Source organism: Panthera leo, chromosome A2, assembly GCF_018350215.1.
Source record: "Panthera leo isolate Ple1 chromosome A2, P.leo_Ple1_pat1.1, whole genome shotgun sequence".
Lineage (NCBI taxonomy): Eukaryota > Metazoa > Chordata > Mammalia > Carnivora > Felidae > Panthera > Panthera leo.
The window spans coordinates 46033592-46155880 of record NC_056680.1 but is presented as its reverse complement, the minus strand read 5'-3'; the positions used below and the strand labels follow the sequence as shown (position 1 = coordinate 46155880).

The 122289-nt window shown below is 39.7% G+C and overlaps 2 protein-coding genes across 2 annotated transcripts in view; one reads left to right on the top strand and one right to left on the bottom strand.

The window, feature by feature from the left end:
- The first annotated feature begins 2002 nt into the window (after positions 1-2002).
- SUMF1 (sulfatase modifying factor 1) lies at positions 2003-99754 on the top strand. Its single transcript, XM_042930019.1, has 9 exons — positions 2003-2290; positions 22377-22550; positions 26453-26527; positions 50544-50626; positions 52513-52635; positions 53387-53501; positions 58792-58905; positions 87518-87577; positions 98524-99754. The coding sequence occupies exons 1-9, from the start codon at positions 2015-2017 to the stop codon at positions 98632-98634; spliced, it is 1131 nt and encodes a 376-aa protein (XP_042785953.1). The 5' UTR covers positions 2003-2014; the 3' UTR covers positions 98635-99754.
- A 20777-nt stretch (positions 99755-120531) lies between these two features.
- The window catches only part of LOC122214594 (histone-lysine N-methyltransferase SETMAR), an 11204-nt gene continuing 9446 nt past the window's right edge, over positions 120532-122289 (bottom strand). Inside the window, exon 2 of the mRNA XM_042930018.1 lies at positions 120532-122195. Within this exon, the coding sequence (XP_042785952.1) occupies positions 121410-122195 (786 nt within the window). The 3' untranslated portion in view covers positions 120532-121409. The remainder of the gene's footprint in view (positions 122196-122289) is intronic.

The following is a 122289-nucleotide window of genomic DNA, read 5'->3' as shown; positions in this document are numbered from 1 at the left end:
CAAAGCAGGGCTCTATCTCACAACCATGAGATCATGACCGGAGCTGAAATCCAGAGTTGGTTGCCCAACTGACTGAGCCACCCAGAAGCCCCTATATTCTTTAATAAAAAACAAACAAACAAAATCCAAATGTAAACTAGATAGTGATATAACAAACACCTAGATACCCATAAACAAAAAGCTTCAACAAATATCAACTCAAGGCCAATTCTGTTTCAATTCTAGTCACCACCTTCCTCCCATCACCCATTTTTTGGGAAGCAAATCCTTGACAGCATATCTCCTTATCTATATATAGATTCCACCACATAAATTTCAAAGGAAGGGATTCTTTTAAAAAACATAACCACAAATACTATTCCCAATCTTAAAAATCTACAAGCAAAATTGATATTCCTTAATTTTATTGAATATGGTAGTTTGATTCAGGGTCATATTTCCCTGATTATCTCAAAAATGTTTAGATCTCAAAAGAATGTTTGAATCAATATTTAAATAAGATGCAGGGGCGCCTGGGTGGCTCAGTTGGTTGGGCGGCCAACTTCGGCTCAGATCATGCTCTCATGGTTCATGGGTTCGAGCCCCGTGTCAGGCTCTGTGCTGACAGCTCGGAGCCTGGAGCCTGCTTCAGAATCTGTGACTCCCCCCACCTCTCTGTCCCCTTCCCAGCTCATGCTCTGTCTCTGTCTCTCAAAAAATAAATAAACGTTAAAAATTTTTTTTAAAAATAAGATGCATATATTACAGTTGGTTGAGGTATCATTTTATTCTTTCTACCTCTTTTTCTTTTGATTTTTTTTTTCCTGAGGAAACTGGGTCCTGTAAAACAGTAGCTCTTGAACTTTAGTGTGTATTAGTGTGCATCAGTATGCATCAGAATCATCTAGAAAACATGTTAAAACACAGGTTGCTGGGGGGGCCTGGGTGGCTCATTCATTTAAGCATCTGACTCTCGATTTCACCTCAGGTCATGATCTCACAAGCCCCACATTGGGCTCTGTGCTGACAGTGAAGAGCCTGCTTGGGAGTCTCCTCCCCTCCCCCCAAATGCTTGCAGGCTCTCTCTCTCAAAAATAAATAAATATTAAAAACAACAACAAACCACAGGTTGCTGCATCCTGTCTCCACAGATTCTGACTGAATACTACATTTCTAACGTGTCCCCAGATGATGCTGACGCTGGCTGGTCTGAGACTCTTCAAGAGCCACTGTTGTACCTATCCCAGTGTACCTAGGATTTCTCTAATTATACCCTCAGTGAAGTGTTTCAATACGCTCATCTTCCCCTTATTTCTTATTAAGGGAAGCTTCTTTAATTGCCTACAGTACAGCATAATGACTAAACTCAGGTTTTAAGTTAGATTGGGCTTAAAACTTGTTTTTTGACACTTAATTTTCTATGTGACCTTGGGCAAGTCATTTAATTGCTCTGTGAACCCAGTATTACAGGATCCTCGGGGCACCTGGGGCTCAGTTGGTTGAGCCTCTGACTTTGGCTCTGGTCATGAACTCACGGCTTGTGAGTTCGAGCCCTGCGTCGGGCTCTGTGCTGGCAGCTCAGAGCCTAGAACCTGCTTCAGATTCTGTCTCCCTCCCTCTCTCTCTCTCTCTCTGCCCCTCTCCCGCTTGTGGTCTCTCTCTCTCTTTCTCTCTCTCAAAAATAAACGTTAAAAAATTTAAAAAATATTACAGGGTCCCTGTGAGGTTTAATGAGATTTCAAAAAGTTAAGTACTTACTTAGCATACTGCCTGGCATTTAGCAAATGCTCAACAAATTTGATTATCATTTTTCAACCAAGAAATAATGATGAGGCTCAGAGTCGCTGTAAGGCCTTGAGTTTCGTAGGGTTTTGCGTTGCAGGGTCAGCGGAGCCTACCAGAGGCGCTCCATAGGAATGGTACCCAGAGAGTGTCGGAGAGAGAGCAAGGCTACCTCAAAAATCAACTCAGGGTTGGCTCCTTTAAGGAGGGCGCAGTCACGTGACCCACCTGGTCACATGGCTTGCGGGACAACATGGCTGCGCCCTCACTAGGGCTGGCTGGTGGATCCTGCGCCCGGCTCGGTCTCGTCCTCTTGCTGCCACTGTTCTTGCTGCCGGGCGAGGCGGCTGGGGGCGAAGAGGCCAGGACTGGCGCGGGCGCGGGCGCGGCTTCCCTAGCGGGCTCATGCGGCTGTGGCACTCCCCAGCGGCGCGGGGACCATGGCAGCTCGGCGGCCGCGCACCGATACTCGCGGGAAGCGAACGCCCCCGGGCAGGTCCCGGGAGAGCGGCCGCTCGCGCCCACCAAGGTGCTCTCTCGATTCCCTGCAGGCGGGTGGGGACCTCGGGGTTCTTGGACAGGGTCGGGATGAGCAAGGCAAGGGGTTTGCAGGAAGGCAGGTAAAGATTATAACCACACCCCAAGTCGCTCACGTGCTGATTCGATTCGATGAAAAGCACCTCCCCCTTTCCCCCCTCAAGACGGTGGGATCTTGGGGCCCGGCTGAATCCTGCTTGTTAGGGAGTTTGGTTTGAGGACAGTTGACACTCCCCTTTCTCACTTCTTACTTATTTCCTCCTTACTCCACCCTATCTTCCTCTTGAGTTTCTCAGGCGTTTATGGGCGACAGGTTTTATTAACTGTGAAGGAATCTGGACAGTGGTCTTTAAATGTCTTTAACATTGTTGTGTGTTTATCGATAGATTCTTCCAGTAGACACTGGTTCTTTTGTTTTTTCAGTAGACTTTCTTGAGGGCAAGGACTTGTCCTGTTTATCTTATTATCCTTATTACTTCAGCACATAGGTAGGACCAAACCGATTGTAGTTCCTTTATTAGTGTTATTTATCTGTGCCTCTCTTAGTGTCTGGATGTGTTAAGTGTTAGTATATATGAATAATAACATTAGTAACAACAGTTACTTCATTCTTTCCAGGTACTTTGCATATTGGTATGGGTGTGTAATTATGGGGACTAGAACCCAGATGTTTGACTCCTAAACTCCTTCTTGTATATCTAGTACATCCTTTCCTTATTTTTTCTATCCCCCTTTTCTTTCCTGTGGTTTAATTCTGAACAGTACTCAGGACTTAGGTGAGAGGTAGTGTCCTCCATCAGGCCATGCCTGACTTCTTCCTTTTTCTTCCTCTTCAGTATTTCCGTATGCTGCCACCATAGTAGTTCTTTACTTTCACATTACAGTTACCAAAGATACTGTCTGGGGGTGCCTTTCCCCAGCTAGGGAGTGAGGATGTTGGGGGTGACGACTCTAACTTTGTGGCTCAGGTATAGAGGGTTAGGAGGTTGGTAGCTGGGCTTCTGGTTGTTTCTCTATCCTGTGTAATTTTTGGCCTTATATATTTTCTGGTTGTTAGAGGATGCCCTGATTTATTAGTGTTTATCTTTTGTGTGGTAGGAGCCCTGGTTATTGTTGTAGTGTGTATTGACCATAGATGATTTTAATTTCTTTCTACCTTTGTGGTAAATGATAATCAGTTCCTCCCTCCTTCAAAAGAGAATGCCTTGTATCTTTTTATCTGCTTTGTTACTAACAGGGTGACATTTACAGATAGATCTATATTAAATTTTTCCCTAGAACCTTTTGGCCAGTACAGAACATTCCTCATTTTAAGTGCTCTAACTTCTTTTTTAATTTCAGAATGAGATGTGGGTGCCAATGTCTGTTTAATTATGTTCATAAGATAAACATTTTTTTCCATTTTTTCGGAGTGGTTTTGGGTCTGGCCTAGGTATTGTTTGGGTCATTTTTGGCAAGTTCCTGTTTGCTTGTTTGTTTGTTTCTTCATACATGTTTTTATTTTATGCTAGTCTTCCCTTGCATTCACTTTCTCTAATGTTTGGAGGCATCTTATGCTATTAGTGAACTAGCTGTTGCTGAGAACACAGCTCACAAGCATTCAAGGACTCTACTTAATGAATGAACCCAAAGTAGCCTTGTTATCAAGACAAAAGACTTCATAAGAAGCAGTTCTTTATCTCTCTGTTTTCCTTAGTTTCAAGTGTTTCAGTTCATGTGGAGATGACTTTGGTCTAATTCTGACACTTAGCCATTATTCTGAATTCAAGAAGTCCAATATTATGAGAGAGATACTTGGTTGTAGTGATTGACATTGTTTCCCTTAATTTTCTTTTTTTTTTAAACTTACTGTTTCTTTTAGAGGATTTTTACATTTAAAACAAAGCTGAGAAGAAGGTACAGAAATTTCCCATATATCCCCACCCCCTACACAATGTGTAGCCTCCCCAGTTATCAACATCCTCCACCAGAATGGTACATTTGTTACGAATGATGAGCCTACATTTATGTATCATAGTCATCCAAAGTCCATAGTTTTCCTTAGGGTTCACACTTGGTGTTGTGCGTTGTATGGGTTTGGACAAATGTATGGTGTATATTCATCATTATAATATCATATAGTGTGGTATATATAGTATTTTCATTCCCCTAAAAATCTTTGTGCTCCCTCTATTCATTCCTTCCCCTCCTCCCCACTGGCAACGTCTGATCTTTTTATTGTGCCCATAGTTTTGCCTTTTCTGGAATGCCACAATTGGAATTATATACTATGTAGCCTTTCAGATTGGCTTCTTTCTTTGGTAATATGCATTTACGATTCTTCGATGTCTTTTCATAGTTTAATAGCTAGTTTCTTTGTAGCACTGAATAATATCCATAAACTACAGTTTATCTATCCATTCACTTACCAAAGGGCATCTTGCTTGCATTTAAGTTTTGGCAATTAGGAATAAAGCTGCTATAAACATCTGTGTGCAGGTTTTTGTATGGACATAAATTTTCATAAATACCAAGAAGCACAATTGCTGGAACATATGGCAAGAATATGCTTAGGTTTTTAAGAAACTGCAAAATTGTCTTCCAAAGTGGTTGTATCATTTTGCATTCCCACTAGCAATATATGAGCGTTCCTCTTGCTCCACACTGTCACCAGCATTTGGTGTTGTCATTGTTCCAGATTTTGGGCATTCTGAGGTATGTAGGGTATCTCACTGTTGTTTTAGTTTGCATTTTTTTGCTTAACATATGATATCTTTGCCATCTGTGTGTCTTCTGTGTTGAGGTGTCTGTTAAGTCTTTGGCCCGTTTTTATTTTCCTTTTAATTTTTTTCCTTTTCTTTTTTGATGTTTATTTATTTATTTTGAGAGAGAAAGAGAGCAAGAGTGAGAGTGAGCAGGGGAGGGGCAGAGAAAGGGGGAGACAGAATCCCAAGCAGGCTTCACACTGTTAGTGTGGAGCCTGATGAGGGCTCGAACCCACAAACCATGAAATCATGACCTGAGCTGAAATCAAGAGTCAGACACGTAACTGACTGAGGCACCCAGGTGCCCCTTGGCCCGTTTTTAAATCAGATTGTTTTGTTTTCTTATTGTTGAGTTTGAAGAGTTCTTTGTTTTGGATAACAGTCCTTTATCAGATGTGTCATCTGCGAATTTTTCTTAGTCTGTGGCTTGTCTTCTCATTCTCTTGAATTATTTTTTGAAGAGCAGAAATTTTTAATTTTATTGAAGCCTGGCTTGGCACCTTCTTTTGTGGATGATGCCTTTGATGTTGTGTCTAAAAAGTCATCACCCGGGCCCCTGGGTGGCTCAGTCAGTTAATTAAGCATCTGACTTCAGCTCAGGTCATGATCTCATGGTTCATGAGTTCAAGCCCCGTGTCGGGCTGTGTGCTGACAGCTCAGAGCCTGGAGCCTGCTTCAATTTCTGTGCCTCCCTCTCTCTCTGCCCCTCCCCTGTTCAAGTCTGTCTGTGTGTCTGTCTCTCTCTCAAAAATAAATAAACATTAAAAAAAGTAAAAAAGTCATCACCATACCCATTGTCATCTAGGTTTTCTCCTATGTTATCTTCTAAGAGTTTTACAGTTTTGCATTTTAGATTTAGGTCTGTGGTCTATTTTGAGTTAATTTTTGTGAAGGGTATAATGTCTGTGTCTGGATTATTATTTTTATGTGAATATCCAGTTGTTCTAGCACTGTTTATTGAAGAGACTATCTTTGCTCCACTGTTTTGCCTTAGCTCCTTCCTCAAAGACCAGTTGACTTTCCTTATGGAGGTTTTCTCCTGGGCTCTCTTTGCTGTTTTATTGATCTATTTGTTCTTTCACCAGTATACACCATCTTGATTACTGTAACTTTACAGTAACTCTTCAAGTTGGGTAGCATCCACCCTCTAGCTTTGTTTTTTTCCTTCAGTGTTGTGTTGGCTATTCTGGGTCTTTTGTCTGTTCATATAAACTTAGAATCACTTTGTTGATATCATAAAATAACTTTCTGAGATTTGGATTGGGGTTGTATTAAATCTAATTTTTTTCTTTTGTGTTTATTTAGTTTAATTCAGCAGATGTTTATTTGGTACACATATTTTATAACACTACCTTATGTCCTGGGCATAAAGAAAAGAAAAAGACCTATGCCCTCCCCTTAAGGCATTTACCATTTACTCTCTGGTGGGTGTGTGCTTGCTAGCGTCTGCACATGTGCACTCTCTGTTCCCCCATCGTTTTCTCCCCCTACCTTCCTCTCTCTCTCACTCTCTATCTCTCTCCCTTCCCCCTCCACACACAATTACATGTAAGCATCATTTTACCATAGTGATAACACTACAGGAGAAATATGTTACAAAGCCCTTGGAGAGGAAGCAACGATTCATTCTTCCTGGACAAATTAGGAAATGTCTTAAAGAAAAGGTCACATTAGAGCTAGGGCTTGAAGGAGACATTTTCAGGAGCTGGGATGGAAGGACAGATTGAAGGACATTCCAAGAAGGGGAGGAGCGTGAGCGCAAACAAAGCGTTGTGCAAGTGCATGGTATGTTCTGGGAAATGTTAGTAATGTAAGGTTTCTGGGAATGACATTTTCACACTTTTTAACGTAACGCTTTTCAACTGTGAGTCTTTTTTTGTATTTCAATTCATTTAATGAGCACTTGGCAAGATGAGGGACACAAAATAATAAATAGCACTGGCTTTACCCTCAAGGAATTTATAGTTTCATTGGAAAGTTCCTGCAGTAAAAATTGTATGGGAAACAACTTAGATATTTTAAAATTTTTCTCAAGTCCCTTCTGGTTAAAAATATATATAATTCTCAATGAGAAAATTGTCCTAACGATTTCTACTGGGGTTATTTTGTACAAGGTAGCAAGATGTTTTGATCTCCATGTATCTTTTAAAACTGTTGCTTGAAAGGCATTTGGAATCATGGGATGATTAAATTGTATGTCATGGCTCTGTATGTATGGGTAACTCCAGTCCTGATTTCCTGAGAATGTTTCTGATTGGGTAATGCTTTCCCATGTGTCGAAGCATGATTGAATGCCATCTCTTCCATGAAACCTTTCCTCCAGAAAGTAGTATTAAAGGCAACTTGTATATTTTCTTTGGTATTTTCTGTGTAGTTGTCTGATATTCTACATGGGAAGTATTTTTAGACCTTTTTAAATCTCTGTATCTCTATTGCCAGAGTGCTTTACACATTTTAGACGTTCTCTAATAATTGCTTGAATGATCTGTTACCCTTTTTTGGTGGATATTATACTGAAAAAACTGCTGTGGGAATAAAGGGTGTCCCATACTTTGAAGAAAACTTTGTAAAATGATCTTTTGCTGTGTCTCATCCTCCCAAGAATCCAGTAAGAGATATTATTGCCCACTTTACAGATGAGGCCACTGAGGCTTAATAAACTCATAAATCCCAGGGCTTGAAGGAACTTTAATGTTATTCCGTCTATAATTATTGTCTGTCTGTGTAGGCGGTAGACTAAGAGAATGGTATAGATAGATAAGCCTTGTATAGACAGCTAAGGCAGATCCAGAGATCATGCTTCTCTTTATCACCTCACTTTCTTCTGAGCCTTTAGCTTATTAGATTTGAGGAGAGGAAAGAAGGAAAAGGGAGGCCTACCCAAAAGTGTTCATATAAGCTTATTTCATTTTTGTATGTAAGATAAAAATCTCACAGCAAGGGAAAGAAAAGGCAAAGCTGACCTCAGCTGGAAAAAAAGTGGGAGGAGGGCCATTATGGGCTCTCATAGTTGGAAAGTTCAAGAGCAGATAAGGCCCCAGACACAACTGGTTCCAGGGCCTGAGGCAGTATCTTCAGATCTTCCTTTTTGACTGTCTCCTGGCTCTTCTTTCTTATGTGTTTGCTCCATTTTCAGGCAGTCTCTCTCTTTCTGTCTATCTCTTTTTACTGATGGAAGAGAGAGTACCCCTTTTCTCAAAGTCACAGTTGGCCAACCTGAGCCACAGTAGGTGGGGTAGAGCTCATGACTCTCTATACTTAGAGAGTTGAATACATGGTTTTCAAAGGGATGTCAGTTGCTCTGACAAGAACAGGAAGCAATGAATGCCAGGTGGGCAAAAGTAATAGATGCCCACTGCACCTGGCTGGAGTGTGTAGCCCAAATATGGTTCTACTGGTAAAAGAATCACCTTGACTTCTGTGCTTTTGGCTTGAGTGGCATTGACACAAACTGTGGTGTGGCAAAAGGGCTTTAACATACTTTCAAGGAGGAATGGATTGTTTGAATCTGGAACTTCAAAAGGAAGACTTTATTAGAATGGTTCTTTCATCTGGCTTACGGTCCTACAGATTGAAACACCTGGTGCTCTGGATTTTACCAGCACCACATTTCACATTTGTAGGACAGGAAACTTTATCTCATTCATGGAAATTGGAAATTCTGATCTACTCAGAGCAATGCAGGCTACTGTTATCTATTACTTCCAGAACGCCTCCAGAACGGAAACTTGGCTTATTCAGGGTTGGCTATCTCTGATGGTTAATGAAAGAAGAAGAAAAAGAAAAACTAGGCCAGGAGTCCACAGTGGAAGTTGTGATTGTATTAGCATTGTTGGTACTCACCTTGAGGGAGAAGAGGATGAGAAAATGAGGTGATTGTAAAACTTCATTAGGAACAAGGCGCACAGCTTCCTGTGGGTCTGAACACCTGTTCTCAGGATAGGACCTACCTGTCTGCTGCTGGAGAGCTTTTTCATTTTTACCTTTTGTCCTTTATTAAACCTCTTTTTAGACCATTTTAATAATCATTTTAAAACTACACTTGAAGCTTTTGTCTGAAGTCTTCTATTTTTCTGCTTCTCTGCAGAACTGCTTAACATTCTGCCGTCTCTTCCAAGGCCTGAGGAATCTTGTGTCTCAGACATTTGGAGGATTATGAGAATAATGCATGAACCCAGTTCAGTCTTGAGCACAGTCTTTCTTTTGGGGGGAGGGGAGGCAAAGCTTTTATGTCACACAATTCAGCCTGTGCCTATTACTCCTCTATACTACAACAGCTTTACATTATACCCAGTCACTGAAATACTGCAAGAATACTTCCTAGGAACCCCAAAATAATATTGACCCTGTTCATTTGGTCTGTCTCCAAATGTTCTATTTTCTTCACACTGGAAAACTCCTCCCTGTGTAGGTTGGAGCATTTTCTGGTGGAGAGCTGTGTTGCTTTGTGTACTACCCGAGGGTGTGGACTGGCTTCTTCCTTAAAAGGGAAGACCGAGCTGGTGATCTGGCTTTGGGCCGTGGTTTCTTCTTCCCATAAAATTACCTTGTGGTTGCTTTTGAGAATTTCCTTTGGCCTGAGATTCCAGAAGACAATGCATTTGGATCTGAGGTTCAAAGGTAAAGATGAGGCCCAAACCTCTACTAAGAAAATATAGAATGTTTGTGAAGCAGTGTCTTTTATACAGGTTTCATATCATGCAACCATGCTATCCAAGTCTGGGACTGTGTTATGAAAGAAAAAGAATTTTTACAATTAGGAATAATTCAAATAGCAAATTCCTCATCATATTTATGATTTCACTCATTCAGTCCATAAAGATTTTTTTTTTTTAAGTGTCTACCCTGAACTATGTGCCATGCTAGGCCCTGGGGATATAGAAGTGAAAACTTTGTGATTCCTAAAGAGCCTAGGATCTAGGGGAGGTGAAAACCCATCATTCAGTTACTGTGTATGCCACTTTTTAGGATACATAGAGGTATTTATTTGAAGAACCCAAATGAGGGACATACGACTCAGACAGAGAAGGGAATTGTAGGCAATAGGCCTAGAGGAAGTGATCTTGAATATTGACTGTTTACAGACAGTGTAGGTAGAATACAGGGTGAGGGAGATGGTGAGAGATTAGGCTTCAAGGCTTAGATACTTTATTTTACCCTGAAAAGGTGAGGGGCACACCTAAACAAATTAAGTAGGAAAGTGGTATATGATTAAATTGACATGAACCTTGAGATCATCACCTGAGCCAAAACCAAAAGTTGCTTAACTGACTGAACCACCCATGCACCCCTACACTATGTGCTTCTTAATGAAGAAGACATCACCACCTCTAGGGAAGTTTTAACTACCCCCAAATCAAACCTGAATCTGATAAAGCCTCCAGATTCAGCTATCAATTTTCAGGAGGTGCAGAGGACAGGGGATAATGGTAAACTACACTATAAGTTTATAGTCAACAAAATCTTTTTTTTTTTTTTTTTGAGAATTTTTATTTTTTTATTTTTTTTCCAATATATGAAATTTATTGTCAAATTGGTTTCCATACAACACCCAGTGCTCATCCCAAAAGGTGCCCTCCTCAATACCCATCCCCCATCCTCCTCTCCCTCCCACCCCCCATCAACCCTTAGTTTGTTCTCAGTTTTTAACAGTCTCTTATGCTTTGGCTCTCTCCCACTCTAACCTCTTTTTTTTTTTTTCCTTCCCCTCCCCCATGGGTTTCTGTTAAGTTTCTCAGGATCCACATAAGAGTGAAACCATATGGTATCTGTCTTTCTCTGTATGGCTTATTTCACTTAGCATCACACTCTCCAGTTCCATCCACATTGCTACAAAAGGCCATATTTCATTCTTTCTCATTGCCACGTAGTATTCCATTGTGTATATAAACCACAATTTCTTTATCCATTCATCAGTTGATGGACATTTAGGCTCTTTCCATAATTTGGCTATTGTTGAGAGTGCTGCTATAAACATTAGGGTGCAAGTGCCCCGATGCATCAGTACTCCTGTATCCCTTGGATAAATTCCTAGCAGTGCTATTGCTGGGTCATAGGGTAGGTCTATTTTTAATTTTCTGAGGAACCTCCACACTGCTTTCCAGAGGGCTGCACCAATTTGCATTCCCACCAACAGTGCAAGAGGGTTCCCGTTTCTCCACATCCTCTCCAGCATCTATAGTCTCCTGATTTGTTCATTTTGGCCACTCTGACTGGCGTGAGGTGATACCTGAGTGTGGTTTTGATTTGTATTTCCCTGATAAGGAGCGACGTTGAACATCTTTTCATGTGCCTGTTGGCCATCCGGATGTCTTCTTTAGAGAAGTGTCTATTCATGTTTTCTGCCCATTTCTTCACTGGATTATTTGTTTTTTGGGTGTGGAGTTTGGTGAGCTCTTTATAGATTTTGGATACTAACCCTTTGTCTGATATGTCATTTGCAAATATCTTCTCCCATTCCGTTGGTTGTCTTTTAGTTTTGTTGGTTGTTTCCTTTGCTGTGCAGAAGCTTTTTATCTTCATAAGGTCCCAGTAATTCACTTTTGCTTTTAATTCCCTTGCCTTTGGGGATGTGTCGAGTAAGAGATTGCTACGGGTGAGGTCAGAGAGGTCTTTTCCTGCTTTCTCCTCTAGGGTTTTGATGGTTTCCTGTCTCACATTCAGGTCCTTTATCCATTTTGAGTTTATTTTTGTTAATGTTGTGAGAAAGTGGTCTAGTTTCAACCTTCTGCATGTTGCTGTCCAGTTCTGCCAGCACCATTTGTTAAAGAGACTGTCTTTTTTCCATTGGATGTTCTTTCCTGCTTTGTCAAAGATGAGTTGGCCATACGTTTGTGGGTATAGTTCTGGGGTTTCTATTCTTTTTTTTTTTAATTTTTTTTTTAATGTTTTATTTATTTTTGAGACAGAGACAGAGCATGAATGGGGGAGGGGCAGAGAGAGAGGGAGACACAGAATTGGAAGCAGGCTCCAGGCTCTGAGCCATCCGCCCAGAGCCTGACGCGGGGCTCGAACTCACGGACCGCGAGATCGTGACCTGAGCTGAAGTCGGCCGCTTAACCGACTGAGCCACCCAGGCACCCCCTGGGGTTTCTATTCTATTCCATTGGTCTATGTGTCTGTTTTTGTGCCAATACCATGCTGTCTTGATGATGACAGCTTTGTAGTAGAGGCTAAAGTCTGGGATTGTGATGCCTCCTGCTTTGGTCTTCTTCAAAATTACTTTGGCTATTTGGGGCCTTTTGTTGTTCCATATGAATTTTAGGATTGCTTGTTCTAGTTTCGAGAAGAATGCTGGTGCAATTTTGATTGGGATTGCATTGAATGTGTAGATAACTTTGGGTAGTATTGACATTTTGACAATATTTATTCTTCCAATCCATGAGCAGGGAATGTCTTTCCATTTCTTTATATCTTCTTCAATTACCTTCATAGTCTTTCTATAGTTTTCAGCATACAGATCTTTTACATCTTTGGTTAGATTTATTCCTAGGTATTTTATGCTTGGTGCAGTTGTGAATGGGATCAGTTTCTTTATTTGTCTTTCTGTTGCTTCATTGTTAGTGTATAAGAATGCAACTGATTTCTGTACATTGATTTTGTATCCTGCAACTTTGCTGAAATCATGTATCAGTTCTAGCAGACTTTTGGTGGAGTCTATCGGATTTTCCATGTATAATATCATGTCATCTGCAAAAAGCGAAAGCTTGACTTCATCTTTGCCAATTTTGATGCCTTTGATTTCCTTTTGTTGTCTGATTGCTGATGCTAGAACTTCCAACGCTATATTAAACAACAGCGGTGAGAGTGGGCATCCCTGTCGTGTTCCTGATCTCAGGGAAAAAGCTCTCAGTTTTTCCCCATTGAGGATGATGTTAGCTGTGGGCTTTTCATAAATGGCTTTTATGATCTTTAAGTATGTTCCTTCTATCCCGACTTTCTCAAGGGTTGTTATTAAGAAAGGGTGTATAGTCAACAAAATCTTGACTCTGGGAATCTCTATTGGACAAATGACCCAGTTTCTTCAGCAAATAAATTGCAAGAGGAAAAACGTAAGGGAGAACTTACAGATTTAGATACCTAAATACCATATTAAAAAAAAAAAAACAATGTAAAGCTATAATGTATAGGATGCATAGTTAAATAATTAAACTGCAGATAAAATAAGGTAACAGTGCATATAAAAGGATAGTGCAGTATGGTGACTATAGTTAATGCAGTATTATATATTTGAAAGTTGGTAAGAGATCTTAAAAGTTTTTACCATAAAAAACCAAATTATTTAACTGTTGTGATGGATGTTAACTAGACTTATTATGTGATCATTTCATACTATATAGGATTATTGAATCATGTTGTACACCTGGAGCTAATATAATGTCCTGTATCAATTGTATCTTAAATAAAAGTGAAAAGTCTGAGCAGTGGTTTTCCTCTCTGATGAGACAGAGGATTTATGTTCACCATGGGCATACTAATGGCTTCTGCAGTAATTGGCAAAATACTTTCTTTCATGGAGGGTGGGTTATAAAGATGTTTGCCTTACAATTTATTAAGCAATATATGTAATGCTTTTTAAAATATTTGTTACAACTAAAAAAGATTTTAGGTTTTAGGTGGTGCAGTAAAGGTGTCCATTCTCCTAAAACAAAAACAATAACAAAAACAGCCATTTGCCCTGAATTTTCTTTTTTTTTGTTTTTCTTTTATTTTTTTTCAATATATGAAGTTTATTGTCAAACTGGTTTGCATACAACACCCAGTGCTCATCCCAAAAGGTGCCCTCCTCAATACCCATCACCCACCCTCTCCTCCCTCCCACCCCCCATCAACCCTCAGTTTGTTCTCAGTTTTTAAGAGTCTCTTATGCTTTGGCTCTCTTCCACTCTAACCTCTTTTTTTTTTTTTTTTCCTTCCCCTCCCCCATGGGTTTCTGTTAAGTTTCTCAGGATCCACATAAGAGTGAAACCATATGGTATCTGTCTTTCTCTGTATGGCTTATTTCACTTAGCATCACACTCTCCAGTTCCATCCACGTTGCTACAATGCCCTGAATTTTCTAAGCAATGATGTGTATGGGGCACTAAAGAAGCCCCAGAATAAATTTGAAATCTTGTATCAGTTACAAGTTGGGTTTCCACCTGATTCCTTATAGAACTGACAAAAAGTACATAGTATTTTTTTAGAGAAGTAAAAAGCTATGCCTTTCTGGAACTGACCAATCTTTTTAATTAAAAAAAAATTAAAAATGTTTATTTATTTATTTTGAGAGAGGGGAACAGGAGAGGGGCAGAGAGAGAGGGAGACAGAATCCCAAGCAGGCTCTGCACCATCAGCGTGGAGCCTGATGCAGGGCTCGAACCTATGAACCATGAGATTATGACCTGAGCTGAAATCAAGAGTTGGGTGTTCAACCAACTGAGCCATCCAGTCCCTCCTGACCAATCTTTTTTAAAAATTTATTTTTATTGAGGTGTAACTGACCAATTTTCTTTTACCTCCTTTCCTGCCTCCCACCCCCTGCCTGTGGCAACCACCAATCTGTTCTCTGTATCTGTAAGCTTGTTTTTTATTTGTTTGTTTCTTTAGATTCCACATAGAAGAGAGGTCATATGTTATTTGTCTTTCTCTGTCTGACTTACTTTACTTAGCGTAATGCCCTCAAGGTCCATCCATGTTGCAAATGACAAGATTTTATTCTTTTTTATGACTGAACGATTGAGAAATATATGTATATATACATTATACATACCATGTATATGATATACACAAGGCGGTATATTTTTATATATATATGCGTGTATTTATATACTTACATACATTCCACAGTTCCTTTATCCATTCATCCACTGATGGACACTTAAGTTGTTTCTGTATCTTGACTATTATAAATAGTGCTACCGGGGCGCCTGGGTGGCTCAGTCGGTTGGGCGTCCAACTTCGGCTCAGGTCACTATCTCGCAGTCCGTGAGTTCGAGCCCCGCATTGGGCTCTGGGCTGATGGCTCAGAGCCTGGAGCCTGCTTCCGATTCTGTGTCTCCCTCTCTCTCTGCCCCTCCCCCGTTCATGCTCTGTCTCTCTCTGTCTCAAAAATAAATAAAACGTTAAAAAAAAATTAAAAAAAAATAAATAGTGCTACCTTGAACATTGGGGTGCATACATCTTTTTGAATTTCTGTTTTAGTTATCTTTGGGTAAATACCCAGAAGTGAAATTACTGATTATGTGGTCCTTTATTTTTTTATTTTTTAAATATATTTTAATGTTTGTTTATTTCTGAGAGACAGAGAGACCGCATGAGTGGGGGAGGGCAGAGAGAGCAGGAGACCGAATCTGAAGCAGGCTGTAGGCTCCAAACTGTCAGCACAGAGCCCAATGTGGGGCTCGAACTTGTGAAACGCAATATCATGACCTGGACCGAAGTTGTACGCTCAACTGACTGGGCTACAGGGACGCCTCTATGTGGTCATTGTTTAAATAATACTTTTTAGCTTTTTGAGGAGCCTCTATACTGTATTCCATAGTGGTTGTACCAATTTACATCCCCGCCAACAGTACACATGAGTTTCTTTTAACCACATTTTTTGCCAGCACTTATTTCTTATACTGTTGATAAGAGCCATTGTAACAAATGTGAGGTGTATTGATAATAGCCATTCTAACAGGTATGAGGTGCAATCTCATTGTAGTTTTGATTTACATTTCTGTGATAATGATGGTGAGCATCTTTTCATGTACTTGTTGACCATCTATATGTTTTCTTTGGAAAAATGCCTATTTAGGCCATTTATTAATCAGATTTTTTTTTTTTTGCTATTGAATTGTATGAGATCTTTATATATTATGAATATTAGCTTCTTGTTAGATACATGATTTGCAAAAAATTTCTATCATTCATTAGGTTGCCTTTTTATTTTATTGATGGCCTCCTTTGCTGTACAGATGCTTTTTAATTTGATATAGACCCACTTATTCATTTTTGCTTTTGTTATACTTTTAGTGTCAGATTCAAAAAATCATCACGAACACCTGTAACAAGGAGCTTACTGCTTAGGTTTTCTTCCAGAATTTTATGGTTTCAGGTCTTATGTTCAAGTCTTTCATCCATTTTGAGTTAATTTTGTGTATGGTGTAAGATAGTGGTTTAGTTTCATTCTTCTGAATGTGGCTATCCAGTTTTCCTAACACTATTTATTGAAGAGACTCTTCTCTCCATTTGATATTCTTGGCCTCTTTGTTGTAAACTTATTGACCATGTTTACATGGGTTTATTTCTGGGCTCTCTGTTATGTTTCATTGTTTGTTTTTATGCCAATACCATTCTGTTTTAATTACTGTAGCTTTGTAATACTGTTTTAAATCAGGGAGTGCAATGCCTCCACCTTTGTTCTTTCTCAAGGTTGCTTTGGCTATTCAGAGTCTTTTGTGGTTTCATGCAAATTTTAGGTTTGTTTTTTCTATTTCTGTGAAAAATGCTATTGGAATTTGATAGGAATTGCATTGAATTGTAAGAATGCAATTAATTCTTTATTAATCCTTTATTAATTTATTAATTAATTCAATATTCATTCTTTAAATGCATGAGCATGGAATATCTTTTCTATGGTTGTTTTCAATTTCTTAATGTGTTGTTTTCAGTATACAAGTCTTTCAGCCCCTTGGTTAAATTTATTCCTGAATATTTTATTATTTTCGATGCAGTTGTAAATGGGATTGTTTTATCTTTCTGATATTTGGTTATTACTGTATGGATATGTAACAGGATTTTTTGCTATTGATTTTGTATCCTGCAACATTACTGGAATTTGATTATTAGTTTACAGTTTTTTGGTGGAGTCTTCGGGGTTTTCTATATAATGTTATCTGTACATGGTGATAGTTTTACTTCTTCCTTTCTCATTTGAATGTCTTTTGTTTCTTTTTCTTCTCTAATTACTCTGGCTAGAACTACCAATATTAAATTGAATGAAAGTGGCAAGAGTGGGCATCCTTGTCTTGTTCCTGATCTTAAAGGAAAAGCTTTTAGCTTTTTACCATTGAGTATAATGTTAGCTGTGGTCTTGTCACATACCCTTTATTATGTTTAGGTACTTTCTGTCTGTACCCACTTTGTTGAGAATTTTTATCATAAGTAGATGTTGAATTTTGGGGGTGCCTGGGTGGCTCAGACCGTTAAGTGTCTGACTCTTGATTTTAGCTTAGGTCATGATCTCATGTTTCATGAGATAGAGCCCTGTGTCAGGCTTTGCACTGACAGCATGTGGCTTGCTAGGATTCCATCTCTCTGCCCTTGCCCCCGCCTTCTCAAAATAAATAAACCTTAAGAAAAATTAAGTGGATGTTGAAATTTGTCAAATGCTTTTTTGCATCTGTTGATATGATCATATGATTTTTTCTCAGATGTTATGTTAATGTGGTGTATCATATTGGCTGATTTGTGGATGTTGAATCAGACTTGCTTCCCAGGAATAAATCCCCCATGATCATGGCGTGTGATCTTTTTAATGTATTGTTGAATTCAGTTTGCTAATACTTTGTTGAGAATTTTTGCATCTATGTTCATCACAGATATGCGCCTATAATTTCTCATTCTTGCAGCATCCTGTCTGGTTTTGGTGTTGGGATAATACTGACCTCATAAAATGAGTTCGGAAGTTCTCTCTCTTCAGTTTTTTGGAAATGTTTGAGGAGGATTGGTAATAATTCTTCTTGGAATGTTTGGTAGAATTCCCCAGTGAAGCTGTCTGGTTCTAGACTTTTGTTTTTTGGGGGAGGTTTTTGATTACTGATTCAATTTCCTTAGTAGTAATCGGTCTGTTCAGATTTTCTGTTTCTCCATGATTCATTCTGGTAGGTTGTATGTTTCTGGAAATTTTTTCCAGTTTTTTAGGTTGTTCAATTTTTTGGCATATAATTGTTCATGGTGGTTTCTTATCCTTTGTGTTTCTGTGGTATCATTTATAATATCTTCTCTTTCATTTTTGATTTTATTTATTTGAGTCCACTCTCTTTTTTTCTTGGTGAGTCTAGCTAAGGATTTATCATTTTTATCTTTTTAAAGAACTGGTTTCTTCATTTATTGCTTTGAATTTCTCAGAATTTCTTTTGCTGCATCCCATAAATTTTAGTATATTTCCATTTTTATTTGTCTCATATTTTTTAAATTTATGTTTTGATTTCTTTTTTGACCCCTTGATTGATAAGTAGCCTGTTGTTTAATCTTAACGTAACTGTGAATTTTGTGGTTTTCTTTATGGAATTGATTTCTAGTTTCATATCATTGTGCTTGGAAAGTTGCTTGACATGATTTCAGACCTCTTAAATTTATTAAGACTTGTTTTGTGGCCTATCATGGGATCTGTCCTGGAGAGTGTTCCATGTGCACTTGAGAAGAATGTGTATTTTTTGCTTTTGGATGGGATGTTCTGTATATGTCTGTTAAGTCTATTTGACCTAATGTGTTGTTTAAGGTTGTGGTTTCTTCATTGATTTTCTATCTGGGTGTCCTATCCATTGATATAAGTGGGATATATTATTGTGGTGCTGTCTATTTCTCCCTTTAGGTCTATTAATATTTGGTTTATCTATTTACATGTTTATATATTTACATATGTTGGTTGCATACATTTTTACAAGTGTTATATCCCCATGTTGGAGTGGCCTCTTTATCATTATGTAATGCTCCTTGTGTTTTATTGTAGTCTCTGTTTTAAAGTTGATTTTGTCTGATGTAAGTATAGCTACTCCAGCTTCCTGTTGGTTTCCATTTTCATGGAATATCTTTTTCTTTCCATTCACTTTCAGTCTGTGTGTGGTTACCTCTAAAGTAAGTGTCTTGTAGACTGCATATAGATGGTCCTTGTTTTTTAATTTATTCAGTCACTCTTTGTCCTTTGATTGGATAGTTTAGTCCATCTACATTTACAGTAATTATTGATAGGTATGTACTTATTGCCATTTTGTTCATTGCTTTCTGGCTTTTGTTCTTATTCCTCTCTGTTCCTCTTTTCTTCTCTTGCTCTCCTTCTTTGTGGTTTGATTGGTTACTTTAGGGGTATGCTTATATTCCTTTTCCTTTATCTTTTGTGTATTTACTATAGGTTTTCACTTTGTGATTACCATGAGGTTTTCATATAACAACCATGAGATTTTTATGTAGCCTATTTTTAAGTTGATAACTTGTTTTGTTGCATTCTAAAGTGTCACATTTTTACTCCCTGCTGCCATATTTCATGTTTTTGATATCTCATTTTGTATCTTTTCATTTTACGTATCCCTTAACTAGTTATTGTGATGAGTTGTTTTCATTTTCTGTGTCTTTTAATCTTCATGCTAGCTTTATAAGTGATTAGTCCACTATGTTTACTATATATTGGTAAATATATTTATTATGTATTTCCTTTACTTGTGGATGTTTAACTTTCTGTTTTGTGGATGGTCCACAATTTACTTAACCTGTCTACTTCTGATGGACATTTAGGTTATTTCCAATCTTCTGTTAAAAACAGAGCTGTAATAAATTGTATTGGATACCAAAGATTGGCATTTCAGAAAGTTCAGTAGGTCCTTAAATATTTGCTGAATGAATGACTGAACAGAATATAAACAGCTTAGCGTGGAGCAAGGAGGGATGTGAAAGGATGAGACTGGAGACAGGGTGACTGGTTGTGAGGCTCCTGCAGTTGTCTGGGAATAGAAAAGAGGGGACAAATCAGAGGGAAATACATTTAGGAGATCCAGTAAGACAGGGTGACCTCTGTAATGCTGGGATTAGGGGACAGGAATAATCAGGCATGATTTTTTTTAAAGTTTACTTATTTATTTTGAGAGAGAGGGAGTGTACATGTGTGTGCACGCATGTGGTCTCACCAACCATGAGATCGTGACCTGAGCTGAAATCAAGAGTCAGACACTTGACCAACTGAGCCATCCATGTGCCCCAAGCATGATTCCTTAGAGGAATAATAATACATTGGACAACTAATAAGCATTTATTACCCATATATCATAGATGAAAAGAGCTTCATTTTCATTGGGAAATATATGCACAGAATTAAAGACAACCACTAGCAAAGATAATCAATGGAAATAGTAGGAATCAATGATTGTTGATTACTACTTTCCATTTCTTCTGATCTTGTTTTTCCAGATCTTCTGCTGTTACTGCTAACCCACATTCTTTCTTTTTATTCCTAGTTATCTTTCTTTGACTTCCTCTTTTTCCTTCCTCAATTTGAACCTTATTTTATTTTATTTTTATTTTATTTTAAAGTTTACTTATTTTTGAGAGAGACAGAGATAGTGTGAGTGGGGGAAGGGCAGAGATAGAGGGAGAGAGAGAGAATCCCAAGCAGGCTCCATTCATACTGTCATTGCAGAGCCCATTGTGGGGCTCGAATCCATGAAACTGTGAGATCATGACCTGAGCTGAAATCACGAGTCAGACACTTAACTGACTGGGCCATCCAGGTACCCTGAGAACCCTTATTTTATAGATTAGATACCTCACAATTCTTAAGCTGCCGGGAGGTCAATGAATTGATTTGTCATTCAGCTGATTGGAAAGTAAGATACTGTGGCTGCAGAGTATATTTCTGACAGATGGTGTGGTTGTGTGTGTGTGTGTGTTTTTTTTTTTAAACATTGAGATAGGAATGCGTGGGTGGCTCACTTGGTTACCTGTCTGGCTCTTGATTTTAGCTCAGGTTACAATCTCACAGTTCATGAGATTGAGCCCCAAATCAAGGCTCTGTACTGTGTGGATCCTGCTTGGGATTCTCTCCCTCCCCTTCTCTCTGCCCTTCTCCTGCTTGCATGTGTGTGCATGCTGTCTTTCTCTCTCTCCAAATAAATACATAAACTTAAAAAAAATGAGATAGAATGACATACCATGAAATTCACCTTTATGAGTTGAACAGTTCAGTGTTTCATAGCTCATTCACAAGGTTTCACAACCAGCATCAGTAATTCCAGAACATTGCGTCACCCCCAAAAAGAAACGCTGTATCCATTCGCAGTCATTCCCCATTTTTATTTTCCTCCTACCTCTGGCAACTGCTGGTCTACACTATGTCTCTTTGGATTTGTCTGTTCCGGGCATTTCATAGGAATGGAATCATACAAGATGTGGCCTTTTGTGAGTAGATTCTTTCACTTAGAATAATGTTTTCAAGGTTCATCCATATTGTAATATGTATTGGCACTTCATTTCTTTTTATGGCTGAGTAATATTTTATTTTATAGATGTACCACATTTTGTGTATCTGTCATTTGATGGACATTTGAGTTTCTGTTTTTTTGGCTGTTGTGAATAATGCTACTCTGAACATTTGTGTAGGAGGTTTCTTCGTGGACATTTGTTTTCATTTATCTTGGATATCTTTGTAGGAGTGAAATTGCAGGGTCATATGGTAACTCTGTTTTTAGATTTTTAAAGAACCAAGAGACTGCTTTCTAAGGCAGCTGCATCACTTCACATTCCTTCCAGCAATATGTGAAGGTTCCAACTTCCACATCCTTGTCAATACTTGTTATTGTCAATCTCTTTGGTTGTAGTCATGCTAGCGGGCATGAAGTAGAGTCTCTTTTTAGTTTTTACTTATATTTTTCTAATGATTCATGATGTTGAGCATAGGCTTGCATTTCTTAGGTGAATATATTCAGTGCAGTCCTTAGGTGCTCTTTAGGGCTAGACATACAGTTGTGAACAAGGCAGTCCACTGCTCTCTTGGAGATTAGATTTTATTTGAGACCGTAGATAGGAGCAAAGTAATTGCAATTAGAGTTTTAATAAGGAATCAATTAAGGACAAGGACATAATAAGGGCAAGACATGGTCCCTTATTAAACTTTTTAGTTATTCCATTTCAGTGATTTAAGTCTTTTCTATTTCATTGGAGACCCACATTCACTCAGTGGTTTTTAAGAATATGATATATGGCATTTTTGCATTTGATTTTATTTTTAAAAATAAAATTTGAAAAAATTCAAAGGAAATGAGAGCATATTAAAGGAAAATCATACTGAAATGTATAAAAAAGTGGAATATTTTCCCTGCCTTTCCACTCCAACCATTAGCAGCTTGGTGACTATTTATTGCTCCAGACCTATTTCCACGGTATATATCATGTAGAGTTTTGATTAAGGAAACTACCTTGCGAAAGAATTTTCACGTGTTTTTGAGACTTGCACAGGAGCATGAGTGATATCACTGTGCAGTGATTTATGTGGTGGGCATGTAATACCTTGGGTGCTTATTGTGTGCTAGGTGCTCTGTGCTTGACACAGGTCCACTTTGGCTCTGATGGCACAACTCCTCGTCTCCCCTTTCACTGCAGATGGTCCTCATCCCCGCCGGAGTGTTTACAATGGGCACAGATGATCCTCAGATAAAGCAAGATGGGGAAGCACCTGCGAGGAGAGTTGCTATTGATGCCTTTTACATGGATGCCTATGAAGTCAGTAATGCTGAATTTGAGAAGTTTGTGAACTCAACTGGCTATTTGACAGAGGTAATAGGGTTGGGATGGGGAGGAAGAACTTGGTGTTTTCTAAAAAAAATTTTTTAAATGTTTATTTATTTTTGAGAGATAGAGAGACAGAGCATGAGTGGGGGAAGGGCAGAGAGAGGGGGAGACACAGAATCTGAAGGAGGTTCCAGGCTCGGAGCTGTCAACACAAAGCCCAATGCAGGGCTTGAGCCCATGAACCACGAGATCATGACCTGAGCTGAAGTTGGACGCTTAACTGACTGAGCCACCCAGGTGCCCCGAACTTGTTCTTTTCTAATATCGATTATCCAATTTTTATTATGTGCCCAATACCATGTTCAACACCTTATGTATATTTCATCTAATCTAGTTCTCATAGCAACCCCATGAGGCCAGTTATGTTTCAGGAAACTGAGGATTAGAAAGTGGTTTGCCCTGAGTTACACAGCTAGTGTTGGGACTGGGATTCAGGCCTGGCTAGTGAGATGGCAGGGCCTGTGTTCTTAACCAGTAGCCTATATTGTGTCTGGGTTTTAATATGCAGACTACCACTGCTCGGGGTTTTTGAGATAGCACATAGCATCTAGAGTAAGGCCACTTTTTCCCTTTCAAAAAATTGCAGTTTGGTTACATATTTCATTAAGCTATAGATGCAGAAGTGCGGCTTTTCATTTTTGTGGTTTTATTTCAATGCCTGACAACCCATAAGCTCTCCTGTAGCAGTTCCAGATTATTCTCTGGTTCTGAATCCCAAAGCAAGGTTCTGAAAGTGGATATTTATTCTAAAAGGGAATAAGTAGATGGAGGCTTTCTAGTTTATGAAACTTTCTCTAAGTGTCTAGAGTATACTTTTGTAGACTTCCCATTGTCTCTCACCAGAGGACTTTACCCTCGCCTTCAGTTTGTGGGATCCTTGTTTTGTTTTATTTCCCCCTGCCCAGGCCCAAGACATCATTTTTTTTTTTTTTTTAAAGTAGGCTTTATGCCCAGCATGGAGCCCAACGCAGAGCTTGAACTCATACCCCTGAGATCAAGATCTGAGCTGAGATCAAGACTCAGACGTTCCACCAACTGAGTCATCATGGTGCCCCTCAGTTTTCTCTTTTAAGTAAAAAAGTAATTTGAGGGGAGCCTCGCTGGCTCAGTTGGTGGAGCATACAACTCTTGATCTCACGGTTGTGAATTTGAGCCCCTCATTGTGTGTAGAGATTGCTTAAAAATAAAATCTTAAAAAAAAATAGTAATTTGAGAGTAAATGTTGAAAGCAAAACAGTGTTCAAACAGTGGTTATGCAGCATCACATTTCTTTGAATTTCCTAAAATATATAAAGTGTTTTTCTCTTTTATATGTGTTTAGAGTACAAGAAGTCCCTCTTTTTTTTGTTGTTTCATAAGGTTCCTCTCAGATCAGTTTCCTCAATAGTCTACGTAAGTTCGAAGAAGACTTGGAAGGAGAGGAGCTCCCTTCAGATTAGCATTTAACATAAAGAAGATAGAATCAACAGAATTTATGGCACCCAGGAACATGGATAGGGAAAAATGACATCTAGCTTTTTACTACTCTTTAACTGAAATTTAGCTTTTCCTTCAATTCTGAGGCAGATGACAAATCATACCAATGGTAGTAGCACCTCTAACTTTGTCACCAATAGAAATCACAAATGTTTTTGTCACATTATTGTTGTTGTATACAGCTTAAAATATTTGCATTTATCCCCACTTTAGAAATGATAATTATGAGACCTTCCACTAGATCTCACTTAATATTATTAATAAAGAGGACATGTATATTACTATAGCATAAGTTAACCTTATTAATATTTATACATAACTAGTTTTCTTTGTAATCATATTGATTTTGTTTTATGCCTTTAAACATTTCATTCTGAGAAGGAGGCCCCTAAGCTTCACCATACTGCCTGAAGGGTCCAGGGCACAAAAAGTGTTAAGAACCCCTACTTTGCATAAATACTTCATCTTTTTATGACACTACATTTTTTTTTCTTCCCCTACATCTTCATTTCATATCACATTCTACTTACTCACCATGTTCTAGCCCAGCTGGTCTTGTTTCTATTCCTTGAAAACTCGGCATTCTTTTCCATCTTGAGATCTCAGCCGTATTTTTTTTCTTTTAAAGTTTATTTATTTATTTTGAGAGAGACAGAGAAAGCCTGAGTTGGGGAGGGGCAGAGAGAGAGAGAGAGAGGGAAACAGAATCCCAAGCAGGCTCCACACTGTCAGCATAGACCCTGACATGGGGCTTGAACCCACGAATTTGAGATCATGACCTGAGCTGAAACCAAGATTCAGACACTTAACCAACTGAGCCTCCTGGGTACCCCAGTGGCCCATATTTTTTTTCCCTGCTTGGAGTTTCCCTCTCTCCTTGCCTGTCCCCCTCTTACTGTGGCTGGCTTCTTCTCTTTCTTGATTCGTATCAGCTTAATGTTTCCTTCTCAAGAAGGCTTTCTCGGCTCACTCTATCAAACAGAGGCTTTTCTTGATACTCTTCATCTTACAGGGTCAAGTAAGTTGTAATTATTTTCTTCCTTTTTTTTTCTTTGATTTGATTTTTTTTGTCTGCATCCTCCCCTTGCACCAAGTAACTGCTCTTAAGACAGGGACTGTGCCTATTTTATATTGATCTTGTATCTCTGTCATTTAGTTCATAGTCAGGCACAGAACAGGGATGGGTGTTTGATACATGTTCATTGGATGAAGGGTTGGCTTAGATGCTTAGGCATGTCCCCACAAGGGAAGAAGGAAGAAGAGCAGGGGAGAAGAAAAGATGATGAGCTCTGATGAGGAAAAGGAGTTTGAGCTGTCTGTAAGGCCTGAACTACAGGGATCCAGTAGGCAGTTAATATCATCTAGTGGGGATAGGACTGGAAGTAGAGATGTGAGGGTCAATTGCAGTGTGTGCTGGTGGCCATTAAAGGGATGAGACTGAAGGATTTTGTGTAGTGGTTTGTCACTGTATCTCAAAGTGTGATCTCTTGGACCACCTGTGTTAGAATCACCAGCTGAGCTGTTCACATATGCAGGCTCCTTGACCTCACCCCAGACCTCCAGAATCAGAATCTCTGGAACTGAGAAGCAGTAATGTGTAGTTTTGATAGGCTGGCCAGGTGATCTCCACTGCGCAAAGCCCAAGAGCCACTGGTGTAGCGAAAGAAGAGTAGAGAGCCCAGACAGAGCACTAGGGAGGAACAGTGGTCTAGAGACTAGAAGAAGAGTCTGTGCATTTCAGGGGGTGAGTAGGAAGAGTCAGAAAGAGGAGGGAAACTAGCAGAATAGAACCATGGAGACCAAGGGGTTAATGTAGGCATTTGCAGAATGAGGTCACATGCAACAAATAAGACCAGGTAGATGAGGACTTGAGACGGTAATGTTAAACGAAAATAATCAAAATACAAATTTCCATCTGATGCTTGAATTGGCCACTTGAGATTTATAAACACAGTTGACACTTTCATGGAGCCAGAGTATCATATCAGAATATCAGCAAGCAATGCCATTTAGTTCTTTTAGCTAGATTGCAGCAGCAGAACAAAGGACAAAGGTTGATTATGTAATCTGACATGTAAGGAATACTATTATTTCCAAGTCATTTGTAATACTTGAGGAGATGCATTTCCATCAACAGGAGCAATCACATTCTCAAAAGCTAATCTCTTCCAGTCTGCGTTCTTATCAGCTAAATGAACCTGAAAAGACAGTGGCCTCTGTAAGTGATATTAACTTGTTTTAATAGGAAGCCAGATGCTTTTAAGTCATTTCTGAATCCTCTGGGAAGTCATAAGAAAAACTTAAATTCATCTGGACAAGAAGAATCACTTTAACAGTGTGCAAAGAAAATGGTACTTGTGAAACATGTTACTCCAACCTTCCTGGATTTTTATTGCCTTCTTTCCTTTCAGGCTGAGAAGTTTGGTGACTCCTTTGTCTTTGAAGGCATGTTGAGTGAGCAAGTGAAGACTGATATCCAGCAGGCAGTAAGTAATGTTTAAACAGACTCTCACATTTTTCTACTGCTTGTTGGAAAGGGCTTGAAAACTCCAAACTACAAGTGCCACCCTCCTCACCACCCCCAGCACCTAACCATTTCTGCTCTAGATTTTATTGTGGTAACAGGCCCATGGGCCAGACCACCTTGAATTGAAAATGCTACAAGTCCAGGATGGTGTTTGAAGAAGTGTTGGGTCTGACTTGGGTTTCTGTCTTGTGCACCTGAGTGACACATTGTGTTGCTGAGGAAAACTCAGCTGGCCACTAGATGTTTCTGGGTTTTTTTTACTTACAGTCATGTCTAGAATGGAGGCTTAAATGTGAATTTTTTTTTTTAAGTTCTCTTCTTAAAGTCTTGACCTCATCAGGTGCCAGTGTGGAGAGAGAGCTTCCTATTTAATTAAACATTCATGAATTCCTATGATCAGAGTAGTATTCATGAAAGGGGGACCTTTGCTCTGGATAGTCACAAGACACTGAGCCACGGAACTGGCCTTACCACCCAGGGTATACCTGCTTTCATAGAGAGGATCCAGGGAATGTGAATTAGGTGTGTTTTTCTCAGAAATCATGGGAATAATGCACTGGGCTTCCATAACCTGTGTGGTGAGCAGAACTTGGGATTTCTGTATGTTTGAATATTTGTTTACACACATGTCTCAGAAGGAGGCAGAAAGTATAAGAACAAGGGAAGGGGTGTGGGTAAGCTAGGAGGTTGAAGGTTCACAAAACAAAGAGAGTAGGGAATGCAGAAGAGGCAGGAGGTGGTGAGAGAGAGATGGGAATTGGGGGCCGCCTTGATTGCAAGGGAGACTGATTAAGATACAGAGATTGAAGACAGGAATTCAACCCTAATCTTCCTTTGTTACACAGATTCCCTTTCAGTTGGCTGAACTTGGTCTTTCTGTATTGGTGTCACTGTTCTCTCTTGTGAGCAGTAGTGCCAAAAAAATTAAACTGTCCTGGCTCCCGTTTTCTTTCTTTTCCAATGACTGTAGCAAAAGTGGTGGGGGAGACATGAGGTGAAACCAGACTTGCTCTCAATTCATTTATAGGAGAATGAGGCCACTTTTTTGTACGTGTTTTACATAAATGTTTTTAAAACGTGACCAAGCTGCATCTGAATTTCAGTTTTCTTTGCTCATTACAAGTTTTTATTACAAGTCTACTATGTAATCCGATAGACTTTTTTTTTTTTTTTTTTTTTTTTTTTTTTTTTTAAAGGCCTTTGAGGTCACATTGGCCTAGGGTTGATGAGCCAGCAACTCTGGATGCAGTACCTTGTTCTAAGATACGGAGCTCAGATGAGGGAGGGCCTCTGTACTTATTTTTGTGATTTGCTCTTTTAGATACAGAGCCTCCTGTCACTTGAGAACCTCCAAACACATTAGGCATAAAGGCACAGGCAGATTATTGCTAGGCTCTGAAGGTGCCCTGTAAGTGCCTAGCGAAGAGTGTGTGGCTGTAACTAGGACAATAACAAGCCGCTCTCACGGGATCGTAGTGTTGCTCACTTGCTTAAATGCTCATAATGGAAAAGCAAACCTTTTAAGCATGTTTAGAAACGGCTGGAATGAATACGATGAATCTATTCGTGATTTGAGAGAGCTAAGTTTTTGTTTTCAACCCCTTCTTAGGCCTGACATAGTCTCATGCACCAGACCTTTTTTTAACCCAGTGTTTCCACAAGCATAGCATATGGGATGGCCCAGGAGGGGACTGGAAGTGAAACAGGAGTTAAGTTAAGGTGGTATGCAGCTAAGCATAAGCTAATCCTGAATCATGGAGTGAGACAGATATTCCCTTTTCAGGTCTCTTCCTAAACCTGAATACGTCAAGGCCTAAGTCTCATTTGAGTGATAACGTCATTAGCACTAGGTGACACTTGTTAGTCTCCTTTTAAACATGCAAAATTGACCTTGGAACCTTCCCCAGGCTACAGTAGCTAACAGAATTTAGTAATATTGTTTACTTTCATGTAATTATTTTATAATATTATTTATTTTCATATAATTATTTAAAATAATTCATACAACTTTTAAATGAATGTACTTATTTTAAATGTCATAAATGTTCTTTTTGTGACAGCACTGGTGATACAGATTTTCCTTTAATAAAGCCTTTTTATTGTAAAATAAAACACAAATACAGAAAACCGCACAAAGCAAATGTTTAGCTTACTGAGTGTTCTAAGGTGAGCATGTTTGTAACTATCACTTAAGTCAGGAACAAGAATTTCGCTGCCTGTCCCAATAACCCCCTCCATGAACCACAGCTTTGTCCCCCTTCTCTGTCCCTAAAGTTGCCATTATCCTGCTTTTTATTTTTTTATTTTTTAAGTAAGCTTCATGCCCAGTGCAGAGCCCGGTGCGGGACTTGAACTCATGACTGTGAGATTAAGACCTGAGCTGAGATCAGATCAAGCTATCCTGCTTTTTAAAGTAAATGCTTCCTGGGCCACCTGGGTGGCTCACTCAGTTAACTGTCCACCTTTGACTCAGGTCATGATCTCACAGTTCATGGGTTTGAGCCCCAGTCAGACTCTGCTGACAGCTCAGAGCCTGCTTGGGATTCTCTCTCTGCCCCTCCTCCAGTCACGCTTTCTCTCTCTCTCAAACATAAATAAGTAAACTTAAAAAAAATAAAGTAAATGCTTCCCTGTATTTCTTTATAGTATTATCACCATTTGTACATCCCAAGACTACTTTACTATAGTTTAATCCTACCCATTTAAGCATAAATTTGTGGCTTTTTCAAGACATTTTAAATCACAAGTTTCCCTTCCATTGTCCTCTTTCCTCTGCTGCGCCCCCCCCCCCCCACTTTATCCCTAACAATTTATCTCTGGAAGAATCCTGTGGATGTTTCCCTGGTCTGAATCTTGTTGTTTTCCCTCTCATGGTGCACTTCACCTGTTTTCTCTGTCCTCTGCATTTCCTGTGGTCTGGGAGCTGGATCCACAGGCCTGATCAGACTCGTGTTTGAGCCCTATGACATGACCTCAGATAATTTGGTGTTTGTTGTATACATTGTTCTTAGGTTTTTGATGTTGCTGTTTAGTTGCTTTGTCTGTTTTATGCATAGATTTGGAGAGATCCAAAAAATTATACTGCTGCTTTCATCTTGGGTAGGTTTTTTTTTTTTTTTTTTTTTTTTTTTTTTGTTTAATGTAAAGTTTTGAGGCAAGACATTGAACTGGCTTTTAGGGTTTTCCCGCAAAAATATCTGAAACTGTGTGAATTTAATTGTTTAAAACAGAGTACATGTGCATGATGAAATCTACTTAGTTGTGATTACCATTTGAAGGGATTTAAAAAAAGTGTTTATTTATTGATTTTGAGAGAGACAGAGTGCCTTAGTGAGCAGGGGAGGGGCAGAGAGAGAGGAAGAGAGAGAATTCCAAGCAGGTTCCCTGCTAAGCATAGAGCCTGATTTGGGACTCAGTCCCAGGAACCTCTGAGGTCATGACCTGAACTGAAATCAACAGTTGAATGCTTAACCTGAGCTACCCAGACGCCCCTGTTGTGATTACCTTTTGAATGCTCAATTTGAAATAATCGTCTTAAAAGGTATAGCTTTTAAATCCTTTAAAAGATTAATGCTAGTTTTTGTTGCTGTGCTATTTTTGTTTTATGGTATTTTAATCTAGTTAACCCTTCTATTGTTGAAAAAGATAGTGTTTAAAATATTTAATGTTTAAAAAGTACCTTCTTTTTAATAATTGTATTATTAATTTGTCTTATAAATCTTTGACATGAAGAATGGCCATGGGGTGGGGTGAAAACAGTTGCTCTTGGTTTGTGGTTTGGCACTTTCTGAATTTGCTAACATCTTAAGGAAACAAATTTGAATAGGTGTCCTTGATAAAGGAGGAGGGCAGACTATTTTGAGAAGTTCTTTTTAACTGAAAGCCAGTTTCAAGTGAGGAATCAGAATTACCAAGTCTTTTTTTTTTTTTTTTTTGAAGTAAAAAACAATTTCGAGACAGCCATCTCCTGCCCAAGTAATGCTGGGTACTGTGTTATTTGGATGAGGCTGGACCAGCACAAACCGCAAGGAGTAATGCAGCCTGACTGTCTCTTACATAATCACAACTGGGTGATGACTCTGAGGTAGAAAGAGAGCTGTTAATAAGGATGTGATTCAGCTACCTAAATGTGCATGGGTTATAATGAGAAATGCCTTGGGGCCCAGCAAGATTCTGACGTCATACCGCAAAAATAATTTTTAGAAAAAGCCCTGGTAAGTCAACTAGTGTAAGCCAAGCCAGAAAGTGTTCAGAAAGGCAAGTTCCAGTATGTAAGAAAAGTAAATTCAAATGACTCAAAACATGAACCTGACGGATAAATGGCTCAGGCTCGTTTTTGATGTTAGAAGTTTTACTTTTCTGGTAGCTCAACCACGGTTTCTCTGAACAACTTCATTTTGGCTTTAAGAAGTTTCTGCTTTCACAGGACCAACGAGGCTTTTGTTTCACAAACTGATTTTGGGGCTTGTTTATTCAGAGAAGCCATAAGGAAACGATCACAGCCTTGGAGTGAGGGAGACCTGGTTTTAAACCTCAGCTATGCCTTTTACCAGTTGGTTTTGGTTTTGCTACTCTTTTTTTTTTTTTTTTTTTTGACTTTTCAAGTTTGAGAGTTTATTTTGAAAGTTTTGGGTCATCTTTTTTAAGCATTTTGATCTACAGATTTTTTTTTTTATGATCCCATTAGTTCCACATTCTATAGTATAGTTGTTTTTATACCTAAATATTTTCTAATGTCCAATATCATTTCTCTTAGTGATTCTGTTTGTTTTTGCTTTATATATTTCAGAGCTATGCTGTTAAGCTTGAAATTGTAAGTGCATAAGTGTAGAAATGTATTCTTTTTGTTGAATTAAATGTTTTGTGGTTTGTAAAAAGGGATTCTCTTTTTCTCTAGTAAATTTTATCTTCAAGTCTATTTTTTCTGATATCTCCATAGGTGCACAAGCTTTCTTTTGTCTAATTTTTATCTAATACATACTTTTCCATCTTTTCGTTTTCATTCTATCTGTATCTATGTTTTTAGGTAGATTTTTTGGGTTTTTTTCCCCCAAAGTTTTATTTATTTAAATAATCTCTATACCCTTTGTGAGGCTTGAACTCATGACCTTGAGATCAAGAGTCATATGCTCTTACAAATGAGCCAGTGGGGCACCCCTAAGTATATCTCCTGTAAATAGTATACAGATGTTTTTATTTATTTTTATTTTTGTAAGTTCATTTATTTATTTTGAGAGACAGAGAGTGAGTGGTGAAGGGGCAGAGAGAACGACAGAATGCCAGCCAGGCTCTCTGCTGTTAGCACAGAGCCCAACAAGAGGCTCGAACCCAGAAACCATGAGATCATGACCTGAGCTGAAATCAAGAGTCAGATGCTTAACCGACTGAGCCACCCAGAACCCCAGTATATAACTGTTTTTAAGAAATCCATTCTAATAGTGTTTGTCTTTCAGTCAAGAGTTTATTTATGTTTATATATAGTTTATTATGATTACCTATGTATTGGCTTTATTTCTACCATTTTATTCTTTTCTTTCTCTTTATCACATTTTTTCTCTTCTTTTTTCTTCAATTTATTGCATATTTTTATTTTTTCTCCTCATTCTAACTTCACTTGTCTCCTTAGAAGTTCTATATGTATGTATCTTCATTTACTAAACTATTGTAACGTTCATTTAAAGTCTAACTTTTAGTCTGTTCATTTTTCTGCTCTATAATACTAGGACCGTGCTCTCATCATCCCCATCCAACTTATGTATTACTGATATCCACTATTTTATTCCAATTTGTTCTCTTCCTCCAGTACTTAGATGTTATCAATACATTTCTATATAATCAATATTCAGTTGTGGCTATAATTACTGCTGTCTGCGCCCTCCTTTCTGCATGCCAGACAGAATGTATCTTCTGACTAAAGGACATCCTTTGGTAGTAAATGTTCTTGTTATTAATAGTTTGAAAATATCTTTAATTTTGTTTTGTTGAAAGATATTTTCATGAAGTAAAAACTTGAGATTGGCAATTATTTACTGTCTGTTCACCGAAGAGATGATTTCACTGTCTTCTGGCTTCTGTTGTTGCCATTCTTCAGTCTGGTGCTTTTCCTGTGCAGGTGATCTGGCTCTGGCTGCTTTTACGATTATCTCCTGTCTTTGTGATTATACATTTGGACTGTGATATTTATAGGTGTTGATTTCTATCATTTATCCAGCTTGAGTATCATTGGGCGTCCTGGATCTGAGGACTGTTTCTTAAACAACTGTGGACTCTTTTTTTTTTTTTTTTTTTTTAAGTCGGCTTCATGCCCCACGTGGAGCCCAACGCAAGGCTCCAACTCACGACCCTGAGATCAAGACCTGAGCTAGACATTTAACCAACACCCAGGCGCCCCAACTTCAGACTATTCTTAACCATTATTGTTTTCAATATTGCTTTTTCTTCATTCCCACTTACCCCTCTTAGGGACTCCAGTTAGGTGTGAGTCAGCCCTTGTCAATCTCTTAAACCCACTTTTGAATCTATGGGTATATATATTCCATTTATATATTTTATTTTAATTTTCGTTGCTTTTTGGCTATGTCTTTGGTAATATTAGTAGTTGCCATGAGGATTACAAGATGTGTACATAACTTCTCACAGTCTATCATAGAGTTAACGTTTTAATGCTTCAAGTAAATGTAAGTACCTCATAACCATATAGGTTCCTTTACCCCTGTGCTATACTTGGCATATATAGTACATCTCTATACATTGAAAAGACCCAAGATGGTGTTATAATTTTTGTTTGCAACATATATATATATATATATATATATATATTTAATGTTTATTTAATTTTGAGTGAGAGAGAGAGAGAGAGAGAGAGAGACAGAGCACGAGTGGGGGAGGGGCAGAGAGAGAGAGAGGGAGACACAGAATCTGAAGCTGGCTCCAGGCTCTGAGCTGTCAGCACAGAGCCTGACGCGGGGCTTAAACTCATGAACAGTGAGATCATGATCTGAGCCCAAGTCGGATGCTTAACCGACTGAGCCACCCAGGTGCCCCTGTATTTTTAATTTAAAGTAGAAAAGTAATCTATTATATTTACCCAAACCATTTCTGTTGCTCTTTATTTCAGAAGTTGCCTGTTTTCCTCTGGTATTATCTCCTTTCAACCTAAATAACTTCTGTTAGCATTTATGTGAGAACAAGTCTTATATCCATGAATTCTCTTAGTTTGTTCTCATCTGAGATGAGACATGTCTTTATGTCCCCTTCATTCCTGAAGGATATTTTCACTGGATACAACAGATCTCTGGGTTGGCACTTCTTTCATCACTTTGAAAATGTTTGACTGTTTTCTAGTCATGTGGTTTCTGATAGCACCAGTTCAATCACTGGTCTCTTATATCTATTAGTGCCATTATTTTCTGGCTCCTTTCAAGACTTAAAAAATCTTAGGGCGCCCGGATGGCTCAGTCGGTTAAGCATCAGACTTCGGATCAGGTCATGATCTCGCAGTTCGTGAGTTCGAGCCCCGCATCAGGCTCTGTGCTGGCAGCTCAGAGCCTGGAGCCTGCTTCAGATTGTGTGTCCCCCTCTCTCTCTGCCCCTCCCCTGCTCGTGCTCTCCCTTTCTCCCTCTCTCAAAAATAAATAAACATTAAAAAAATTAAAAAAAAATCTTGTCTTTGTAGTTTGATTATGATTTGGACATTTGGGGTTTTCTTAGGATTTAGGGATTATCCTATTTTTTGAGGTCCTTGGTCTGTAGATTTATGGCTTTAACCACATTAGGGGAGTTTTCAGCCATTTTGGCAAATATTTTTTCAACATTAATGTCTCCTTTCTTTTTAGGACTCCAATGCATGGGTGTTATCCCATGTAGATATTATCCTACAGGTCCCTAAGGCTTTCTTCATTGTTTTAAAATTGTTTTTTTCTCTCTGTTCTTTAGATTGTGTACTTTCTATTGATATATCTTCAAGTTCCCCCTTTTCTGTTATTGTCATTGTGCTCTTGAGCCTATCCAGTGAATTTTTAATTTTAGATATTATATTTTGCAATTCTAAAGTTTTTTTATTTTTTTAAATTTTTTTTAAATTTTTTTATTTTTTTAACATTTATTTATTTTTGAGACAGAGAGAGACAGAGCATGAACGGGGGAGGGTCAGAGAGAGAGGGAGACACAGAATCCCAAACAGGCTCCAGGCTCTGAGCAGTCAGCACAGAGCCGGATGCAGGGCTCAAACTCACGGACCGTGAGATCATGACCTGAGCCGAAGTCGGCCGCTTAACCGACTGAGCCACCCAGGCGCCCCTCTAAATTTAGTTTCTTTTTAAAAAATAGTTCCTGTTTCTCTGCTGATAACTCCTACCTATCTATTCATTTCAAGAATATTCACCTTTACCTCATAGCTGATGATTGTAATAGCTGCTTTAAAGTCTTTGGTAATTCCGGGGTGCCTGGGTGGCTTGGTCGGTTCAGTGTACAATTCTTGATCTCAGGGTTGTGAGTTCATACCCTGTGTTGGGCTCCATGCCCTTAAAAAAAGTCTGTGATAATTCCATCTGGGGTATCTTATGGTTGGCACTGGTTCATTTTCTTTTCCCTTCAGTGTTGAGTTTCTGGTCTTGATATAATTCTCAGGAAAATGTTGAGTTTTTTTTTTTTTTTTTTTAAAGGCAGTTAATCTGGTAACCTGGTTAGGTGTAGACCCCCAGTTTTGTCTTGTTTACTGCCAGTGGTGATTTTGTAGTTTTGTTTCTTCATTCCTTTTTTGCCAGTGCATCACTGTGGTTAATTATTTTTTTCTTTACTGTAACTAGCATTTTGCTTCTTTTAATCAATTTCTTGTATGGGTAATAATACCTAACTAGGAGAGTATTGTAAAGATCAAATTCATGTACAAAGAACCACCTACTACAGTACTTAGCACATAAAAAGTCTTTTAGTAAATGTCATTATGCTGGCTTCTTCCAGTGTGCTATCTCTAATTGAAAATTGAGTTAAATTTGCTTTGCTTTGCTTTACTGTTGCCCATTTGTAAGATTTGATAACATCATATATAGCACTCTGCCAAGTTGTAATGATATTTTGAAAGGATTTGGTATTGTGGAATAAATCCTCTTGGATTATCTCAGAGTCCTTGGCTGGAGAAATATCAGTGATACATCCTTTCTTTTTCTTTTTTTCTTTCTTTTTTTTTAGTGGGGGTGGTGAAAATATACAAAAACATAAAATTTAACATTTTAACCATTAAAAAAATTTTTTTTTAATGTTTGTTTATTTTTGAGAGACAGAGTGTGAGTGGGATGTGGGGCAGAGAGAGAGGGAGACACAGAATCTGAAGCAGGCTCCAGGCTCTGAGCTGTCAGCACAGAGCCCCATGTGGGGCTGGAACTCACGAATCGAGATCACGACCTGAGCTGAAGTTGGACGCTTAACCTACTGAGTCACTCAGGCACCCCTTTTTTAACCATTTTTGAGCATACAGTTCACTGGCAGTAAGTCATTCCCAATGTCATGCAGTCATCATCACTGTATTTTTCCTGAATTTGTTGACCATCCCTTACAGAAACTCTGTACCCATGAAGCAATAACTTCACATTCTCCCTTCCCTCCCATCACCTGGTAACCTTGATTGTACTTGGTCTCTCTATAAGTTTCTTTACTCTCCGTGTCTCATAGAAATGTCCTTTTGTGTCTGGCTTATAGACTTAGCAAAATGTCTTCAAGTTTCATTTATGTTACAGCATTATTAGATTTCATCTCTTTAAGGCTGAATGATATTCCATTGTTTCTATAGACTACATTTTGTTTATCTGTTCATCTGTTAATGGACATTTGTGCTGTTTCTGGCTATTTAACATCTAATAGCTGTTTTGGCTTTTGTGAATAATGCTGCTGTGAACATTGGTCTACAAGTGTCTGAGTGCCTGCTTTCAATTCTTTTGACTATGTACAGTGACGTATTTTTTGAGTAGTTGTTTGGATTCATGCCTCCTTAATTACCTGCCATTATCCCTGTGGTGTGTTCTTTGACTTCTTCTAGTGATAGAAATGAGTCTACCTCCCTCTGTTTGAAAGTTTGCTTTTTGGCTTAAAATGTGGCCTCTTTAGCAAACAATCAAAAATGTCCTATTGTCCTCCAGATACTTTGCTATTCCTGAGAATACAGAAATGGAAGATATTCCACCCTGTTGCCCTTTACAGGCTCACAATTTAAGGGATGGGGTCATATAGGCTCTAAACCAAAATTAGATGTTTTTTTCTGATTTATGAATTTTTTATATCAAATGTTTTAGAGAAATAAAAACGAAGACACATACATCATGTTTTTTAAAATTTTCAAAAAGAATGAGAATATGTGAGATCCATACCATCGTGGAATGTCCTGGAGGTAGCATGAAATAACATTGAGAAATGAATTGGGAAGGGCATGGACAGGTGCTGTGGTAAGGAGTGCTGTGGAGCAGTTAGGGGAGGTGCCAGGAGAGCTGCATTTGTTGTTGACCAGGAAAGGACTGTGTGAGGAAGAGGCATTTAAGGGAAGCCTTGCAGATATGGAATAACTAATTTTGGGATCAATTAGAGCAAAGCATCTGGTGAAGGACCTACTATGTTCCTATGCTCTGGCTACTCACCTTCAGCCTTCTATGGTCTGGTCTTAGCTACATTTACTCTGGGAAGTCCATTTGAAATGGCTTTCTCTTGTCCCATATTCCAGATTTAGATTGTTCCATTTATTCTTGTCGCTTCTTGTGCTTTCTTTTTATGTCAGTTGTCTCACTTATAATTGTTTCTGTAGGTATTTGTTGAATGCCTTCCCCTTTACCAGGTATATTCTATAATGGTGTGTGAGAATGCACTATACCACTATGTCCTCAGCATAGTAACTATCACTTAAGCACCTAATAAATATTTGCCAAAAAAATGAAAGAATGCCATTTGGGTATCATCTATTAGAGCATTTAGTTTTTGAAAGCTACGGGGCTCAGACCTCACATGACCTGTCTCATGTTGGAAAGTTGCTTTTTCTTGGCAAGAAAACACTGGCTTAGTCAATCGGGGTTGAGGTAGGTTCACAGTAACTGAGTTATTTGGGAAGGGTGGTCCAGGGGTGGCTGATGGGATAAGATAAGAAGAAAACATAGTCACACAACTGTATTTTGTGTCTGTTTTTGAAAAGAATAGTTGTCTGTCTGATTGAGGAGTCAATGTGTGGTGTAGGCTCAGGAAGCAAAGCCTGATAACCCTGGAAGGTGAGAACCCAATACAATAGGATAACAGGGCATAGTTTTTTTTTCCAACCTGCGCTGAAACAAGGCACCTGATCAGAATGAGTGTGAATGAGGCAAGGCATATTGGGGTTCTAGAGGCTCAGACGTGAAATATCTCTTTAAGTAGTCCTTAAGTTTCTCCTCCTCCTCTTCCTTCTCCTCCTCTTCCTCTTCTTCTCTTTCTTTTCCATCTTCTTCCTCTTCTTCCTCTTCTCCTACTTCTTCTTCTAGTAGGCTTCATACTTAGCACAGAACCCAACACGGGGCTTGAAGTCACCACTCTGACATCAAAACCTGAGCTGAGATCAAGAGTTGGACATTTAAGTAACTGAGCCACCCAGGTACCCCCTTAAGTTTCTTTCCAAGTCCTAGGTCTTTTGTGATTTGACTTCGATGAAGAAGTAATAATGATTCTCACATCCCCGTACCTCCCAAATATTGGTGTCTGCATTGTAAACCTCTAAAGTGAGACAAAGATTGACTATTGAGTAGGGAGTCATGCCTAGGAGAGATCCAGCTTTAAGAAGAAGTTATGCAAAAATGAGAATTTTGAGTCAATGGAACTTTCAAAACCATTTGGCAAAAAACACTTTCTTTATAGATGAGGCAGTTATGGCCCAGGAGGGGAAAATGGTTTGCCTCAATTCTGGATAATGTCGAGGGTGGTACCTACCTATTAGTCCTTGAGAACCAGTATAGGACCTTTCCCACTGTGTAAAACTCATAAGCCAGGAGCTGAGTCTCTCTCTTTACAAAAGGACATCCCATTGAAAGACTATATCTAAAATTGGTATTTATCCAGAACATGCTCACCCAAAGTGGGGAGGGGTTTGGAAAACATGGAAACCTCAGGAACAGGTGAATTTATTCATTAAACAAATGTTTATCTCGTATGTGCTATGGGCAAGGCAGTGTTCTGAGTGCTGTGGATACAACAGGGAAGCAGGTATGAGTCCTCAGTCTCTTGAAGGTTTAACTCTGTAAGACTCTAAACAAGTGAAGTTGTTATGGACTATGCTAATGGTCTATGAATAAAGTAAAGAGAGTAACAGGATAGAAAGTGGCTGTAATGTACTGTGGTCAGGTTCTTTTGGCTCTTTTATTTGTGGGGTCTGGGATGGCTTCTCTGACACTTGAGCGGAAACCTAAATGAGGAATAGGAGCCAGCATGACCAGTAATGAGGGAGTGATGAACGAGGGGGATTGTGATGTAAGTTGATGGTTAGGTTGGAAAAATAGGTGGCAAGTGGATTACATAGGGCTCTGCAGCCTCAGAGAAGTTTGGGTTTCTTCTTCAGTGCAGTGAGAAGCCATTGGACCTAGTTAACATTCAATAAAAAATTTTTTTGTTTATTTATTTCTGAGACAGAGAGAGACAGAGCATGAGTGGGGGAGGGGCAGAGAGAGAGGGAGACACAGAATCCGAAGCAGGCTCCAGGCTCTGAGCTGTCAGCACAGAGCCTGACGTGGGGTTCGAACTCACAAACCATGAGATCATGACCTGAGCCGAAGTCGGTCACTCAACCGACTGAGCCACCCAGGCGCCCCGGACCTAGTTAACATTTTAAAGAGGCTGCTCTGTACCATTATCAACAATAGCCAAACTATGGAGAGAGCCAAATGTTCGTTGACTGATGAATGGATAAAGAAGATGCAGTATATATACACAGTAGACTATTACTCAGCCATCAAAAAGAATGAAATCTTGCCATTTGCAATGACGTGGATGAAGCCAGAATGTATTACACTAAACAAAATCAATCAGAGAAAGACAAATACCATATGATTTCACTCATATGTGGAATTTAAGAAACAAAACAGATGAACATATTGGAAGGGGTGGGGAAGAGAGGAGAGGGAAACCACAAGAGACTCTTAATATTAGAGAACAAACTGAGGGTTGATGGAGGGAGGTGCATGGGTGATGGGCTAGATGGTTGATGGACATTAAGGAGGGTACTTGGGATGAGCACTGGATGTTGTATGTAACTGATGAATCACTGAATTCTACTCCTGAAACCAATACTGCACTATATGTTAACTAATAAAAATTTAAATTAAAAAAAAAGTAAAGAGGTTGCTCTGGCTTCTGCATGGGTTTTGTCACAGTTGGTGAGACTTGATTGCTGTAGAGCAGGGTGGTAGGAGTAGAGATGCTCAAAGTGGTCTGATATTTGGAAGTACATCTGAACCCATAAGGGGAGAAGGAGAGGAAGGACTCAAGTATGACTACTACGTTTTGGCCTGAGAAGCTGGGGAGATGGTGATTGCCTTTGAGATGGTAGAGAACCTGGAGAAGGTTGGAGAAATTACTGAACCTAGTGAAGACTAAGAGTTGACTGAATTATAATTATTCTACAAATGTCTGAAAGGTGATCTGAAAGGAATTTGATTTATTCCATGTGATCCTTGGGAGCCTAATGAGTGCCAGCAGTTGGAAGGCCTCTGGAAGGCATTTCATTTTAACCATTGATTAGGAATCTTCTGTTTACTAGAATGACCTAGACATGAGGGACTGCCTGTGAGGAAGTGGTGTCGGTCACCCGAATTGTTCAAGCTGAGACAGGGAGACCATCTATTGATAGAGTGACCATACAATTTATTGTCCAAATCAGGACACTTTTGAGAGTGAAATGGGATGCTCTTAATTATGCTGGATAACAGGTGTAAATCTGGACTGCTCCATCACATGAGGACCAGTGTTTATCCTACCTTACCTATCCTCCTAGGGACACTGTAGAAAGGATGCCTTTGGGTATAAAAGTTGAAATCACGTGACCTCTTGACATTCCATTCAGATCTAAGGTTCTGAAGATCTGTGGTATGTTTTATTGAACCAAAAATATTGATGCCCAACTTTTCTGATTAAGTGAAGTACACTTACAATGCAGGCAGCTTCCTGTGTGGAATGCCCTACCCACTCCTTCCCTGCTTCACTTGCTCCTCCTTCTCACCTCTTATGGGAAGCACTTGCAAAGTAGCATCCCCTGACTGTGGTTGGGTGCCCCTCCTTGGGCTCCCATAGCTCATCCAGTTCCTCTTGGTACAGTGTTTAATGCAGGCTTAAAGTCATCTACTCATTTGTTTGCCTTCAACCCCAGATTGTATGCTTCGTTTCTGCACCTCCTGGGCCCAGCACAGGGCTGGCGTAGGGCAGATGTTCATGGAATGTTTATTGAGTGAATGAATGAATGAGTGAATGAAACCATTGTGAATTAGTTTTTTTTTTTTAAATGTTTATTTTTATTTTTGAGAGAGAGAGAGAGAGAGACAGAGCATGGACGGGGGAGGGGCAGAGAGAGAGGTGGGCACCGAATCTGAAGCAGGCTCTAGGCTCTGTCAGTGCAGAGACTGACTTGGGGCTTGAACCCACAAACTGTGAGATCGTGACCTGAGCTGAAGTTGGACACTTAACTGGCTGAGCCACCAAGGCGCCCCCATTGCGAATTAATTTTATAGATTTCTAGTAATAAACTGACTAGATGTTACTAGTATATTACTAATATCTAGTATATTAGATAAGATTTCTTAGTGTACTAATTTTGCTGATTGAGGAAACCATGGCTCAGAGAGGTTCAGTAACTTGCCCAATGTCACATTGCTAGTAAATAGCAGGAGAGGCAGGGTTGGAACCTACTAACAACTTGGTGAACTACTTGGCTCAGATGCATACTATATCCCTTTATTCAAAACTTAATTACATGTTACAGTTTAAAGATTTTGAACAGTTCTGCAATAATAATAATATAATAATAGACTTGTTTAACTTGATTGACCCTGTGCCTTCCTAACTACTTAGACTGCTGTGACTGTGGAGCCTCCCCACCTCCACCACCATCTCCCCCTTCACCTACCAACATCTTGTAAACTATTAGGAAACAGCTGTTGGAAAATGCTTGGATAGTAGAAAAGAGTTATGAACTGAAAATCTGCAGTTGTAAGTTCTTTTCCTGGCTTTGCCTGCTGCTTTTCAGGGCTTATTTTTTCATCTGTAAAATGAGGAAGTTTAAATAGATGGCCTCCCAGATCCATCCCACCTTTAAAACCCTGCAGCATTGTAAGCATGCCTGTGTTAAGCATGCAGTCATACTGGGAAAACATGGCATCCCTGAGTGTAGAGCCAGGTTTCCACTCCCTGCCAAGCTCGTCTTTGCTTCCCCAACTCTAGCAGAGCTTTGCAAGATACACAATGTTGTTAAAAATTATGCATATGTTTCCTATATTGTGTGTTGTCACCACAAGGAGAATCAGCATTCACTATGCTGCCTCTGGCACAGTGTCCAGCTGCAGGGTGAAATGTACATGTCGGGCTGGTAACCTGAAGAAGTTAGCCCTGTGGAGTATTCAGAATTTGTTCTGTGGTCCTGCAGCCCTAGGCTGAGATGGGCTAGCTCAGTAGTAGCCTCTAGTTTCTTTTCTTTTTTTTTTTTTTCTAACATTTATTATTTATTTTTGAGACAGAGAGAGACAGAGTATGAACGGGGGAGGGTCAGAAAGAGAGGGAGACACGGAACCTGAAACAGGCTCCAGGCTCTGAGCTGTCAGCACAGAGCCCGATGCGGGGCTTGCACTCACAGACCGCGAGATCATGGCCTGAGCTGAAGTCGGACGCTTAACCGACTGAGCCACCCAGGCGCCCCTAGTAGCCTCTAGTTTCAAGGGACAGGAGTTGAACCACCACGCTGTGTGACCCTCTGCAGATGCCTGTCGCTAAACCACAGTTAGGAAGTAGATAGATCATCTCTGACTGTGGACCTTGACTGCCTTTGCAGCAAGAGTCCTGTCCCCTTTATCATGATGCATTTGGGGGTGATGATTCTCCTCTTTTTCTTCTCTTTTCCAAAAAAGCAGGATTATTCATTTTCTGATTTACCTCCAAAATCTCCCGTTCTTAGGATGCTTTTTCTACATTCTGTCTTCTGTTTGCCCTTTTTTTTCTCAGAAGCTTCAGAACTTGGAAGGCATGAAGAAAAAAATCAAATGGCATTCAGACTTTCTGCAATTTCCCTGTATTATACGTTGAAAAGGATCTAAGTAAGCCACTAACAATTTAAGGAGCCTAAATGGAGCCTCCTTGTAAAGAATTGTAATAAATACCTTGCTGTGGAGTGCCATGATTTTTTTTTACATATACTCAGCCCTCTTTGCAGACGGAAACTACTCACAAAATCTATTAATGTTGAAGATTTTTAAAAATGAGTTTTAGAAAGAACTATAGAGATATACTCTTAGGTACTATTTCTGGAAATTTAGCAGAAGCAAAAAAAATTCAAAATGTAAGTAAAGGTGTTTGAAGATATTTACTGTATTGTTATCTGTAATAGCTGCCCCCCCCCCCCCCAAGAGCAACAAAGTTTAATATAACTTGAGTGGTTCAGTGTTAGGAGATTATTTGGTAAATTATGATATATCAAGATGAAAAATATTGTGTGTGGCCACTAAAAATGTTTGTTGTGAAGTCCAGATTAAAAATAGGAAAATATTTAGTAAAATGAATGAAAACAATCAATATATAATTTGGGAAAAATATGTAAAAATGTGTATGCTGATTGATGAAACTGGAAGATGAATATAAAAATAAAATTTGCAGGGGCACCTGGGTGGCTCAGTCAGTTTAGCGTCCTACTTTGGCTTAGGTCATGATCTCACGGTTGGTGAGTTTGAGCCCTGCATTGGGCTATCTGCTGTGAGCACAGAGCCCGCTTCAGATGCTCTGCTCCTTCTCTCTCTGCCTCTTCCCTGCTCTCTCTTTCTCAAAATTAAATAAACATTAAAAAAAATAAAGTTTTCAGAAGAATGGTGGATATAAATAATTTTTAATTAAATTAATAAATATTTTTAATATTGATTATTTTTTGGTTTTTCATTGTAAACTTAAGTCTTTTACCTCTGTTAAAAGAAAACAGAAAAGCTGAGTAAAAATATGTTCAGTGTAATTTACAAATTAAAAATGGTGCCCACAAAAGAACATTAAATATTATCCATAATCTCACTACCCAGAAATAACCATCGCAAACACTTCAGTATATGTACTACTAATCTTTTCTTGGGGTGTGTTTATGGTGTCTGTCTGTAAACACATTTTTAAGTAGACTTGTCTACACATACTTACTTATAAGTGGCTTTTTTCATTTTCTGTGTAGGGTAAACATTTATCTAAGCAATTACATTTTTACATTTTTCCTGCATATAATTTTTAATGACTACATTCTGTTCCTTCCTCTGGATGTACAAATAAGCTAAGCAACTCAGCCGGTCTCCTCGCTGTGTGTGCATATGATGTAGTCTTCTGCTGAGTATTATCAAATTGCTGTTATGTTGATTTACGTGGACACCTCTTTGCCTAAAGAAGTAAAAAAAAAAATATATTAAAAAAAATCCTTTTCTTTCTCCTTTTTTTAAAAATCCCAAATCAACTTTCTTCATACAACTGAGAGGTAAACTAGAGCACTTATTTTATTTTTAAAAAAAATTTTAAAATGTATTTATTTTTTATTTAAATCCAAGTTAGTTAACATATAGTGTAGTAGTGGTTTCAGGGGTAGAATTTAGTGATTCATTACTTACATAGAACACTCAATGCTCATTCCAACAAGTGCCTTCCTTAATGCCCATCACCCAGGTAGCCCATCCCCCCACACAACTCCCCTCCTGCAACCCTCAGTTTGTTCTCTGTATTTAAGAGTCTCTTATGGGTAGTGTATTATGATAAGCAAAATAAGTCAGTCAGAGAAAGACAAATATCATATGATTTCACTCATATGTGGAATTTGAGAAACAAAACAGATGAACGTGGGGGAAGGGAAGGAAAAATAAGATCAAAAAAGAGAAGGAGGCAAACTAGATCATATTTAAGGATTCTTTGAGCCCAGTGATTCTTTGAGTGATTTTTTTCATGTTACATATAGTGAATGACTATATATAGGCTATCTACCCACTTCTCTCTTAAGGATGTGTAATGAATATTTAGAGTATACTGATTGATGCCGTGGGAATGTAGTGCATTCTAGCATGAGGAATTTCACTAAGAACTGAAGCAAAAAGTATTGAAAATTTTCATATATGTCTTAAATTTCATAAATATTTGTACTCTGTGTGAAAAAGTATGCCTTTTTCTGTCACACAAATTGTATTAATGAATACCTAATTTAGGATTTAATTTGAAATAAGCTCTCAGAATTGACTACCTACCTATTTCAATGATGAATTCATTTTTGTTCTTTATTAAAGCCTAGTTCTTTTATTTTTGTTTGTTTGTTTGTTTATTTTTGAGAGAGAGAGCGAGCACGCACACATGGGTAGGGAGGGGAAGAGAGAGAGGGAGACAGAGAATCCCAAGCAGGCTCTGCATTGTCAGCACAGAGCCCAATGTGGGGCTTGAACTCACAAATTCTGAGATCATGACTTGAGCCAAAATCAAGAGTCAGATGCTTAACTGACTGAGCCACCCAGGGGCCCCTGAAGGAAGAGATTTTTAACTCACTGTGTGCTTTCTATTTTGTTTGATTCCTTCAGTTGCTGGATTCTCCTCCGGTTTTAACTTACACTTCATGAATTTGAACAGGTCTATAATTTCTCATTGTTCACTAGTGTCAGTTGAAACTTCTCCCAGGCTGTTTTTATAGGGGTAACTGTCATATTTAAACTGTTTCAAGAAATGTCCATCTTTTTAATTTGCTTGTTTAAATGCATTTAGTTTTTAAGAGAACAGCTGTAAAGTTGTGAACCTGACATCTTTACACTTGAATATGCATAATTAGACAGTGCTCTTTTTCCTGTGCCGACTGTATTCTAGGCTGTGTGTTTATAAGAAGCATAATTTACCACCTCTGGCAAGAATAAAGATGCTTTTGATATCTTCTCCATTTCTTTTCTTTAAACTGTTACTACAATTCCCTAGGGAGAGGTGAGAAAAGATGTCTTTGCGCCAGGAAGTCCATTTCTCAAGGGGACATCAATACTCACATGGCTTCTATTTACATTGTAATTGGTCACTGGCTGTCTGGTACAGCTGTTTCAACTTAAAACCCAAGACAGTTGCTATGGAGATGGTTGAGTAGAAATAGGTCAAGTTAAAATCCTTTTCCCCCTGGTTATAAGGGAGTGCTGTAACTCTGGAATTGTCTCAGTTGAACAGAAAATGGGTAGGTGGGCAACCACATTTAAAAAAAAAAAAGTCCTCTTTGTAGGATGAGGCTTATCATACATGCCAGTCTGCTCGACTCTGTGAGCAACACACCTGCAGACCCTTGCTGTTGAAGCAAAGGAGCTTAGACATACCATAATTTGCAGTATGACCTTGATTAGCTGACTCATATATGGCTCCCAGAAGTTATTTGTTTCATAAGTTCCTCAACATGGTAGGATAGCATTTATTTTCAAGACACAACCAGGAGTTCAAGAACAAGTTTTTAAAAACATAGTGTTAACAGGAACAATTGGAAAAAGGAAGGCATCTAGTGACATTGGATGGGGTTTGCCTAAAATTGGGCTGGAAAACATCATGGCTTTCCTAGAGCGTGATTCCCAGGATAAGTGATGTCCTACCTCTGATTGCACTGGTCCTCTCATGTGGGGTGACTTTGATTACATATTTTTTCTTCATCATGTGTCAGATGGGGAGATCATTCCTGACTATGTATCTGATGATTACAGTGAAGACTTAAGGTCTTTATCACAGATAGGCATGTGGTATAGGTACTCTTATAGGTCCCAAAGCTTTGTCTGGCTTAGGACTTGGTGACTGTGGATTCCTCCTTCATCCTCTATACCCTACCCCCTTCCTCCCCACCCCCCAAATCTGTGGTGCTACTTGCTTCAGGGAATGGGTTAGTTTATGTGTAGATGGTTCTCACATCATGATTGTGATGAAAGATGGCAACTATACACTCTTCTTGAGAATTCTTTGGAAATGACACATGTTCTAATTTCTCAGCCTATCTTCTGAAAAGGTTGAACTGGGGGGTGGCTGGGGCTCATGCTGAAGAAGTATTAGGGGGCAAATTTTCACTGATAGAATATATATTCTTCAAAAGTTCTAAGAGAATATTGCAACATGCAGTAGCGTAAATGAATAACAGTAATAATGAGAGCTAACACTTATGTAATTCTTACTCTGTACCAGGCACTGTTCTAAGCTCTTTATGTACATTTCTTTATTTAATTCTCACAACAACCCAAGGAAGAGGATAGAAGTATTATTATCCCATTTTACAAATGAGGAAACTGAGACCTAGAAAGGTTAAACTAAGAAACCCAAGATCATGCAGCTTGTAAAATGTGGTGCTATTGTTCAGACTCAGGTAGCCAGGCTCCAGGATAGGATGCTCTTACCACTATGCCTCTATGAACTATCTATTAACATTTAAGAAAGAGAATCTTTTTTTTTTTTTTCCTGATTACCATAGTGCAGTGGGTTATTTTGCACCTCCCAGGGTGCATTTGGCAATGTCTGGAGACATTTTAGGCTCCCGCAATTAGGGGGAGGGTGCTATTGGCATCTAGTGGGAAGAGGTCAGGGATGCTATTAAACATCCTGCAGGGCACAAGACAGCCCCTTACAACAAGGAATTACTTGGTCTAATATGTCAGTCATTGCTGAGGTTGAGAACTCTTATTATCGTAATACACACTCATTCTTAAAAAAGCATATTACTCCTCTAGTCTTGACCCCCATAATTGCAAGTATATTCTTCCAGACTTTTTTTCTGAGTATACTACATACACATTCGTATGCATATATTTTACAGAATCAAATACATATCCTATTCTATAGGTTATCTTTATAACACATTATATACATATTTCCACCTCGGAGTATCTTTTGATAACTGTACAGTATTCCTTTGGATGGATGGCTGCCAAGGCTGGGTTACTTTGTAATTTTTAATTAGAAATAATACTATAATACTGTAGATCTATCTTTGCATACTTACCTCAGGTCTTAGTATCTTGGAGAAAAACTAGGTTGTGGCCTTTGGACGAGGGCAGTGTTACCGTGGTGTCCCCTCCCCATCTCAAGCCAGTCTGTTCTTTGTGTTTCACTGTGCACATCCCTGAGATTGTTGATCATTGTGAACCTCCATGAATTCAAGTCATGTAAGCTAGGGGTCTGTTTGGGATGCGTTGCTAGGATAATGTGAAAGGTTCCAGAGAAGAGAAATCCTGGGAGAAGTGAAAAGCAGATATTTAGAATGAGAGAAAGTGTGTGTGTGTGGTGGGGAGGAAACTGAGTCAGACCTATAGCACTAGTGTGTGTAAGGTGGTACCTAGATCCACCAGTTTGAGTTTTGTAGACATTTTTAAAGGAAAATGAAGTGACTAGGTCCACATTTTGTTCCCCACTTTGTGCAATGAACCATGTAAGATAAACAAAATAATTTAAAAACTATCGATATACTGTCTTGTCTTTAACTTTCATTTTGAGAGAGACAGAGAGTGAGCGGGGGAGGGACAGAGAGACAGGGAGACAGAATCCCAAGCAGGCTCTGCGCTGTTAGTGCAGAGCCCGACGTGGGGCGCGAACCCACAAACCGCGAGATCATGACCGGGGCCAAAACCAAGAATCTGACGCTTAACTGACTGAGCCACCCAGGTGCCCCTCAATATACTGTCTTAACTCATACTCTGAGGATTCCTGGAGTGGAAGATCTCTTTTAGGAATCAGGCTCAGTGCTGGCAGACAGTGGGTGTTCAGCAAATATTTGTAACCAGAGTGAATTGAGGGGAAGAGGAGAGGAAAGGGAACAGTCTAAGAGGCCCTTGGAGCAGCCGTACCAGGGTCTGCTCTACATCAGCCAGGTCCATGGAAGCTCCCCTCTGAAGAAGGGGCTGGAAACCTTGGAGCACATGTGCCATTCGGGCTTGGGTTTGGTTGTCTTCGCTAAAGCTGTACGTATTCAGCAGTGCCACTCTGTGGTGTGCAGTCCACAGAAATGCATATGTATACTTGCTGAAAGTCAGGAGCACCTAAAAATGTTGATAGAAGTAAACACTGTTCATAATAGATAGCCCTGAACTGGAACCCACCCAAATGCCCATCAGTAGTAGAATAGATCAGTAAGTCAGTTTTTTAAAAATAGTTGCTACTGATGAAATGTTTCAAAACACAAAAGGTACAAGAAAATTAGGCAATCTCATTTCTTCCACCCAGATTTAACAAAGGTTAACATTTTGTCACATTTGTCTTCTTTACTTCTTTTATTATTTTAAGAAATAGAACTTCTGGTGCCCTCTCTGATCAGTGTTGGGGGTGGGTTGGGGTTGGGTGAGTGATCTGAAGTTACTGAAACTCGAAAGTGGGAAAACCTCGGCTTTCTATGCACCTTTGCCCTTGACATGGAAGGGGTTAGCTGTCGCTGGACCCTAAGCATCCAGCAGTCAAGTCAGTGAGAACATCCCCAGATTTAAGTGTCTGCAGCGCCATACTTGAAACAGAAATAAGCCATGCCTTTCGCCTCTCCTGGTCTCAGAAAAATAAAACACCTTGCAATAGTGTCCTTTAAGGACATAATGCCTGTATCATTGAAAAATATAAGAGAATTTGTTTTTTCCCATCAGGTTGTGATTGGAATCCCATGAATGTTTTGATTGTGCTGATATGAAAAAAAGAACAAGAACAGAGTTTGGTCTTTTCAGTGATTGCTGTAATTGTTAGCAGAAACACTTCCCCTTCTCTTCCACTCAACCCAGCTCATCAGGGAGCAAATGACTGACAGTAGCATTGTCATGGGGACAACCTTGAGTCTACTTCGGTTTATATTACAAGAGTCATGTGCAAATTTCTGTTCTTTGGTTAGTATTAGGAACAATGGTGATGAAGATGTTTTATGACTCTCCTCCTGTCATGAGGCCGTGGTTGAGATGAGTTCTCTGTACTGAGTGCATGCTAGTGCCAGGCATACTCGTAAGCCCTTCATATATGTTATGTTTCCTCCTTGTCATAACCCATGAGGTAGGTATTGTTACTGTCTCCATCTAAGAGTATGAAAACAGGCCTTGGGAGGTTCAGTAGGTTGCCAGGGGTCACATCGTGGGTGATTTGACTCTTGTTTTGACTGGTTCCAAAGCCAAGCTCTTAACCAGTCACTAAATTTTACTTGGGTAACTGGAACTGTAAAGTAGGAATTAAGGTCCTGGGAACATCTGGCTGAGCACTTCCCTATCTAATTCAACCTCTGAGGTAGGTGAGGCCAGGGTCCTGCACCCATATTGCAGATGAAGCCAGATAAACAGTGAACTTGCTTGGGGCTGCACATCTGATGTTAGGCTAGAAATTGAACCAGGGTCTTTTGAAAGCACACTGCAGCTTTTCACCCTATGCTTCAGCTTGATATCTGACCACCTGGGTTGGACCTTCAGCCCAGCACATACTTGTAAGGTTAACTCTGTTTCCCCATGTTTTAAACAGGAGCAGTACTACCTGTCTCTCACTTGTTAGAGATTATAGAGGATTAGCTAGCACTTCCTCTTTTAAACAATTCTTGGAGATACACATCATTTAAATACATGTCTATTCAGTCATTGTGGTGCTTTTTGATATGAAATAATACTTTTTTGTTGAAGATTTATTTTTGATAGTCTGGTAAAAGTATTTGTTTGGTAACTGATATGGAAGTTGAAGATCATAAGTCAGATTTTTTTCTGCACATACTGAGTCATTGTTTTTCTAGAGTCATCCTAACTAACCTCAGCTTTTCTGGGTGTTGCTTTGAGGTTGCAGCTGCTCCCTGGTGGTTACCTGTTAAAGGCGCTAACTGGAGACACCCAGAAGGACCAGACTCTACTGTTCGACACAGGTGAGGCTGGTGGTTCTTTCCCTGGTGGACATTTTTAATTGCCAAAAAGATTCCTGTGCTGTTGAAAAGGAACTCGGTGGCCATCTTCATCTGTAAAAGAGTGCTAATGACCAACTCTTGTTGGTTGGTAGGAAAATAACATAGCAGGAAATAACATATGGGGAGATCCAAACACTGTTCTAACTCATAGAAGGCTCCTAACAAGTGACCTCTTTCTTCCTCATTTGGCCTCTCAAAGAGTTTGCTTTGCAAATTTTTCCCCCCTTTGACAGGCCTATTATAAATCTCTTGACATATTTAATGTTTGCAACCTGTCTGTTTGCTCTCTCCTATGAGTGGGTCACGATGAGGAAGACCATCTGTGCTGTGGATAAGTAGTTGTGTCTGGCCAGGTGGTCACTGTGGAAACTCAAGCCTTGGGTATAGGATTCATGTTATCTCCAGTCCTGGACTGACATACTTTGAGGCCACCATCTGACTGAAAAACCACAGAGCTGCAAGTCGGTCAGCCAGTCTCCAGGGTGGCAAGGAAATAATTATCTCAAGCAAAAATAGAGTAGCACTTTAAGCCCTGGAGATGGAGAAAGGTTGGGTCAGGACTCAGCATCTCAACAGCCTAAGAAAACTGTTCTCCTAACCCACTTTTTCTGATGGGAATTTTGAGCCTCTATTTTTAACAACATCCCTGGTTATTGCCCTCATTGTCAGGGAGCTAAGAGCTCATGAAGTTCAGCTTTAGGGATATAGCCCCTTGACGAAGGGCAGAAAGAAACCTTGCAAAGCCTGAGCTGGCAGCCTTTGTGGTAGAAATAGACTGTGAGGCAGAAAGTCATAGAATTCTTGGGCACCACAGGTTGACTGGGCCTCTTAGCTCCCAAATGGTATTTTCTTTCATGAACTTAATAGAAGAAAAAGCTAAGACAGAAGGAAAACCCAGAGGGGAATGTATTTTTTCCACTGAGTACATTTTCTTAGCAAAGTATGTCTCTGCTGAAAACAGTAACTGACACATAACAGGTACTCAGTAAACATTTGTTGAAGGAATAAATGAAAGTCATGGTGTAATTGCTGGAGGGAATTCAGAGGTGTTTAAGGAATGGACTAGGAGTGTGTAGTTCACTTGAAAAAGGGTGAACAGGGAATTAGAATTATCTAGTGCTGTATGAACGTGCGGATCCCCTTATTTGCAAACTTTCCCCTTAACCTTCCTTATCCTTCTATGCCCTTAGAAAAAATACTCATTTGGTATCTGCTAGCAGGAGGTGCATATAGCTGACTAATCTGTAGTAGAAAGGCACAAAGTTTAAAGCCAAGCAACCTGTGCAGAGGAGGGGAAAAGCAAGATTGTGCAGAGGGAAAAGTTGAGATTGTAATGTAGGCCCAAGAAGTCCCCACTGATCCCTTTGAGGGCTTTGGGGTAAATAGGGCCTGTAGGACGGAGCTGTGGGTGTTCTGAAATGGCTGGACCTTTATGCCCCTACTGTGGTTAGTCATTGGCTGTTCTTAGGTGACTCTCCACAGCTGTGGGAGACCCTGAAGGGGCACTCCCAGCAGCTGGAACAGCACTCCTTCCTTCGAGGGGGACATGGGGGGTGCATCTCCACACCCAGTGTACCAAGTGAGATTCTCTAGGGGTCTAGGCCTGCCTGCTGGGGAGGACATGTTTTAAGTCTAGTTCCAAGGAGAGGATTATAACCCATTTGGGAGCCTTGGATGTCAGACACCTGTGGTGGAAGGTGACAGATGTGGCACAGCTGGGGGTTTGATTGGACTGAGATTGGACACCCAGATTGGACTGAGGGTGATTATAGGCGCTTTGCTGAAGCTGGTTTCTGTTTCCTGTTCTAGTTCGTGCCCCTCTACACTCTGCTTTTGCTCTTCCCCAGGCCTCATCATCCAGTTCTGCACGTCTCCTGGAACGATGCCGTGGCCTACTGCACGTGGGCGGGAAAGCGGCTGCCCACGGAAGCTGAGTGGGAATACAGCTGTCGAGGAGGCCTGCAAAACAGGTACTCGGAGGGTCTCACCTTGCCTAACTATGTGTTGACCTTTTTCTAAATCTGTGGAACTTACTTCGGTTAGAAAATTGATTGAAAAAAGAGCTTTTTCTTCCTAGGCTTTCTTCACCTGCATGAACTTACTAGGAGACACTGATGCCTGGGTCACCAAAGTGTCAGGTGAAGTGGGCTCCCTGCAGCCCCAAAGGGTGCTTCACGCATTCATCTCCCTATGATCTTACAGAGTCCTCCTCAGAGCCTCTTGGCAGGCTGCCTTGCGTTTAGGATTTTCTTATTTTAGGCATGTCCTGAAGCAGTGGTATTTCTCTGCTTCTAGAACCATGAGAGAGAAAGCTCATGTTTGGGTCACATCTTCTAGGAAAGGCTCCTTAAAATAGCAGAGGCTTTTTAAAAAAGTATGGTGTGATACTGCCTGATTGTGCTACCATATAAGTCCACAATGATGCCTACTTTCCCAGCCTTCTATAAGCCCTTCTTTTAGCTATGTGACTTATTGCAGGCCTCTCTAGTACCCGGGAAACACGGAGATTGTGGTGAACTTGACATGAGCTGGTTGTGCGGAAGTTTCAAAAACAAAACAGTTCTGGTTAAAAGCTTTATTTATTTATATATTTGAAATGTAAAACGTAGTTCACTCAGAACAAGTGAGCAATGCCCTCTCTTTCATTGCATTCCTTCTCTTGACTTTAATCCAGAAGCCTGTGCCTGTTTGACAGGCTGATGCCTGTGTCTCTTCTGACAGACTTTTCCCCTGGGGCAACAAACTGCAGCCGAAAGGCCAACATTATGCCAACATTTGGCAGGGCGAGTTTCCTGTGACCAACACTGGGGAGGACGGCTTCCGAGGGACTGCGCCTGTGAGTAGCGAGGCTTCTGGAGGCGGGCGGCAGCCACAGAGAACGCGGACATGCGCGGAAGGCATTGCGCGCTCTCTGACTAGTCTGTTGCCGTCTTCCTGTGTTCATCCGCCTGTGCGCGTGGCAGTTCCTAATAATCAATCAAATATTCTTTTTCATAACACAGTTTCTTTCTGATTCCATCATACTTAGAGAAACTTCGGAAAACAAAAAGTATAAAAGAGAAAATTAAAAGGACCTGGAATTTTGCCACCCAGAGATAAACCTTGTTAGCATTTTGGTACATTTCTTTCTGCTCCTTTCCATGTTTATTGATGCTAATAATAGCTGGTAGTTAGTGAGTGTTTGCAGTGTGGCAGGCTTGGTGCTAGGCCATTTTTATGAGTTAATGCATTTAATGTTAATTCAACTTTGTAAAGTAGGTACCATGTATTTTATCCTCATTTTCCAGGTGGGCATTCTGAGGGACAGAAAGGTTAACTAACTTGCCCAAGGATACGCAACTGGAAAGTAGCACAGTTGGAGTTTGAACTGGGTCTGTTTGTTTCCAAAGCCCATGTTCTGAACTGCCATATATGCCAGCATATGTTTTTCTGGTGTATATATAGCTGTGTGTATGTGTATATATGTGTGTGTATACACACATACATACATACATACATATATATACATACATATATATATGTATATACTTTTTACATGTTGCTTTTGGGTCATGCTGAATGTAATACTTAAAATCCTGTTTTTCCCTGCTTAATATGAGGAACAAATACATTGTCTTTCAACAGATGGATAACCTGTCATTTGAATAAGCCCTAATTTATTTGCCTTTTATTAATCATTCACTAATTTAGGTTATATCTGTTGTTTTGTCATGTTTTGTTTTTGCTAAATAATTTAACAAGGAACATCTTGTACATAAATATTAAATTGTATATCTGATGATTTGTTTAAGATAGGTTTCCCAAAATGAAATTAATGAGCCAAAGACTAGTAAACACTCTTGGTAAAGGTTTTAGATATATGGCTAAACTGTTTTCCAGAGTGTGTATCGCATACTTTCCTCCACAAGTATATAAGAGTTCTTTTCTCATTGCTCTTTTGCTGGCAAAATCATACACTAATGAAGCAATGTTGAAAATATTTCATTTTCTCCTAACAGTGCGGAAAGAAATCTTGTGGTGGGGAAGTAACACCTTACTGGGTTTGTTGTTACAGAGAATGATTTTCTTTCAACACTCTTTCAAACAGTTGTCATTTTTTTCATATTTGTATTTTTGTTTCACACAAAAATAATTCTTCCAAAATTTACTTATAAATGTAACACAGATACATTGTTTGGAAGATGGCCAAATGACTCTAAAATGTGACTGAAATAATAAAGTAGTGAGAAACACCCAGACATTTTTGGAAAAGATGAAGAGTGGAGAGACACTTGACCTACCAGAAATCTAAAAATAGTTTGAGCTATAGTAGTTAAAGCATTATAGTTTCATTTTGGGGGGGCAATTGATGTAAATAATAGATTGCATGAGAAGATGTAGCCTTCCAAGAGGTATTGGGGTGCATATGTGTATATATAAAATTCCACATATATGTGTAAGCATGTGATAAAGGAACCAACACAAACCAATGGGAAATGATGTACTACCCGAAGGAAGCAGAAGACTAATCATTTGATCTAGAAATTGTCCTCCAAAGTTTCCTTCATGATAGCTGGTACTCTCACAAGCACATAGTTGTATTCAGCAAAATGAGGGATTAGACATGTCAGGGACTAAAGGAGTTCCACCCTTTCTCAGACTTTCCATGGGTGAGAAACCTAGCCAATGATGGGCCACCTTTGGTCAGTGAAACTGGCATTGTAGGTGCTCGGTGAGGATGCTCACGAGTCCCTAGGAAAGATGTTGGTAGATGGAGGCAGTGGTACAGTGGCCATCGAAGTGTTATACACTGCCACGGAGTGTGCAGCAACTCACCTGCGGTGCTCTAACCTTGAACATGGATGGCTCAGAACATTGGGCTCATACCTGGCCTTCTTTGGTAGCAGATACATTAGAGAGACTGGCACAAGGGCCTTAGCAGCCTGGGTCCCCTTCCTAGATGGTAGGCTGTGAGAAGTAGGGCTATTGCAGTAAGCCTTGAATCCTAAGGTGTGGGCTTCCGATGGACCAAATTATATAAGTGCCTGTCAGTTTTAGTAAAAGGCCATGAAAAGGCTGGACTGGGCAGTTATGAATATTTTACAGTGCTTACTGCTATGGAATTTCATATCCTATTTCAGTACTTGAGTCTCCAAGGAAAACAGTCATTTATCCTTAAGGGCACCTGTTCAGAAAACACAAAGTTCCCTGTGAAATAAGGACACTTTACAGATGTTTAGAGTGGGAACATTTAACTGGGAGTTCAGCAGATGTCTATCCTGGAATATATGCACCAGAAATTACCTGAAGAAGCACCATTCAAGTTCCTAAGAGAAAATTAGAACAGTTACCAGGGGCCCTCAAAGAACCAATTTGAGAGACATGACCTGGGGAGAAAGAAGCAGGAGGGCACAGGGAGGTGGCTTCCACCTGTGTTTGGAATGAGACTTAGCAAGATCTGAATCTTCAAAATAGGACTGTGGACCCAGACAGTTACCTTGAGTCCACTTGAGCTGTTGTGTCCACACAGTCTGTTCATTAGAGAGAAGGAATTTAACTTCAATGGTGGGGTGGACTACAGTGAAACAGCTCTCTCACCTGATATTTTATGTATGCTATTACTTCTGGTCTGGATGGAGCAAACTATTCTGACCACAGTGAATCTTACGAATTGGATTTTTATTTTGTTAGCCGCTTTCATACAACTATTAGTGTGTTTTGGTTTTAATGCATAGCAATCATTCAGCAGGTTTGAAATATTTCTCATGCACATTTGTTTTCTTGTGAGGTTCCTGGAAGGAAGCTTTGGTTAGTGCAATTAATTTAACAATGAGCAGTTGCACAGTTTCTTCTCCTTAATGGCATACTCATAGATGGTAATTTTAGGGATGGTGACTTCCAGATTTTATCTCACTTAAACATCAGATTTTTTAAAGGGGGAAGAAAACCCCAAAGTTTGAGTCAATTTTATTTCCCCATCTGAATGGTTTAAGAGCACCAGATAGGTTAAATTGCTTGCTCAGTAGCTGCTAAGTGTGGGCACATAAAAAGGACCTCAGGCACATGAACTTGAGCCCCCTCCACTTGTGTGTGCTATGAGCCTGAGAAATGATTCTTTCCTCCAGAATGTTTGTTGCATCTTTTAATTGCTCTTGTGCCCCTGGCTCTTTCTCTTCTCTTCTTGAAACAAATTAATTTCTTCTTTTTCTTTCTATTCCTTGCAGCTATTATCCCACCTTACTCTTTCTGATCATCTCTAAATTCTTGAAGAACGGTTTATGCCTGTGGCCTCTCCACCTTTACTGTCTCTCTCAGTTTAGAACTGTGAACTAGATTCCAATGAGACTCTTCTACCTTTGTAGAGGAGGATACAGCCAGAAATCTGCAACCGGAAATCTCTGCAGCCAGAAATCCTCTCCCTCTTGGGAATTTCTGAGACATTTTTTCCCCACTCATTTCCCTACTCATCCCACTCTGTCTCACAAAATTAGATTTTTTGTTTTGGGTATATATTTTTTCTCCCTCAGTAAGCTCTTTGATGTCTTACGCCATTGATCCCTTCCTGCCTTCACTTGACATGCATGGAATTACTGAATGATGCAGTAAATAAAGATTGCTGTTTCCATAATGAATGCTGAATATGGAAGCAGAGTGGCAAAATTTTTTAGCTTTCCAAATTATCCAGATGAAGTTCTTTTAGGAAGTAGCTTCATAACTTTGAAGTGCTCTGAACTGCCCAAGTATCAGGTGCTTCCATATTCATGTGTCAAATGGAGGTGAATTTTTAGTTTATTCATTTCTTTAGTCCTACGTCATTAGTATGGGGAAAAAAAACCCATGGATTTACAAAAACATACATATTTTCGTATTTTATATTATTATTTTTATTTTTTACAAAAATATTTTTTAAAACCCAAAGATAGGGGCGCCTGGGGCGTTTAGTTGATTGAGCATCTGACTCTTGATTTCAGCTCAGGTCACAGTCCCAGGGTTGTGGGACGGAGCCCTGTGTCAGGCTCTGCACTGAGTGTGGAGCCTGCTTAGGATTCTCTCTCTCTCTCTCTCTCTCTCTCTCTCTCTCTCTCTCTCTCTCTTTCTTTCTGTCTCTCTCCTCCTCTCTCTCTCCCTCTCCTTCTCTCTCTCTCTCTCTCTCTTCTTCTTCCTCTCCCTCTCCTTTTCTCTTTCTCCCTCTCTCTCCCTCTACTCTCCCTGATTGTACTTTCTCTCTCTCTCTGTCTCAAAAAAAAAAATAATAATAAATAAAAAATAAAAACCCAAAGATAACTTGATATATTTTCATTTAAAAAATGAAAATTTTCTTTATGTTTGAGAATTTCCATTAAAAAATGTTGGGAAAATATTTTAAGTCGCTAAAATAGTGTAATTGTCTACACTAACTTTTTCAGTTAAAGTTTTTTCTTACCCCTCTCCCTTCCCTCCTTCTTAAAAAAGCTTTATACTTTGGCTCTTTGTCTGTGACAATATTATGTGGCAGACTGTCTGACCTGCCTTTGAAATGTGATATGATTGCTTGCTGATGAATCTCAGTTGGCCTCATACTTCCAGGTTCCAGAGACTGACTGCAAACCTTTTCTTACAAATATGCTTGATAATGAATTCACATTTTCTTTAGAAAAACAAGTCGTCTCAGTGTTTTGATGATAATGACTGAGGCTTAAAGATAAGATAGTGAGTTGGAGGGGGCTGGTGGGTAGAGAGGACAGAAGTGACTTGGCGTTTTTCAATGTAAAAGACATTATGTGGCCACATATCTTAGCTCTGATGGTAAAACTTATAGTGGGTCTGATATGATGTTTCTGTTATGCTTTTGAGAGTTGAAATCATCATCTCCCCCCTACCCCCATCAGGTACAGATTTGGTCATTATTTGTCTGTTAGGAAGAGTTTTGTTGGCTTCCTTACCATGTAGTATAAACTCTCCTTAGGTTTCTAAACTCCCCTTGAGAATCAAAGCAAAACATGTCTCTTTCTTTGTTTTTACATTGGCCAAATTGGAGTTTGACGGTCAGAATGAAAATTAATATTCATACCTTGAAGTTCTACTTCTTTTAGTGCATTTTTGCAGCAAAGAGATTTTCCAAAGAAGGTGAGTACTTTGACAGCATATTCCCTTTTTTTAATTTTTAGGTCGACGCCTTTCCTCCCAATGGTTATGGCTTATACAATATAGTGGGGAACGCATGGGAATGGACTTCAGACTGGTGGACCGTTCACCATTCTGTTGAAAAAACACTTAACCCAGTGAGTATCATTCTCAGACTGTATCATGAGAAGATTATATCCATCCCCTAGGCGGTCTGTGGCAAGAATTTCATGTGTTTCTGAAGAGTATTTGTCTGCTCTTGAAATTAATCTTGGAATTTCCCCAAAGGGATATTAAGTACGTGTCTCTCATTTCAAGTTTAAAGCGCTGTGTAGAAATATCTACAAGCATTTTATGTACTTCTGGATGGTGATGGTAATAATTATTTGAGGGAATCTGCCTATAACTTTAGAAATTATTATTCAGCCTCATAAATTTGATCAGAGTAAGATATCTAAATAACTATGCAAAATTCATTAATGTTTTTAGTAATAACCAGTGAGATATGCTAGATGGTATTTATCATGCAGCTAAGTGCCTGAGTTTTGATTGGCTGAAATTTTGATTCAGGAGTGTTATTTAGAGAAAAACGAGAAAGTATTTTCTGGTCAATGTTGAGTCAGGAAGTTGAGTCATTTAGTGATTATTTCCTGCACTCTGCAGTATGTCAGTTCGGTACATCATATGCCTTGGGAATTAAGACAACCACGTTTATCTAAGTTTTACCTACTCTGGTATGGGAAGAATGTTAAATGCAACTAACATTCAACTGTGTCCCTAAAACCAGGCTCTGCCAGAAGAACATACAAAAATTGAGGGACTACATGGGCATGTAGGTGAGAAGTACTTCCTTAAAAAAAAAAAACAAAACTGTGTCTGAATATTTTTTGTTGTGTGTGGGGAAAGAACCATTTAAAAATCCTATCTCTAGCAAGCTAGACATTCATAAGTCAGAACCAAGAATATATATTTATACCAAAACTAGCTAGACTGGGAACTTAATATGCTCAATTTTAAACCTTAACCTTTTGAAAAGGCAACTAAGAGTAACTATAAAGAAAATTAAGGGGCGCCTGGGTGGCTCAGTCGGTTAAGCGGCCGACTTCAGCTCAGGTCACGATCTCGCGGTCCGTGAGTTCGAGCCCTGCGTCAGGCTCTGGGCTGATGGCTCAGAGCCTGGAGCCTGCTTCCAATTCTGTGTCTCCCTCTCTCTCTGCCCCTCCCCCGTTCATGCTCTGTCTCTCTCTGTCTCAAAAATAAATAAAACGTTAAAAAAAAATTAAAAAAAAAAAAAAGAAAATTAATTCTTCAGTCTCTTGTCAGTGGAGGGTTAAGCAGCTTGAGTAATTGAAGAAATTGTCAGGCTCTGTGCCTCAGGCCATTTTTCGGAATATAAGGATAAATTTGTTTGATGTGCTTGATTTTTCTTCACAGAATAACACGTGGGCTGCTCATGAATAATCTGGAGACACAAACCTACTTTCTTGGGTGCAGATGAAAAAGCTGAGTTCTTCGGAAACTGTCATTCCCCCACTCATTTCCCTTGTACTTTCTGGCAGGGCTGGTGCAAGTAGCGGTCAAAGACAACTCTTCTCTCCAAAATGAGAATAAGGTTGTGAAATTCTCGGTAGGTTTGTGGTTGGGAGACGCCATTCTCTACTGGCAAGATGTGACTTGGCATTTGCTGTCAGAGTCAGAAATAGAATTTTTCCCCCTTGGATAAAAGCATCTGCATGTTTGCAAGGGGGTGCACAAGGCTTCAGGATTCTGGCAAGTTGTGAATGTATCTATCTGACCATCTGTTGTCGAGCTGAGCGCTTATTAGCTTCCAGTCTTATAACTGCTTGTGTGTCTTCTAAGGATTTACAGAAAAATTCACATTTCTCTTGTTTTCCCCAGTCCCAGGAGCTATCTCAGATGTCGTCCTTGCTTTATAAATTGTTCTGATTTTAGATTTCTCTTGGTCACAGTGGCCTCATTTGCTTCCTGATTTGAATGGGCTAAAATTCATCTGTTTTGAGAACTAAACCCCAACTTCCTAGAGAACTCAGATCCCATCATTCAAATCTTTACAACTTCCTTCATTTCCAGTGCCACTGGCATGTCCCATCTGGGGTACTGCAACAGCCTCCCAGCTGGGCCTCTGCCTTCCATCTCTCTGCACTATGCAGCTACAATGACGTCTACAGAGAACAGATTTAACGCAGTCACTCCTCTGTTTAAAACCCTTCAGTGGCTTCTTGTCTAAAGAAGAAAGTACAGTTTCTTGAACACAAGTTCTCAAGGCTAAGATCATTTAATCCTTGCTGATCTTTCTAGCCGTACCTTTTACTTCTTCTTCAAACATTTAGTTATAAAATTTAATAAAAATTCAGGATGGTACAGAAAATAGTATAATACATACCTGCCATTTAGACGTAACATATATTAACAGTTTACTGTATTTACTGTATTTCTTTTAACCAGAGGAAAAGGACAAAAACTGGTCTCCAGGTTAACACTGGATATTGTTAATATTTTTAATTTAAACAATTTTAGTCAATATATAGTGCAATCTCACTGTGGTTTTTAGTCATCATATGTTAAAGTCTGCATCTCATAACTCTAGTCTCTAGCTACCCTGTTGACCTGCTTCTGTTGTCATTGTTGGGTTTGGTCACATCTTGTTTTCTCACATGCCTGGCTATTTTTGGCTGAGTACCAGACAATGCATACGAAAGATTATAGATATTATTGGAGATCTGGATAGCGTGATCTTTCTCTAGAGAGGATGTACCTTTGCCTGTGGAAACTTCCATTTCAGATGAGCTAATTCCAATCAGGAGTTGGGATGTTTTGAAGGAGCGCTTCAGTCCCTGTGAGGGCTTGTCTGGATGTAGTTTTTGGGATGCCAACCAAAAGTCAGGGGTTTTACTATGGCTCTTCTTCCTTGAAGGGTCTTGTAATCCCATTTTTTGTTTCCTTAGGCCACGAGTCTATTGAGAGTTCTGTTCAGCTTCTCAGCCTTGTAGCTGCTGCCTTTGTGAATCAGCAGACCTCTAGGTGAAACTAAGAATGGGAAAGGTCATCTCTGAGCTTCCCTCTTCTCTGGAATTTGAGCCCTGCAGTTCCTCACAACTATAGTAGTTTTCATCTGGTTTGGTTAAAACTCCTATTTCTCACTGAGGTCTCAATTTATTTGCCTTCTTTCCCTAATGGCCTGTGTATCTCCAGTGCCTAGCAAAGAATGTGGTGCAGAATAGCTGGTCCTGTAACAAAGCCAGTTCCAGAGACCTAGAATTGAGTGTGACCACTATTCATATTTCAGGTGTTTCAAAAGCAAAGGCTGCTTGGAAACAGACAGTTTCAGGGAGAGTTTTGAACCAAAATGTCCACGTGATTAGTAAACATTTCAACTCAGGAACTGACCTCTTCTGTGCCATGCATATGTGTTAGTTCCAAGACTAACTCATAATGACAAATCATTTTAAAGCTTCTTTGGGGAGCTTGTGAAAAGTCAGTGTTCTGTATGCAAAGGCTATTCAGGGAATATCTTTTTCTCATTCAGTGACTTCCAGGGAGCAAAAGTTAATCATTAGTGCTTATTTTATTGGGCAGTCATTTATGGCAGAAGCAGGTGGTGGAAATATCTTGTGTGCTTTGTACACACAATCCTGAGAGAGGCTGATGTATTTGACCATATGAAGTGAAGGTTGGTTTGGTCTTAGCTGGTAGGAGGTTATGTGGAGGGTGCGTGCGTGTGTGTGTGTGTGTGTGTGTGTGTGTGTGTGTGTCTTCTGGAGCTGCTTAAGATGGCATCACCTCTTTCCACACAGATACAGTCCAGAGTATTACCATTGCTGCTACTATTTCTTTTAACCAAACTAAAAAAAAAAAAAAAAAGGTCATTTTTTTCCCTTTTCAGTTACCTCACCCCAAGGCCCATATTAATCTATGGCAGTATGTAATGCTTTCAGTAAAGAATGTGTTGAGCTTACATAGCACCCTAATTTCCAGCACCTGCATACTCACTCACACTACCCACATACCATGCTGACTTGCTCGCTGATTGTGTGAGAGGATGGTGTGATCTATGATATATTTTCCACTCTAACTTTGAGGTATATGGTTTCATTCGGGCAGCTTTTTTTTCCTGAGGGAAAGAACTCCAGTCTTGGAATGAGTCAAAGTAACTTGGATTATAGCTCTGCCACTTAATATTAAAGGAATTTCTGTAAACTTAGTATCTCTCTCTTTTTTTAAAGTTTATTTATTTATTTTTAGAGAGAGACAGCACAAGTAGGGGAGGGACAGAGAGAGAGAGAGGGAGAGAAAGAATCCCAAGCAGGCTCTCCACGGCCAGTGCAGAGCCCAATGAGGGGGGCTCACACTCATGAAGCATGAGATCATGACCTGAGCCAAAACCAAGAGTCAGACAGTTAACTGACGAATGCACACAGGTACCCCTAAACTTAGGATATCTTAACTTTCCTTATCTACAAGTTGGGAATAATTTTACTTTTATCATGAATTTGTTGTGAAGTTAAATTTGATGATGCTGCATGTGAAAGTATTTTATACCTCAGAAGTGTTGTTGTGTATTGTTTTTGTTTAAATTATGTTTTGACTGCCTACTTGGGGTATTATATGCTTCTCTCAGGCAGAGTTGATGAGGAATGTTGGGGAATAAAGTGATATTTATAAATAAAGAATGCTCAGAACTCCATCTCTCCTTACCGTTGGCTGGCATAACACATTGTCATCCTTAAATGAGAAACTTGCTAGTGCTTCATGGTTCATTCAAGTCCAGCGGGAATAAAGTTTTTCAAAAACCATTCCTGCTTTGAATGAATCCGGCTGCTTGCCAAATTCTATTAGCCAGAGATTGAGTTTGTTTTGTTTTTGTTGGTGTGTAATTTGATTGTTCAATTAGATTGTATAGCTCCAGACATTTTTGGAACTGTATCCTGTTTTGCCAGGCTGCTTTGTCACGGTATAGGATTGACCAGGGAGGTGGTAAGCCCTCCTTGTCTGCATTGAATGACACGGTTTTGAATGACACTCGGAGCCCCTGGCTGTCACACATGGCACATGCCTTCCCTCTGACCTGAAATCTGCATGTACAGTGTGCTGGCAGGTGCCACACTTGTCAGTCCTGCTCAAAATCTTGTTTTCCATGCGGTGATTGCCCTTGGGACTTGGGATGATGGCACTTGGGACATCACTTTGGTCCATCCTCTACACTCCACACTTGATTACTTCTTTTCCCAGTAACCCCTCCTCTGGTCTCCTGCCACTGCATGAATCAATGAATTTTGTACAGCAAGAATGTTAGATTCCTACTTAGCCTGTCTTCCTAGTCCTCCTCTGCCATTGGCATGTGACTGTCTTTGTTTCAGTCTGGCAAAACCCGGTAAATATCATGTCATCGTTCTTAGTTGAGCCTGCCACACCCAGCGATTACCCAACAGCAGCCTAATCAGTGCAGCAAGCCGTCATTGGTACCTAGGTTGTGCTAGGACGAGGAGCTGACTGAGGACTTTTACCTGCTCTAAGGACCTCATTCCCATATTTTTAATGAGGATGTTTTAGGGGCATGAATAAATCGATTTGAAGGAGAAGTAACCTAGTATCAAAAATGAAAAAAAAAACATTCAGGTGTTAATGAAGCTGACTTAAACTTGATAGTAAATTAATATGGTTTACATTGTACTTAGTATGTGCTAAAAGGAAAACAGTGTCTTGGGACTGTGTCAGGGAAAATAATTCTTTTTCTCCCAAGTGGTAGATGGAAATCATTAAGGAGAAAAAGCTAATGTTTCTCCACTGCTGCTTTTCTTTGTGGCTCTGGAGCAAGGTTGATCGTCCAACAACAACAAAAGTGCTGAGAAAAAGAAATAACCGTGAATGTATATGGCTGAGATATTTAGATCCTGTAAACACATTTTCAAACCCATTATCCAAACACTCGCTTTGTGCTTGCAAAGAGTGAATGCGAATTCCAGTTGCTGTTTGGAAGATCGTAAAAACACTGTTTGTTTCTACTTTACAATAAGAAGTTACCTTTACAGCCTCATGTTACTGTTGACTCTCCCTGAGCAAACAGAGCAGGACACTCACGTGTATCTTGGCCTCCCCTCTCAGTTTGGAGGACCAGTGGATTTAAAAGTGGGAAATGAAGACCTTCAGCCTCTGCCTCTGTAGGAATCCCTTCTTTGGTACAGCGGACAGCTCTGATCCTGCAGCTGCTCTAACACCTGCGGCAACTTGTGTTATCAGATATTCTCATTGTTGTGAGGTTGCTGTGACCAGCCAGAGTATCCTGTCCTGAAGTTTCACCTCATTCTGTACTTGTTGAGAACACAGAACACATCTTCTCTCTGTCTTGTACACAAAAACTTTCCAAATACCTGGAGATAGTCCCAGCCTGTGCCCCTCTGTCTTTGTCTTTCTAGATAAGCATCCCCAACCTTCAGGTGCACCTTGGATAACTTGGTTTCCAGTCCAAGGCAAGCTGCATTACATTCCTCTGAATAACAAGAGTGGGAGGGAAAAATCCTTTTTTCTCAACGGGCACCCAGAACCGTATGCAGTATTCAGTATGTCCCCTGATCCATGCTATTAATTCTGGGACTGTCCTTTTCCATCATTTTCTCTCATCAGATCTCAGATTATGTCCGCAGTGAAGAGGTGAGCCAGTGGAATCCAATAGAACTGGGTTTGAATGTTTTTGCTATACTTCTGGCTTACCAGTTGTATGATCCTGGGAAAGTCACTTTACTACTCTGGAACTCAGTTTGCTTCTTTTCCTAAGTGGGGATAGAAGATTCTGACTTCATAGAATTGTGAGGGACAGAGAGAAAGTTTGTATCACCTAGCACGATATTTAGCAAATGGCAAGCATATGATACATTTTAATCATTATTAGTACTGTAGCATTATTCTCGAGAGTCCTATTATTATTTTTATGAATAGTGCAGCAGCAACAGGAAGGGCAGCTTCTCACTGTTGGCCCCTAGTAAGCTTGTAACCAAATAAAACTTCCCTTCCCCCCACCACCATATACATTGATTTTAGGCTATTCCCCCCCCCCCCACATACACTTGCCATACAGCTATTTTTTTTTAATTTTTTTTAACATTTATTCGTTTTTGAGACAGAGAGAGACAGAGCATGAATGGGGGAAGGTCAGAGAGAGAGGGAGACACAGAATCCGAAACAGGCTCCAGGCTCTGAGCTGTCAGTACAGAGCCCAACGCGGGGCTTGAACTCACAGACCGCGAGATCATGACCTGAGCCGAAGTCGGACGCCCAACCGACTGAGCCACCCAGGCACCCCCATACAGCTATTTTTTTATGCAACTATTTTTTAAAGTAGTTTGAAAGAAAACTTTTGAGAAATTTCTCTATGTTTATAGCTGCATTTTGAAACAATTCAGAGCCTATGTCTTCTGTCCATGAAATTCAATTTTTTTTAATGATTTTCAACTTTGAGAAACAGTGTATAGAAATCGTTGTGACTATCAGCACTGTCATTTATGATAGTAGCCTTCCCTTCCAGCTCTTTATAATTGACAGATTTGGCTGTGTTTTTGTCATTGATACACTCTGAATGGGGGCTCAGCCTGCATTTACTGAGCACTTACTATGTTCCAGGGCTCTCTTGGGGATGCAAAGATGGCATGAGACAGACCTGGTTGTTGAGAAGCCTGTAGGTTGGGTAGTGATCAGATTAATCCAGAGGCACCGTGGTAAGAATTGTTGCTGGTATGGTAGAGGTGGGAGCCTCAATGAACTCTGTTTTCTGCTGGTTGGAGCTTTAAGGGCTTCTCTGAGGAGGTGCCCTTTGAAAGGATGGGAGTAGTTGGCAAGATCCCTCTGCTAGGTGTTTGACATCCAGACAGGGAAGACAGGGCACAGCCCTTTGAGGAATTCATAGTAAGCAGAGAAGGAGTTTTGTCTTTTTCCACTGCTTTCATTTTCTTGAACTAAGTGCTCAGCCGTTGGTACCCTGAGCCACAGCTGCCCTGTCCTTGCCCTTTAGTCCTGAAACATCAAGCCCTCTCCATGCTCAAAGTAAAAGTAAAAATAGTGAGGTGTGTGTGTGTGTGTGTGCACGCGCGCACGAGTGCACGCATGTGTGCATGCCTGTGTCCTTGTGTGCTTGCTTTTTTTTAGTTTTGCTGTAACGTATTTACCTTATCCTTATAGGAGCATTAGAGCTGTTTAAAGAATTTGTTAGCTAACCAACTAGGGCTTTGGAGAATGACTTGTAAGTTGTCGTTCTTAGTTTGGTATGTGCTCAGTAAAAGGGCTTTTATAAGCCATCTTTTTCACAGTGTATGGCACTCCTGGGAAGGGAAAGCCATGTGTGCTCTAAGATTGGGAGGACAGAAGGTCAGCATAATGGATTGGGGTTATAACAGAAACGTTAAATGAAAGAGTGAAGAGTTTGCTAATGTGATTATTTGCCATCCTCAGTCAGGTTCGTCCTGCTGCGCTGAATAACAGAACCATTGTTACGTGATGAAAGCAGAGGTCAGTAGCCTGGGTTTCCATCTGAAATTTAGCTTTAAAGAGTCGTGGGGCCTTAGGTGTTCTTGCCCTTGTTTGGCTTACTGCTTCATCTGTACATTTTGCTAGGGGTGTAGCAAGCAATTCTTGGGGTGCACAGTAAATTTTGGCAATCGCCCTGGTGTCTGGTGCTGGCTTAGAGAGTAGGCCATGATGGGTGAAGTGGCTGGCAGTAACATGGTTAAGAGGACTGGTTTTAAAATGATTCAGACATAGGCCCACATCCTAGTTCTGCCACTTACTGGCATGGTGGCCTCATGGGAAGAGGATGACATCTTTTGATTCTGTCATCTGTCATTTGTAGATTCCTCATCTACAAAATGGGACTAACAACAACACATGAGGATACTGGGTTGTTCGGAGAATTAGAAAGAGGTTAGAGAGAGCAGTCAACACTGTGCCTGCCCCATAGTCAGCACTCATTAGTCTAGAGCCAGTTATTTTTTTCCAAGTACCTGTCTATTGGAACATTTCCTTTTTGAAAATCTTGTCCCCTTCAGCACTTCCTCTTGTTTTTTGTTGGGCCAGATTAAGTTCTTTTTCTTTCATTTATTTAATAAACATTTAATGAGCATGTGCTGTGTGCTAGGGGCAGTTAATTGCTGTGATAAACATCACAGTCGTTGGGGCACCTGGGTGGCTCAGTCAGGTAAGCGTCAGACTTTAGCTCAAGTCATGATCTCACGGTTCATGTGTTCGAGCCCCACATTGGGCTGTGCTGACAGCAAGGAGCCCACTTTAGATCCTCTTTCTCCCTGTCTCTCTGCCCTTTCCCTCTTGCACGCATGCTCTCTCTCTCAAAAGTAAACATTAAAAAAAAAAATCCTAGTCCTTGCCTACAGAGAGTTTGGATTTCAAAATCCCTAGTTATGGTCCCCTACTTCAACAGTAATAGGAAGTTTTTGCCCCACTGACCTTTAGGAAGTCAGAACCAAAGCCCAGGTTTCTGGCTTCCTCTCAAAGGCTGTTTATTCTTTCCATGTGCTCTGTTTACCTGGAAAGGGCTGAGAAGAAAGGAGCATGGTCGGGCTTGCAAAGGCTCCCTTATTTATTTGGGTCCAAAGCCCAAAGACCAGGTCTGAGCAGCTTTTCTGGCCAGAGGAGGGGTACTCATGAAATTCTAGGTGGAGTAGGCCTGCAGTGCGGGTCACTTGCTGAGGTTTGAATCTCCTGTCTTGGTGAGCTTTGTGGTATGAATTGACAGCCAGAAGCTTATATGCTACCTCCAGGACCAGACCCTCTCAGCTAGGCTTGGCATTCTGTCTTCCACTCTGTGGGCTTCCCTTTCCATCTCTTGCATATGTGGGCTCCCCTGGGCAGTTTTCTTCTTGGTTTTACAATGAATCTCCCAATATCTCCCTGGTATCTTAGCCCCTAACTTAGGCTTAACGATTGCAGTTAAGACCTCTATCTCATCACACGTGGAAGTCAGCAAAAGTTAACTTCACTTATGTGTATTTTCCAACACACAGAATAATTCTGTTCTTTATAGTTTTTCCCACACAACAGTCCATATTCATAAACCATTTTCCCATGGCACCTGTCAGAATCATTACCAATTGTTTGGGAAGAAAAAGTACAGTCTCTCAGCTTGAAGACAGTCCCCCAAGCCCTTCCCCACATTAGCTTTCTAGATTATTAGTGTGAAGTGTGGTTTTGGTTCCAAAGAGATAAGCCTCAGACCCTGCATTCTGGTGTGATCACCCTGACTTTACCCTGGGCTGCCTAGTGCTTTTGGGAGGAGTCCAGTCAAAGTGCTTATTCTTTACATTTATAGAGGTTTTCTTTCCCCCTGAAGAGTCCAAAGTGCTTTCCCTCTCTCTGTCTCTCTGCCTTCATTTCTCATATCCTCAAAATATTCCTGTTTGTGTAAAAAGAGGAATGTGGTCTTAGATTCATTTCTTATGAGAATTCATGGAATGGAGAGAGGTGTTGACTTTGCCCCAGATTTTGAATTTGATTTTCAGAGTCAGGATTAAGCCCCAGGTCTTCTGATGTTGAGACTTGTACAGTGTTTACCAGACTCCAGATGTTATTTGAAAAACAAAACACGAAAGGCTACTTACTTCCACGTAGTATTTTATCACAAACTGCATACATTAAGTCAGGAATTTCAGGAAGTGTTATAAATATGAAAGATAATTTAAGAGATGTGAATTGCTGTGTCATTCAGTGGCTTCTTCCAAAAGCAAGGGAGAGGCAGTGAATTACGCCTCTCGTTCTTTATATCTTGAGATTTTAAATCAGTTTTCTGTTCTTACGTTCCTAATCTGTTATTTCCACTAAATTATTTTTTAAAAATATTGATCTGGCAAATTGGCTTTTGTACCTAACATTTGACTTGTTAATTAATTTCAGAGTAATATAGTGTCATTCCCATTTCTATAGCTTTACCTTCCATGACTCCCTATGCTATAGTGTGACTCATTTGTTCTTTCCCTAAGGATCTGGAAATAAAATCATGTTATTGAGAAGAGAAAAATAGAACAGTTAAACCATCTTTTTTGCCAGGATATTCTGTTGTTGTTTTTTTTATGTCGATATGTAGACACATTTATAATATAGGCGTATACATATCTACACCTATGATTTCTATGTAAGTCTATACTTTTATTCATCAGGAAAATTATTGGCAGCCCACTCAATGCCAGACTCATGTGCTGGGTTCTGGGAGTCCAACAGACACAAATTCCTTGCCCTCAAGGATCTTGTAGATGTTAAAGAATCAAGCAAATGCACCTAATTGTGTGTGTGTGTATATATATATATATATATATATATATATATACACACATACATTTATGCAGATGTATAAACATACATATATATGCATACATATATATGTACATATATATATGCATATGTATTTAATTGTACATACGGAAGAAGTATATATAACATGATAGTTAAGAGCATGCATTTTTAAGGGTGCCTGGGTGGCTCAGTCAGTTGAGCGTCCGACTTTGGCTCAGGTCATGGTCTCACAGTTTGTGAGTTTGAGCCCTGTGTCGGGCTCTGTGCTGACAGCTGGGAGCCTGGAGCCTGCTTCAGATTGTGTTTCCCTCTGTCTCTGTCCTTCCACGGCTCATGCTCTGTCTCTCTCTCTCTCTCTCTGTCTCTCTCAGAAATAAATAAACATTAAAAAAAGTTAAAAAATAACTTTTAAAAAAGAAAAAGAGCATGCATTTTTAGAGTTGGACCCGGTTTCCTAGCTCTGCCCACTACTAGCTGAATAGCCTGGGGCAAGTCACTTAAACTCTCACACAGCCTCCTCATTGGTGAGGAAATAGGAGCGCCCCTTGTGGTTTCAGTAAGATAATGCAGAGAAAAATTTTAACGTGGCTGTTCTGTAGTAACTACTTGATAAACCTAATTATGACCACTATGTTCCATGTGCAATGACCGTTTAAGTACAGTAAGTTAGCAAGCTATGAACTGATACCTCTCTCTGAAATCAAGTCCACGGAAGACATTTATTCTAGACTTTTTTAGGGATGTGATAAGGAGATAAGCCATCTGGTAGCGTGCAGTTATAAATAAAACTTCTTTCTGTGGACAGTCTTTAGTTTATAGTTACTAAAGGAAGTACACACTGCTTCCTCTAAGCAGAACTTAGAGAATTGGGCCCTTAGCACTTGTCCACTTTCAAAATGTCGAAAATAAAAACATGGAAGCCTTCAAGCACTCATTGAAAATAATGTTTATCTCTAAATACCATCTGGTATAAGCTAATTGCTTATACTCTCTTCCTAACTTGCTAATGAGTTTTCACTGAAGGACAAAGGAAGTTGTGAGAGTAAGAGAATGTGATCAATGAAATCCTTAGGAAGGGTAAAACTTTATGTGTCTCACTTCACGCAGTGCTTAGAGCCATGTCTGACTTTGCAAGGAGGATTGAACAGGTTTATAACATTATTCTGAGAGATGGAAGTGATTTGAGTCTGGAGCAAACCTTTCAGCAAATGTAGTCTATACCCTGTGATGTTGGCGGCTTGGTCAGTTGACCCAGAAGTTACCCTTCTTTAGAATGATACCACCATATACCATGCATTGTTTAGGATGAACCGAAATCAGAAAATACATATATAGGACTATAATGTGTTTATTGAAAAAAATCCACCTATGGGTGGACCTGTAGAGTTCACACCCAGTTTGTTGAAGGATCAACTTGTACTTAAAAATGGCTGAAATGGTAAGTTTTAGGTCATGTGTATTTCACCACGGTTAAAAAAAAAAAAAAGTTAACGTCCTTGGATAAGGCACCTGAAAGAAAATCGTGTTGCTAATTGCCTGTCTCCTGTCTTGGCAAGAATTAGTGGAAAGGATCCCTGGAGGGAGTGAAGTGATTTGGGATGGAGAAACTCTAAGGTGGAAGGATCTGGGGATGTGTCCACTAGCTTGTGTTGAATGGTCGTGAAGAAAGGGCCTCGTAAGGTTTCTGGTGCAGCATCTGCATTTCATGAGTGAGGAAACTCAGGCCACTAGTAAAGTGACAGAGCCTGGAGTAGACACGGGTTCTCCCACCTTATTGGCCTGTGTGTTGGCTCCCTGGTGATACCTTTTGCCCTGGCTCATCCTGTGGGGTCTCAGAAGTTTTCTCACTGATACTTCCTGCTTGTTATCTGTCTTAAGCCTAGGACTTTTTATTTTCTGGAGTTAGTGTTAGTCATTACAGATCAAGGTCTCAGATTTCAGACACCAGTTGCAAATGAGGTCACCATGCTTGCCACACTTCTAGCCAGCAAACTGCAAACATGGGGGCTCTCATGATCTCCTCCTCAGGCTTGGTAATTTACTAGAACAGCTCACAGAACTTAAGAAGTTACTTTACTTATCATGATTGGTTAATTTTAAAGGACGCAGGTCAGGAATAGCCAAACAGAAGAGATGCATAGGGAAATATAAGGAACAGGAGTGACACAAGCTTCCATGTCCTTCCCAGCACATCCATTTGTTGATCCAGCTGTCCGAACCCTGTTGTTTAGAGGTTTTTATAGATGTTTAATTAAGTAAGTGTGATTGATCAAATCACTGGTCATTGGTGATTGAACTCAATGTCCATCCCCCCTGCGACCCCGCTCCCTGGATGTCAGGGTGGGCCCGAAAGTTCCAACCCCTCTAATGGCTTGGTTTTTCTGGCAACCAGGCCCCATCGTGAAGGTAGCTACACCCAGCCCCTATCTCTAATGAAACATCTCTTTATCTTACAAAAGAATTTTTTTTTCTTTTTTAGCACTTAGGAAATTGTAAGGGTTTTAGGAGCTGTTTGCCAGGAAGTAGGGACAAAGACCAAATGTTTATTTTTTCTTCTACCATGGCTAGGAACAAAGGGATAGATGGGGTAAGAGGAGAGAGAGTAATGCTGGCTGGAGGGAGGGCATGATCTTTCAGCCTGGCTGGTGAAGTGCCATCTGACAGAGACACTAAATGGAGCACTGAAGCAAACGTGCATTCATCTGAGGGAAGATGCAGGAAGAGCTGTAAGTGTAAAAGGACAGTGGTATCACTGAGGGATTTGAGAAAGGGGATGATGTGAAACACGCCAGTATTGTGTTGCCTTAAAAAGCACATCTGCAAGCGGTCTTGTATATTCACAAAAACACTTTCTACCTACCTGACGTTGTGGCTCTCTGAAGTTTTATGATGCCTGTAGTTTTTTTTAGTAATGAAAGGAAAATGTTGAACTCCCTACTTACCAAACTCATTTCTGGGACATCATTTTTCCTTGGAAGTTTTTGAAAACCATTCCAGTAATACTCAAGGGAAGGTGAGACTTTGCTTCTATGGTATAAGGTTAAGACCCCAAAGCCCAGTGTGGTTTGAGCCAGTGAAACCACTGAATGTATATGTGGTATCAATCTAAGTATGCATGTCTGAGTGGTAGGTGTTGCTGCTTTAGATGTGGATTTATTCCTGAGTGAAATGAGGAGATACTATATGCGGAGAAAAGTAATTAAGAAAAGCATGTCTAACAAGGGACATGTTTCAGTTGCATATCCAAGAGCAAATGTATGTATGTATGTATGTATGTATGTATGTATGTATGTATTTTTAAAGTTTTCATTTATTCTGTGAGAGAGAGAGACAGAGAAAGAATGCAAGCAGGGGAAGGACAGAGAGAGAGAGAGAGAGAGAGAGAGAGGAAGAGAGAGAATCTGGCAGTGCAGAGCCTAACGCAGGGCTCGATCTCACTAACCATGAGATCATGACCTGAGCTGAAATCAGGAGTCCGACGGGTAACTGACTGAGCCACCCAGGCACCCTGTCTTTATTTTTTAAAGATATGAACTCTTGAGTCATAGTTCTCCTTGGGTTTTAGCCATTTTCTTGTAGCAAATGTATTCTGAAATACAGAGAGGTTTGTGTGCTTCAAAGTGAACAGTGGAATGATTTACTTTTTTAAAAAAGGTAGTATATCAGCTCAGAGGGGGCACATGGCAGAATGGCTGAATATGAGCCTGGAGCCAGATGACCTGGGCTTGAACCCTGGCTTACTAGATGTGTGACCTTGGATAGGCTATTTAACCTTTCCGTTCCTTAAGTCTCCATTTGCAAAATGAGGCTAATGATTGTATGTCCAAATGTTTCTGGATTGTGGCTGTGCCTGGCACAATTGTTAATGGCTTTCCCCTTTGATTCCTCAAAGTATCTTTATTTGGGCAATAAATTATATAGTTGCCCTACCAATAATCGAACCTGTGTCAGAAGATCCATTTTGAAGATTAAAAGCATTAAAAACAATACCTACTTATAATATGTGCTCAGTAAGTACTAGTTGCTATTATTAGCTGTGACAACTAGAATCCATGTTTTAAATACCCAGTTTCATGCATTACCCCAGAAGCAAGAATTGTTACTGTAGACCTTGAGCTCTGAAAGTGACATTTTTTTTGTTGGAAAATGGAGAATCACCACAGTGTGAGCAAACTTAATACAGTTTTGAAAAATTCTCTTCCATTTTAACCTAGCATGGGTGAAACAAGTAGCTTGAAAGAAATGGCTGTTTTCTTTCATTTCACTAACAGGGTAATCACCACCCAGGGCATGCTGGTTTTACGGAGAACATACCATCAGGGTTGTTAATTTGGGTTTTGTGTTTAATGTGCTGTTCTTTCCACTCTGATCCCTAGTTTTCTTTCTTTGATCTTTCTTTGGGCATTACCTTCCTTTTCCTCTCCTCATGTAATGTCTAAAGTTAATTGCTGTCCCTTCTTCATACATCCTTGTGCTAGGGGATAAAGAAATTATACATAACTGAAAAAGCTTTATTTGCAGTAATGGTTTCATGTACCTACTCTTAAAATCCTTTGACGTGTTTGAGATTGGGTAAAAAAAAAAAGTGGGTTAATTGGGATATGACTTTTCTTCATATATGCATCTTGATCAGAGTCGCTGCTAAGCTTGCAAGGTAGTCACGCTAGACAGGCACAGAGGTGGGGCGGACCTTGACTCCTGGCCTTGCCACATGCTAGCTGTGTGACCTTGGGCACTCCATTTATTTCATCTCTCTGAGTTTCAGTATTTAGCGTGCTTAAAATGGGGGTAAAGATATGTGCTGCTTTCCAAGGTTAAACATGAGGCTCAAATGAGATGATGAGTTAGTGTGCTCTAAGCAAATGTTGGCCAGGAGTTCCTTTCTTTAAAAATTGGTTGATGTGGTTGGGACTCCTTTTGGAAGATCCATGAGCAGAGGCTTGGAGGAAAAGAAGATAAAAATGCTGCTTCTGTTTGTGTGTTTCTGAGTTGCCTGTGGCTGTAGTACTTGGCTATCTAACCAGGTGCTGCTTCAGCATGCATGAAGTACTTCAAATGGGCAGCAAGATGGTTTTTCTTTTATCCTAAACTTCAGGCTGTTGGAAGCATATCTGTGGGAGCCTGTGTGATCTGACAGCTTGAAGGCTCAACTAGAAGTCAAGTGTGCAAGGGCGCCCAGCTTTGAGCCAACCAGGGAAAGGATGACTTAGCTCTCAAAGGAACATGCACATTTCTCAGGTGATAGAGTAGAGAATAAAATCTGTCCCTTTAAACTCCACATTCCCCTGCTCTTCAACTTCTAAGGAAGTTTTTGACTACTAGCAGTCTGGGGCTCTGGAGCCAGCATAGTATTTTTCTTCTTTTAGTTTATACTGGTTTATGATTTTCTCCCCTTTAACTTAAAAATTGTTTTTATTATAGAAAATTTCAAATATGCAAAAGTCAAGAAAATAGTATATTATACCCCCATGTTCTTAGGACCTAGTTTTAAAAATTATCAACTCATGTCTAATCTTGTTTCATCTGTATTTCTTCCCGTTTTGTCCTTGCTCTTCACTTCCCCTGGTTTATTTGAAGCAAATCCCACACTTTATATTTTATTAAAAATATCATCCTGTTTGTTTTTATTTTTAAAAGGTTTTATTGTGGTATAATTGGCATAAGTTTCAGGAAACTAAAGTGTGCTATTTGATAAGTTTATACATCAGTGTGGATGTGTATACACACAGATCAAAAAGTATATACACACACATATCCATGAAACCACCACAGTCTAGACAGTGAACATATCCATCACCGAAAAGTTTCCTTGTGTCCCTTGGTAATCCTTTCCTCTTGCCCCTCTCTGCCACCCATTACTGATCTGCTTTCTGTCACAATACATTAGTTTCTATTTTTTAGAGTTCTAGATGAATGAGATCATAAAGTACGTACTTTTTTTTTTTTTTTTCGCCGTAGCATAGTCTTTTGTCTATTCTACCAAAATCATCATGCTCTGACTAGGTACCATTTAGGAAGCTGCACGACCCTTTAACAGATATTATAGTAGTCCCGGTGAGAAATGGTGGTTTGGACCAGGGTGGTTACCATGGAGATGATAGCTGCCACAATTAGAGATCTGCTTTAGAGGTAGAGCTAATCAGACCAGCTGGATTTGGGGATTAGGGCGGGGGGGCGGGGGGGGGGGGTGGCGGATCCAGAATTACCCCTGAGGATTCTAGCTTGAGCACATGAAGAGAGTGTGATGAAATGGAGGAGACTCAGTGAGGAGCAGCTATGTATGACCTTCCCTGATTCAGTCCTTCCCTGGATGTCTATTGCTTCTTCAAAGCTGTCATTATTATCATTGGTTGATTTGAAGCAGTACTTGAACTGCAGATGAAAAAACTGTATTTGAAGCACTTTAAAGTATTTACAGGATTACTGGGTGTTATCAGGAATGATATTAAATAAAGGCTAGCTGCCATTGTCAAGTTGAAAATAATGAATTTCAGTGTTCTCCTCAGGTGTTTGTATTATCATCTGGACCAGGCAAGGAGAGACTAAGAAGTACAGAGGCAAATCACATTTTTAAGAGCTTTTAAAAGCTGCTTGAGGTGAAGTTCACTCCACTTTTTTCATGGTTCCCAGAATGTTTTTGTGCTGGTTTTATCATTGAAAATGTTCTGCTAAGTCTGATGCTGTGGTGATAACATCTGCATGCAGTGACTAGCTTTGTGAATTTCACCATAAAGTAGGATAGCCTGTCTTCCTTCTACAGGGTTATTAACATGTCAGGTGTTTTATTAGAACTTGGACTCCCTTTGGGGGTTTGGATTCAGAAAAACTGAGTCAAGTGATTTCTTTGGTTTTGGAATTTTAGAAAGTACATGCCACCTGGATTATTAAGTTTATGGGCACCTTTGGGAAACCCGATTAGTTATGAACTAATACTATATGATAGTAACAACTGCACATTTATTGTTTATTACTTGCTGAGTGCTTTATATGCATTATTTTATTTAATCTCCACATCCGTCCAATGAAGTAGGTACTATCATCCTCTCCATTTTGCTGGGGAAGAACGTGGGATGCAGACGGGATACCTGATGAGACCTAGACTAGTCTCACAGTCAGGGTTAGAGCTATGACTTGGACCCAGGCAGGTAGTCTGGCTGCAGAGCTCATGCTTTTCATTAAGAGATAATATTTTCATTACGAGATGGTATTCCCCGGTGGCTCAGTTGGTTAAGCCTGCTTGGGATTTTCTCTCTGCTGCTCCCCTGCTTGTGCTCGTATACGCTCTCTCTCTCTGTCTCAAAATAAATAAAAATGTGTTATTTTTAAAAAAAGAGATGATAGAGGTGGATCTTGCAAGATAAATAGAAGTTTAATGGACAGTGGGGACTGGCATATAAGGTAGAAAGAATCTAGTATCAATGCGGGGACGTGAGAAACTTATTGTCCTGGGGGCTAATGATGAGAAATAATGTTGATAATGCAGGTATGACCAAAAAGACTTAGGGCCTAAAAAATACCTATTTTGGTTATCTAGAGCAGCTTTTTCATTGATAATTTTATGAGGTCTTTAAAAAGTCTCCTTGAAATCTTGAATAAGTGCAGGATATCCCATTTCTATTTTCTCAGTTCCAAAGATCTCAGATGGGGAGCTTCTGAACAAGCTGATCTCAAAAGCATTTTCTGATTTCAGACAACCTAGATTTTGCCATCCAGGAGTAAATCCACTGCTCCCACCTTTTCTGCTCAGCTCTGAGTCCCTTTAGTGTTAAAAGAAATCTGCTTGTTACTTTTAAACTGAATAGTATTTCCAAACCTGCTCCCACTGACAATAGTTGAAAGGCTAATAGTCAGCTAGCATCTGAATACCATTGGAGTGGTACCTCACTTATTTGGTTCATAAAAAGGATGATGGTTGTAAAAAGGAAAGTGTATGATGTGGTGGGTTAGCCATTTTTTGGAGGCTAACTCTTATTTCCTGCTTTAAAAATGTATTGTGCTATTTTGTAGTTAAGAATCGATTATAATGAGGAGGTAGTAAATGCAAAATAAAAGGTGCTTTTAGGTTTTAATGAACAGTGCTATTGCTGAGTATCAGTGAAATAGATTTGTTTTTGTTTTTGTTTTTTAAATGAATAGGTAGTTTGTGGATGTGAATTTCAAAAGGTACACACTTTCATCCTGTATCTCAAATCCCTTCTTTCCTCTTCAAGCAACTTCAATTGTCCTTTAATGGCCCTTTTTATAAAGGGAGTCTATACTTGTATTAGCATATATGAGTGTGTTATTTTTTTTAGGATTTTGTTATGGAAATGCTAATTAGTAAGAGTAGAGAGAATGTTATCTTGCCAGTCATGATAGCAACTAGTGTGTGTGTGTGTGTGTGTGTGTGTGTGTGTGTGTGTGTATGTGTGTGCACATGAGCAGATAATCTAAATAAATGTTTACTTTTCACCTAAAAAATAATTAACATGCAAATTAACAAAGTTTAACCCATACTAAGGAAAAAGATTAGTTAGATAGAAACTGACTAGGCCCACATTTGGATTTAACAAAGACTTCAAAGCAGCTACTATATTTAAAGAACTAAAAGAAAATGTATTCAAAGATACAGTAGGAAATATGATGTGAGTCAACAGAGAATCACAATAGACAAATGCAAATGATTTAAAAAAAGTGAAATTTATGGAATTGAAAAATACAATAACTGAAATAAAATTTCCCTAGATTAACTCAGTAGATTAGAAATAGAAGAAGGAATCAGTGAACTTGAAGGTAAATCAAGAGAAATTTCCCAAGCCAAAGAATAGAGGGGGGAGAAAAATTGGACACAGATCAGTAGAGCACTGTGTGACAATATCAGGTGCTCCAACATAATTATGTAACACATGTATAATAGGAGTCCCAGATGGAGAGGAGGGAGAAAAAGGGACAAAATATTTCTGAAGAAATTGTTTAAATACCAAATTTGATGAAAATTATCTGAAAAATCCAAAAAGTTGAAATAACTTCAATTTGGATGAACACAAAGAAGAATACACCTAGACAAATCATAGTTACACTATTGAAAAACAAAGATAATATTTTGAAAGTAGAAAGAGGAAGCCCCTTAACACATATAGGGCAAGAATAATGTGACTAATGGCTGATTTCTCATCAGAAACAATGGAAGCCCGAAGATGGTGTAGTGATAGATCCCAAGTGCTGAAAAAAACCATCAACTAAGAATTCTGTGTCCAACAAAACTATCCTTTAAAAATGAAGATGAAGGAGGTTTTTCTTCTGGTTCTGGCAAAGTGGAGGAGACATACATTTCCCTGTTCCTCCCACTAAATGTAATTAAAACTCTGGATACTACAAATAAAATAAATGTAAGAAAGGTGAAAAGAAGGGTGCCTGGGTGGGTCAGTCGGTTGGGTGTCCAACTCTTGATCTCAGCTGGGGTCACAATCTCGCAGTTTATGTGTTTGAGTCCTGCATCAGGCTCTAAGCTGACAGTGTGGAGCCTGCTTGGAATTCTCTCTCCCTCCCTCACTGCCCTTACCCCACTCGTGTTCTCTCTCTCTCTCTCTCTCTCTCTCTGAATGAATAAATAAATAAATAAATAAGATAGGTGAAAAAAAGGAAGAGTACCTGTGGACCTTAGAAATGAAATGGTAGTGAGTTACATGCATTTTCTTTTGATCCATATGTCTCAGAATTGGAGCTGAGGAAACCAGCAACCTACAAATGCCAGCAGATATAAAGTCCCAAGGAAAGCCTGCTGTATCTAGTTAAAAGAGAAAATAGGAAAGGGGTAGTCTAACCATACAGAAAACTTTTAGGCAGTAACCACTTTATTCCATCCAAACACTGCATAAAAAATCGTGTTCTCATCCAAGCCTGCAAAGTCCATGTGGAGAGCCTAGACTTGCACCCTCATGAGTCTGTGTTGAGGTGCCTTAATACCCCCACCAGGGTGGCATCAGAGAAGGTAAAGTAAGGACAAGGCCTTTCATCATTGCTAAGCAGTAATACTGCCACCCTCACTGTGGTGTAAGTGGAGCTTTGTGGGGAACCAGAGCTCTCCCCTCCATGTACCAGTAAATAACGAGAGTCTCTCCTGAGGTGTCAGTGGAAGCCATGTGGGGAACCTGGATTTCTACTTTCACCTGGCAATAATGAGATGGCTCCCTCCCTCCCTTCCCCTGCCAGTGTGGGTCATAGAAAGCCAGGTGAAACAGCACAGTTAAATAAGATTCAGAGGCTTGCAACATAATAAAAATGTATTCAGGTTTCAACTGAATAATCATTTAATCATACCCAGAACCAAACGAAAGAAACAATAGATGCTAACACTAAGATGGCAGAGGTTTTAGAATTTTCCACCAAAGATTTTAAAGCAGCCATGATAAAGATTCTTCAGTGAGCAATTAAGAACGTGCTTGAAACAAATGAAAGAAAAATGGAAAGCTTCGGGAAAGAAATAGAAGATATAAATGAGAACCAAATGAAAAATTTAGAGCTGAAAAATAGAATAACCAAAATAAAAGCTTTATGAATGGGCTCAAAAGTAGAATAGGAGGGACAGAATAGCAACAGCAAGAACAACAACAACAAAATCAGTGAACTGGAGACTAGAATAAAAGAAAGTACCCATTCTGAACAACAGAAGAAAAAAGAGAAAATAAGCAAACGAATGAGCCTCAGGGACCTATGTGACTTTAACAAAAGATCTAACATTTGTGTCATGGCAGTCCTGGAGGAGAGAAGGAAGAGGGTGGGGCTGAGGGAGCACTCAAAGTAGTTACTGGATGCATACCTCCCAGACTGAGGAAAGACTTAAACCTGTAGGTTCAAGAAGTTAAGTGAACCCTAAACAGGACTGTCCCAAAGAAATCCATACCAAGACATCATAATTAAACTGCTGAAAATAAAAGACAAAGAAAAATATTGAAAGAAGGCAGAGGAAAGAATACCTTACCTATAGGGAAAAAGTCAAATCAAATGACAGTGGACTTCTCATCAGAGATCCTAATAAAGGCCCGAGGAAATGGCATGATAGTTTTAAAGCGTTTTCTCTCATGTTTTAAAAATTTTGTTTGATGGTTGAAGCAGAAATTATAGCATAGTCTGATGTGTTTCTAAATGTATTTAGAAGAAGTCTTTCATACATTATTTTTTTAATGTTTATTTTCGAGAGAGAGAGAGAGAGAGTGGGGAAGGGCAGAGAGAGAGGGAGAAACAGAATCCGAAGCAGGCTTCAAACTCGGAGCTGTCAGCATAGAGCCTGACTTGTGGCTCATGCTCACTAACCTTGAGATCTTGACCTGAGCCAAAGTCAGATGCTTAACCAACTGAGCCACCCAGGTGCCCCCATACAATTACATTATAAACAGGGGAGGCTAAAGGGATATAAAAGGAGATACGTTTTCTATGTTTCACTGGAACTGGTAAAATAACACCAGTAGACTCTGATGTTTTATATCATCACAGTTTTATATATATGTTTACATGTCACATATATATCTGTAATGTAGATATAAATGATAAGATATAAACTGTGATTTACATATAAAACTGTGATCTATATATAAAACTGTGATAATATACATGTATACACACACACACACACACACACATATATAAATGTACACTCAAAACTCTATAGGTAAGTAAAAATGGATTTCTTAACAAAAATGTTTAGGTAATATATAGGAAGACAGGAAAAAGCAAACAGAAACAAAATCATAGAGAACTGACAGAAAAACAACAAAATGGTAGATTTAAGTTCTAACATATCAATAATTTCATTAAAAGTACATGCTCTAAATATATCAGTTAAGAGACAGATTGGCAGTGGGGACTAAAAAATATAACCTAATTATATACTGTCTACAAGAAACTCATTTAAAATATAACGATATAAGTGGATTGAAAACAAAATGTTGGGGGACACCTGGGTGGCTCAGTTAGTTAAGCGTCCAACTTCGGCTCAGGTCATAATCTCATGGTTCGTGAGTTTGAGCCCTGCGTTGGGACTCCGTGCTGACAGCTCAGAGCCTGGAGCTTGCTTCGGATTCTGTGTGTCCCTCTCTCTATGCCCCTCCTCTGTTAGCACTCTGTCTGTCTCTCAAAAACAAATAAACCTTAAAAAAAAATAAAATGTTGGGACAAGAGATACAAACATTAATCAAAAGAAAGCAGGAATGGCTATATTAATACATAAAGTAGACTTCAAAAAATTTTTCATGTTTACTTTTGAGAGAGACAGACATAGTGTGAGCAGGGGAGGGGCAGAGAAAGAAGGAGGCAATTTGAAGCAGGCTCCAGGCTCTGAGCTGTCAGCATAGGACATGGGGCTTGAACCCATGAACCATGAGATCATGACCTGAGCTGAAGTTGGAAGCTTAAATGACTGAGCCACCCACACACTCCTATAAAGTAGACTTTAAAGCAAAGCAAGTTTCCAGAGTCAAGGAAGGGTATTCTATAGTGATAAAATGGTTAATCCAACAAGAGGAAATAGAAATACTTAAGAATTTTTTTTTAATGTTTATTTTTGAGAGAGACAGAGAGAGACAGAGTGCAAGCAGGGGAGGGGCAGAGAGAGAGGGAGACACAGAATCTGAAGCAGGCTCTAGGCTCTGAGCTGTCAGCACAGAGCCTGATATGGGGCTCTAACTCATGGTCCATGACCTGAGCCAAAGTCAGATGCTTAACTGACTGAGCCACCCAGGTGTCCCAGGAAATAGTAATACTAAATGTGTATATACCATTGAATACAGCTGAGACATATGAAGCAAAAACTAATTTAACAGAACATTCAAAGAAGAAATAGACCAATCCACAATTGTAGCTGGAAACTTTCATGCCCCTTTCTCAACAATCGATAGTATAATTACATAGAAAATCAGCAAGGACATAAAATAACAGTGATACAATCAGTGGATAGGATCTAACCAAGATTTCTAGAACAATTACCCTACAACAGCAGAATATCCATTCAAGTAGTCATGGAAAATATACCAATGGAGACCACATCCCACACCATCATATAAACCTCAGTACATTTAAAAAGTTTTAATTGTATAAAGTATAGTCTCCAGCAACAGTGGAGTCACACTGGAAATCCATAACAAATAAAATAGGAAAATCTCCAAACACTTAGAAACTAAACAACACACTTCTAAATAATCCATGGGTCATAGGGCAAGCCTCGAGGTAAATCAAACAGTGCACTGAACTGAATGAGAATGAAGACGTAGATGAATGTGTTACCAGCGAGGAGTGGCCCACGTGGCATCCTCCTGTGCTCCAGGGTCAGATGCTCGCTCCGGGTAACCAACTCCCCACTGGGACACCATGTATAAGAAAATCAGAATAAATGCTTGATTCCGTGTTATGTTCTAAGCAAAAGTGATAGTGCAATAGAGTCTTACAGAAATGCCTCATGCCTCATTCTTTTTAATAGCTGTTCAGTAGTCCACACTGTGGACTTTATCAAACAGCATGTTTAATAGTAGTGCTTTTTGACTCTTTGCTGACTGATGAAAATTTGTCCAACTCTGTCCTTTCTGTTTTTTCCCTTGTCATTGTGTTGGGTATAAAAAGGAGGGACAGGGAAGTGTCTCTCCTGACTACACAAAATGTCGTTGTTAGTTCTCTTATGAAATACATCTTGGCAGGCCTTGAGCACATTGGCCACCTTCCTTCCTGCAGGCTTGTTTCTCATTCAATAAGCCAGTCGTACTGATGAGGGTTCTGTGGTATCTTGTGTGGATTTTTCATTATTGATGGCCTTCATGCCTTCCTACATGTTTTGAATGAAGATAGATTCCCCTGCACTAACACTCAGAGATTGCTTCTTTATCTCTTTTCCTGAGAACTTTAGCTGCACCTTGGCCTTTTGGGATTATTGGGGCAGACATTTAGAACTTGCAGTTTTGGGGGCACCTGGGTGGTTCAGTCGGTAAAGCAACTGACTCTGGATTTTGGCTTAGGTCATGATTTCACAGTTGGTGAGATCAAGTCCTAAAAGTTTGTTAGTGTAACATTAAGCATTTAAGGCCATGGAAATACTGCGACCCTGCAGTGGAATGAAGAATAGACAGTGGCTTAGTCTGTGACCGTTTCTAAGTACCTGGAAATGCTTAGAAAACATGAACTTATGACCACATAGTTAAAATTTGTAAGTCAACCCAAAGCTATCTACACATTCAATGCAATCCCAATCAAAATTGCACCAGCATTCTTCTCGAAACTAGAATAAGGAATCCTAAAATTCATATGGAACCACAAAAGGCCCCGAATAGCCAAATTAATTTTGAAGAAGAAGACTAACGCAGGAGGCATCACAATCCCAGACTTTAGCCTCTACTACAAAGCTGTCATCATCAAGACAGCATGGTATTGGCACAAAAACAGACACATAGACCAATGGAATAGAATAGAAACCCCAGAACTAGATCCACAAATATATGGCCAACTAATCTTTGACAAAGCGGGAAAGAACATCCAATGGAAAAAAGACAGTCTAACAAATGGTGCTGGGGGAACTGGACAGCAACATGCAGAAGGTTGAAACTAGACCACTTTCTCACACCATTCACAAAAATAAACTCAAAATGGATAAAGGACCTGAATGTGAGACAGGAAACCATCAAAACCCTAGAGGAGAAAGCAGGAAAAGACCTCTCTGACCTCACCCGTAGCAATCTCTTACTCGACACATCCCCAAAGGCAAGGGAATTAAAAGCAAAAGTGAATTACTGGGACCTTATGAAGATAAAAAGCTTCTGCACAGCAAAGGAAACAACCAACAAAACTAAAAGACAACCAACGGAATGGGAGAAGATATTTGCAAATGACATATCGGACAAAGGGTTAGTATCCAAAATCTATAAAGAGCTCACCAAACTCCACACCCAAAAAACAAATAATCCAGTGAAGAAATGGGCAGAAAACATGAATAGACACTTCTCTAAAGAAGACATCCGGATGGCCAACAGGCACATGAAAAGATGCTCAACGTTGCTTCTCATCAGGGAAATACAAATCAAAACCACACTCAGATATCACCTCACGCCAGTCAGAGTGGCCAAAATGAACAAATCAGGAGACTATAGATGCTGGAGAGGATGTGGAGAAACAGGAACCCTCTTGCACTGTTGGTGGGAATGCAAACTGGTACAGCCACTCTGGAAAACAGTGTGGAGGTTCCTCAAAAAATTAAAAATAGATCTACCCTATGACCCAGCAATAGCACTGCTAGGAATTTACCCAAGAGATACAGGAGTACTGATGCATAGGGGCACTTGTACCCCAATGTTTATAGCAGCACTCTCAACAATAGCCAAATTATGGAAAGAGCCTAAATGTCCATCAACTGATGAGTGGATAAAGAAATTGTGGTTTATATACACAATGGAGTACTACGTGCCAATGAGAAAGAATGAAATATGGCCCTTTGTAGCAACGTGGATGGAACTGGAGAGTGTGATGCTAAGTGAAATAAGCCATACAGAGAAAGACAGATACCATATGGTTTCACTCTTATGTGGATCCTGAGAAACTTAACAGAAACCCATGGGGGAGGGGAAGGAAAAAAAAAAAGAGGTTAGAGTGGAAGAGAGCCAAAGCATAAGAGACTCTTAAAAATTGAGAACAAACTGAGGGTTGATGGGGGGTGGGAGGAAGGGGAGGGTGGGTGATGGGTATTGAGGAGGGCACCTTTTGGGATGAGCACTGGGTGTTGTATGGAAACCAATTTGACAATAAATTTCATATATTGAAAAAATTAAAAAAAATTGTTAACTTCAAAAAAAAAATTTGCAAGTCAGTGTGTTAACCATGCTTGGAGAAAACATGATTCTTTTAACTTCTGCCACTTTTGTCTGAGCCCTTGACACTAGACAAGTAGTTGTCAAGAAAAAGGAAAACTAAGATAGGCAGCATTATTCAACCGTCTCTTGTGTTCAGTAGACAAAAAGTAGGCAGCTGTGTGATTAGTTGATTTTTTTTGCATAATAGGGGAAAAGCAAAAAGATCCTTTTAGCCCCCAAACTTCCCGTATGTGGTTCTGGTTTGTAGGAGGTTATTGGTACTTCTCAGATGTTCTTTGCATGGCTAATCTGATGTTGAGGCCCTTTTATCCTGGCAGCTAAAGTTTAAGGATGTTCATTTCCAGTGCACTTCTATCCAAAGCTCTCCTTAGAAAAAATAGTCTTACCTCTTGGCTGGCTGTTTCTGGCTTCAATTTTCATTACAGTGGTAGTCACTGTGTGTTCTTGCCTCCTCTTAGGGATTGTCCAATTTCCTCCATTTCTGGTCTCTAAACAGGGAGTGTAATGGACTCAAACCAGCTGCCTGGGTGTGAATCCTTGTTCTGCCACTTGCTTAACTTACATCAGAAGTTGTTATGGAGGGGTGCCTGGGTGACTCAGTCAGTTAAGTGTCTGGCTTTGGCTCAGGTCATGATCTCACGGTTCATGAGTTCAAGCCCTGTGTCCGGGCTCTGTGCTGACACTTCAGAGCCTGGAGCCTGCTTCAGATTCCGTGTCTCCCTCTCTTTCTGCCCCTCCTCACTCACATTTTGTCTCCCTCAAAAATAAACAAACATTAAAAAAAAAAAAAAAAGATGTTGTTATAGAGAGGGGTACCTGGCTGGCTCAGTTGGTGGAGCATGTGACTCTTGATCTTGGGGTTGTGAGTTTGAGCCCCATGTTGAGTACAGAGATTACTTAAAACTAAAATCTTAAAAAAAAGTTGTTACGGAGATTGCATGGGTTAATATTTGCATCCATGCTTGGCTCATAGTAAGCACTATATAAATCTTTTTGGAAAAGATAAACTGTGTTCTATATCTTGATTGTGGTGGTGGTTACTTGCCTATACATTTGTCAAAATTCATCAGGTATGTGCATTTAAAAAGGCTTGAAAAGGTTAAAGTTTACTGTACGTAAATTATACCTCAATTAACCTGACCTAAATTTTTTTTAAAAGATAAAAGGCAAATTTCTTCAGTCAGCAAAGGGTTTACTAGCTGTTACACAGTAGGATTATAAAAACATAATTCAAAGAGACTAGCCAGTCTAGTTGAACAAGTCAGTTGTTATGCAGGATAAATTTGCATATTAACTTGAGAAGGTGATATAAAAGATACTGCCAAGCAGCTTGTTAGTCATCTAGGTGAGAAATGCTATTACAGGGGTTTAGAGGTGAGATTGCTTACTATAGTCATAAAGATTTTATCAAAGTGGGAACCTGAGCGGGACCTTAAAGGGTGGGTAGGATTTGGAGAGGTGGGCATTTGGGAAGGTGCATGGGTTCAGGGTGCATGGGTTCACGGGTTTTCTGCCCACAGGTGGAAAAGCATGTAGAAAGTTAAGGCAGCCGTGGAAGAGCTGGTTGGACTAAAATGAACTCTCGGCCAGTCTGTGAGGAGCATCTGTGTTCTCTGGGCTAACGAGTTCTCTTAATCCACAGAAAGGCCCCCCTTCTGGGAAAGACCGGGTGAAGAAAGGTGGATCCTACATGTGCCATAAGGTGAGTCAAGTCATTACATTCTGTTTTGGTGTACTCACAGCTCATTAATGGAACCACTGTCATTAGCCCTAAAATGTCCCATCACTTCTGTGAATATATACCTATCTTCATCAAAACCAAAAAAAAAAAAAAAAAAAAAAATAGTCATCTCAAATTTGGACACAGGCATGGGGAAAAACAGCAGAGGTTGTGAATCTTTTGTTAACCAAATTCCATCTGTTGAAACTTGATCCCTTTGAGAGACCTTTATTGTCCCCTGAACCAGGGTGGGCTATATACTATTTCCAGCATGCTTATTTGGAAGTACACCCTTAATTAATTTGAGATTATATCTGGATACTCTGTGGAGATTAAGGTAGGGTTAGAAATGGAGGGTGGATTGTGCTGTACTGGAATGGAAACATCACAAATGTTCTAGGTATAATGGGTGTGCTCTATGAAATAAGCATCAATCTCAGAGAGTGTTTTCTGCTCTTTGGGCTATGATTTCAGTGTCAGAACTGGTTGTTCTTGGGTAGTCAGCGTGAGTTGGTGTTTCATGAATAACCTTTTTAAGGAGTTTGGAAATTGAATACCACCTCTCCCTTTTTTCTTTAAATCATATATTTTTAGTATCTCCAACACTTGAGCTTCTTTCTATCCCTATGCAAAGATGGCATTTTGCAGATGGTTATTACAAGAAGTTTCCTATGGTAATTCAGTCAGTCCAGGCAGTTAGAGACTTAAAACAACCTATCAGGGCTCCACGTTAAGTTACTAATTTAACGATGGATGAACTATCAAACTTTACCTTAAAACTGTGGTTCTCAAACTTTATTGCATGTTATAATCATCTGGGATCCATAAAAAAGACTGTTGCCTGTTTCCCCACTCACTTCATTTTGATTTCTCTGGAGTGTGGCCTGGGCTTCAGGATTTTAAAGGTCTCAAGGGGTTTAAAACATTCTGCAAAGTTTGGAAACCACTAGTCTATAGAGAATCTCTGGGGGTGCCTGGGTGGCTCAGTCAGTTGAGCATCTGATTTTGATTCAGGTCATGATCTTGCAGTTTGTGGTTTCAAGCCTCACCTCGGGTTCTGTGCTGACAGCTCAGAGCCTGGAGCCTGCTTCAGATTCTATGTCTCCCTTTCTGTCTGCTCCTCCCCACTCACACTCTGTCTTTCTCTCAAAAATAAATAAACATAAAAAAATGTTTTTAAGAGAATCTCTGTAGATTGTGTGTCTTCTGTATTTCTTAAAATTTTTAATCCAGTTATTTAAGCGAGGTTTATAATTGAGTTTATTTTATGCTTTACACCTACATTTATAACAAGATGCATAGAAATTTATCTTTACAATTCCAATTTTAACTTGAAATGAAAACATTGCCCTAGGTCATCCAGTACTTTTAAATGTTCACATACATTAGTCTTTAGTCCCAGATTTTTTCTCTTATTCAAGCTGTTACTACAAATATATTGAATCCTCTTACTGGGGAAATGGAATTCCATGAAAAGCAGGTGAATTTCTCTTTGAAGAATAGTATCTCAAAACCTTAATTACCTCCAGTTGTGTTTCTGACATATGGCACTTTTAAAAATTGAGAATCCATTTACTCTGTAAGAATTGAGGACCAGAAGATTTTCCCTCAAGAAAGTAAGAGAAAATGAAGCTTGTAAAAAACATTTAAGTGTGAACACTAAATGTATTTCATTGCCATTGCATATGAATGTGTTTACTTTAACATTTAATATTATTTGCTTATTTTAAATCTGTATTTTCATAAGCTTCTCAGTTTATTATTTTAAAATATTTTTTAACCTAATACATGTTTTTAATAAATAAATTTACGTGGTATAATTGGTTTATCTTGTGTTCTGCAACCTTTGTTAACTCATTTGTACTAGTAATGTTTTTGTAGATTCTGTTGGTTTTTCTGCATAGCTGGTTATATCATCTGTGAATATAGACAATTTTACTTCTTTTAAAATATTTATTACTTTTTTCTTGCCGTATTGCATTAGCTAGAACCTTCAGTATAGTATTGAATATGACTGGTAAGAACAGACTTTTTTGCCTCATTTTTAATCTTAAGGGGATAAAAAATCAACTTTTCAAAATTAGTTATATCAGCTATAGTGTTTTCAGAGATGTTCTGTATAAGTTCAAGGAAGTTTCCTTCTATTCCTAGCTTCTTGAGAATTTTTATCAAAAATAGATATAAATTTTGCTGGATGCCTTTTCTGCAGCTGTTGAGATGTTTGTATGGTTTTTCTTTTTCACTCTGTTAATATGGTAAATACATTCATAGATTTTCAGTTTTCAAATGTTAAACCATCTTTGCCTTCCTAGAGTGTGCTAATTTAGGTATGATGTATTATCCTTTTTAAAAATATGGATTCAGTTTGTTAAAATGTTGAGCATTTTTGCATATATGTTCATGATTGGTATTGGTCTCTTGTTTTCTTGTCGGGTTTTGGTATCAGTGTACTGTTGGATTTATACATTGAATTGGTAAATATTCCCTTATCTTCAATTTTCTGGAATAGTTCATGTAGAATTAGCAGTATTTCTTCCTTAAATGTTTGATAGAATTCCCCCACCCCAGGGAAACCATTTAGGAGTAGAGTTGTAACCATAAAATTAATTTAGTTAATAGCTACAAGGTTATGCAGATTATATTTCCTCTTGATTAATCTCTGGGAATTTGTGTCTTTAAGGAATTTGTTCATTTCATCTGAGTTGTTGAATTTATTGGCAAAATCTCTGCCCTGCTGTTTGTCCATTTATATTTAATGTGATTATTGATATGGCTGAATTTAAATTTGCCCTTTTGATATTTTTAGTCTTTTTTGTCTCATCTGTTTCTTTTCTCTCTGTTTTTGACCTCTTGGTTAAGCATTTGTTATCGCTCCATTCTCTCTCCTTTGGTTTATTAGCTAAAACTCTTTGTCTTAAAATTTTAGGGTTTCATTTAGAGCTTATATTACATATCTTTAGCTTTTCTTAATCTACTTGCAAGATAAATTTTAATTTAGTTATGCTCAGAGTGATAGAGTATTCTAGAAGAGGAATAGCAGAGTAACAAAACATGGTTAGATCCATGGGATTTTTCAGAAAAAAAAAACAAACAAAAAACAGTAGCTCTAGGATCTTGGTCAAGTTAATTGTAGATGATGGAGGTAATTAACATCAGTCTGTCAGGAGAAACAACACAGTGTTGGCTGTGAATTGCTTTCAGAGCACTTATCCTTTCCACTAGATTAAGAGTGGCAGCTACAATTAAATTATTGAGCTATAGACTCTGAAATTAGATCTGAGTTGGAGTTCTGTAACTTCTTGCTAGTGTGTTGTCTTAGGAAAATTACTTAACCTTTCTCAGCCTCAGTTTTCACGTTTGTAAAATGCACACCATAATTGCATCTACTGTATGGTTCTTATGAGTAAAGAATGGACCAAGTATATAAGCATGACTAATACCATCATCATTAACCATCATGTTTGTTATCATTAGATTGTTTTTTCCCCTCTCCTTTTGAATAAGGAGCCAACCAATGAACTAACTTGAGAGGCAGAATCCTTGAAATGATTCTTTCGGCATAGATGAAGATCAGTAAAAGAAAGGAAATTGCTGTAAAGAAAAAAAAAAATGTTGAAGTTCATTTCGAAAAAAAATCACCCTGCTTAGAAGAGGACTTACTTTTGATCATGGACCAGAGCTAGTTGGCATGATTAAAGTAAGCTCTGATGATTATTCATAACTTTTTGAAAGTCCATCTGAAGTACAGCTTTAGTAATGAGAAGAGAGCACAGAATGAAAAACTATGAGTCAACACAGCATTGGGTTAAGAGCCTAGACTCTGAAATGGGATTGAAAAGGCTTGGATCCACCACTTACAAAACCGGGTGACCCTGGGCACACTATTAGCATCTCTGTGCCTCAATTTTTCCTGTGTATACAATGCAGATGTGAATAATACCTTCCTCAGAGGATTAGTGGAAGGACTAAGTGAATTAATACATGTGAATTTTTTAGAACAGTTCATATAGTAAGTACTCAAGAAATATTAGCTGTTGTTCTTGGATGTTGTTAGACTAATCCCTGTGGGGTATTTATCCCAACTCATAATATGGAGGAAATCCTCACTCTCCTGCCATTTTACACCAAGATTACTAAGAAAGCAGTTGATTTAGTTGTCAATGGCAAGAGCAGTGGATGTGAAATTGAGAGACCAGGATTCTGCTGAGGTGATTTTATATAATGATTTCTTTTTTTTCACAATGAGCTATAATTTCCTTAAAACTTCCCTTTATTCCTGAAAGTTGTCTTCTCATAAAAACCATATTGCTGTCCCACTTGACTTCAGAGCCCCAAGGCTGGTAAGTCATTATCTTAAATGGATTGTTTCTGAGTCCAGGATCACATTCTTAGTGTAGATATTGAGATCAGTTTTACACAATAATTATCCATTTTAATGAAAAGGGGCTAATACAGGTCCTTGCCACTACCTGTGTTCTTAATTAGCAAAATGACCCATATTTCAGCCACTCAAAGACCTAACATCATTAATAACCATTTTTGGTGCTAAAAGTAGAGTTGGAAAAAAAGGAAAAGCAATGAGGACATTAAAATCAGGCCATTTTCTGCTTTAAATATGTGTTCCATTAGTTGCCCATTATTCGAATTTAAAATGAACTACTTATTAATAAATGTTTGCTGAGTGAATGAGTTCATTTGAAATGGAATGGTGATGTGAACGGTCTCTCTTATGGTGGTCCTGACCTCCCAAACTTTAACTTACAGTGAGCCTTGCTTTTTAGGGCTCAGTTCTTCACAGCCATTTAGGTTAATGGATGATTTTAGGGTCTGCTGTGATCTCATAAAGACTAGCTCTTTTTGTTGTCACTGATTTTAAGCTTCTTTGTTTTACAGAAGCAAACATTCGTTACATGAAAATTAGAAAATAATAAACATAAAAATGAAAATAAAAACCACTCATCCTGCTTCCTGAAGTAAACTGTTGATAGTATTTTACCCACACTTTTTGGTACACTTCTATTTCTTTTCCCCCCCAAATGGAATTATTCATTATGTGCCAGGGTCTTCAGATACGGCTGTTGTAAAAATCTTACGTATCATGGATCTTTTTTCTACACTCTTATGTCACAGCCTCACGTTCCTTCTGAACACAGTGCTCCGGGCAGGCATGGTTTGTCAGAGTTGTTCCAGCCTGCATTTTGTGGCGTATGGACAACATCTTATTTTAAAATAGTTTTTTATATAATTTGAGGGATAAGTTGCATATAGAAATATGCCATCCAACAAAGACCTTAGTCCCATGCCTTCCTACACATATTCCTCATTTTCCCCATTTTTATAGCAAATACCTTTGGCATTTATGTAGCAAATGCACAGTTGACCCTTGAACAATGTAGCACTTAGGGGCACCAACCCCCCAGGCAGTCAAAAAGCCACATAAAACTTTTAACTCTCCCCAAACTTAACTACTAGTAACTTCCTGTTGACCAGAAGCCTTATCAAGCACATAGTTGATTAACACACATTTTGTGTGTTATATGTATTACATACTGTATTCTTTAAAAACTTTTTTTAATGCTTATTTATTTTTGAGGGAGAGACAGAGCATGAGTGGGGGAGGGGCAGAGAGAGAGGGAGACACAGAATCTCAAGCAGGCTCCAGGCTCTGAGCTGTCAGCACAGAGCCGAACGCGGGGCTCAAACACATGGACCAGGAGATCATGACCTGAGCCGAAGTCGGACACTTAACCGACTGAGCCACCCAGGCTCCCCTTACATACTGTATTCTTAAAGTAAGTTAGAGAAAAGAAAACAATAAGAAAATTATAAGGAGAAGAGGAAATACATTTACAGTAGTCCTGTATTTATTGAAAAACTGTACCTAAATGGAACTGTGTAGTTCAGACCCATGTTGTTCAAGGGTCAGCTGTAAATCCATATTCGGATACTGGCAGTATTATCTTTCCAACATAAGGTTTTAAGACCTGTAGAGAAGCTGGCTATTGCTTTTGTTTTAGTGAGAAAGCAGATGAACCCCAAAATGTCAGGTAAGACAAAGTTAGTTTCTATAATTAAGAGTGTTATGTTCATTATAAAGTAACAGTTACAGTAACTTCCATGTGTCTGATGCTTTGCTTTTTTATGTCAAGATAAGATAAAGGATTTTTAAAAATGTCTTTTAATGTTTATTTTATTTATATATTTATATATAGAGAGAGAACAAGTGGGGAAGGGGCAGAGGCAGAGGGAGAGAGAATCCAGAGCAGGCTCTGCACTAGCAGTGCACAACCTGTGAGACGAGACACTCAACCGACTGAGCCACCCAGGCGCCCCAAGATGAAGCATTTTGACATTTTCCCATTAATAGCCCCATTTCATCGATGGGGGGACAGATTGAGAAAGGCTTTAGCTGAGGTTAAATCGCTAATGTGTCTTGGATTTTGCTCTTTCTTTTCATAAATTAGTGCAATGTTTGTCATGATTTCCATTTGTATAAAGCCCAAATTCTTTCTGGTGAGAAGACCACCTGTAATGTAACTCCATCCTATTTACCCATGTTTCCTGCTTTTTATCACTTATTGTCTTTATACAGTGATTGCTTTTGCCTGGAATTACTGTTCTCCAAACCTTTGGGCAACTCAGCTCATCTGGCACCACCTCAGAGAGGCCTTCCCAGGACACCTTGTCTAAAGTAGCCACCTAGTCAGTGCCACTCCTCTCTCCCTATTTTACTTTCTTCCAAGCTGACCACTACCAGAAACCATCTTGAATTTATCCATTCATTTATTGTCTAACTAATCCCTGTTGAATGTAAGCTTCTTGAAGACAGTTGCATTGTCTGTCTTGTTCCCCATCTTATCCCTCGTGCCCAGAATAGCATCTAGCATGTTGTGAAATCTCAAATATTTAATGAGTAAATAAACCCTGCTCTGACATGATCAGGCTATGGCCTTGCTATCCCCTTAAGTTGCCTGAATTTTTCCATTTTCATGCCTCTGATGTCATTGTCTTCTCTACTTAATATACCTTCTTTCTTCCTTTCTGAATTGTATAAATCAGTGCTGCTCAAACTGCAGCCTATTGGCCCCATAGCATCAGCAGCACCTAAAAGCTTGTTAGAAATGCAAATTCTTGGACTCTGCACCACATGTACTGAATCAGAACCTTTAGGTGTCTGGCCTGGGAATAGGTACTTAAGCTCTTCAGGCTATTCTTTTTTTTTTTTTTTTTTTAATTTAAATCCAAGTTAGTTAACATAATAGTGTAATAATGATTTCAGGAATAGAATTTAGTGAGTCATCACTTACATATAACACCCCATGCTCATTCCAACAAGGCCCTCCTTAATTCTCATTGCCCATTTAGCCCATCCCCTCATCCAGCACCCCTCCAGCAACCCTCAATTTGTTGTCTCTATTTAAGAGTCTCTTATGGTTTGTCTTCCTCTCTCTTATTTTTGCTTCCCTTCCCCTATTTTATTGTTTCTTAAATTCCACATATGAGCAAAATCATATAGTTGTCTTTCTCTGACTTATTTCACTTAGCCTAATACATTCTAGTTCCATCCACATTGTTGCAAATGGCAAGATTTCATTCATTTTGATTGTCTTCAGGCTATTCTTAAATGTATACTCAAGTCAGAAGACCACTGCTGTAATTATGTCAATCCAGCCATGGCCCAGTTTTGCCTTCTAGAAGTCTTTACTAAAGACTTTGGCATTCTACAAGGGACAATTCCTTCACCTGAATTAGTAAAAAAAAAAAAAAAAAAACCCAAAAAACAAAAAACCTCAGACTCTTTTAACCCTAGCCTGTTTTATAACCGTTTGATGTACAGCCATTGTTTCCGCAACCAGCCTGTGATCTGCAGCAGCACAGGACCATGCGTATCAGGCTTCCTCTAGGCTGTGCACAGCAGGCAATCAGGAAGTGCTTGCTTGTTTTCTGCCGTGTGTGGTGCAGTTATGGAACAAGAATGTCCATGTCTAGATGCCTGCCTCTCCCTGAATTCGATTCTTGCTCCAGTGTCAAATTCACTACACATAGTTGGTAGCACGGAGTCCTGGATTGTCCCCCGGAGTTTGATTCTAGAAATACCAAAGCACTGCTTGACAGCAGCCTGGTGAGTAGGGCCTCTGTGGGATGAGGCTTCTGCTGCATCCCCCTGTGTGATAAACTAGACATTTTAGAGCTGCACGCCAGGCACAGGCAGTATAGTAGATGCCATCAGCTTTTCACTCTTCCAGGTATATTTTTTTATTCATCTTCCCTCTCTCTGCCTGAGTATTGGTAATATGTTATATTCCTCACTGACCACAGGGAAAATGAGAAAATTGGTTGCTACTGTTTCACTATCTATGGAAGACAAACCACTGTGTCTTTCTTTTTATGATAGATGTACTCTGGAGAATTTCTGTGGCAGCTTTGGAGATAATTTTTTTTTATTTTTATTTTTTATTTTTTATTTATTTTTTTTTTTAAATTTTTTTTTCAACGTTTTTTATTTATTTTTGGGACAGAGAGAGACAGAGCATGAACGGGGGAGGGTCAGAGAGAGAGGGAGACACAGAATCGGAAACAGGCTCCAGGCTCCGAGCCATCAGCCCAGAGCCTGACGCGGGGCTCGAACTCACGGACCGCGAGATCGTCGCGGGGCTCGAACTCACGGACCGCGAGATCGTGACCTGGCTGAAGTCGGACGCTTAACCGACTGCGCCACCCAGGCGCCCCATTTTTTTTTTTTTTTTTTTTTAATTAAGAAATGTTTTTAATGTTTTTTTTGATTTGAGAGAGAGGAGGGGCAGAAGGAGAGAGTGAGAATCCCAAGTAGGTTCCATGCTCAACAAAGAGCCTGATGAGGGGCTCAATCTCAACAACTGTGAGATCATGATCTGAGCTGAAATCAAGATCTCAGCTTAACTAACTGAGCCAACCAGGCACCTCAAGAGATCATTTTTATGCAGGTTAGAAACACTCACCTTTTGTTTGAGAAAGGAGAGTAAGAATTCAGAAAAAAAAAAAAAAAAAACCTCTTTCATGCAGACCTATCCCCCCGCCCCCCCTGCCCCCGAAATGATCTCTCCTTCCTGAGTCCCAAAGTTTCTTTGTGTAGTAGTTTCTGTAACCACCTGGCGGAGGCTTTAGTTTCACTGGGCCGACTCAGCATTAATGCTCATGCTACACAAGATAACTAGTTTATTTTCATTCTCTGTTATTTTGGATCAAAGTACAGTCCTAGAATATGAGAGTTTTGTGCATGGTTGTTTTTGGAATGTGGAAACTTTTGATGTATTTAAGTCAGCTGTGGTTATTCACTGAATACCTACTAGGTGCCCATCCATGAGTGTTAGTCCTTCTTATTTGTGCAAGTATGCATGTACGTGCAGGATGAATGCATTAGAGGTGGGAGAGGAGCATGAGATGTGCTGTCTTTCCATCTAGGAGTATAGAATCTTGCCTCAGAGGCACATGCGCCATGGTCAGACCTGGGTTCGAATTCTGCTTCCTTCAACACCTGTGTCATCTTGGATGACTCATTTAATTCCTCTGTGCTGTTATGATTAAATGAAATAACACTTGAAGTGTCTAACGTGCCTGACATGTACTAGGTGCTCAGTGTCTGTGTGTGTGTGTTTGTGCACATGTGTATATGTGTTCTCTGTCCCTGTAAAAGAAAACAGATACAAAACATCCCCCACACACAGTAGTAGATTTATAGCCAATCCAAAAGCAGTGTATTTCAAAAAATGTTTTTCACAGCCTTTCATACTTTTTATGTTCCTAGGCTTGTTTTTTAATTTTTGCCAATCTGAATCAAAAGAATGAAATCTTGCCATTTGCAGCTACGTGGATGGAACTAGAGGGCATTATGCTAAGTGAAATTAACCAGTCAGAGGAAGACCAATATCACATGCTTTTGCTCATATGAGGAATTTAAGATGCAAAACAGATGAACATAAGGGAAGGGAAGCAAAAATAATAAACAGGGCGGGGGACAAAACTAAGAGACTCTTAAATACAGAGAACAAACTGAGGGTTGCTGGAGGGGTTGTGGGTGGGGGGATGGGCTAAATGGGTAAGGGGCATTAAGGAAGACACTTGTTGGGATGAGCACTGGGTGTTATACGTAGGGGATGAATCACTGGATTCTACTCCTGAAATTATTATTGCAGTATATGCTAACTAACTTGGATGTAAATTAAAAATAACTAAATAAAATTATTTTTTGCCAGTCTGTTGAATATTTAATATGTTAATGGTACTCATAATTAATATTTCCTTGATTGCCATTTAGCTTTACTTTTTGCTTTAATGTCATATACTGTAAATGTGAAAATAACTTTTCAAATTATAAAAGTAACGTACACTTACTGTGGGAAATTTGAAACTCCACTGCGCAAATATATTGTGGTCCATTTTGAATCATCAGTCTTGTTTCCTTGACGTATATAATTGTGTAGCTTGAGATCATACCACACACACAGTTTTGCATTCTGACTTTTTCATTTAACTGTGTGTGTATCGCGAGAATCTCCTGTGTCATTAAGTATTACATAAAAAACATGACTTTTAATGACTGCTGAGTAATCCAGCTTGTGGATGTGCATAACCTCTGTAGTCATCGGTTGTTCCTTTTTTTTTTTTTTTTTTTTTTACTGTTCTAAGCAATGCTGGTACTAGCATCCTTGCACCGTGTCTCTGTCTGTTTATAAGGTAACTACTGGTCAAACTCTGGACGTGCTGCCCTCTTTAAAACATACGTGCTAAGTAGGTCTGAGGGGGTGTTTGGGGTGGGGCGCGGGGAAGCCCTGTCTCCAGGTAGGCATGACTTCCCAGTAGCTGGTGCTCGGGTGCAACATGCATTTGACAGTTTAGAGCCTTTAAGCGAGAAACTAAGCACTCTCCCCTTTCCCTTCGTCTCTGCGCAGTCCTACTGCTATCGGTACCGCTGTGCCGCTCGAAGCCAGAACACACCCGACAGCTCTGCTTCCAACCTGGGTTTCCGCTGTGCGGCCGACCGTCAGCCCACCACGGGCTAAGAGCCAAGAAGAGCTTTCCTACGCCCAGATGTCGCGTCTGCCCCGCCCTTGGCTTTCCTCAGAACGTTGAACAACCTCGAGTGAAGAATCCCCACTCCGAGCTGGGTCACATACCTGCCCAGGGGCCAAAGGAGCTGCCTCGCGGGACCAGACTGCTGACCTGTGTCAGCGTGCGTGCTTTATGGTGTGGCGCACTTCTGGAGATCATCGCTGTGCTTTAGTTTGGAGAGTCTCTCAAAGAGGAAGGGGGTGAAGGAGACCCTGGGCTAAACTTCAGAAGGCATGGGTTCTTCCCAGGCTCTGCCACCAGGGCTAGACCTCAGGGTCCCACACTTGACCTTCTGGAGCCTCAGTGACCTCCTCTATCCAGTGGGGGGGATGCACAGCATGATCTCTGAGGCCTTCTCCGACAAATTCTATGCGTATATTAGATTCTATTGTGATTTCATAGTAAGAGTTTATGGCAGATTATTTTTTAGCTATTTTTTTCCATGTGTGAACCTTGGGTAATACTAATCATGTAAAATAAGAGTTCTCTTATGTATTATTTTGAGAAAAGGATGGGGTGGTGGAAAAGGTGGTGGTGATGAGTCTTTATATTCATACTGCACTTTGTGTTTTCAAGGAAATCAGTGTCTTTTACATGGTTAGGATGAATCCCACGTGGGCCCCTGGGGGTGCACTCAAGTTCAGCAGTCTGAACATGCAGGAATGTCTGTGGGGTGACTCTACTGTGCTTTATCTTTTAACATTAAGTGCCTTTGGTTCAGGGGGGCGGTTATAAGCCCTATATCCCCCCCTCTCCCCAAAGCCTTCGGTGAATGTGAAATGTATGCTACACGAAGAAACGTTTAATTCTAGATGGAGGAGAAGAGGAAAGAGAACCTTGAATTAACTCTATTCAGGGTATCCAGTATTTTATAATAGGGAAGTAGGACATCTTGTTGGCTGTGGAATATCAGATGCTCTGAATCCTGCACTATGTCGAATAAACTGGTATCTGCTAAAGGAGGCTTCCTTCTCCTCTTGTTTCTCTCCATTGTGTTTTCTTTTAAAGAAATGTCTTTGTGACATGTATGTATTTTGTTTGCTATAAAGCTTTCATGTCCATTGGATACTTGACAACTTTGATGTGTGAGTAGTTTGCGGGAATTTTTGTTCCAGAAAGCAAAACCATTTGGCCAGGAACCTTATTATAACCTTGCTTCTTTGTGCCTCAGTAGATGGGGCAGAGGCAGGGGCGTTTGCCTCGGTTGGTGGTCCTGAAAAACCCGACAGTTTCGCTTGTCAGGAGAGCACCTTGTTCTAAAGCGATGGTTCTCAACCAGATGTCCCTTCATCAGGATCCCATCCTGATTCCCCAGTCCTTGAAGACCCCAAAAAGACGGGTCATTTGAAAGAAATGGCTCATCTTTATGTCAGTGTTCAAAAATTAAGTCAGATAATACTCATAAGTATTCCACCAACACTTGATTGCTGCTTTCATACTTAGCCACCTAACATTAAAACACTTGTCTTAAAAAACAATCATGTTGCTGGGGTGTTCAGCTATATTTGTTAATCTGTCAGTTTGTGGATACAAAATGTTTCTCTGCAAACTTTTACCAACTGATGATGAATTCCAGGCAAAACAAACAAAAAATGCACTTGCTTAATTGAAAAAGCTAATGTAAAAAATAAGGTGTTTTATTCTTAAAGTCATCACTACTCAAGTACAGTTTTTGTTTTACTTGTTACCTCCCACCTGCTTGAATTTTTTTTTAACACAGTTATGTTTTTAGTGTGTATATTTAGATTCTTGTTAATGAATGTTATATAGCATAAATATTTTTGGGTGTGTTTTGGCTTAGTCTTCGCAATTGATTTTTAGCAGCAGCATAATATTGGAAAGCATTTAAAATTAAATCCCAAAAAGCCTTAAGAACCACATTTCTAGGTTATTAACCAACAAGTACACCAAACTATAGACAGCCGTGACCGCCACACCTCATACAACTGCGTACTGACCTGTGAACAGACCAACAAGATAGCGATCGGATAACTTCAGCTTTAATGCCATAGATTCGTTCCTGAAAAACGTGTTTTTGCATGTAAAAAACAGGGGACATAAGGGAAAAATATGGCTAGGGCAGACCACTCAAAGCTTTAGGAACTTTGTAACTAGAACATAAACAAAAATAATAACTATCCTATGAAACACAGTAGCTCCATTAACTATCCAGGGGCATTTGTAGCCAGTATCCCAGCCTGAGTCAGCCCTTTGCAGCCATATGGGATTCCTTCTTTGTTCTCCAGGATGTAAGTTCTGAAAGACATTTGCTTTTTTTTTTTAATGTTTATTTTATTATTTATTTTGAGACAGTGAGTACAAGCGTGAGTGCATGTGAGCTAGAGTGGGGCAGAGAGAGAGAGGGAGAGAGAGAGCATCCCAAGCAGGCTCTGCTCTGTCAGTGCACAGCTCAACGCAGGACTCCATCCCACAAACCATGAGATCATGACCTGAGCCGAAATCAAGAGTTGGATGCTTGGGGCAACTGGGTGCCTCATTTGGTTAAACGTCTGATTCTTGATTTTGGTTCAGTCATAATTTCATGGTTCGTGAGATGAAGTCCTGCATTGGGCTCTATGCTGACAGCTCAGAGCCTCTTTGGGATTCTCTCTCTCCCTCTCTCTCTGTCCCTCCCCAACTCACAGGTGCTCATGCTCTCTTTCTCTCTTAAAATAAATAAACATTAAAAAAATAAAAAGAGAGAGAGAAAGAGTGGGATGCTTAACTACTGAGCCACCCAGGAGCCCCAAGACATTTGCTTTTAACAGAGACCAGTTCAAAACTCAAAATATTGGGGTGTACACTTCTTGATCACTCATTTTTTAAGGGGTATGGGCATTGTCTTCGTAACATCTTTCTCTGCACCCTCAGCTTTTCAGAAAGCTTAATTAAGTGGTGGAAGGCACAGCAGTTCTTGAAGCCGCTAAATGAACTACTGCTTGCACTTCATGAGATTTTTAATTTCTTTTTTTCTGCAAGTTCCATATATTGCTGAGGTTTTCTGTTAAACTACAAGAAAGTTTACCCCTGATTATCACAAGGCATACTTCAGATTGCATATGCCCCAACATGACTTCTGCATTCTCCTGTCCTCCATTGTCTCTTTACTGGTCACATATTCTACATTAAAGAAATACTTATTGTAGCAGTACAGACTATTTGGTTGATGTGCTAGTACCAGTATTGAAAATCTGGGTTTTGTTTGTTTAAGGAGCTCTTATGTTGGGTCTGTGCTTATAACTCTTATTTTTTGCCCCATTGAAGGATGGAGGGAATTTGAGGTTTGGTCTTCAGTCTGCTTTGGTCTTCATTCCTGGACAGTCTTAATTTATTTTCAGGGCCATACCTGCTGAGCTAAGTGGGAAGTAAGTCATATCTTCTTTTTTAAAGCCTTGTAAACATGATTAGAAGTGGGGAGGGAATGGAAAATGAAGGTGATGGTGGTCAAGAGTGAAATTTCCCTTTTTTTTTTTTTAATTTTTTTTTTTTAATGTTTATTTATTTTTGAGACAGAGAGAGACAGAGCATGAATGGGGGAGGGTCAGAGAGAGAGGGAGACACAGAATCTGAAACAGGCTCCAGGCTCTGAGCTGTCAGCACAGAGCCCGACGCGGGGCTCGAACTCACAGACCGTGAGATCATGACCTGAGCCGAAGTCGGACGCTTAACCGACTGAGCCACCCAGGCGCCCCAGTGAAATTTCCCTTTTGGAAAATATCATATTACATGGATGCCTCAGACTTTGTGTCATTCAACTGAAAATAGAATATTGATGTGCATCAGTTTAGACATTTTATTCCTCTCTTCTTCTTTTTTTTAATGTTTATTTATTTTTGAGATAGAGTGTGAGGAGGGAGGGGCAGAGAGAGAGAGAGGGAGAGAGAGAATCCCAAGCAGGCTCCATGCTTCTCAGCACAGAGCCCAATCTAGGGCTCGAACTCACGAACTGTGAGATCATGACCTGAGCCAAAATCAAGAGCCGGACGATTAACTGACTGAGCCACCCTGGCACCCGTCTTCCTCTCCTATCTCCCTCCTCCTCCTCCTCCTCCTCCTCCTCCTCCTCCTCCTCCTCCTCTTCCTCCCCCTCCTCCTCCTCCTCTTCCTCCCCCGCCTCCTTCTCCTCCTCCTCCTCCTCCTCCTCCCCTTCTTCTTCCTTTTGTACAAAGCTTCTCTGTTGTCACTATGACACTGAAGAAATGGAAGGTGCTGTTTATTTTAGTAAGTATTGATTTGAGGTGTGGTAAAGTAGTAGCTCCCAACTAGTGTATAGGTAAATTCTATTTTCCCACAGATTTTCTTTACCAAGAATTCTGCTTTTGACATAAAATAAGGCAGTGGGCCTTTGATCCACAAGAATCTCAGAATTCTAGTCCTCACCTTTTCAGAATAGATCATGTTTTCAATTGTATGTTACACATACAATTACTGCATGTGGTAAAATGCATAGTTGACAGTGAAAAGAATATCTTGAAAAACACAGTGACTTATGGTGTTTTTTCTTCTGAGACTTCAGGAAGTTCATAAGAGACTGGTGTGATATTTATTTATTTTTAATTTTTTTAAGCTTATTTATTTATTATTGAGAGCACAAGCTGGGGAGAGGCAGAGAGAGAGAGAGAGACCCAGAATCTGAAGTAGGCTCCAGGTTCTGAGCTGTCAGCACACAGGGCTCAAACCCACGGATGGCAAGGTCATGCATGACCTAAGGGCCCCAAGGGATTTATTTTTTTTTAACATGATATTTTGCATGCATTTCTTCCTCTCCTTTCCAACAAATATTAACGTTACCATTAACAATATTCCTCATAAGGGAATTAATCTACAGGCTGGATATTAGGAGGAAAACCGGAGGTACGGAGTGGGGCCCTTGTGGGAATGGGGTCAGGCAAGATGCAGGCTGTGTATGAGTGATGCCCTTTCTAAAGGGGCTGCTGTATCAGAAATACGAGACCAGGGGTGCCTGGGTGGCTCAGTCGGTTAAGCATCCGACTCTTGATCTTGACTCAGGTCATGATCTGGCAGTTCTCATGAGATTGAGCCCTGTGTTGGGCTCTGCACTGACAGCCCATAGCCTGCTTGGGACTCTCTCTCTCTCAAAATAAACAAGAAAAAGAAAGAAAAAAGAAATAAGAGTCCAGAGTTGCTCAATTTTTCCAGTTTCTGAGGGTAACTGCCTTTTCATGTGAAGTCTTTTTTTGAGTATGTTGGCAACCAATTCAGATGAAAAAACAAACACTGTGAAGACCTAATAAATTGTTTCTGTAGCCAGATTTGGCTTGGGAGGCGGGGGGCACTTTTCAACCTGGATTATGAAAATTTGATTCATTTCATGGAACACAAAATCTCATGTATTTTTATCTGAAAAATACTGATCAGATACCAATTGGAAAAGTGTGAAAAAGGGCTGTGGCTTGAGCCCAAGGACATGTTACATAGAAAGGCCTTATGAGACTCGCCCTTCATCCCCAGCTTATCCCACCTGAAACCACTTAACAGACACAGGCAGGCTCAGCAGCGCCCCTGACAGTCCTTTCCTACTAGCTTTAGCACTTATTCCTACCCGAAAATAGCAGAAACGTCACTTTCCTGACTTTGGTTTTCATTTCATTTATTGAAACTTAATTCTCTATAATAGAAACTACCCTAGAGTGGGCCTTGTATTTATAGATTTGCTGGAATCCGTTGTGCTCTTAGTGAAAGCTGGCCTTTGTTGTTTCAAATGCTTAAAACACCATGGAAATTATTGAGCCTAGAGCCTCAGATGGAGCTTTGGCAGCTGGCCAGAATGTCTTCCTTCCTCTGACTCTTCTGTTTAGACCATTAGAGCAGGAGTTTAATTTTTTGATTAAGCAAAATCATTACAGATAATATTCAGGTAGGCTATAAAGTGAGAAATGCTCTTTTCTGAAATTTGCCCTATTTAGGATTGGAAAGTTCAGGGGATTAGCACTAAGGGGTGGAATGTTTCAGCTTCAGATTCTAATCTGCCCCCAGATGGTAATTGACCCCAAAGTCATCATTATGAGAAGCCTGGTTGGGCCTTTGGAATTAGTCACAGTTGTCAGGCAAGAAAGCGATTCCTTTTCAGAATAATTGAAGGTCAGATAGGATTGCTCTCCCACCTCCTGGTCTGGGCCATGTTTGACAAACTCCTGTTTTCTTTACTGAGGGAATGGGAGACTGATCAGAGCAACTCTTCCAACCTGTCAATTTGGCACCTCAACAGAGTAACGTTAAGAGCTCTGAATCAACAAATGGGTGGAAAGTGAAACCAGCTAACTATCAGGAAAAGAGATAAGCTGTGCCTTGTCAGGTGGCGCTGATAAAGGTTCACCTGCTTTTAGTTTGGTGCTGATGAGGAAAGGCTCTTTGTGGCTGATTTTTCGAAGGCCACAATTTTCTCCGCTCCAGACACTCCAAATAAGGTTTTATTTATTTACTTTTAAGTGACATGGAAAGCTGTCCCTTTAATCTCTTCAGTGACTGTCTTTAAAAGGCAGTTTAGCATCACGTGAAGAGAACGTTGGAATAAGATTGTCTGGAATTAGCCAACCAGATACTTAACTGTGTGGTACCTATAGGCAAGTAGTGTCCTCTCAGGTAAAATGTGGATAATAAGGGTACCTACCTGTTAGGGTTGTGGAATGAAATGGAGTAAAGCAAAAATAAAGTACTGGGTTAAGTGTTTACTAGACTCTTGTTCCTATTATCGATATGATTATTAAAGGTGGAGGACCAAGAAGGTACTACTGGATGGTTCTGGTCAGCCAGGGGTGACAGCTATAGAACGGAGAGTTTAAACGACAAGAAGTAAGAAAGAGTTAAGAGGCTGAATATAAAAGCATGAAATTGACCTCTGTCTCAAACATTAAAAAAATAAGCCCACATGATTGATCCCAAAATCTCTGTTAATGCTTGAATTTGAAAATATCCTGATACTACATGGTCCCATAAAGTTCTCATGAAAGGAGATCTGGTTATCGCTACATATATTATATAATTATTAAGCTTTTCCTCTTGAATCTACCCTCACAAAGAAAAGAACCTCTGTCATGTTTAATACCAATGAAAGTATCATTCTTGGATATCATAGAGATAATTATTCTTAACAAAAATTAAAAGGACAACAGAAAAAGGAGGGTAGTTGGCCTGCAATATGTTGATCAGCCTGTTAACATTTTCTGTGGTGTCTTTGATGCTAGAGAAAACAATTTGCTTTTCGGATAATAGTTGTTTAGGAAATTCTGCTTAATCACTGAAATTCTTCTTTCTCATTTAATCCTTCTTTGAAATTTTTGGTCCAGGATCTAGATTCTGACTTCATAAATTACTAGATTTCAAAATCAGGGGTGCATGGGTGGCTCAGTAGGTTGAGCATCTGGCTCTTGATTTCAGCTCAGGTCATGATCTCTGGGTTGGTGGGGTCGAGCCCCGTGTAGGGCTCTATGCTGGTAGCTTGGAGCCTGCTTGAGATTTTCTCTCCCTCTCTCTCTCTCTCTGCCCCTCCCCCACTCACACTCTCTGTCTCTCTCTCAAAAGTAAATAAATAAGCACATAAATTAAAAATAAAAATCAATATGATGTCCAAAGGAGAATAGTCGATGGTTTGGCAGACAGCACTCCTAGGGATTAGTGTAGTGGGCAGTTCTCCAAATGGGGTCTGTGGACCCCTGGAGATCTCTATCTAACTCCTTCGCAGGGGGTTGAGTTGAAACTATTCTCATAATACTATTAAGATGTTATTTGCCTTTTTTATCTCATTATTTCATTGACTGTGTGGTGGGATTTTCCAGAGACTACATAAAATATAAGCTTGTATATTTTTATGTTTTAAAAATGTCCTAGTCTTGGGGCACCTGGGTGGCTCAGTCAGTTGAGTATCTGACTTAGGCTCAGGTCATGATCTCACGGTTTGTGGGTTCAAGCCCCCCATCGGGCTTTGCACCGACAGTCTGGAGTCTGCTTCACAGTCTCTGTCTCTTTCTCTGCCCCTCCTCTGCTCATGTGCTTTCTCTCTTTCAAAAATAAACATTAAAAAAATTAAAAAAAAATTTTTAATATGCTAAATGTCTCTAGATTTAACTCAATTACAAAAGCTCCTCTTTGGAGTCTTCGGTAACTTGTGGGCATGTAAAAGGGTCCTGAGAGAAAAACATTGGGGAACTCTGGATCTAGGAGAAAAGCAAGGTCTGCTGGTGTCTGAATTCGTTTTGGGAATAATGACGAGTTCTTCTCCATTTCTTTCAAAAACAGTCAAGAGGAACTGAGGTTAAGTGACCATAAGAGAAAGTAAAATTAACTGTTAAGGACCACTCCTGTTCATTTGGGGAGATCTAGTAAACGCAGAGGTGACAGGGACCAGGTCCTCCGAAAGACTGTTCTGTGTGTGAACAGTCCTGTACTTGGAATCACTTTGATACAGAACTCCCCAAAAGAGACTCACAAGTGTAGGTACATGCAGCTCCCCACGCCCCCCACTGCTGCAGCCTCTGCCCAAGGTGACCTTATGGTGGGACCCTGCATGTCACCCACGTCTGCCTCCTCAGATGGTGGTTGTGTTATAAAGCTAGTGGGAAAGATCATAGTTTTGCTTCCATGAAGCAACTCTTTCTCCTGGCGGATTTTGTCTTCATTTTGCCATAAATTGTGATTGTTCTGCCTCTTTTCTTTGCCGGTGTGCCTTCCAGCCAACAATTTTCAGCACCTCTTAGTCGGGCACTGTGCTGGGTGCTTTCTGATCTAATTTAATCTGCAGGCAATCTTGGGAGGAATCAGTTATTTTTGGTTAGCATTTCCGATGTGCACTTAGGAAACTAGGACTCACAGTATTTCCAAGGTACTCAGGTGACACAGCCAAATCAGGCAGAAGCAGCAACTCATACCATTTTTGAGACTTCTGTTCTCTCCACTGTACCATTAAACCCATGGTTCAATCATGAGTTTGGCGTGAGGAGAGGTGGAGTGAAGAGGGGAGAATAATGGGGCAGGAAGTAGCCCCGAGGTGGAAAAAGGCAAAGAGCAAGAAATTGAAATGGGTTAGTGGTTAAGGACATGGACTCTGGAGCCAGACTGTCTAGCTTTGAATTCTTGTCCTACCACTTGCTAGTATTGTGACTTTGGGCAAGTTACTAAACCTATTTGTTTTTCTGATTTTGAAAATGAAGTGAAAGTACTTTTAGAAAAGGTGGAATTGGAGTCAGGAAGGTTTAAAATAGAATAGTGTTATCTGCATCTAAACCTTTGACCTGCTTTACGTCCATCCCAACTTTGAAGATTGATGCAGTAATTATTCTCCATATGGTAGTGAGATGCCAAAGGTTAAGGCTACATGTTTTCAAAAGACATGTTTTCATCACATCCCCTCCCCTCCCCCCAACCCCCAAATGCATCACTTCTTTTTATAAAATCGATTATGCATCCATAAAGAAGGGGATTTTTGGTGGGGGTTGGGAGAAGGCTTGGGTGTATGGGAAACACTGATCCTCTGGAAATAATGATCACAAGGTGCATTATCAGCTCATTTGTACCAAGCTCAAATCCATGAAAAGAATACAGCTGATAAAGACCGCTGAGAAAAGTGTCCTGCACCAGGCTTGTTAAATAGCACTGTGAAAAAGCCAGAGAGGACTTCTTGATAAGGTGAAATCCCCCTCGTCCTTGAGAATCTAGGCTAAAGTTTCTCACTCTTTCTGAACTGTGCTGCTGGGCTAAAAACTGGACGAATTTTCAGTGCAGTTTCCAACTCAACGTTTGCCTCCATTCCAGAACATTTGTAAATACTCAGTTCTGTGGGTAAAGGAAAAAAAACCTCGCTAATATGTGAACCACATTCACATGTGTACTTTTTTATTTATTAATAAAACCTTTTGCTTCGGGACATATTAGGCAAGCCAAAGGCTGAATCACATGGATTATTGCTTGTGGGCTGTTAGCTTTGAACAACCTCTTTTGGAGCTGGCCCTTGGACCTCCATCTGTGGGAACGTTTTTTTTTTTTTTTTTATGTGAAGTGGCAACTTAGGATGGTTTTATATGTAATGTTCCCCCTCTAGTGGCCAGATCGTTTGTGGTTTTACTATTTTTGTACAAATCATCTCTTGAGTGGGAGAACCTTTTAGTTAGGGGTACTCTAGATTTGGGAAGGCTAGGGAGAGGGGATAAAAAAAAAGGGGGACGCAAACTTCTTTTCCACAGGAAAAAATTGTTCTAAAGTGTTTGTCCATTAGAGTCTCTAGCTTTTTATCTTAATTTTTTTTAACATTTTATTTAGTTTAAGTAATCTCTACACACAACCTGGGGCTCAGACTTAAAACCCCCAGATCAAGAGTTGCATGCTCTACTGAGTGAGCCAGCTGGGCACCCCAATCTAGCTTTTTAATGAGGAGTTGGAGATGACGAATGTGGTCGGTAGAAGGGAGGAGAGGCTTTGGAATCACCTCTTTTTGCTCTGATTATTTTCTGAATTCCTATGCCTTTATTAACAACTATGTTGTTAATAGCTATCCATCAAGTTTCATTAGAAAACTCTTTACTATTATTTTTAAATATAAGAAGAGCAAAATGCGTAGGGTAAAACTAGAAACTCTAAAAAATACTCGAAGTATCCTTAGAAACCCTTTGTCCTGTGGGTTCCAGTCTTCTTCCAAACCTGTGCCAGCAGGTAACTATTACTGACAGTTACTGTATCTTTCCAGGCCTTTTTTCTTTGCATTTAGAGACATACATGTATATATTGATGTATATTGAACACACACACTCAGAAATCAGGCACAGTGTATATAACATATTTGGTTCTTATTAAAAAATGGAATCGTATTGGAGCACCTGAGTGGCTCAGTTGGTTGAGAGTCCAACTTCGGCTCAGGTTATGATCTCATGGTTTGTGAGTTCAGGCCCCACATCGGGCTCACTGTTATCAGTGCAGAGCCTGCTTGGGATCCTCTGCCCCCCTCTCTCTACCCCTCGCCTGCTCACGCTCTCTCTCTCTCATAAAAAAAAAATAATAATAATTAAAAAAAAATGGAATCAGCCACCTGGGTGGCTCAGTTGGTTAAGCGTCTGACTCTTGGTTTCGGCTCAGGTTATGATCTCATGGTTTGTGAGTTCAAGCCTCACGTCAGGCTCTGCACTGACAGCAAGGAGTCTGCTTGGAAATCTCTCTCTCTCCCTCTCTCTCTGCCCCTGCCCCACTTGTGCTTTCTCTCTTTCTCTCTCTCTCTCTCTCTCAAAATAAATGAATAAACTTTAAAAATGTTTTAAATAAAATAAAAAGTGGAATCATTCTATAAATGTTACTCATTTAATATATTTTGTACATCTCAGGAAAGTACTATATAGGTCTAGCCCTTTTTAAAATAGCTGAATTAATTAAATTAACATATTTAAACATTTCACTACTGATGAATATTTAGGTTATTTTCAGTTTTTTATTTAAAAATGTTTCAATAAACCTATTTGTAGTTACATATATCTTTGCCAATTTGTGCAGATATTTCTGTAGGATAAATTCCTGGGAGTCTAAATCCTGTATCCAAGCACATGGTTATTTTAAGTTGTGATGGATATAGATTGACAGCTTTTCAAAAAGTCTGAACCAATTTATAATCCCACGTGCCGTGAATCTGCAGCTTTTCGATGTTTTTTTTTTTTTTTTATATTAAAATGAATCTGAAAACAACCAAGGTAGCTCAGCATCAGGCAAATTCATTTATAGGATTCAGGAATAGTTGTCAGGGGAGATGAATGAAATCAAACTGAGGTCTTCATCTGGCCTCAGCACTAGAGCATTCCTGGTTGTTGCTGAAATACAACTCTAGGGCATGCTGATCGGTCCAATCTTGGTTGCAAATGACTCTGGTCTGCAAAAAGTGACTCACTGTTAATGAAATCAGTTTTCACGAGTAAATTGCTTCCACTCTCCACCCCTGCCCATACCCCACAGTGACCTCTTAACTGCTTCTAATTACCATGTTATTTTTCTCTTTGTGGTTTGGTGATCTGGAACCCCTCGCTGAGTTAATAATTCTGACTTTTCCTAAGTATGGCTTGGTGGGGGATGCATCTGACCTCATGTGCTTCTGAAAAAGTAAAAAAAAATCACAGTCTGAAGGTCAGGAATCTTACATGTTATCTAATCTCTCCAGCCTCCTCTCACCCGTCACCCTCCTCTATCTGATGTCCTCAGAGCTGGTCCCTGTCTCACCTGGATTATTGTGATAGAAGTACCTTGGGGAGATTGTAAAAAATACACTTTTACGAGTCCTTTCCCAGGAAGACTAGGACTGAAATGTGGCCTGGGATTAGATACATTCCCAAGTCCCCATTCTCACCCCCTGAGCCTTTTACCCCTTAGAAGGTGCAGTTGCATTCTCTGTATAATGAGGGTTTCAATTACTGGAGCTATTCTGTAGGGGAAAGGAGAGGAGGGTTGTCATGAAAATTTTGCCTGGAGGCTTTACATTAGGACAGTCGCTCCCGGAAGTCACTGGGGTGTCCATCTGGATGGCCCTGTTGCTGAAACATTGATGGATGCTGCTTCTGCTTTAGGCTCTATTTCTTGACTCTTCTGGAAACCAGAAGACAGGAAACCAGATGACAGGAAACCAGTTGGGAAGAGGGTAAGATGGAAAAAACTGTACACACCTCCCTTCACATAGATCTGTTGTAGACCTCTCATTTCATATGGTTTGAGGAACGTTCCACTCTGGAAGTCCGTGATGGGGTTTTCTGGGTGAAGTAAAACAAAGATGAAACCACCCACATAAACCTAGGGAGTAGCTTTCGCTTTATAGTAGCTTTAAAAAAACACCAACAGTGGGGTGCCTGGCTGGCTCAGTCGGTAGTCTGCAACCCTTGATCTCAGGGTTGTAAGTTTGAGCCCATGTTCGTTGGGTGTAGAGATTACTTAATAAAATCTTTGAACAAAACAAAACAAAACAAAAACACAACAGAAAGCTTACCATAGTATGGGAGCCCTTAAACAATAGCAGATATGTTGGTATGCTCCAGAAATGTTGGCTAAAAGCTGAGGTTTTGACATGTGTGGGAAGTGAGGACCTAAGGTCGACCTGGTAGCAACTTCTCAATGGTAGTGGCATGTGCTTTCTTTGTGGGACCTATGGATTTTGCAATATAAACTTGGCACTTGGAACTGTTAGGTCCCAGAATGTCTGCAACACTCAGCCAAGTTGGCTTTGTGGTAGAAAATAAATTATTACTTATTCCCTTATGCGTCCTCAGAGTGGCACTATTTATAAATGAATAAGCTGAAACTGCAGTTGGAGAATTCCAACCGAATCTCTTCTCAGTTAAAAGAAAAAGTATGAATAGCATTTGTCATCACCCTTCATGTGTTGTGGCGGTTGTTGGGGAGGTGGACCGCGTGCCTATCTAACCACAAACATAGGGGTAAATAAATATCAAGTACACAATAGGTGTATTGGTAAAGAAATAGTCCTATTTTTTTTTTTAAATTTTTAAATGTTTATTTATTTTTTTTCAGAGAGAGAGAGATGAGTGCCAGCAGGGGAGGGACAGAGAGAGAGGGAGACACAGAATCTGAAGCAGGCTCCAGGCTCTGAGCTGTCAACACAGGGCCTGACGTGGGGCTTGAACTCACAGACCGTGAGATCATGACCTAAGCCGAAGTCAGACGCCTAACTGACTGAGCCACCCAGACACCCCAAGAAATAGAGTCCTTTCAAAGGGAAAATATTGTTGGCGAATCCATTTGATCCCTGCCCAGTAACGAATGTTTACGGAATGCTTGTTGTATCTTAAATTATTTTAAACAACAGGTTCTAAAAAATCCCCCTTGCTTTGTAGCCTTATAAGTCTTCTGATTTTTTGAAATTTAAGTTCTTATTTTTATCTGGTATCTTAATAGAAAAAAAGGAAAGCTATATATTTGTTCATAGCTAAAACTTACCGGTTAAAGTGTAGGATTAAAAGAAGTTTTGGGGATCTAATGCACAACATTGTGGTTATAGTCAACAATACTGTATTGCATACTTCAAAGTTGCTAAGAGACTAGATCTTAAATGTTCTCACTACAAAAAGGAAGTGGTAATCATGTGACTTGATGGAGGCATTAGCTAACACTAGGGTGGTCATCATACTGAAATATATATAACATGTTACAAACATATTTCAAATTAACACAGTTGTACACCTTGAACTTACACAGTGTTATACTTCAATTGTATCTCAGTGGAAAAAAGAAACAGAAAGGGGGATAAAAGCCTAGATTTAAAAAGTACTGCAGAACGTTGCCTATGTTTTTGAAATGAACCCTAAAAACACACTTATTTTCTACCACTTTGTCATGTTAAAATGTATGCCACAAGATATTAAACATTAAAATATTGAATATTAAAACCATTTAAAGATATACTCTATAAAAATAACAATAGTAATACAAACTGTGTTAAATGGAAAAAATAATAAAAACTGATCTAAATGGGGAAAAATCATTCCTTTTGAAAGACTAAAATGCCCTTGGTCTCCCAAATGTATCATTATTCTAAGCACCTCTGCTTCATGGTGGGAGGTTTGCTTGAACTGAATCCATTGTCTACACTGTTCGTATTCTGCTCCATGTCACCCTTCCTATTGTTCTCCTGTTTCTCCTGTCATCAGACTGCCCAGAGCTTGTATCTGAGATGGGAGAACAAATTTGGCCAGATGCTGATGCTTTCTGGCAATAATGCCAGCCCATGTGATGTTCTTTGTCACTTTTTTTGGGTACAGCCAGTTTAGAACAAGATGTTCTCTTATGAGACTTTAAACCTGTTTTTGATGGTCAAATATGCAAAGAAGCATTCCTGAAGACAAACGCTACATCACGTACATCTCCTTACACTGGGAATATTAATGCGGAAAAATCAGGTAGCTGAGACCCTTTGGTCTTATAAGCTGATTCCCTCACAGTGTTCAGGAAATGCTCCTCGGTACATCCAGGTGCATAAGCCAGAAATTGCAGTGTCATTCTTGACCTCTCCGTCTCTCTCATCTCCCACATCTAGTCCATCTGCGCGGCTTGTCACTACTGCCTCTGACATACACCTTCCAGTCTTGACTACCATCAGTAGTCCAAGCTGCATGCTTCTCTTGGACTGTTATGTACAATCTCCTAATTGGTGTCCCTGGATCCTCTCTGACAAACCATTTGCCCTTCATTTCAAGTCAGCTGTCCCCACTATTGCCATTTCTTCTAGAAATATAAATGTGATCACGTCCCCATTATGCTCCAACTTCACTAGTGGCTTTCCATGTACTTTCAGGAAGAACATTGTCTTACTTGGATTGGGCTGCTATGACAATATGCCACAGACTGGATGGCTTACACGACAGATATTTATTTCCTGAAGTCTGGAGTCTCAAGAGTCTGAGATCAAGGAGCTGGCTGGTTCAGTGTCTGGTGAGGCTGTCTCCCTGGCTTATCGACAGCTGTCTTCTGCCTGTGTGTCCACATTGTCTTTCCTTGGTGTGCTTGTGAAGAAAAAGACAGAGAGACACCGATAGACATAGGTGTCTCTTCCTCTTCTTGTAAGGGCACGAATCCCATCATGAGGGCCCTGCCCCTCCCAAAGGAGGTAATATCATCACATTGGGGGTTAAGGCTTTGATGTATGCATTCTGAGAGGATACAAATATTCAGTCTGTAACAAACATATACCATAACATGACCTGTAAGCTTTGCATTCTCAGGAGGATGAGACTCAGAAAAATATGACACACACAACTTACATAGCACAAGGCAGCAAGTGGTAAGAGCAATATGAATGGTCAGAAACTACATTTCTGGGCATTATGTGGTTAAAGTGTGTTGTATAGTGGTCCTCAAATTGTGGTCTGCAGCTCAGCGACATCAGCACCACCTGGAAACTTCTAGAATACAAATTCTACATCTTTTGATTTAGTCGATCTTTTGATTTAGGTTTTGCTCTAGGATTGGGGCCAAATCATCTGTGTTTTAACAAGCCCTCTGGGTGATTTTGATGAGTGCTAAAACTTGAGAAAATCAGTGTGGTGAATGCTATGTGCTGTGCCCACACGCCCCATGAAAGATGGAAGGATTTATTTCCCTAGCTGCTGAGAATGCTGTTGGGTCTTCTCACCCAAGCCCACACCCCTTTCCAGAGGTTGTCTGCATCCAGTGACTGGCTGATGCAGGAATTTAAAAGCCCCATTTCTCACTCCAATGAAAGGCCACCTCATCTTCAGAGCTCCTTGGGTTGACTGTGGTCTTTGTTGAAATTTCATTGCAGCCCAACTCTCCTTTGCCCAGTCTGCTTCCTTATCATCTATTCCACAGGCGCTAATCTTAACAGCACCCCGTAATAATCTCCCCCTCTTCTTCTCAGTCTCCTTCCCCAGGAACCCAAACACATGCCTCAAAGAGGAAATGGGATTTGAGTTGAGGCTTTAAAGAAGGATGGGAAAGAAGTCAATTAGCAATGAAGGGAGGGGGTGGTAGGATCTGAGATGGGACATGTTCCACAGGAGGAAAGCATTGTGAGCCAAACTTATCCTTAGGCTTGTTTAGGAAACGGAGAACTACCCAGATAGGCCAGATGATAAAATGAGAAGGGACTTGTGGGCTTTGATGAAAAAGTAGGTTGTGGAAGCATTAAGTTGCCCTGGTAAAGAATTTGGACTTGATCCTAAAGATAATGTCAGATTCATGACACTAACATTTATTAGTTTGTTCACTCAACAGTGTCCAGTAAGTGCTAGACAGACAGCAGTGAGCAAAAATGGATCTGGTCCTAGTCCTCAAGGAGCTAACAGTCTAATGCAGGGCTAGACATAAACCAATCATACAAATGTCAAATTTGCACACACATACCAAATTAAAGTGTTCCAAAGACCTATGAAGTGTAGACACGATGCGTGGACCCTAAGTTGAGACCCTCTCTATTTTTTTTGTTTTTTGTTTTTTTCTAGTTGGACTATGAATGCTTTGAGAATAAAGATAACTTTTTGTCCCCATTTCTAGAATGTAGCATAGTAGGTACTCAGAAACATTTGCTGAATGAATTATGAACTCAGAAACTTGACTTCACACCACATAGCAGATGTTTGTGATTGAAAGAATGAATGAAATGAATGAATGAATGAATAATAAAATTGTTTAGCTGCCTAGATGGTTCAGCCAGAACTCCTTCCCTAGTGGTAGTCTTAACAAAGAAAGATAAAGACAAGGTGTCATATTTCTGAAGCTACACTGACTTCATTTTAAGAATTGGTAAGAGATTTCAAGTGATTATGTGCCCCTTTACCTGTGTTAAAATGCCTTTTCTTCCTGGAAGGATGATGATAGTAAGTATTAATTTATTTTTAAATACTCTTACTATGCAAAAATGTAAAAAAAAAAAAAAAAAAGTAGCTAAAATTGCTTTAAACTAGCCAGAATTTGGGGAACAATTCTACAGGGTCAGTTAAGATAGTGAAAGGTTCTGGTGTCTGTTGAAGGTCAAGGATTAGTCTTTGAGCTGTTCTTAATTCCCACCCTTGAAAGAGCTTCAGATGTATACCAATGAGTCTAGGATTGCAGGTGGGGTGGGAGGAAGTGAGGAAAGGGGAAGGAGGTTATTTTCATGAGTTGGGGAAGATAGGAGGAACAGATTGATAAAAAAGCAAACACCTCTAAAATAAACAGCAAATACAAATGCACTTTGTAAAACTCCTTGAGGGCAAATGGAAGCTCTGAGCAGATTCCATTATGTTCAAATACAGGTTAGGAAAAATAGGTCTCAAATTTGTTTGGAAGTACTTCTCTGTGTCCACTTACTATGCGTAAATGCTTTGAGGTGTTGGCAGTTTCAGAAAAGAAGACAGAAGTGGACAAGGGGTGGAGGTAGGGTAGAATGTGGGCTGGCCAGAGAGGGGGGCATGGTGAGCAGAGGCCATGGGACATATGGGGTTGTAATTAGTGGCATCAGCACTCTGTAATTGGCTTCCCTTATAAGCAGGGAGCATTGGGTGTGTCTGGACCAGAGAACTAACAAAGTTAGCAAAGCAGTACGCAGCAGGGATGGTTATACAGTAAATCAAGTAATTCGTATTTTCCCAGTTCAACCATGGGAATGTGGCATTGAGGACAACCTGGGAAGCTGGCGGAGGAAAATGAATGACAAGGAGACAGCAGGCTGATGAGAGTGGTGAATAGCCAGCTAGCAGCAAACAGAAACAGGAGAAGGAAGGAGGAAGAGAAAGGGAAATACAACAGAATATATTGTTGGCTGTTTTGTTATTTTAGCCACCTTTAAATACGCAGCATTAAGAAATGGAATGTAAGAAATCCCAGCAATAAATAAAAAAAGATATCAGGATGAAGAAACTCCAGAGTATTCTACAAAGAAGGAAAGGGTAAGAATAATTTAAAGTAAAATATCTCGGGGCACCTGGGTGGCTCAGTCCGTTAAATCTCCCAACTCCTGCTCAGGTCATGATCTTGTGGTTCGTGAGTCCGAGCCCCGCATAGGGCTCTGTGCTGACAGCTCAGAGCCTGGAGCCTGCTTCAGATTCTGTTTGTGTGTCTCTCTCCCTGCCCGTCCCCCACTTGTGCTCTGTCTCCCTCTCTCTCTCAAAAATAAATAAACAGTAAAAAAAAAAAAAAAAAAAGGTAAAATATCTCATGGCGCCTGGGTGGCTCAGTCAGTTAAGCATCTGACTCTTGATTTTGGCTCAGGTCATGATCTCACAGTTCCTGAGATTGAACCTTGCATCGGGCTCTGTGCTGACAGTTCAGAGCCTGCTTGGGATTCTCTCTCTCTTTCCCTCTCTCTCTGTCCCTTCCCGACTCATGTTGTCTCTGTCAAAATAAACTTAAAAAAAAAATAAAGCAAAATTCCTCCCCCCCCCCCCCTCTGAAGGCAAAGGTAAGCAACCTGCTTCCTTAAGCTTCTTCTCAAAGGGAATACCAGTTGTTAAGGTGGGGGATGAGAGAGGGCATATGGTTTTTCAAAGAGGACCACAGAGAATTGAAGTGAGAGATGATGTGGAAAGGTAGGAAGGGGCCTTCTTGCCATGTTGAGAAGTTTGGGCTCCATCCTGAGTGTGATAAGAAGTCATGGGAAGGTTTAGAGGTGGGGAGAATGCACAGTAGGGATGGTGAGGCTGGAGGCCGAGAGGCTGTTGCAGGGAAGAAATGATGGAAACATGGCACAAAATGATAAAACAGGTGAATAAAACAGGTTTTAGACACGTCTGCAGGGGATTTGCAGGACTTCGTGGTTGAAGTGAGGAGGAGGAGGAAGAGGCACGGACAGCTTGTAGCTTTAGCCAATGAAGTGAAAAGTAATCCTATTAACTGAATAGCTGTATACATAAGAATAGAGGAGATTTTTATTATCTTGGGGAAATCCCTAATAGTTTTAAAGCAAAAAGGAACTCCAACTTCAGATTTTGCCTATAATTTTAGCTACACTTAAATGGTCAAAGACAGGTGTCCTTTCACTTAAATGATTCACAGACCTCCTTTAGGAGTTTATTCTAATATTTTCATAACCTGTACCACCAAGACACTCCTACTGTTATATTGAATCTAAATGAATTTTGATGTAACCAAAGATGTCTATGGTAATATACTGTCTGTTCTGTTCTGTATAGCAGTGTTAACACAGAAATAGGTCTGAAATGATATCAAAATTTATATAGTACGTTATAGCCTATATACATCCATTATTTTATGTGAGCCTTGCTAGGGAAGCTGCCTCATCCCTCCCTTCCTTATAAGTGTGAAGGCCAGACAGCTTGTGGGAGAGCTATAGGCAATACTTAGAAATAGTTAATAGTTACAAACCAAGTTATCTTCCTACTTGGACAAAAATATCTTCATAATCACAAGAATGGAAAGCATGTATAAAGTCTTTTTTATATGACTGAAAATAGGCAAACTATCAGATATGACTAAACTTAATTATCCTTGCTCATGCATGGGCACCCAACCGAACTGGCAATGTTTAGATGGATAATAAAATAATGACCTGAGTCATAATTATATATTTATTTCAAAGACTCTATTTTTTCTTATTTTCTTTTTAGTAAAATCATAAACTGTGTTGTTATAAGCAAGATTTTCGTATAGTTCGTGTTCTATTAACAATCATATTAAATGAGACCATCTTGGGGCACCTGGTGGCTCAGTCAGTTAAGCACCCTACTTCAGCTCAGGCCATGATCTTGCGGTTCATGGGTTTGAGCCCTGCGTTGGGCTCTGTGCTGATAGCTCACAGCCTGAAGCCTGCTTTGGATTCTGTGTCTCCTTCGCTCTCTCTGCCCCTCCCCCACTAGTGTCTATCTCTCTCTCAAAATAATAAACACTAAATAGATAAATAAATAAATGAGACCATCTTTCCGGAGTCAGTGTAGCTCTTTGATATATATTTTTTTTATTAATTTCAATTTGAGAAAGCTTCACTCTGCAAAGACAGATTTGAAAATAAACCATGGAATTTACTTATCGTCTTCAAACACTGTAATGGGATTGCATTTAATGAATTATTATTGCAGAAAGTATTTTAATTTTAAAAAATAAACTATCACAACTATCAATTTTAACCGTTTCTTAAAGTAATATAATGACAACCAAGTAGTGTGAAGTAATGTGCAGAACCAATATCAAACTTCTAGACTGCACATCTACAAGTTTAAAAGTAATATGAATTGTTTAATGTTGCCAAATGTGTGTCTCCATGTGCAAGTGTAATGAATACAGTGCTAATGTGTGAGTACGCCTGCAACTACAAACAAACAGAAAGAGAAAGGAGAAAACTAGCATTCAACACTACAAGGGAACCACACTTTGTTATTTAAGAATTGCATTCATGCCATCTGAAAGGAAGGACCTGACAAGTTAATGGCTTCATTTATGTTCTTATCAAACCAAACACTTGTGTGCTTCAAAATCTCACTGTACTCTGAAGCAGCGGTCATCTCTGATAGTGGTAATGGCCACAATCACAGCATTAGGCACACTTGTGTCTGGTTTTAGGGCATAAGGTGACTGGAGAAGCATTTCTCTGGGACCTGAAGAGTTTTTCCTGAGAGCAATGTTCAGCATCATTGGTTATCAGCTTCCAAAGGAGAGGCACTCATGTCTTCTTCCCTTTTCCTATAACAGCTTAATGGAGGTATAAATCATATAACAGAAAACTCACCCCTTGAGAGTGTTTTTTAGTACATACATTTACCCTAAGAGCAACCCTGTACCTATTAGGAATCACTTCCTATACCTCCCTCCCCATCAGCCACTGGCAAATACTAATCTTCTTTATATCTCTATGGAATTGCCTATTCTGCATATTTCATTCAAACAGAATCATATAATATGTAGCCTTTTTGTATCTTGCTTCTTTCATTTAGCATAATATTTTCAAGGTTCATCCATGTTGTGGTGTATATCAATACTTTTTATTCCTTTTTATGGGTGAATTTTGTTCCACAGTAAGGATACCACATTTTGTTTATTTATTCATCAGTCAATGGACATTTGGGGTGGGTCAACTTTTTCGCTATTATGAATAATGCCACTATGAATATTTGTGTACCAGCTTTTCTGTGAACATGTTTTTGTTTCTCCGGAGCTCATACCTAGGAATGGAGTTACTGGAACATGTGGTTTACTTTATATCTAATGTTTTAAGGAATTAACCCAAAGGCTTTACAAAATAGCTGTGCAGTTTTACACCTCCACCAGCAATATATAAAGGTTCCAATTTCTCCATGTCCTTGTTAACACTTGTGTCTTTTAAAATTTTTTTAATTTTTTAAGTCCAGTGTGGGGCTTGAACTCACAGCCCTGAGATCGAGTTCCTGAGCTGAGATCACGAGTTGGGTGCTTAACCAACTGAGCCACCCAGGTGCCCCTGTGTCTTTTTTTATTATAGCTATCCTAGTACTGAGGAATGGTGGTAAACCCTTTACAAGGTTTAACTCATTTGATCTTCCCAATATTGCTATATCCAGAAAAGGGAATTCAGATTTAGAGAGGTTCAGTAACTTGCTTAACACTAATACACTGAAAAGTGCCAAAGCTGAAATTAGAAATATGTTGCACAAATACTCTTTGAACACTCAGGAGAATGAAAACAATTTGGGCAAGTTTCACCTCCCCCCACCCTTTTAACAAGACCTTCCTGAGTTTAAAATCTTCTGTTCTATCCAAGTTAGTCTCCCGTTGATATCCTGAATCTACTCCTGCCTTATGCTTCAGAGCTAACTGGTTCTGAGACATAATATTGAGAATAAGAGGGAGAAGGAAATAGTTCCAATTAAAGCAAAAATTTCCATTTAGCCACTGATAATTTGTAAATATAAATTTGGAATTTTAAAAAATCATTAAAAATCAATTTGAAAAGCCTAATTTTCGAAGTATGATCTTCATTACTCTTGGGCCAAAATTGTTTCCAAGGTGCACATTTCCAGTTTCAATGAAGTCAGTGGAAACTGACTTCAAATTGAAGCCAATTTTTATGTTTTAATTCCATAAAGATATATGCTACCTTTTAACCTTCTAATTTACAGTAATTTATAATTATAAAATGTTTACATATTATTATATTAACAGTTACACAGAACCATATCTATTAGTTTGTTCTCAAAAATAGAAGTGTCACCATTTTTAAAAACATGGTAATAAAGTAAATGCATTTAACTCAGTGTTTAGGAAGGACTTGGAATAGACTCTTTTGACTCTTAGGTTAGGAATTTTTTCATTCCTAACTTATGTTTGACTTTCCTAAGGGGCAGTATAGTGAACTGTCATAAGGGAGGAAAGCAGCACACGACCTGGCACCACAATAACAAGGTTTTCTTGTTTTCCCTTGATCTAGCCTTTCTTTGTCTTTGCTGTCCATTAAATTAAGAAATCTTCCCGAATAGTCATAAGAGAGTTCTTCTTCTGGCAAAATGTCTTTGGCTGCAAAAAGTGCCAACTTGGGTACCATTGAGTCAATTCGGACAGGAATCATCAACAGGTTTGGCTCACAAGAATGGTTAAGAAATCTTCCAATATTTCCTATAGAGGCAGGATCAACAAATGTTTCTATTACCTGCCCACTGTAAACATGTTCTCTGACGGCTATAATGTAATTTGGGTCCTGTATTGTTTGTAACTGAATTCTTCTCTGTACTTCAGAGTATCCCAAAACTTCTCCGGCATATTCACAGACAAACCGTCCTTTTGGTATAAATTCCAAGGTACGAAGTCCCCAGCCTTTTTTATCCGTCTTGAACACCTGGAGTTGGAACTGTAGACCTTGCTGGACCACTCTGTTCTTGCACTGGTCACTGCACTGGCACAGGATATTGCATTCAAAAACCGGGTTGGCACACTTGCCTTGGGATCCTGTATCTATAAGGCAAGAATTATCATCATAGTTCTCTGCATGACGGAGACAGGAGCAAGTACCAGGGAGGCAGGTTTTGAGACAAATGCATCCGGGAAAGGTTATTTGTGTGGGATCGATGTCTGTTCCAGGTCCAGCTACGTGGTCAGGAGTATACTGCAAAACCAGAAATGCTGTAAGTCAGCATTCCATGGCATGTATTTCATACACATTTCAAGCAGCTTTTGGATGAGACACTTCCTAATTCCAA

What these genes read in the sequence shown, in the direction of transcription:
- SUMF1 (XM_042930019.1), top strand. Translation starts at nt 2,015, where the DNA reads ATGGCTGCGCCCTCACTAGGGCTGGCTGGTGGATCCTGCGCCCGGCTC. An exon ending in GCTTCCGAGGGACTGCGCCT is followed by an intron (nt 53,502 to 58,791) that starts GTGAGTAGCGAG and finishes TTTAATTTTTAG; the next exon opens with GTCGACGCCTTTCCTCCCAA. An exon ending in TTGAAAAAACACTTAACCCA is followed by an intron (nt 58,906 to 87,517) that starts GTGAGTATCATT and finishes CTTAATCCACAG; the next exon opens with AAAGGCCCCCCTTCTGGGAA.